This window comes from Synchiropus splendidus, chromosome 4 (assembly GCF_027744825.2).
Source record: "Synchiropus splendidus isolate RoL2022-P1 chromosome 4, RoL_Sspl_1.0, whole genome shotgun sequence".
Classification (NCBI taxonomy): domain Eukaryota; kingdom Metazoa; phylum Chordata; class Actinopteri; order Syngnathiformes; family Callionymidae; genus Synchiropus; species Synchiropus splendidus.
In genome coordinates, this window is record NC_071337.1 from 19,674,692 (window position 1) to 19,785,916 (window position 111,225).

Below are 111,225 nucleotides of genomic sequence, written 5' to 3' on the forward strand. Positions count from 1 at the left end.
ACTTTCTACGTGCATGGTTTTATACCTTATCATGAGTTTGACTTGAAACTGCACGTGACACATGCATACGCATTCTCATGATGTACTTACGATGTATCCCCAAGTCAAGTGACATCTTCTTCTCTTGCGAGTTCAGAGCTTTAAAGCAACGATGCGTAACATTTACACATAAATACATTATTGTCAGATTTCCTGAGATGACAGGTTTCGTTTTGAACAGCCCCAAATCCCGGAGTCAAACTCTCCAGCTCTATGTTTAACGCTCCCTTGGAGTATGTAACTTTCTCTGGGCGAGCCGCCGGAGGCGTGTTCTGTGAGTGGCGTCACTGCCCCAACTCCACCCCCACCGCAACACTTTATGGCAGAAGGGCAGAGCACCAGCGACCTGAATTCCTTTGTTTACATCATGTCAGAAGAATGGAATGAAAGTGTGATAGGAGATGCATTTACAGCCTTGCAATAAATAATAGTTACTGAACGTAACTTCAGTTCTATGAATACGTGCGGAGCCCTCTAACGGGCTTCGCTATTGGTTTAACCACTCCGAGGCTCCGCCTCGCGCCTGAGAACTGATTGGCTTAACTCTCCACCCAGGAAGGCTCCACCTCTCCCCATAAATCCCCCTGTTCATCACCATTCGTCTCCTTTTGGAAACTCAGGGAGAACAGGGCCTGCTGGGCAGACCGTTAGAGGGCTCCGCACGTATTCATAGAACTGAAGTTACGTTCAGTAACTATTATTTCTATGTCATACGTGCGTCGCCCTCTAACGGGCTTCGCTATTGGTTTAACACCTCGGCGAAGCCCGTAGGGATGAGTTCCCTCCCAGCATGGCCCTCAACCGAAGGACCAGCCGAAACAGAAGCCAAGAAGACCAGTGACCCACCTCAAGGTGGCCCTGAAACCGTCTGCAAGACTGAATGGGCCACGGATCCCGAAGCCATATCCCTGAGATATGCTCGGGCGAATGTGGAAGCCGATGACCATGATGCAGCTTCACAGATGTCCAGCATCGAAACACCTCTGAACAAGGCAGCCGACGTGGAGATGGCCCTGGTCGAATGAGCCTTCAACCCAGCTGGAGGCTCCGCTCCTGCGGCCTCATATGCTGCGGAGATGGCTGCACAGAGCCAATGAGCTAAGCGCTGTGTGGTCACCGCTCTCCCGGCCGACTGACCACCAAAACATATGAAAAGTCTCTCCGACTGTCGTATCCCCTTGGTACGGTCCAGGTAAGCCGCCAGGGCCCTCACTGGACAGAGCAGGTGCAAACGCGCTGCCTGCTCATCCTGATGTGGCGGAGGTGAGAAAGCTCTCAAAGAGATGATCCGCGACCGAAAAGTCGATGTGATCACTTTAGGGATATAAGATGGATTCGGGTGGAGGGTGACCGAATCACCATCAGCCCCAAAAGACAAACATGTTGGCATGATTGACAATGCTGCCAAGTCCCCAACTCTTTTGGCAGAAACCAGGGCCAAAAGAAGTGCAGTTTTATATGACACCATTTCAATGTGAGCAGAGGCCAAAGGCTCAAAAGATGAGCCGCACAGTCCCTCCAGGACCACTTGAAGACTCCAGCGCGGGACCACAGTCCTCGCAACTGGTCTGATCCTGCGAGCACCACGTAAGAAGCGTTTCACGACAGGGTGACTCCTGGCTGAAAACCTACCAAAACCTTCATGGCCCGCCGTAATGGCAGCTGCAAACACTCCCAGTGTAGAGACTGCACGGCCCTTGTCCAAAAGTTCCTGCAGGAATCCCAGAACCCCAGACAAGGGACAAGAGACTGCAACCAGATCCTTTCCTCTGCACCAGGCGTCGAACACCCGCCACCTTGAAGCATACGCTCTGGTGGTGGCCGGAGCCCGAGCACTCTGAATCGTGGAAACCACAGAATCAGATAAACCCAGGTTAGCCAGTCTCACCCTCTCAGCAACCAAACCTTGAGTGGACGTCCCAGGACAGGGCGAGACAAGATCGTCCCACCCGCCTGTGTCAGGGCCCAAGGCACGTTGGGGACTGGCCATGGCTCCCCCACCGCTAGCTCCACTAGGTTGGGGAACCACCTGGTGCCCGGACTCTCCGGGGCCACCACCACCACTGTCAGTTTCTGATCTCTTATCCGTTGCAGCAGTGGCATCATGCGACTCAACGGAGGGAAGGCGTACAGGAGCCCCCGTGGCCAGTGATGATGCGCCAGAGCATCTACCCCCAGCGGAGGGCAGTCCGACGGTCTCAAAGAGAACCAGAGGGGGCATTTTGCATTTGCTTTCGTTGCGAACAGATCTGCAACTGGTAATCCGAACCGGTTCCAGACCGACGGCATAAGTCGAGGAGACAGCTCCCACTCCTCCATCAGGGCGCCCCCTCGCGACATCCTGTCTGCTCCCACGTTGAGTGACCCCGGGACGTGGCGTGCTCTCAGTGACAGTAGATGACTGTCCGCCCATACTAAGATGGTTGCGGCCACCTTGTGGAGAGCGGGTGACCTGACACCCCCCTGTCTGTTCAGGTAGGCCACAGCAGTGGAGTTGTCCGACCTGATCATAACATGGTGGCCCTCGATGAAAGGAGCAAAGTGGCGAAGTACTAGTCCCACCGCCATCAACTCCAAAACATTTATGTGACGTGGCGGACCTGACCAGACTCCACCCACGCTGTGTCCGTCCAGCGTCCCGCCCCAGCCCGACATGGACGCGTCCGTGAACACGTGAAGATATCGCGGAACACAACCAACCGGCATGCCCCCCATCAGACGTGCCCGAGAGTCCCAGAACACCAGATCCCGACGCGCCTGGCCGGACAGCACCAGTCGGCAATTCTTGTCCTTCACCGGGTCCAGCTTCAAGCGGCTGAACCATCTCTGCATTCTTCTCATATGTAACAGCCCCAGTTTCACTACTGGGTGCGCTGCTGACATGAGTCCCAGTAGCGACATGACATCGCAGGCTCTCACACGTGGGCTGTCCCTGACTGTTGCTATTTGGTCGAGTAGTCTTACCACACGCTCGTCCGACAGACGTCCCAGCATCCGGTCGGAGTCGAGCCAGATCCCTAGGTACTGGACCTGCATGCAGGGCTTCAAAACACTTTTCTTCTCGTTCACCACAAACCCCAGCTGTTTGATGTGACGTAACACCACATCTGTCTGTATCTCTGCCTCCCTCTTTGATGACGCAAGAAGGAGCCAGTCGTCTAGATACGTCAGCAACCTGAAACCCCGTCGTCGTAGCGGTTCCAGAGCCGCGTCCACAAACTTGGAGAACGTTCGGGGGGCCAGAGAGTACCCGAAAGGCAGGCGATTGTACTGAAACACCTCGCCTCCCACTGCAAACCTCAGGTACATCCGGTGACGCTGTAAAATGGGAACATGGAAATAAGCGTCTGTCAAATCGATAGACGTCATCCAGTCCCCGGGTCTGATGCACTCCAGCACCTGCTTCACCGTCAGCATCCTGAACGGACGCACCGCGATGTGCTGGTTCAACACTCGGAGGTCCAAGATGGGTCTCAGCCCCCCGGACTTCTTCGGCACCAGGAAATACGGGGAGAAAAACCCCCTCTCCCTGTCTTCCTGGTGCACTCTCGACACCGCCCCTTTTTCCAATAACGTCGAGACCTCCTGGTCGAGACACTCTCTCTCCTGCATCGTGCGGGGTGTCGATGACCGGATCCCCTGGAACCGAGGTGGTTGTCGGCAGAACTGGAGAGCATAACCTCTCCTTAACGTCCTGTCGAGCCATGGCGCGAGAGGTCCACACATTCTGACCCACTCCGTGTAAAACTGAGTCAGCGGAGGAACGCCCAGCTGCAGACACGTTGGCCCCCCCACGTCTGACTTCCGTGGTGAGGGAGCTCCCCCGAAAGGGCTGCATGCCAGATAGCAAAGAAAGGCCAGCTTGAGTAGGCGCGGCGCACCTTGGGGTCTGTAGTCTCCAGGCGTCCCCAAAATGGCCACGCGACGTACCACATTCAGCCCCGTGCGTGGACTTGGCTGATGGAGAAACAATAAAGGCGAACCTCCCATGTGAGCCGCCCTCGTCCACTGGAGGGCGCACAAAAAGGCCGACCGTCTTCTCACACACCTCGGACTCAGCGGTTCGTGAAGATGGCGGCGTCGTAACTCCTACTTGGAGAACGCGTCGATAAGGCCTCAGCGAAGCCAGAACCGCGGAACCCCGTGACGCATCACCACACAATGACACAGTACCATCAACAGTACCTGAATCACCAGGCAGAGCATACTTCTTGAATTTTTTAATGAACTTGCCAGATGGGGGTGTGGAGTAGGGACGCTTGAAGGAGCCCAACCTGGCACGAGTCTGGCCTCGCGCCTCCTCCTTCCGTGGCGCACCACTGCTGGAGGGGCCTGACTTCGACTCGCTCGCCTCCGGCTCGCGGGACCGTGACAGCTCCCGCCTCCGGTCCTCCCTGCTGTCCTCCCGGCATGGACCCCTCCGGTCCCCTCTGGAAGTGGACCGGGAACTAGGCCGTTTAAACGGCGGTGGCGTCTGCTTCCTCTCCGAGCCCACGCGCAGCATGCTCGACAGTGAGCCCGCCGTCTTGCGCGAACTCTCCAACTTCTCCACGTGGTCATTAATCCCCTCACCAAACAGCGTGTCCTCAGAAATGGGGACAGCAGCGAGGACGCGTCTCTCTTTGTTCCCCAGTCCCGAAAGGCCAAGCCACATGCTTCGCGCTGTCAATTGCATCAGCGCTTGGGTCCGGCCTCCGGCCTTGATGAAGGCCTGCGCCATCCGTAAGAAGGCCGCCATGGACACTTGGGCCTCATGTAGCTCCTCTGGGGTCAGGTCCTCCTTGCCATAGAGCAACCTGTCCATGGAGCAGGCCAGGAGAGACATATTGTTGGCCAACGCCATGACTTGGGTCGCACAATTGTATGCCCTGTCCACCAGGGCATAAATATAGCGGGAATGCTCATCCGGGAGGACCTGCTTCCCCGTCGCCCACGGCGAAGTGGTTGGCGCCAGGCAAAAGGCCAGCGTGTCGCCCAGCGGTGGGAGGCCTTTCCTCCAGTCGACGCCGTCCACCTTCGCATACGGTTCGTAAGCGTCGGCTGGAGTCTTGATTGTCGCCGGGGCCTCCATGTCCGTCTTTAAGAATCCCCACAATGACGGAATCTTCGGGCACGTTGTTGACGGCCTCCTCCCTGGCTTAGATTTGAGCTCGTGCACCGAACAAGTCAAGTCTTCTTCCGCAGGGGGCTCTGGCTCCTGCGGGGGTTTTAATCCCAACCGCTCCATCGCCGACGCGAAGAGCTCAGGCATATCGTCGAGTGGGAAACGTCGTGGTGGAGGAGCGGCCGCTTCCTCCCCTACATCCTCACTCGGGCCCTGCCGCAGGACCAAGTCCTGAGCTGGCGCGGGGACGTCGTCGACGAACAGAAGCTCCGGGTCCTCCTCCACGAAGACCCGGACCTCGTCGCTCTCATCGTACTCGTCCCAGGGCTTCATCTGCGGCCGCTTGACCTTACCGGTGGTCGGTGGCTGCGGCGCCGCGGGCTCGGGCGGCGTGGCCTTCTCGACCAGGCCGTCGAACCAAGAGCGGAGGGCCTCCCTTCTCCGCCGTTCCCCAGCAGGAAGGTCGGCGCATGCGATACATGTGTCGAACTCCGACACATGATGCGGTCCCAGACAGGTAAAACAACGGTCATGGGAGTCCCCGTCGTCCAGTAAGTACTCACAAGAAGCGCACGTTCTCTCCATAACACCCGATGGCGATAATCCACAACGGAACAGTTCAAAGGCTGAGTGACAAAAGGAGACGAATGGTGATGAACAGGGGGATTTATGGGGAGAGGTGGAGCCTTCCTGGGTGGAGAGTTAAGCCAATCAGTTCTCAGGCGCGAGGCGGAGCCTCGGAGTGGTTAAACCAATAGCGAAGCCCGTTAGAGGGCGACGCACGTATGACATAGAACTGAAAGCTACAAAAGGCTTTTCATCTGATCCTGGTGGCGATGTTTCCACTCGACTTGTAAATTTTGTGTTCACTGCTGTCTCTGTTGTGTTGCCAAATAATTTAACAAATGTCTATATGCTTGTTGTTTGTATATAAGTGTAGTATATACTGTATGTGTGTGCAGCGAAACAGATGAACTGCGGTGCTAAAATAGGATAAATAGTTTTTCAATTAATTGATTGCCAGCGAAAATGACTTGCTCATGTTCTAACACAGGTATGGATGTCTGCTGTTTGTCGTATTGCACTCTCCAAGCGTTCAGTGAACATATAGCTGGCCAAACCGATTAGCCACGATGCTAATAACCATAGTGATGTTAGTCAATATACAGGTATGGCGGTGATAAACAGTGTTTGTACCGGACTTGTACGGCATTCTTTGTGCTTACCGTGGGTCTTGGGTGTGTTATCAAATGTGGGGAAATTATTTGTGAGATGATAACAAACGTATAAGTGTCTGTTACTCATTTTATTGTGTTTATCACAGTATAGTGTAGATATAGCCAGAAAAACTGATTAGCTCCGACATTAGCCACTAGCAGCTAACATCTGTGGCTAACATCCGCTAGCATTTATCAGACAGAAAAATAGTCGATTCACTGTCATTTGCAGTGTTTATGGTCCGTCTGTTTTGGACAAGTGTAACATGTTATATTTCATGTTCTATCTGTAGCTGTTGCCGTTGAGTCCTCTGATCTGAAGACCTGCTCGGAGCTGCTGAGAGGCCCTACCAGCGCCACATTTCATCATCCCTGATGGTTGTTCTGGAACTGATTGAAGAAGAATAGTTTCTAACTCTGACGTCTGTGTCCACAGTCAACTCGGTATAAACGTGTGAATGGACGTTTTGATGCTCGCGCTCTGATCACTGTTTGTGTGCTGCTTATTAAAACACATGACAGTCACAATGTAATAAAGCGAGAGAGGGAAAACACTGCCTGCAATTACACTCATTTACCTGTGGCGCCGCCAAAAGCAAATATTCTCACATAACACACAGCTGCTTTAGGGAGATCTGTGCTGCAATTACCCCGCTCCTGACTTTCTGTTTTATAAAGTTCTCTCCCGATCAGAGAGAGGTTCGGAGACAGAAGCAAAATCTGATGTCGCATTGCATCTGACTATTCCGCCAGCGCAGCTCTAAGATCACTCACCTCCATATTGGACATCTGCACTGGATCAGATCAGCGATCAACACACCACTGAGGTATTTCAGTGGTTCTGCTTTGTTGTGACGATAATTAACATGTGTCGAGTGTGTGCATGTGCCATTTGTTCAATGACACTGAGGTGCAGGTGTTGTTCTAGAACCTACCTAAATTCCTGACCAGTCACTGCAGAGTGGTGGTTGAGGAAAGCAAGGTTTCAGCTTGGATTAACAGGGCTTAAGTGCATTTTCTAATGTAAATGGTTCAAAATGCATAGAGTTTTGTGCAAAATGGAACATAGTTCAAAGTGTTCATAGTCATGAGCCACAACTAACTTAGCAACCATGCTAACAGTAGCATGGTGGTAATGTCGTCTCCTTAGAGCAACAACTTAAGTCTTCTATTCTTCTTTGGAGAATCAATGATTAAAAACAAATTCAGTGAAGGAAGTTGGACACAAATCTGCACATTTCCAGATCAGCATCATCAAATCAGGTGTGTTTTATATTAACCACTGACATTGACAAAGACAGACGAAATTAAACACGCACTTCTCAATGGTTTGTAATATTATATTATGTTATTAGACTGACTAAGAAAAATTTGAATTTGTCTCCCATTGTCGGACTGCGCTGTTTATATGCATTGTACAAGTCCGAACTTAGCCAAATATAACAGTTCTGTTTTCTGTACCATCATGTAACCGCAGCCACAGACCAGTGGCAGGATGTTGTATTGCGCTTTCAAAATAAAAGCATGCGATAAGAAGATCTGGGATAACATTTTTGGGTGGGTGCCTGGCGGTTCCTAAGCCTATGCTGGTGAGGGCCATTAATGGGGCGATAAACCTCCTTGTGGCGCCCTCATGCCTTTGGGGGCTCAAAGGCAAAGCCTTAGTCTGACAATGTAGATTTGAAAACTACCAAGTTATTATACAAAACACAAAACCAGTGGAGTTGGGACGTTGTGTAAATCGTAAATAAAAACAGAACACAATGATTTGCAAATCCCTTTCAACTTATATTCAATTGAATACACTGCAAAGACAGGATATTTAATGTTTGAACTGGTAAACTTTGTTATTTTTTGCAAATATTTGCTCATTTAGAATTTGATGCCTGCGACGTGTTTCAAAAAAGCTGGCACAAGGCAAAAAAAAACGTCCCACAGGTGAACAGGCCAATTGGGAACAGGTGGGTGCCATGATTGGGTATAAAAGCAGCTTCCCTGAAGTGCTCAGTCATTCAGAAACATGGATGGGGCGAGGGTCACCACTTTGTGAACAAATGAGCAAATTGTCGAACAGTTTAAGAACAACATTTCTCAACGAGCTATTGCAAGGAATTTAGGGATTTCATCATCAACAGGCCATAATATCATCAAAAGGTTCAGAGAATCTGGAGAAATTACTGCGCGTAAGCGGCAAGGCCGAAAACCAACATTGAATGTCTGTGACCTTCGATCCCTCAGGCGGTACTGCATCAAAAACCGGCATCACTGTGTAAAGGACGTGACCACATGGGCTCAGGAGCACTTCAGAGAACCACTGTCAGTAACTACAGTCCGTCGCTACAACTGTAAGTGCAACGTAAAACTCTACTATGCAAAGCGAAAGCCATTTATCACCAACACCTAGAAGCGCTGTCGGCTTTGCTGGACCCGAGCTCATCTAAAATGGACTGATGCAAAGTGGGACAAGTGTTCCGTGGTCTCACGAGTCCACATTTCAAATTGTTTTTGGAAAATGTGGTTGACATGTCCTCCTGACCAAAGAGGAAAAGAACCATCCAGACTGTTATAGGCGCAAAGTTCAAAAGCCAGCATCTGTGATGGTATGGGGGTGTATTAGTGCCCAAGGCATGGGTTACTTCTTACATCTGTGAAGGCACCATTAATGCTGAAAGGTACATGCAGGTTTTGGAGCAACATATGTTGTCATCCAAGCAACGTCTTTTTCATGGACGCCCCTGCTTATTTCAGCAAGACAATGCCAAGCCACATTCTGCACGCATTACAACAGCGTGGCTTCGTAGTAAAAGAGTGCGGGTACTAGACTGGCCTGTCTGTAGTGCAGATCTGTCCCCCATTGAAATTGTATGGCACATTATGAAGCGTAAAATACGACAATGGAGACCCGGACTGTTGAGCAACTTAAGGTGTACATCAAGCAAGAATGGGAAAGAAAGAGTGTTGTTAAAAGGAAAGGCGATGTAACACAGTGGTAAAAATGCCCCTGTGCCAACTTTTTTGTAATGTGTTGCTGCCATTAAATTCTAAATTGATGATTATTTGCAAAAGAAAGTAAAGTTTCTCAGTTCAAACATTAAATATCTTGTCTTTTCAGTGTATTTAATTGAATGTAAGTTGAAAGGGATTTGCAAATCATTGTCTTCTGTTTTCATTTACGATTTACACAACGTCCCAACTCCACTGGTTTTGGGTTTTGTAATTGTGTTTCAATTTGGAGTCCTGGTTAAGTTTAACCATTTGTTTTGGATAGTTACGTTCAGCATGAGAGCTTATTGGGAAAGCATTATGTCATTGGGTGGATCCCGCAAAGATGGTGAAAGAAATCCGTATGAGGACCATATGACTTTGTGGGGAGATTTGGTTAGACTCCACATGGCCAAGCCTCAATTTGAGGATGTAGACAAGATAACTGCGTCATTGTCATTAGTTTGGTACAGAGTCCAGGTTAAGGTTAGTCATTTGTTTTGGATGGTTAGGTTCAGGGTGAGAGGCTGGGGAAAGCTTTATGGCAATGAGAAACCTCAAAATGTCCCCACAAGAGATACAAGAGTGTGCGTGTGTGCAAATTTTCAATTACTTAGTTCGAACCTAAATTACATGTTTTCACAAAGGTCTGTGGTCCGCTGACATCAGGCATGCTCTGATATATTCTGCCAGACAGCTTGAGATACTGCATGTTTTGAAACAACAAAAATGTCACCTCCAGTGAACATAGCAAAGCAAGACAATCACTCTTAAGGAAGTTCATTCCCCTGTGTGTCCCAGCAATCATTACCTGTTGCAGGTGACTGCACAGTGCTCCAACATTGTAGTTGTTTGTTCGTTTTTATTATTTGCAACAGATTAAGGAGATGCTTCAGCAGAGTCTGTCAGCAGTGAGTGTGTGGAGGTGCTCTGCTCAACAGTGATCAATAATGAATACAATACATGAAACACAATGACACCAACTTAGTTCATATCAGAATGAGAAAGAACTTTTTGTTCATTTCTGGGTCTGATCCAATTTTGACAATCTGAAAACGCACATCTGGGCAGATATACAGTCCAGTCTAATAAAACTCACTATTTACTGATATTATTCAGAGTTTATTGTATTAACATTTGTCAAAATTAATTTGTTTTTGGTGTTAATGTTGTGTATCATATTTTGTTATTTTGAGACAACCCTGCTCCACAGAAGCTAAAAAGGTTCAAGGAAGAACAGACTTTCGTTCCTAGTCACTACTGTCAGAAGGCGCTCTAAAAACAGTTTTGTTCCTCGAGCTTTCTGTCACAGTGTGAAAGTAGCTTAACCCCGCCTTTGCAGACGCAGTTTTTCCTGAAATCCAAAGGTTATCCAGATGGTCATCGTGTTTCCCAGACTGTAATCTAATCCCTCACTTGTTCATCATCTCTGGCAGAGCAGAGTCCCATCAGCTCCCCTCCTCCCACACACTGCTGCACTGGTGCGCTGCCATGTCAAATAAACTGCTCAGAGACCAGACAACAAGTCGTTCCAAGGACCTCGAGAAAAAAATGTAAATAAAGAAGCGAGTCTAAAGGTCTGGGAAAATACCTCTCAATTGTAGGTTAGATCTGAATTTGGTTGCAATTCAATGTCTTGATGTCATGTTCATATACATATTTAAAATCAACATTTTCTTTCCCAGAACCCCCTTTGGAACCCTCACTGCTCACCTCTAAAATCATGGCGCTGGTTTCAAGGCCTTCACTAGGGGGCAGCGAAGCGTCAGTTAAGCAGCCGGTGGCATTCACAAATATATTGCACAAAATATCAACACCACTTGTTATATATTTTTTCGTCGGTTCTGTGCAATATATAATATTAAAGTAGTACGATTAATGGAACGTAACCACCTGCAAACGAGAGAAAATATTTTGTAGACGAGGAACTTCTAGCAGACAAAAACATAAAATCACTGTGGGACTGATGGATACATGTGAAACCTGGTTTGCACAATACTTTAGTTTGTACGACTGTCAGTCAAAATTATCTATTTTGATTCAACCAGGTGCGATGCATTGAGAAATGCAATACAGACACTTAATTGTATTCAAATAATTTGACATGTAGTTTAATATAATACTGTATCATTGTTTTTTTAAAAATATCATTGTCTTATCTTTTTTATGATTTATGTTACTCTTAAAGGTTTTGTTTTGAATTTTCCTTTGTATTCTATTTTTTTAATCTGTTTTTGCAAATAATTATTTTCATCAGTCCAACCATTCTTGTCTCAAAATCAGGTTTCTGCATTTTACATAATTACAGGGAAATGAATAAACGTCTTTCCAGTAGGGAGAAGTCTGTGAAAACTTGGGGGGAGAAGTACATTGTACATAAGCAATTTTAGCTTCACTAAAAACATCCAGCATCTCTACCCCACTGTTGATATATCACTCTGTCATGGATTAATATGTGCTTACCTTGTGAAAGTGTCAATTTTTTAGTTCATCACTTTTCAACTGAATGCAACCCCCCTGAACAAACCACCTGAAGTAACAATGAACAAGGTCTCATTGAGTCCTTGTTTGGTGTGGACTCACTGACATGATCAAAGGCTCGACACATGGCACAGCGCACAATCGATGATCTGACCTCTCCTATTCAACAAGTCTCCCAAATGATTTTAAGGCCTTTGATGGTAGCGTCTTCAAAACATCGCCTGTGTTGCCCGCCTCCGACAGAACGCGCACTCATCTGCTCTAATTGCTTGCTTGAAACAAAAGTACAACCGGTGCCTGATTGAGAGATCAAACCGACCGACTGGTCTGAGTTCAGCGCCCGCCGGGTCCTGGTTCACATGCCAGGGAACTTATGTAAACGGGTCAGAATCTGGAGAAGTGACCTGGATCCAAATATAAGAGGACAGAAAGTAAAATTGCTTTTAAAATGGGACAGCTACCTCATTTGTGTGTTGGTCCATTGAGATATCTTAGCTGGAAATCCACACGTCATCTGTATGTCTGACCACCAATACCAGCAAAGGATAAATGACAATGGACATTGACCCAAAGAGCTGGTATTTGAGATTTTCTTCCTACCAACCTGGAGCCATTTCAATTCACCGTAACCTTAAGATGCAGCCGGACACTTGGGAAACAGGTTGAGAGGACGCTCACAAGCGGCACTGACTCTAAGTTTATCCGTGCTAAGCTGTGCGCACTACGTGTCTCTGTCAATTTAGCACTTACTAAAAGCATCCCATAATAAGGGGGGAACACAGAAGAATGTTGTGCTATTTCTTAAGTGCTGAAATTGTGTATTTTCAGTGAGCTGAATTGGAACTCAGTATGCATCACGTATCTCCACATAAGGCGTTACTGTCGGTGAACGGCTCATTTTCTCTGGGGATTTACAGTGCAAACTCACCTTGTTACTGATGCTTCAGTGTTGCAACCGTCGTGGGTTCTTGTCAGCATATTCCATCCTAATAGGAAGCAGACGGTGATTTTCTTAGTGCTCGGAATAACCACCATTATGTGTCATGAAAGGCTGTGTCACCAAAGAGAAGATTGCAAAACATTAACAGTCTGAAGAGCAAACAAAATATGAATCAATAACTTTTATTAGAACTGTAGACTACTTAAAATGGATAGGTTTGTAGTTTGGACGTAGTGGATCAACAGGTATACCTTGTTCTCTGCTTTAGTTTGATAGATTTAGATGAGTTACTGTACTGCTCCCAAGTTGGAGAAGTACAGTGTCATCACACGTGAGTGGCATAAGATCTGATACAAAGCTCTTGAGGCTGCATAGATGTGTTGGCAAGCTTGGTTCTGGAGCCTATCGTTCTTGGATCGGATTATGGTGCCATCCTTGGGTCAGTTTGTGAGAGTCATTCCCATGTGAACACACGAGACGATCAAAGAAAGACTTGAGCAGACATGAGTAGTGGAGCCATGATGGCGACCGAGCAGTTTGGCAACCATCTTGGACAAACTGTCTGAGTGAATGTCATTAATTTTTGGATGCTCTGAAGATTTCGCTGAATAAAATCCAAGCTTGAGAATAAGACTGAAACCGAACTGTCGCCCAAAGAATTTTAATGATCACAATATTCTTTTTTTTTTGGTAGTTGACACTCATACCACCTTGTCCTCCTGTTCTAATTCCGACAGCAGGACAGTTGAGCCCAGGCCAGGTTAATGGTGACCTTCATTTTCATTGGAAAACAGCTTTTTAATCTTGGACTACCACACATACGGTAACTGGTGTTTAGGTATGAACCAAATCTATTCTGAAGTAGCCAAACGCCCTGCTCACTTATCACCGCAGCGACACAACTGTTTGAGCTAGATAAGCAAAATGCAAGCATCTTCCCAAGAGTATTGATGACGGCAGTAACAGCCCAACCATGACACATTCATCTGCTTTCTAGAAATTTGCTTCTAAACCTGATTCCTTCCCGTAGTTTCTATTCGAATGCCTGAAGGCAACAGTCGCAAATGAAATGACTGAATAATCCGAAAATCCAATTTCACCTCATTAGCTCAAAATTTTCTGTCAAATTGCTGCCACGTTTGACACGGCTGCACCTGACCCTGCCACAAATGTGCTTACGCAACCCTCAGTTCCCAGTAGGTTCAGCCAACAGTTCAGGCGACGCCTTTCCTGGGACTGGACCGGCATCACTCGTCAGTACGCAACAAAAACAACTGTGTTTGGACAGCAAAGATTTACCCCAAGGAATCTGGGCATGTTTGTTATTTGTCTCGTTGTTGTCTAAACTGTCCCACACTCATGAGCTTTGATAAATAAACATGTCAGAAAAGCTGACCAACTGCTTTGTTCTTATCTCTTCTGGAGTCCCTACAAATCAACCTCATGGTCAAGTTTCAGTAATAACCCTCTTACTACTGCACCATTTGTTGAATCAGTCCAAAGAAGCTGTCGAACGTCATCGGTGTGTGGGCAGCCACACTGCAGGAGTCCTGGGTCCCTCTGTAATCACAGTTCAGTGAGAGGAAAGCTGCTGTTCCCTGCGTTTTGTTGCTTATGTTTTCCAGATATCATAAACAAAGCAGATAGGTAATTTGAACGTGCATGTCAAATCATGTCTGCAGGTTCTATGGGAACAGAAGCTGCTTAATGATGAGAAAATGTCAGCTGTTGCCGCTCTTATGGAAGTGTTGCACCGCCTGTGTGTGTATATATATATATATATATATATATATATATATATATATATATTAGTGCTGTCATTTTAACGCAATTAATTATGAGTATCAACGGTTCATCATTTTGCCTAGAGGCGTGTTCTATTATTCATTTTTTGAATTGCTATATTGAGCTCAAGTGCCCATTTTAGGCAGCCTTATTTTATTTCAGAATTTTATTTATTTAACTGGATCGCTTTATTTGTATTACATTTTTGAAAACTGCCTTATTTTATTTATTTACCTGTATTGCTGTATTTGTTTTACATTTTTGAATAGGTGGTTTGCGGATGTGCTTGACCTTTACTTTTGGAAGCAAAGTTCACCAATAAAAAAATTGGATTTCAAATCTTCTCTTCTTACTGTATTCAGTTGATAAGTCATGCACTACAATTTTTTTATATCCTAGAAGTCAAATTCTTTATCAGGAGACCTTTCGCAGGTATGACATAAAAATATGAGAATGTGTTTTTTTCTCCATATATTAGAATGTTTTAGTAACAAGATATAAGTTCCATTTAAGATCCTCTGTATCTGTGGTCTCGGAACAGTTATGGTGGTTCCCAACACCATCTGTTTCATGTATATTTAATAATTAAATGTGGACTGCAGACAACAAATCCTTAACCATCAACCACATTAGAGGTCCCATAGAGGGGACTTGATAGTCATTCACAAAATCAAATGTGTAAACATTCCTATCATCCTCCGACCAATTCTAATAATGCTTCCTTATTTATCCCTGCACATATTTAGCATTCCTTATGGACTTCCTTATTTCTTTATGGCCGTTTATCATCCCTAAAATAGCCCTCCATTTGCCACTTTCTACTGTTGGCTCGATGGCTGCTTGCCTCGTGACTGCCATCTATGGTTTATGGCGGGTATTTCACTCCAAACCTGACCTCTGGAGGCCGCCAACTCCGCCCACACACTATAAGAGTATTTAAACCCACAATGTCTCAAGGGCTTTCATCTTCATTGAGGAGAACTTGATCTTGTCTGACACCTTAGCAACAAAAGAGCTTCCAGTGGTTGCGGCGAGGTTCACAGCGAAGGTAACTTTGAATCACTTGCTGTTTCATTTTATTGTTTTGAATATTTCGGCGTATCGTTGCAGATGTGATCCTTAATTACGATTATATTTTATGTAGTTTTTGTGCACAGGTTCTTAGTCACTATGAGTGTATTTAATGCTGCTTGTTTTAGAGCTACTTAGAAATAATCATAAGAAAAATAAAATGGCATTTGGATACAATTTTAAAGTTTTGTTCCGTTTGCTTTTGCAGCTGCAGTTTTGGCCCTTGAACGCGTCACAAACTTTTTTTTTTTTTTGGAGACTTGAGCTCTATATTTATTTATTTTTTTTATTGATTTAAAACACCAACCCAAACTTTCTGGATTGGAGCTCCAGTGAGCGGGCGTGGAGTCGGGGTGAGTCCGGAGATGCTGTCCGCTTTCCCGCTGACGCTATGTTGCATCAGCCTGCTGTGCCTCCAGCAGCTGCTCGCGCTGCCAGTTGCCCAACTCGCCAGCGGAAGCAGGTAGGAGCCGCATCGCTCGCACCTTTACAAACAGCGTTACTTTGCGTGATTTACGTGTACGTCCGCCAGATCTGCAGTCAAACCGAAAGTTAGATAGCGCGCCTCGTTTATGGTGTCGCATTATCCAACTCACTTTTTACTATATAGCAATGATCAGGTACATCACCGATGTATTTATTGAGGACATTCGCTCATTCATGTAGCTTGTGTTTTGCAATAATCTAATCTGTGAATGTTGTAGCATAAGTGTTTGAGACATGGAGATTGTGTGCTCTTCAAGGTCAGGGACGCTCACATGATGCCTTATTCTTCAGATAACGTTTTTCTGAGGCGACTTCATTACTTTACCAAACAAGAAAAGCTCTTGAATGTTTCAACTGCTTGACAATTTGTGACTTGTTTCGCATTGTTTGCACATCTTTATACTCTATAAAACATTGCCAGGGTTGTTGAAGTAAACTAACTGGTGACCTGTTCATGGTGAGCCCTGCTGCTCACATCCTATGTAGAGGAGAAAGTAAGGAGTAAAGTGGAAGCTGAATCTCCCACAAACTCTCAAATTACAGCCCAATCTGGCCGTAACAAAGTGAACCGCTGCTATTCCCGCTGATATTACTTCAGATTGTCTATGGTCTGCGGAACATTTTAGAGTTAAGAACCTTGCGATCTTTTGAATGCACATTGAGGGCCCGGCTTACTTGAGAAGCTTGATCACTAATATTTCCAAACATGTTCTTTCCTTTCTGTACATGCTTCAAGGTTCACTCATTTTTGTCATATTAATCCAATATGAATTATGAAGTTTGCTTGGATTCTGTGTGGAATTATTTGTCATTTGAAAACTAGCTCCATTCCAACAGCCTGCGCTGTAAGGAATTCCTTCCAGCTACACTACTACATTAGGCAATACCTGTATTTTTCCACCCCTAGTCGTAGGTAGGAAGCAGCAGAACCATCCGCCCGATTATTAACAATTACACTTCAACATGGAATCCTGCCAACAGCCATTAAATCCCTGAGTAAAGTTCATCCCAGTCGGGAATGAGCAGGATGACTCAAGGTGTCATTGTCCTCTGGTGGAGTTTGGAGCTCTTTCTGAGTGGGAGTCAGCCAGTGACCCATGGCGGTCAAAGCAAACATGTGAGCCTTCTGTGCAAAAGAGGTTGAGAAATAGTAAACATTTCTTTGTCAACTAACACACAAATTAATCTGAATCTGGGGATTTCGTGTGTTTTTTTTAGAAAAGTGAAAATTAGAATGTTGGCAAGGACACGAGAATAGCAGACCACTGTTTAATGCAGGCGTCTATTTTGGTTGTCAGGTAAACAGTCTCCATGGGGCATTGTACTGCCATGTAAAATTGTGTACCAATATACCATGTAATATCGCTTTTTAAATAGGTATGAAGATTTTTAGTATCAGTGAGACGAAGCGCCTCAGGCTGGCTACTCTGTCACTCTGTGTAGTGTACGTTCACAAATGTGTTTCATGAATGGATGTATATGATTGTGAAGCTCACTATACACGAGACTTGGATATACCTGATCATATATCCAAAACACCAATGCGCATATTTTTATTGACAATCAAAAGAAAAAAGCTTCCAAACGCTTGCACAATAATTGCATATGTTGTGGTGCAACACTGACCCCTGTAGGCGCATATACGAATTACAAAGTCGTGTTCTGAAAGGTGGTCATGTGGGAGAACGGTGGAATTATTAAAACTCTCCACGCCACTTGGAAAAAATAGAGCCTGTCATGACTTATTGTTTGAAGTTTTAATTACTGTTGATATACACAAGTTACTACAGAATTTTCTTCTGTTCTCGCTGAGTCAGTGAAGACTCGGGTGTATCCACAGTCTGAACTTGCTGAGGCACAGCAGCTGTTACTGACAGGAGACTGTTGTTCTGTCAATATAGTCACCACTGAGAACTTGTTTCGGACCAAAGATTGTCCCCAACGACAATCGACTCACTGAACTGCATCTCATTGAGTTGGCGTGCAGTGTAATTACTGTCTTAATAACTGTAATGTGCGCATGTATGTTATAAACTCTGTGTATTCATAGTATCAGGGGTGACTGCTTTAGATACTGAGGACAAAAATATATATTTAAATAAGTGACATGCATGAGGTTATGCTACATTAAAATATCTGGTAATAATGAGTTATGAGGCTTTGGTCATTAAATGTAGATGCAGCTTTTTGTCACTCTGATAACGTGTGGCACCATTAATGACCCGAAGTGACACCACTGATTCGACTACCTCATTTGCCCCAATGTCATCTTTGTGGCTTTTTTTGGTCGGAACATTTTTTACTCAAAGCACATTTTGTTCAGTTTCTTTGACATGCTGACTGATAATAACAGTCATGACTGCTGTAAAATATCCTCTTAGTGGAGGCCTCCTTCGACGGTCCATGAAGTCACACCAAATAAGTGTGTAACAAACATAAAAAAGAACAGTGGAACACACACAAAGCTCCTTACAGGCATGTTACATGACGTTTCTTTTTCCGTCTGCTGGTGAACGTAACATGTTTCGGGTTAAATACCGCTTTAACAGTGAGGCTAGTTTATAATTCAAATTCCACAAGGGAAAGGTTGTTTTTATTCCAGAGCATTCTCCTTCCCCTCCCTCTGCGTCGGGTACAATGACATGACAAATCACTGTGTGTGTGGAATCGCAAACACGTTTCACGGCCAAATAAAGTCATGTTTTCCCCCAAATATGCCTTAAATAATCATTAACGCACACAGATGTCTGCATGCATTTACGCAGTCGACTAGGTCTTCTTTGCACAATATTTACTTCATAAATACACAGACAAGAGTTGTTTTCAATGTGGTATATCCATGTGATCAGGTGGTCTTTCTTCAATCTGAACCACCTGCAACCTCTATATACTGAAAGATGATCTTGAACTAAGCTGGCTATAAAATGCTAATAAATAATTTAAATGTAAATTAAAATGTACAAAAAAGTAAGGAAAACATTTTATTTTTACTACATATTCTGTATGCTTGCAAAGTTTGTCACAATGTACACAAATATATGATTTAAAACTAAGAATAAGCAGCCTCTGATCATCATGAATATGATTATAAACATAATATTGAATATGAGGTGATGAGTGGATTGTACTTGTGGAATAATCGTGAACAGCAAATGAAATTTTATCTAAGACATGCTTGCTGCCATTAAACAAAATAGTGATTTGGGATTTCAATTATTATAATTATTATTTTAAATATTTATTAATAATTAATCTGACAAATTTAATATACATGGTTGAAAAATGTGCCTTTAGTTTAATTGTATTTTAGATAATTGTCTCTTTATTATGTAGTGCTATATTAATATATTTTTGTATTATTTAAAATAAAAGAAATTTCAAATAGGTCTATAAAGCTGGAGTATAGATTTCATTCAATATAATACAACCTTGCCTTGAGTGTATGCTTGGAAGGGAGGTTCATAAGGGAAAGAGCAGCCGCTGCATAAGAACATTCCTCTGTGGATTAATGGCTATGACCACAATGGCACCTGCTGTATCCTTGAAGAGCCAGTTTCCGCCTCACGAGGACAGACACAGTGTCGAAAAGGAATTATACCCTACATGAATATGTTATTAATGTCACGGCAGGCCCTCAGGAAAAGCTCAAAGAAACGTCTTAGACGACCTCCCTGCTGTTGTGCCTGCAGGTACTTGGTCTCCAGTCCTATGAACCTCTCACCTCGGGAGGTCCATTCAGTAAATGGGCTGATGAGGTTATGGAAGCCAAAACAAACACATGAGGCCAATGTTCTTTACTATACAAACCACTTCACCTTTACTCCAATACAGCCTTGCTACTGTTTCCTGGGGATTACAAGTTATCATGGCATATTTAGTGATGATTATCGCCTAGCGACAGCAACAACTTCAGATCTGGGTTATAGTTGAGAGGTCAACGGAGGCCTTTGATAAAAGCTGAGTGCACAGCCCTGACAAGGTGACAAAGGAGATTTACTTTGGATTGTCTTGAACTATAAACCAAACCTAAGATCATGCTCACTCAAAAGGAATCAAAGTTTCAGAGTTAAGAACGTAGAGCTTGTTGAAAAAGCTAAGCTCACTGAACAATTCTGAGTTGGGGTCTGGATGACTTTGATTGTTTGCCAGTGCCCTTCTGCCAAACGTGCACAGGAGCGCCTCCAAAGCTGTCCTCAATATGTCCAGCTTGTTGCCAACAGAATTAAGGACATGAATTCCAGTTCTAACGTTGCTCCATAATGAGAGTTTTACTTTCTTCCCTGAAAGGGAAATCATGTTTTTCTTAAGCCTTGGTTATACTTTATACATTGGGAGTTACATTAGTTAAAAGTGACGCACCAAAATAACATCACAAGTAGATCGATGTGTAAGATAACACAACACTTGAGTAAAATATCAAAATCCTCTCTTGAAAAATGCCCAAACATATCTAGTCTTGTCAGCCTTGTGCAACCTCCCTTTGGGTTTGTTGCGATAAAAGAGAACTGAATGCTAAACACACTTTAAAACATACAACAAACGTTCATCTAACCCCGGAGGGATTTTTGAAAGTTAAGCCTTTGACTTTTGATCTGCAAATCATTATTGTACAGTAGCAAAGGCAATATCGGACTACAAAAGTCTTGCCTTTGATATTGTTGACATGAAAGTATTGACCCATAAAACGTGTTTTATACGGCGAGACGACCTCACAGACTTCAGCAATGGAAGCAAAACCTAGTTCTGGGCACCACGTCAGTCTTGAATGATGATGTGGCACCAAGTCCTAAATAGCACTCTGCAACTCGTACGTGATCTGCCTCATGTCCACCAGACAGCTCTGACTCAGCAGCTCAAGACAGAAACCAACTGTGTTATATTTCAGGAGCATAATACCAAAGCCATAAAGTCACAGCCAGCGGAAAAAAGCATGCTGCACTAATCCTCAGATATGTTCTGCAGCGTTACAACATCGCAGCAGCAGGGACAACCTGCTCCTGAAAGCAACTTGTGTGTCCTTTTTGTCACAGTCGAGCGGCAGGGCGCTGCCATTAGTGGAGGATAAATACGCCGAACTCGAGGCGCTGTTCAAACAGAGAAAGGGATGAGCACAAGAGGACAAGATGTGAAAAGCCACTGTCAATGTCAAACAGTGAACAGATGGTTAGTTGGCGTTCTGTTTGCTGAATGGGTTTAACATTAGCAGTCTTGGCACAAAATCACATTCTCCTCTGGCTCAAGTCTGAGACAGTCATGCTCTCATGTGAAGTCTAACAGAGACTTGGGCTCTCCTTCTCGCAATCTTACATAATTGCAGGGACGTGCGTGGCTGTTGTAGATGCCACGAAATCAAGAGACGACCTGGGAAACTGTCCTGGTAGTGAAGTTGAAGTTCCTCTGATCGCAGCCGGTTTATTTATCTAATCAGATTTGGAGCTGTGCAACACCTTCTGTTTTGATTGGAGCAAACTGGACAGCAGCACTTCACATGTATTGTTTGCCTTGATAAGACAATAATAAAGTATGTGAGGTGAAGCTGACCGAGTGACACAGAAGGTTAACTTCAACCTGAGGGCCGTTTCATTGGTATTTGAAGTATATGGTGTAGGGACTCGGGGACAGGAAGTGGAGTAAGAGGTGAAGAGAGACAGTATATCAGAGGGACAGCTCATGTGGAGAGGTTTGGAGACAAAGTGGTCGGGACATGTGGAGAGGAGAGAGAGTGTTGAGATGGGGAGGCCAGGAACAAGCGACTAGCCTGGAACGACTATCATGACAGATGAAGGTGGAGGCTGACTTGTGTGGTGACTGCGTGTTGAAGAAGACCTAACCGCTGCCATCTCTTCTCCACAGGCTGAACATTCTCAACAAGCTCTTTGACCAGGACGATGGCACTGAGACACAATCTGGAAGCCAGACTGACGTCGCTGTTCCCACCTCAGCTGCTGCTCTTGACAGGCCTGGACGTCTCCAGCACGGCTTCTCTCCTCGCCTGTCGTGGGCCCGACCCACGACTGAGGATTCAGCGACGGAGCGCAGAGCACCTCGAGCTCGACGTCATGCCCACTCGGGATCTCGAGGGGGGCACCACCACCCCCATCCCCCCCAGTTAATGAGAGTGGGATGTGTCCTGGGTACCTGTCAAGTCCAGAACCTCAGTCACAGACTGTATCAGTTGATTGGCCAGAGTGGCAGAGAAGAATCGTCCCCCATCAACCCTCGGAGTCCTCATAGTTATGGATGAGTCAGCAGAAGTTTGCCACCACCCCAGCGAGTCTGTGTTTTTTCTCCATCCTCATGTATTTATCTCTTGATGTATTTGTCTTACTATGTAGGGTTTCGCGCCTGTTTTATATGTCCATCTCAATGTGACCGTCAGATTCCAAGAAGAGAACTCTCTGAGAAGCTCGCAGAAAAATGAGAAACGGCGAACGATAGCTGTCTCGTGTGAAGTCGAGCCAAGCCGCGTTAATATGCCTTCATAATCCTGTAAATGTAGGAATGACTGCCTGTCCTGGACACCTCAGACCTGGGCCCGTCTGCCAACTCACCACTTTCAGGGGGGTGATTCCATCGCCCATTGATCAAATCCTTAAGCCCATGATGTAGATTCTCAACTTGCACTCGATGCCCGAGTCCAGTCAAATATTTTTCAAGTCCTGAATCACTTCACATTCCAGTCGAGAACTTGTCTCTAAGCATTATTTACTCATGTTGGTCAGAGAGTGTTACACGTTTCTTGTCTCAGAATGACAGTTTACATTAGAGTTTCTATGAAGAGATTCAGCTACTGCGCGGTAAAAACAGGGTAGCGTCCAAGTGCCTGGAGGATAACTTTCAGTGACGTATCAAAGGCAAAGTAGGTTTACTCAATAGGTGGCAAAGTGAACCCACAGCTACTTGTATTTTCCTTTGACAGAGGGCGAGTATGAATTATTAGCCTTTCCACGTGATTCATAAGTTCTCCTGGCGAGTCAGGACATGGGTGACAGCAGGTTCTATTTATTCCAAGCTAATCACTTCAGTCAAATGTGCCGCCGCAGTCGGGGAGCGGGGGCCCCCGAAGGTCCAGCAGTCGTCAAACTCAACACGGCAACATAAATATTACCAGCACATTTGCACATTAGTCTGCGGCTGTTTTAAAAACAAACCCCAGGACAAACACAAGTGTTACACAACAATCCTTTGTATCCAGATGATTTTGTTTGTTTTCAAAATGAATTATAGAATGTTTCGGAGATTTGTGGACCTATTTTCTGGGCTACGTCCTGCCTGTGTTGAAAGGGTTAAATGCGGCCACGACTGTTACAGACACCACAGACACCAAAATTTTAGCCTGTGTTCCAAAACTGCACACAAAAAAACACCCTGAAATTTGCCTGCCGACGATTCCTTGTCTCGAGAATGGTGGGCGGGATTCTGAACCGAAAATAGCTGTGGGATAAACACGCTAACAAACACGACACCTGTCATTATAATCATATTTTTGCCCTTCACTCTTGAGAACTCACCAAAACAAACCTGGCAATACTTGACTCGTTTGTGATTTCAATTTGTCTTTTCCCTGTTTCAGCTGTGTTCTAACTTAAGTATTTATCTTTGCTCGTAATCCCCTGAGGCCTAGAGGTCTTGCCGTGATATTGGTCATCTTTGGTACGTTAGTCTAATCTGTTCAAAGGCTTGCTGAGGTGAAACATGCCTCTCTCTCTCTGCTGTAACTGAGCTAATCAGCTGTCTCGTGACGGATCATTAAAAAAGCTTTTCAAACGCTAAAAAAAGAAACCTGGTGCATTTCTACTTTTTAAACCATTCCACCAAAACACTGTGACGGTGGTGAAGAAATCCTATCTGGGCTCTTATCAGGTCTATTGTGCTCCCAGGCTTCTGTTGAGGCTGCGTGACGTCGGACGTTTCGTCATGTGAAAGCAAATACTTCAATACTTCCCGTTCTTCTTGAGAAACGAAATGACTGGGATTTGCGAAGACTATTTTAAGATACATCATTCAGGTTTTTGTTATTGTCGCTTTGTAAGGGTCCCACACTTTTGGGGGTCACAGGAAAGCACTTTACTCCCCAAATGTGTGTCTGAACGTCTCTCACGACTTGGTTTTGCCTCCTGCAATGAATCTGGGACCATGTTGTAAATGTTATGGGATTGAATGTATGAGGACGCACTCCATTTGAATCACTGTGAATAGGACGTGCACCTGTGAATACGTTGATTTTTAGAGCAACTATTTAAAATATGTATTTAAGTTATCGTTGTACATTTATGTATGTCATCACCAAAGACTATTTATCTTCTCACAGTGGGTAGAGGAGGCGTCGTGTAGAGTCATGTTACTGTTTAATAATGTTATTGTAAAATAAAGCTCCTACTGTAGTGCGATCCTGCGTGTGTGTGTGTGTGTTACTGAAATAATCTGAAGAGAGCTGAAGCTTAAAAAGGCACCTTCGAAGTAGATGTGGTTGGAAGAGTAGGTGGTATGGAGAAGGTAGTTTTGCTTGTGGATTCAATGACTTGAGCCAACTATGCTGCAAAAAATGCACAGAACCGTGTTTAGTCTCCCTCATCGTGGATGCTTTGGTTATGATGTCACATATTTATTAATGTGGTGGCCCTAGTAACAGTCCCTGAGAAAGACAGTGTTATATACCAGTAATTATGAGCTTGTTTTTGTCCTTAATCTCTGAGAGTCCCAGCCCAGATTACTGCTCAGTGGAATTAGCCCATTTTCTCCTATGAAATACCTCCATAAGATGTAGTGCCTTTTGTCAAATTTAAATCCAGCCTTCAAATATACCAAGCCAAGATGAGTGATTCCCCCACTGAAAGGGTAAATAGCACTAAACATGTGCCATAATAAACATAAAACCAACAACAACAATTTAAAACTCACGAATGATGACATTCTTGTTGCTCCTCGAGTGTCTATCTGAAATAGGTTCCCAACCTTTTTCATGCTCTTGGCACAGTACGATATAGCTGTGTGAAGCTTTGGTTCACTTCCTGTGAGAGGAGGAAGTGCAGCACTCCTCTCTGAAAACCACCAAAGCTCCCTGTGATTCTACATCTAGGTTGCAGATCAAGGAACAAGCTGGAGGGAGGAAAATGGGTTTCACAGTATGAGCTGGAGTGAGAGGAGGCCAGTAGCTGTGGAGATACTTGAGTTAATGAAAGGGCTGAAGAGGTGCACAGAGTGTCAGGATGCGGGAAATAAGGAGTCCAATGGAGAGGCAGCAGCTCCGTAAAACAGCCTACATGGAGCCTACAAGCGCCAGTAAAATGGTAGTGCGAATAAGAAGATGGAGAAAAAGGTTCTTCTTTTTTATTTTTGACAGGATTCAGGTTTGCGAACCTTACTGACTTTTCTGGTTTGCTAAATGTTGGTTTGCTATCAAGAACGACTCACGATTCATGCTAAAGTCATCTAAGGCTAAGCCTTATCTGCTCCCGATGGTATGACGTATGAAAGGTTCTGTTTCAAAGAGGATGAATGGGAACAGCGAACCTGTCCGTCTGTGATGATTCTTGCAGCACGTGAACTCAGAACACATTCAGTCGCAAGTGACACGTGACGTCCTCCAGTGGATGCACCTGAGCCACGGTCCACAATTCCTGCTGCACCCAGAAGAAGTGGGGATCTACTTGACCTCTCTTACCATGAGAGAATCTCAACATACTCATTTGATAAAATATAGGCCACAATGATCAGTAAACTCTTGAAAACATCCAGCAATAAACCACCCCTCTGCCCTAACATGCCCCTTACGTTTCCCTCAAAATCGATGGTAATGCGTCAGCCCCAGTCACTCAGGGGTGAGAGTGTTTTCTGAATGGTGCACATGATCAGAGCGAGACGGCGTAGAAGCTGGAAGGTCACTCCACATAGCGTTAATCAGTGACAAGAGGTTTGGTTGCCTCCAGGTCTCCCATTGGTCCATTCAGGCCTGAAGAAGGAGGGGGGCATTCATGACCAGGATATTCCATTATGACCCAATTTGTACGGAACGTTTCAGTTGGGTAAACCAAACGTAATAAATTAGCCCTCCAGGATGGAGCATACCAGACGTTCCAGCCGCGGCAAGAATCTGAGAGTGATGGTCCGGCTTCATCCGGCCTACACCTGCTCCTTGTCGAAAACACTTCCACATCCACTCGAAATGCATTTTTGTCCACAGAAATATGAGGTGGGGGGAAAAAACCCTACTCAATTGTAACCTGTCAACTGCAGCGAGGCTCAGATATCCCATGATCTGGAGTACACAGAATAAGTGGTTAAATATGAGGGATAATATAAGTGACAGGGTGCTTTGCTGTGGAGCAGTGGCCTGTCCACAGTGTCCTCAGTCTCCTGGTCTGTGTACCTGGGACTCAGGTACTCATCGTGGATCATGGATATGAGAGGAATCATGGATATGAGAGGAAGTGCAACAAGAAAAGATCCTTTTTTCAATTGAGTTTGGTTACCTTTCTAGTAAGGAGATGTCTTGCTCATAGTTTTTTGTTCATTCATAAGGAGAGAAAAATAACAAAGTCGGTTGCTGTGTATGTATCCCTCCCTCTACAAATGACCTTTGCAGTGTCAACCTGGTCACCAAAACAACTGAGTGCACCAGGGAGGTCACACGGCCTTGAATCAACTGAGTCCGTGTCATTACCGAGTCAGCGACCTGCTTTTCCTCATCTCCCAGAAAATAATTCTGAACAGGAGCCAGACTTGAATCAGGTCACGTTCCTTGTGTCGGGCTCTGCGTTGCCACAATGGAAAAAAAAAAACACTTGACAAATTTAACACATCCATGACTGGAATGCTGCCCCGGAACATTCTGACTATAAATGACAGATAAGAAGTATAGCAGGACGAGTGGACTGCAGACACTTGCTTGGACTACTGCTGAGCCTCAGTTATTTAATGGGTTATTAATGAATCACAGTTCTATTTCCAATATTGTGTTTCATTCAAAAGGAAAGATATTTACTTAACAGGTAAAAAATAAATGTGATCGACTCGTATTGTTGGTTGCTGTGAAAGACATTTTGACAAAAAACCCTTAAGAGTCACTGTGACCAGGAGCTATTTTCAAAATGGTGATTCTGTCATCTCCACAAAATAGTCTCTTTTTCCACATTATATAATAGTATATAGACTATTACTTGATATTTCACCATTAATGCATAATTACTGAGCTATTATTATTTATTATAAGTTATTACAACATGAATGCATGGTATTATTGTCTTTTGACCACACACTTGTATTACTTTAAATTCCTCCAATTATATTTACCTCCTTTACATTTAATTAAACATAAATATATATATAAATAAAGTACTTCATCATATGTATAAAATATACATTATATTCAATTTCCTCTATTAGTTGCGTTTTCTGATCTACCAGCCTTTGGATTTTTTGCTTTAGAGTTGGCTACTTTTGAATTCCACGGCCTTACATACATAACAAAAAATCATAAACTACAACGTCAGTAATAATATAATACAATAATAATTACGTTGAAGAAAATGTCCTTAAACTCTGAGCAAGATTTGTTGGACTGTGTTTCAAAGGATTTCTTCGACCGCCTGCAGGCTGAGGAACTCTGTGGTAAACATCATAAATCACTTCCAGTCACTAATTTTACATGTGCGGGAAGTGAAGGAAAACACGGCAGTGCTACCAAATGAAGGCAAAGAATTTCGCATCAGCCTCGTTCCATATGTCTGGGAGAGACAGACAGTAGACAGAAACAGGGTCACCTCCTCACCTGTCCACACTGACCGGCTCCCACGTCATAACATTCACATTCCAGCGCAGGACAGGAGTCAGGGTACACCTTTATGTAACCACAACACTTCCAAGTGCTCTGGATCTCCATTCGGGTCTCCACCTGCGAACATAAACGTGTTTATGGAAGGAGGGCTGCAGTCACGAGAGCTTGTTTGCTTTCAACAGCCCTTCCTCAACGTGTTTATCTGCCGCTCGCCACAGCATCAACCCTGTGAGTGTGTGACTAGGATGAAAAAGTCAATTAACCTTCAATAAAAGAAAATATTCAATATTCCGTGGGGGGAAAAAAGGAGAATTGTTGTGGCAAAAATGTCCACTGGGTCTGCTGGGTGAAAACTCCCAGAGCCACGGTTCTTTTGCTCTCCAACCAAGAGAGAGATCGCATGTTTTGGAGGAAAGTAGAGGCAGCAGACATGTTGGCATTTGGTTGCCAGGATGCTGGAAGAGGAAGACAGGTTCATGGATTACAGGTATGACTAGGGAGAATGGTCTAGACAGGTTAAGCTGGGGGGAGGCCGACTTGCTGCCACAATGCTGCAGGGAAAAGAGTGACTAGATAATGGTTGAAATCTATTGGTCCAAATAATCCTGTCACTTCTATAACTTGACTATAATATGTACAGCACAAATCCGTTGTTACTGAGCTCCTATGAAGGTTACAATGTTCACCTTTACAAAATAAAACAAGTAAAGCACATAGCAGTTGCTTCCACTCTTTTCTGATGTTGGGGCCATCAACCACAATGCACAGTAACCGAAGCTGTGTGAATACAATTATTACATCTAAGCTTGTCCTTTTACTGTTGACATTTTTGCAGCAATGCAACAATATTGACACACAAGAAGAGCGAAACATCACTACAGGAGTGAGACAAGGCTACAGGGTTGAGCTTGACGACCAGTCAGCTGTCTCCATGAATCACCACGGAACAGAGTGAGCGCTGCCTTATCAGTCAGCTGCTAAGAGTTTGGGCTTCAAATCTTGGAAAGCCGCTTCACTGAAATTCTGAACTAAACAGGTGACGGCAATCCTCCCTCTTATCTGTCAACGTAGACATCATACGCGTCCACACAGGGAGAAGGTTCTGCTGGATGTCTACCATCACATCACCGGGTCTCTAGCTCAGGAGCCACCAATGTGATGACAAGTTGCACACTTTGCTTTTGATATTAGTATGAATGATATTCATAGACTATACTGATCAACTTATCATTTCCCATAGAGTTATTTTTAGAGCAATATTTAACAAGATTGAAGCCTAAACATTATGAGAGCTGTCTTCTCACTACTTACTGGAAAATAAGAGCAGGACACAGCCCCAGCTCATGTGTGACTTCTTTCAACAGGAACATTTAAGTTTACATTTCCTTTGAAGAATAGGGGATATAAATGAACCTAACGTACGTTAAGGTAATGTCAGTTAAAATGAATATAATGTTTAAATATGCAAGCAGCTGTGTAGCTTTTAAACCGTTCATTAGCGCTGACGTCGGTATTAATACCAGCAGTATATGATAGTATCTTTAATTCTTTTATATCTTCCATGGACTTGATAATGCCATGTAAAGTAATAAATGACCACCTGACTGGGCTGTAAACCTAGGTGGCTTTGAAAATGCTCGGAAATCACCACGCTTGATGAATATTAGGATTTAGTTTTCCGTTTTGGGCTTGTCCCGGCAGTTTTTTGGTAGCGACATCAGCGCTAAAACAAAATGACTGACACAGTCATTTGGGTTGGAACAGAAAATGCCTGGCTGGTTTCAGAATGACTCCCAGGCTGTGGATCAAGGCGGAAACCTCCCAGAGCTTAGGCCTTAATTCGTCAGATTAGTAATGTCGCAACAGTATAATTTTATTCACGTCGACGCGGAACTTGACGACGTAGTCATTTGGCAGGAGATCAGTCAGGTGACTGAGGACTTCATCTTGCAGATAAACGTGACTGAGAGCACTCACACACACACACACACACACACACACCTCCTGACTGCTGGCTTACGTGCAGCTCCACACACACCACGGCCCAGACTAGACTGTTCCTCTTTCCCATGTTACAGAACTAAATTCATTTAAAGGTGCAGTTGGAGGTTTTCTGCAGATCAAGAGCCATCCTGTCCACCCACCCTGGCCACACCTGTCCTCCTCTTCATGTCTTCCATCAACCACTTGCTCGCCTCCTCTTTCTTTACCTCTTCGGCCTATTTCTGACAGCTGTTGTCCAACACTGGGACTGCCACTCCTCTCCAGCACGTCGGGTCTCTAACCACGTTGAGCTTTGTCAAGTACCTGACTTGACCTTTGACACATTGATGATGTGACGACTATCACACTTGTGCATTAATATTGGGAACAAATGAAAAAAAACATAGCCACCTGATTCAGACAGGACGAAGAGCTTTAGCCAACTTTGCTCAATGGTTGTTGACACCAGATTAATTTATATTCTTGGACCAAATGGCATGAACAGGTGAATCGCTCAAGGTCGTTTCAGCGCCATGCTATTGCTTGTGCACAATGGACAAGTGAAATCAGACATATATTTGGTCCAGAATGTGTCTCCCATCTGGTTTTACTTTCTACTTTTGGTAAGAGAAAAAAACAAGAGCTAGTTCTTGCCAGCTTTATTAGGTGTTCTTGTTTTAGTATTGCAGTATAAGGGATGCTGACTGCAGTCATTTTTATGTGGCAAAAATGAAACTGATTTTCTTGTAAGTAAGTAAGTTTATTACCTTTGAAAGTTCCTTTTTGTGGGGCCAAATAAACGTACACCTTTCGATCAATGTTGTTTATTTGTGTCACAGTCTGTCTAACTTTTCTCACATTTATGAAGGTTAAGTTCACATCTGAACATCCGAACCTCCCGTGATGCATGCGGGTCCCCGCCGCCTCCTTTCAGCGGTCAGACTCAGGTCGATCTAAGAGGAAGCGGCCAGAAGGATCGGGGATGAACCACTTCTCCCAGAGGTCAGAGTGCACAGCTGGGTACTTCCATGGTTTGAACGGGCCGTTCCAGTGGAGCAGCTGCGCCTCCTTCAGGACGCTGTCGGGATAGCGAGCGTCTGGGCTCCAACCTGAGGCAAAAGTTGGCTTTCATTTAAAAAAAAAAGATTCTAAAAAGCTCAGAGGACTCAATCAGCGAACCAAGTAACCGTCTAGACGCTAGATCATTTTGGAGGAGTCTCTTTCTCCCTGTCTCACCGAGGTGCCTGACGTGCCACCGTGGGTCCAGCTTGGTGTATTTGTTGTGGAAAACGATCAGCATGGGTGGAGTGGCCACGCCTCCTGCCATGGCACTGCTGTAGATGTTCAGTCTGGAGAGAAGAAAACAGCCTCTGTGAAAATCACCAAGCAACTAACAATGGAACAAGAAGATGGAGCTTTTTCTTCTATCATAGAATCTGTTCTGAAGAGTCTTTCAAGACAGAGTGAAAATGCAATATCTGCATCTGTCCATCTCTGGCCTGGACGATAACCCTCACCGATCTCTTCAGAAGACGCCTGCCATCGTGCAGTGACTTTGTCAGGTCAGAATGACAACACTACCAAAGGGCCCAGGGGTCTCACGTTGATGACACACTTCGTCATCTTATTCTCCAGTCCTCAGATCATCGCACTGCAAATCTCTCCACCACCTTTGCCATATTGGGCGGAAAGTTCCACCTGAAATTCTCCTCCATGCAGGTCTCCAGCAGCTTGGTGATCTTCTGCTGCTTCCACCTGGTCAAGTCCGCCACAAACACTCCGGGGTTGAAGGAGCAGTCACTGGGGTTGATGCCCAGGTCCTTCACTTCCTGCTTCCTGTAGTCCAGGAAGCCCATGTAGGTGGTCTGCAAAGCAGCGAGAGACTTTAACATTTATCCTCCGAGTCAGCGTTTTGGGAGCTGCAACAAAGCCCCACCTGCATGCCAATGCTGCGCACCATCTCATGAGTGGAGGGCAGGTCGCAGTCGGAGGCAAAGGCTGCGGCGTGTTCAGGGTGGAGCTTGACCTTGAAGAGATTCAAGATGTCGCCTGAGGAGCAGATGAAGAACAGTTGGTGCTGCTGTTGGCTCAGGCCTGCTGCCTAGCTAACTGCTTTCATTGGTAGAAAATGAAGTACATGCCAGTTAAACAAAAGAGTGAGGGTGTGATAATAGGAAATAATTCAGGAATGAGAAGAGCAGAATGACAGGTGCGATTAGAGAACACGTTTTGGTGATGGTGGAGGAGGATGATTTGTCAGGAGGAGGAGCAGGAAAAGGGAGCACCTTGTACGATGATGTCATCATCCAGGTAGATGACCCTGCGGTGTGGGATGGCGAGCAGCGGCAGGTAGAAACGCACAAAGTTGAGCTGAAGCATCAGAGGAGGGAGTTAGTCCAGGAGGAGAGTCCTGTCTGCTGACACCAAGCATCAGACTCACAGGATGCAGCAGGTCCGGTCTGGACGAGTCGGGCTTCACCTTCCCACGCAGCACCATGGGGTTAAACTCCAGGATCTTGTACTGGATGCCCTGCAGGGAGGTGGACTGGATGTAGTGCCTGGCAGGAAGATGAGAAGGACCGTGCAGCTTTTTATCATCCAGAGATGACACATTGTCTTTGTGAATGTTCACAGAAACAAGCGCCTTGTGCTTCTTTAAAGGGAATTGTCATTGTTCTGTTGTGTTTGTGCTCAAGTTTCTCTTCGATTATTCACGTTGTTTAAGGGTAGATAGTGTTGTGCAATTCTTTAACTAAAACTGTATTGAAAAAGACATAACTAATGTTATATTAGAGTATTTTTAGGAACAGAACAAGGCACTGCAGGTGTGTTACCGAGTCAGAGCGACAGCGTCTCTCAGTGTGACGATGTAGAAGAAGACATCAGCGTCCGTGTTGCTGTAGATGCTGTTGATAGTTGCCATGGTGGCACCCAGACGCTCCTCTGAAGCACAGATAACCACAGAGACCACATCCTGGGCCGGCGTCTCGGTCGGAGCTTTTGCTGGGCTGTGGATGTTCTTCCACTTATCTGGACGTCAGACGATTCTCTATTGTCGAGTGAATGGATCCAGTGAATGAGTACTGGCAAGTACCTGAGAGTTTGGGCCGAGCCGAAGCTCCCAGAAACGTGTTGTGCAGCAGAAGGCACACCAGCACCACCAGCAGAACCAGGAGGACCCGCTGTACTGAGACACAGACACTTTTTCTCATGTCATTAGGTCATATTTTTGATTGAAGTTTGTGATCAGAAACAACTGAGGAATCTTCTGGAAACATCTGGTCAGAAACTGTTCTACAGCAAACTCTCTTTTGCTTAGTGCGGCAGTCCCTGGGTTCATGACCCTAGTCTTGACCAGCACGACCATAAAATCCCACTCACCAGCTTTGAGCTGGACCAGAGGGAGAGAGAGAGGGGGAGAGAGAGAGAGAGAGAGAGAGAGAGAGAGAGAGAGAGAGAGAGAGAGAGAAGATCTCATCTGGATCCACTTGAAGGACGCATCTAACTCTCTGGTCTTAAAAACCAAACCCTCCATGCTGGCATTCAAACAACTTGGACTCATTTGAATGCCTGAATCGAACAGTAGGTTTGAGAGCAGCACAGGCTTGTTTAAAGTGAACATGGAGTGTGAGAAGTTTCCTGTAGGCACTCCAGTTTCCTCCCAGTCCACAGCATACAGAGATGAACTGATCTTAAATGTTTAGCAGTGTTTCTCCGACTCATTTCCACGTTGCATTCACACACAACAACTGCAACTGCAAATAAAACTTCTCTCTCTGCCCTCAAGTGTATCCGGGTTGTGTTTGCACCCAACATCTGGAACACATCTGCTGTAAATGTTGCACACAAAACTATCTCCACTCGTACAGGCTGCAGCTTTAAATGGACATATGAGACCGTTCAAGAAGAAGGCAAGACCTCGACTGAAGTGTATTTATCCAAAATAAATCATTAACCCTTGGCCATGTAGATGGCATGCAAGATGATTTCTAGCATGATATTTTTATTTTTATTGGATATGTTACTGTGCAACAAGTATTCTCATGCCAGGAGTTTGAGGACCACAGGTTAGTCCAGGAACTATGAGGAATAGAAATGTAAAGAGGTGTTCTTACCAGACTGGAGGCTGCTGCGTCTCATTACGGCTGTTCCTCGTCCATGTTTGGAATCCTCTGAGGACCTCAGAGCCCTCCCCTGTCCCCTCACCCTCCCCTCTCCTCCCACCTTTCCTCCAGATGTGGCCTCAGCCAAGCCCTGGGTTATCTTGACTCAGCACTTGGAATCACAGCACTGATGGGAGACGGATCTGTGCATCAGTAAGAGACTTGACAATGAAATGAAGTGAATAACAAGGAGGTGAGTATGTTCAAATAAATAGTTTGGAATATGATTTAGAGCCAGAGCAACCTGTGCCAAACTTGGTTCATAGGTGTAAAGGTCTGACAAGGTAGATACACAAAGGGGGTTTGAAGGTCCACTAGTCAAGCAGCGACACACATGATCATTATTTGACTATCAAATCTGCAAGAAACATATGAAAAGCTGTGAAGACAAAAGATAGAAATATATGATGTTGACGCTGGATGGGTCCCAAATCCGTGGCCCGAGAGGGAGTTGAGGCCTTTCATGGCTGCCGACTGGACACTGGAGTTTAGTGACATCCCACCCGTTCAAGCAGCCCATTCCTCTTTTCGAGGTCACATATCTGGAATACTTTTCGGGGGAAGGACAGCCTCAGACTCCACCCCCTGCTGCCTCCAGGTAAATTTAGACTTCTGATGTGTACCATCCGTTTTGAGGGTTCGTTTTGGAAGCAAGATTTCAAGACGCATTTTAAAGAAAGTCAAGAATCCAGTCTTGTGGCACCAAAAATATCAGCTCATTTATTAAAAATATGATACACATATACATTGTTTTTAAAAAAACCCTGAGGAGTCCATGTAAAAAACAGAGCAACTGTTCAACAGTTCAGTGTTTCGCAGGAAAGAGGTAAGCGGATGTCAGGAGGATGGTTGAGCTTTCTTCTGCACCAGAGATCCCAGATGTTCCAGCTGCTGCTCCTGGACGTTCTCCAGCTCCTCCAGAGAGCGTCGTAGCTGAGCCAGTTCCATCAGGTGCTGCTGCTCCTCCTGCATGTTTGAAGTCAGAAGAACACGACTGGACAATCAGATGTGGGGTTTGTTCTCCACAATATTATTTTCAGTCAACAGTTTCATTATTGTAATTTTCCATGGTCTTATTATTGACTGAATAAGACCATGGTTGATAGTGTCCCTCATTAAGAAAGACCACACTTGTATTTACCGTATTTTCCGGACTACAGAGCGCACCGGAATATTAGCCGCACCCACCAAATCTAAGAAGGAAAATGGATTTTGTTCATACATAAGCCGCACCGCTCAATAAGCCGCGGGTGCACCGTTGCTGTCTGCGCCACAGAAAATGCATGAGGATCACTTCTAGCGATCCTCTAGTACTAGTTTTGAAAACGGGGTCCAGTGTCGAGACTGACTCATGAAACAATCTTGCCAATGTTCTGAACTCCAGTCATGAACTCCTCACATCTTATTTACATTTAAAGTGTTCAGAAAGCGCTGTTTTCACCCTCCAGTAGATCGTCTCTGTCAGCAGAGCTGCGGACACGCGGGCGAAAACAGCGCAATTTGAGCGCTTTAAAGGTAAATAAAACGCCCGTGATGTCATCGGTTTGATGTGACGAAGCTCAATATTTTTGCCAGCAAAGAGCATGTTCATTAGACTCTAAAAACTCGGGATGCTCCGAGAGACAGAGAGAGCACTCAGCTGAAGCAGCTGTCTTCAACCTCTTTCATGAAAGTTCTCGCTCTGGACGGTTGCAAACGTTTCAGATTCACCGCGAACGCTGCATCTGACACACACAAGACTGCAGCGGATTCGGTCCCGGTTGATTCCGTCTTAAAACGACACCTGAGAAAGGCTGCTCATCTGGCGCGGTGAAATTAATGATTATTTCTCGGGCAATATGCTTCACGTTCTGAACGTCACGCTCAGACCGGCGAGTGTCGCGAGTGACCGCTGGTTCCTGCAGTTTCACTTTCATGAGCACCAGAAAACTCTCTGTGCTCCGTCAAGTGCTGGTGTTTTAAATATCGTATTGAATTCGTGGCGTTGACGCCCTTTAACGTGCTTGTGCTGCAGGATGCAAACTTGACATGACAGACTGAAAAAAGCTTCCGCATTAGACACGCCGTTGCCAAGCGAGTGGCGAGTCGGGAGGGAGGAGCAGACGCATCACAAACCGCGGGCGGTGCCTCATCAGAACGGCTGCTGTCACATGTGACCGGATTTTGTGACCAGCAATGACAGGCAGTGGTCGGCATTCACAGATCACAACCAGTTCAGCCATTCATAATCGGAGGCCGATTGATTGGAATATCCCTGTAAAAATCAATATATTAGCCGCATCGTTTTATAAGCCGCAGGGTTCAGACCACGAGAAAAAAGTAGCGGCTTATAGTCCGGAAATTACGGTAGTAGTATTTCACAATATAGAGATGGAACAATATCTCACTTGTCTGTTGGTCAACTGTCCCTCGGGGTCAAGGAGCAATGCAGCTGTGGAGGTTTGAAAATTCGGGCCGGACATCAGGAGGCGATAGAACTCATCGTGTCGCCGCTGCAGCTCCTTCAGCTTTCGCCGGAGTTGTGTCTCCTCCTCTGAGTGAAGTGGACGTCTGCCAGAGAGGCGATCATATAGTTAAACGGCTAATGGAGCTCAAGTGGGCGAAATTCTAATTCTGGCTGCTAGGTACAACGTTGGACCATTTGAATAACCCACTGAATGATAATACTTCTAGCTTATGTTGTAGTCAAGACCAAACTGAATACAGAATTAACAACTTGTTCCAATGAAAGGATTTCAGTTAAAGATTTATTTTAGAAAAAAGCGAACCATTTCTCCATTCAAATCATTACTTTTGCAGTAAGAAATAAATGTGTACGTCTATATGGCTAATAGTCTTATGCTTCTGTATCTGTGGCCAGTTTGGTCGCCCCCACATTCATATTAGTCTCTGTTTCCTCAGGTCTCTGAGACTTCAACACTACTTCTAGCACAGTATGTCCCAACCTAGTATCAAGACAGAGTTGAAAGAGTTTCTTCTATTTACTTCTTAGCTACTTCCACTTCCAGCTGCAGCTCCTCACACTTTGCTTGCAGCAGCTCGATTTTGTCCTGCAGTTTCTTTTCGCAGTTCTCAGTATACGTCCTTCTCTAGAACATAAACAAGACACAGAAGTAGGTTACATTTTGGAAAAGGTTCTAGCTTTTCCTAGGGTCCAAACCCCTCTGTAAGCACCAGTGTGTGAGTATATAAGGTTGTAACTGAGGCTGAGACTAAAAATGCTAATTTAACCGGTGAATTAACAACCAAGTGGCTGAAAGAAATGGGTCAAACAAACTTGCTGAATAAACAAGGTACCACAGGGGTCGATACTAGGACCACTGAGCTTTACTTTAAGGCACATTTAAGGTCCTCGGGCATCTAAACCCATTTGAGCTCCACATCTTGTGTCATGTGCATTGCTCTAGATTTATGTGAAGTGAAAACAGCTTTTCCTGTGATCAATTTAGCGGCAGATACATGTAGAGGACTGGGGTGACTGGGGAGTATGGCCAAACTAGGTAAAGGTTGAATAGACTGACTTGCTGTGAGAAAATATGGGGAGAAGGGAAAAGACCAATGATGAAGAGCAACACACGGAGGATGCATCACAACCTTCTTCTGTGCCACTGACGCCCTCTTCATTCTCTCCTTGGCTTCCTCATATTTTTGTAGCAACTTTGCTTCCCTCTCCTTCAGCTTGTGCTTTTCCTCCAGCCACTCAATCTGTCGCTCCTCAACCAGCCTGCAAAGAAAACAAATTTAGGGCTCAAGAAAAGTGTATTCAAACTGCAAAGACAGAATTGTACCTTTCTGCATGGTGTTGGCTCTTTTCAGTCTGAGCTCTGGTGGTCTTGAGCTCCTCCATCACTCTGTTGAGAGATTCCTTCAGCTGCTGGTTTTCCTCTGTCAGCTCTGTTTTCAAGTGTGACAGAGTTGCCAACTGAACATGGAAGTCCTGGTTTTGCTGTTAAATTGGAGAAACGCAGGCCATCAGAATTGCAGCATCATTTGGCGCTGTTTTTACCTTCAATGCTTCAAAATTCAAAACCAAAAAGCTTTAGAAAACTCTTGAGGCGGTGCTTATTATGCTTTATTATTTTTGCGACGACTCAGGTGAGTTCAAGAGTCATATTATGGTACCTGCTGCAGGTCCAAAATATCTGCTTTCAGCTGTTCCGACTCCTGCAGCTGTGCGCTCTGCTGCTGTAGCTTTATCCTGTAAAAAAGCAACACAGCATAGTAGACAATGAATTGAAAAAGCTTCAGTGAGAGATGTGAAAATCCACCAAATAGCTGGCCTTGCCTAACCTGAGGCTTTGCACTTCCCGACGCACCAACTCCTCCCCTTGCTGCGCGTTTTTAAGTCGCTCTTCCCAATCCTCCTTCTGAGAAAGGTCTTCAGCGTCCTGTAGCGCCCTCTGTCGTTCTAGCGCAACAAGACGGCCTTCCAGCTCTATTCTGAGGAGGAAATATCCATTACAATAACCTGAGCACAGGTCTTCCTCAAACATGAAAAAACACAGTGTTTTTTTTTTTTTTTTGCTCACTTCTCCTCATGCAACACTGCGGCCTTTCGGATCTCCTCCTCACGCGCTGCCTGCACTTTCCTCACCGACGTGCGCTCACACTCCTTCAGAATCTCTTTATGACGTTCCGCTGATGATTTCAACAGATGCACATCTGCCTGCAGACCTGAGAGAAATGGTCACATGATCGCAGTCACCGGAGAACAGTCACCTTCTATTAGCTGTAGTGTCTGCACCTTCTATCTGACCCTGCAGCGCATCTCTCTCCCTCTCCATCTCCCCTCGGGAGCGGGCACACTCCAGTTTGACATTGGCCAACTCCAATTTGCTGGAATGCTTCAGGCTGTCAATCTGAGGAACAGAACATAAATACTATTAACTAACTATACAAATTCTGTTTAATGAGATTGTTTTGGTATTTTGCTACCTTGAAAACGGAACTATTTGGTCAGAATTCTTACAAGTAAAAAACAAGTGAAGATACAAGTGAAACAGAGTCCAAGATACAAATGTTAAACATAAAAAAAAAACATACTAAAAAAGTACTAGCTAGTACTTCCACAAATGAATGACAAACAGAAACAACAGAAAAATAAAACAGAGCTAAAGACGTACCTGGCTGGTGAGAGCGTTGACCTCTCGTTCAGCTTTGTGCAACCGTGTGGTCAGTTTGTCGTTCTCCTCACGAGTGGTGTTAAGCTCTCTGTCCATCCTCTCCAGCCGCAGGCGCAACGACTGCCGCTCAGCCTGCAGAAAGAGAGTAAGCCCGGTCACGTCCACTCAGACACGCGCGACTGAAATCTAAATAATCACCTCTAAGGACTTGATCGTGGCTTGAGACTCTGATATCTGTCTGATTTGGATTCTCTGGACATTCTCATTCTGCTGGCCGTAGTTTTCTCTCTGTGCCCTGAGTTCGGCCGTCTCTGCCTCCAGAGCCTTCAGCCTCAGATGCAGCTGAGATTTCTCCCTCAAAAGAGCCTCCACTCTCTTGCCCTCGGTGACTAAATCAGTGCCGTGGTACTGGGCATGCAGATCCTCCAGGTTCTTCTCCAGATGAGAGATCTGTTGACACAAAGAAGCAGGGTTAAAAACACAACATCATGACAGCGAATCAGAGAACAGATCAGCACGACCAACCTCGGCCTCATAGCGAAGTTTTTGCTCTTCCAGCACATGCTCATGTTCGTCCCGCTGATGGTCAAACTCCGTCTTGAGGAAAATCAGCTCGTAGCGGACCTTGTTGTAATTGGTCCTGTACTTCTCGTTCTCCTGGAAAAGAAAAACATAAACATGTAATGACAATAAACAACCTTGGGTGAGGTCCAGTTACGTTTTTTGACCTCTCAAAGTAACATAACAACTAAGACACATTAAGTATAAGTAGAAAACGCTGCAAAGTTACAGAATATTATCGAAAGTGTCACTCCCCAGGACAGCTGTCACAAATTCTTTACTTACTACCGTACACTACGAACACACTGGATGTTGCCCAAAAAGCACTGACCTCCTCCAACTTAGCGAAGCGCTCTCTCACTGGAGCTTCCATGTCAAGCTGCACTTGAGCTCGGAGCATCTCCAGTCGCTGAGGCGTCATCACCTAAACATAAAATCGTGTTACTAAATAAGCACTGCCTTCGACCAACAGGAGTTAAAACATGACCACCTTGAGCAATTCCATTTACCTGTAACCGAAGCTCCGACAGCTCCCTGTTTCTATCCAGCTGCTCAGTTCGCAGCTCAGCTATCAGAAGCTGCATGCTCTCGTGCTGTGCCTGTTTGTCCTTCAGCAGACGCTTCAACTCATTCTGCGCCAGAGTGAACTCATTCTGTAAACTGGAACATGAGATAATGTATAGGTCAAGCAACAATACAGTGTCTGACACTACGTTTGAGTCATAACACAAAAAGGTCAGCTTGATGAACACAATAATAATCTGGCTCCTCTTTCACTGTGACTTCTATCACAATTCAAAGCCTGATATTTCAATATGATTTGCAGTATAACGTCCTTTAAAATACACTGTAATAACCCATCTGCCGAGATTGAGAATGTAACAGATATGGGTGACCTGAGGCCACCCTCATCCACATGTTCTGGACCTGACACCAACTGGACTCATTTTGGAAAAGTGTTTTCCAAACATTATCTGCAATCATCAAGAAGAACGTCATTCCAGACCCGTTGTTGGTTCTTTTTGGTACCACTGGAGAGGATGAGTATTTCTCGGTGTTTAAATGTTTTTGTCGGTCTTGTTGGTATATACAGAGAGTTGGTATATACATATTTATATATATATATATATATATATATATATATATATATATATATATATATATATACAGTGGTACCTCGGTTCTCGACCACAATCCATTCCAGACGGCCGTTCGAGAAGCAATTTGTTTGAAATCTGAATCAACTGTTCCCATTACAATTAATGGAGATAATGCGTTCCAAGCCTTAAAATAGGCTTTTGTGGGAGTGAATGTAGAGTGTCTGCTGCAGGTGCGCTGTTCCTCTATGTGTGTGGCTGCTGCATGTGGGAGGGGTTGCAGAGTGAGTGACGTCTCTCCAGAAGTGAAGAGGTGCACGGTGCGTGTCCAGCTCTGAATGTGCGCTTCTGTGCAGTTTGGCTGTGACAAAGTCATAAACCAAGTAACGCTCTGTCCCAGACTCGCCTCATCCCTGTCCCAGCTCCAGCCCACAACAGGACATCAAACCCTGGAGTGCGCGCTCCAGCCTCGGAGGTGTGGAGAGCGAGCACCTGTGACACTCTACCACGGTCCAGTGCGGAGACAGGAAAGGTTTTACACCTCAATATGGAGAAAAAACAGTCAGTAAATGTAGCTAACGGGACACGTCAGAGGCTGCGTTATACACAATAACAAAGCGCGTCGTGGCTCAGCTGATCGGTCCACACACGTTATGTTTTTTCCTGCTTATTTCGGGGGCATTCGAGTTCTGGATTTTCGTTCGAAATCCGAAGCAAAAAAATCTCATTTTTGTACGAACTCCGATTTGTTCGAATTTTGGGACGTTCGAAAACCGAGGTACCACTGTATATAAATATATTGTAATCAACTCAGCGAGTAAATCCACTCCAATCCTATGCATCAAAAACATTTATACTGAACAGGAGTTACCTGGTATGTTCTGCCTTGAGGGTCTCATAGTTGGTCCGATGAGTTTCGCTCTTCATCCTCTCATCAGTAAGAAGCTTGTGCAGCTCAACGCCAGCATCCCCCAGGCCAGCAGACAGGCCGAGTAAAGGCACAGATGAGTCCATGTCAAGCTCTGGGTTGGAGGCTAAGGGCACCAGCTGTGGCAGCATGCTGGATGTCATCCTGGCATCGCCAGCACAGAAGCTCTGCGGTGAAGACATGAACAGGTGATGGGTCCTAGAATAGCTGACCAGCTCTCAGTCAGAAACAACGTGACTCTTCCTCGCTCCTGTGCAGGTGTGTGCTTTGTTGTGGTTAGTCTCCATGGCGGCTCTGAGAGGAGTCCCAAAGCCACTCGATATAAACCACCAACACTCAGCAGTCAGGATGAAGCAGTGCATCAATCTCGAGTGATGAGTTCACTGCCTTTCCCTGATGACTCGGTCTGTTGTGGTTACACGGGCTAATGCGGTCACAGCAATCACTCAATGTCGAGCACCATGAAGTGCATAATCGCCACATAACGTCTGCTGTTAATGTCTGTAAAGGTCCGCACAGGACAATATAGTGACAGACCCTCGGACACCCTTCAGGAACCTGAAGTGTTAGCGCTGCTTCTGCGGTCCGGACTCTCGTCGGCTATTTTGATTTTCAAATATCCCGCGACGGAACACGTCCTGCTGAAAAAGTCGTCTTGCTTCGATGGCGACATCAATAAGGCAATATAAACATGTAGTTAGACTTATATATTCGCACCTTAACAGCACAGTCGGTCCCTGAAACAAAGATATGCCGGAATGTTTACCGTTGTTTTCCCTTCTTAACGCTAAGCTAATTACGGCTAAGCTAACGATGACCGAACCGAGAATAGCAAGTCAACAACCAACGGTGAGCGAGAGCAACAAAAACAAGCCACGTTCTATTTAAACACCGAGGAATACAACAAAAATGCATGTACCGTGAATTAAATACTTCTCATCTTGAGCCCGCCGGCGAACGTCAGGTCGTCCATAAACTACAAACTGTGGGATCATGGGACTTTTCTCCGGAGGAAGCGAACGCCTCCCGAGATGCGCAGACTACACCAAACTACGGTTAATTCCAACGTTGCATGGATTTACGACTCACTATCACATGCATATCCTTATCAATAAGTTAATAACGCCCCTGTGCCTTGAAATTGAAAGCTTTTACTTCCGTCGTGTCATGAATAAATTACACTCCTGTTACGATAAACCCAAACAAAAATACGGACGCAACCGATTATTGGAGTTTTATGATTTAATGTAACTGTTATTGAAATATATTTAAAAAATGAGTAACCGTTTTGGAAGGATGTGAGAGCATGAATGTTCAATAAAAGTGGATCGCTTTCAGCTGCTTATCAACACAAACATGAAAATACATGTGGAACTGGAACTCTGATATGACAGTGAACTGTGTTGTGAATTCACCAAAGTATTTCAAAGAATACATTTAATACAAACAACTGACAAATACAATATTTTATATGGAGATGAGTATGAACACAGCAAATTAAAAACAAAAGATTACAGCGAACAGAAATTGCTCTCCCTTAATAGCAGGTTTAGAATATCCTTACTATAAAACAGAAAAATAGACATTAAGTGCTGCATAAGAAACACAGTTAAAGGTTTAATAAGGCTCAAGTGCATTACTAGTGGTTTAGATTACATTTGAATGGATAAAGGTGACAAAAAAGTAAGGATACGTTCATCTCTGGGCTCAGACTACGCAACATGACAAAGAAGCAATATTGACTGTGATTAATATGACATTTATAGTGCAAAGCTTTGAGTAGATTCCCATGGCTGTAAATCTGTGCATAGCTCAAATTGTAGAAAATGAAAGACAAGACACAAATATTTCAGTGAAAAGCTTCAGACCATGACTCAGTGTTCGCTGAAAATTTTCAAAAACTGAAGCAATTCTTATGGAGGAATTATAAAGGGGAAAAAAAGAAACATTTGGTTTCATTGATTTATCAGTATGACTAAACTCGCAAGCTAACATCTGCAACTTGAGATAAAAATTATAAAATAAAAAATGAAATACGTGTGTGACGGAGCACCGTAAAGTTTTACATGAAACCACACATTAAATAAAACTCATTGAACTCAAATTCTCTCACAATCAAATAGCTTGAGAAAATATAAATACGCAAAATAATTTAGCTTAAGTAAACAGTAAACAGAATGTGCCGAAAACAGATGCCTCTCAAGCCCAGAGTTTCAGCTGGAGCTGCGTGAAAAAGAAAAGACAATGTTAATGAAAAAAAGTAATTCACAGGAGTTAACAGAATTTATCGCTACAGTACCATGAAAACGTAATGTTCAATCCTCCTCAACACAGAATATATTTAACTTATTTCAGTTTTTATTTCAAATTGCTTTATTTTACCAAAAGATCAGAATAATCAGAATAACAATATGACAAAGGAACATTCGTCCGTACTTGAGTACTCAGCAGAAGACTTCAAACTGCGTACTAAGCATTTACTCCAACTCATTCACTTTATGGTTTGCATTGACTGGACTGGACTACCAGGGGAGGAAGGCAGGAACATTGTGCACACACCAGTGTTCACTATAAATACATCTTCTTAGAAATCATGTCAGGGTCACCATCATCACATGCAGAACATACAGAGATATCAGATCACCTGTCCGCTTCATCCTGGTGAGTGATGGCGCTGTCTGTCTTCGACCCAGATCTCACTTTACTGGGATCTGAACAGACATATAGGAAAAAATAATGTCAGATTAAAAAAAAAAAAAAAAAGATTTCTGTTCACTCCACCTTGGATCCAGCGGATCTGCGTGGCAGGCCCATAGCCCATTTCGTTCTTAGCAGCAATGCGGAAGACGACAGCCGGTCGATTGGAGGCAGAGAAGTCGATGTGCGCATTCTCCAACTGGGTGGAGTTGACGGAGCAAGATGTCTTGGTGCCACGGTAGATGTGGATAAACGCCAGCTCTCCTGGACGGTCGGAGCTGGCGGAGCGGCTCTTCTTCACCGCCATGTACATGGAGTACTCCAGGATGCGCCCTGATGGAGACGGAGGAGCCTCCCATGTGATGTGGACTAGATCGTTCACCTGGGCAGAGGAAGGTGGGCCACGTTGGTAAATGTAAAACATTCCACTTCATTTTCTGGGTCAGTCACCTTGTTAATCTTAACAGCCGATGGCGCTCCAGGGAATCCTGGCAGGCAGGTTTTGAACTCACTGACCGCGCTGAAGTCTCCCTGGCCGAAGCAGTTGATGCCTGCTACTCTGAACCTGTAAGTCTGACCCGGAGTCAGATCCTGCTTGTCCCGGTCTTGATAGTCCAGAGGCCCAGGCCGCTTTTTCCTCTGTGATGACCAATTGGAGGTGGCAGAGGGTTGAGAGTTTAAATGAGAGTGGAGATGACCAGTAAAGGCATATACAGTATTTTGGATTTTTATGTTTTCAGGACATAAAATACCCAAACACATAACCCTCCTCAATGTTAAATATTTGGCTTGATAGCTACTTTCACAATAATACAAACAACTCCCTTCTCACCTCTTTATTGCCAGGAGGGCGGCCGGTTGCAGTCACTTCGTCAGAATCTGCCGGTAGGAAGAAGTGGCTGACTTCACTAAACAGAGTTTTAAACACGCCCACATCGTGCCACACGGCTGGACTTGCGCTTTGTTGGTGATCAAGGTTTTCTGTCAAAGCGATACAGACACCCTTAGATTGGACTTAAGTCAGATTCAACAGTCCACACAGAGAGATCGGTTTACAGGTTTACCACAGTGTTTGGAGTCTGAGCTCTTGTCTGTCTCACTCGCAGCATTCTTTTTGCCATTTATCTGTGCTTCTTTTGAACCATTGGACACTTTGGAGGATTTCTTCTGCTGTGTTGACTCATTCTAAAACCAAAAGAGGAGGAATGAACAACATTTTTATTTATTTTTAGAAAACGCTACTTTATCATCAACCGCCTACCAAGTATGTTGTGTCCTTGTTATGAGCAGCATCACTTTTAGGTTGAGGCACACCTGGAGAGAGACAAATGTTTACTTTCACTGTTCACCAACTTCATTGAAACAAAACAGTGTGAACCTGTGGAATCTTTATCTTTGGCTTCCTGTCCATCTGTTCTGCTCTGATCGCCCTGAGGTGCAGCAACAGACACAGGCTGAATCTGAAGCAGGTAGCAGTCTGCTGCCATCAGGGGGCGCCATGCTACATGGAGCATGCTGACCGTGGATTTGATGAGTTGCACTGCTTCAGGAGTTGTGGGCCGCTCTGAAGAAACACAAAGATAACTATTCGTTCCGATTAGACCTTTCAAAGAGACAGCATCCGCTGCGTCTCACCTGTCTCCAGGTACCAGAGATCCTTGCAGCAGACCTGGTAGTTGCAGTTCTTCCTGTAGCCATCTCGGCCACTCCAAACATACATCCTGGAACCCACACTGGCGGCACAGTGGCCAGCCCTGGCTTTTGGCCAGCTGGCATACAGGTCATCTGTCTGGGCTGCTTGACTCTGTGGCTGGGACACGATGTCATCCAGCTGCTCCGGTCCCTGACTCTGCCAGCTCATGGTGTCTGCGGGAGAAAAACATAATGTTAACAAACAACAACAGTCTACTTCTTCAGATGACAGGAAGTGGCTTTCACCTGTGGACTCGCAAAGCAAGAGAGGAAGCAGGTCATACTGAAAGTGTTTCATAATACTACCGATCTAAAATCCTTCAGCCAGTTCGGTCTATCACAAAATCAGATTTACACGACATGATTACAGTAAACACAAAATATCGCCACAACAATAATATCACAGCAACAAAATAAAAAATAATGTTACAATCATTCAATTCATATTGAATTACACTGAACAAGTTAACGATAACTGGGTGAATTGATGAATGTCTGCTATGACTACAACATTAACTGACATAACTCATCTGTAGATGGCAGGAGTGCAACTTAATCTCGACCCCTTTAGCACCTGATAATGTCAGATATGTACAGTGAGACAGGAGAGAATAATCTCAACCTCTCAATCTCATCACCAGTTACTGAGTATCTGTTAACATTATTGACTACTGTTGACTAAAAAATTTTGACTAAAAGCAACTATTATTTACTTTGGTGACTACTATGTCACAGTGGGTGTTGATTTTGCCTTTTCATTTAAACATATAGGGAACGCACCAAGATCAAGGATGCTTAAGGAGTTTGAGCAGATCCACTCAGGTTGACTTGGACCTGATTGTTCAGATTCTGGAGCGCGAATCCAGCCGCCAAAAATAAACATCCTGCAAGCAGTATGATTCTTCATTGGTCAGGTTGCACAGTAGGGGAACATCAGCATCAATCGTTGGCGTTTCTCTCTGACCTGTTTCCAATGACAGTTGCAGAGTGAAGACTTCTGGCTGTTGGTGTGGAACCCTGTATGTTGGGTAACGACCAAACCATTGTGTCTGGAAAACAGGGTGAATGCTTGAGCTGTTTTTTGCATTTATGTTCTGGACAGCTGTAGAGTAAAGCATACCAAGATCAAGCTGCCACATGTCATTCAGCCTGTGTCCCTGCATCCCTCCAAAGATGTAAAGTTTTGGAGATCCTGCATTGGTGTACGCCACCGCTGTGTGGGACTCTCGTGCTGACGGCCCCCCACCCTTTGTGTCTGGAATGTTCCAAGCTCTGGCACCTGATCCTGACTGCAGCTCCAGCTCAAAGAAGTCCGCCATGTATCTGAGATTATAAGATTTGGACAGGAAAAGACACAATTCAAAGAAATACTTACATTTAAACACGGTTTCACTCAGCTGACAATAGCAGTAATACTAGTGAGAGTAGAGGTTTATAATAGTAAGACATGCTCAAATATAGAGCTGAAAGAGGAATGAATTCAAAAGAAAAAGAATCAAAACTTTTAAAAGAAACTAAATTTGATCAAACCATTGACATATTACACATTCCAGTTAAGTGGAATCTCACCCATTGGGAACCACATTTAGGGAATAACAAAAAGTGCGGAAGAACTGACATTATCTACCACACCTTGGAATATTTCCATTGGGATCATCACTGTCATTGGCCATTCCTCCAAACAAATAACATTTGTTGCCCGCCAGGGTGAAGCTATGCCCAATCCGAGGGCACGGGGGTGAACCATTCCGAGGCACTCGAGGTTTTAACTTCTTCCACAGCCACCTGCTAGCCTGGGGAGGAAATTGTTCTATATTCAATATGAACACATTTGGAAGCGATGAATTCAACAGTTGCAGGGCAGACCTACCTGAAGTTCATAAAGGTTGTTAGTGTATTTGCCAAACTCCACCATGCCACCAAATACAAGTATTCTTGTACCTTCACATACAAAGCCATGGGACGCACAGCCAGGTGGGATATCGCCCCTCACGGCAGGAAGGAACCACTGCTTTGATACTGCAATAAAATAAGGGACTATATGAGGCATACGAGAGTCGATAACACAGACCATTCTCCTGCATCAGCAGTTATACTTTCAGGATAGATTAGTCACTCTCGCTTTACAATATGTGCATCATAACATCATATCCTCATCACATACTCTCTAGCTTACTCTTTAAATTACAGAAACTGAATCATCCGGCAGGTTTAAGTCATTTTTCACCTATGTTTTAATGATAATTAAGAATGAGAGCAAGAATCGCGTCAGCGATTTATCATTGTAGAACAGAAAAATGTAAATTTATAGATGTAAAACTAGATGTAAAGATATATTCATTTTAGGAGAGAGATCCAGGACAACATGGACACGTCAACTGTTCCATCAGACATCACACGTTCTCAACAATTTAGAGTCATCGTTTTATCGACATACAAGCTCCACCCAATGGCAGGTTCAGCCCAACCAAAGCCAGAGTTGTCTCTGACTGCATTCGAATCCGCAACCGTCATACAATCAACACCATCCGAATTCAACAAAAAAATAGAACTGTCCTAAATATATTTATTGAATCGAACAAGAGTAATATGGATAACAGTTTTAATGCCTGAAAGTTGCTTAAATTGCTAAAATGCTTCGATCCCAATGATATATTCTTTTGTTTAATGACCTGAACTTATGTCGATATAATTCGATCTGCAAGAAAACGTACTTCAATCAGATCTTATATTATTTATGGTTTTAAAGGCGAACGCTGACAATAGGTGACCGGAGAACGTCAAGTTGCTTAGTCGAGATGCTAAAAACATTAGCCGCTAGGCTGCTAAGCTACCGTTAGTTAGCTCACCCGTGTTGTAAACATGGAGGTCCTCAGCTATTCCTTCATTCCCACCGCCGAAAACAATTATCAGTTCCCGTATGGCGACCGCCCGGTGCCCGTGCCGCGACCTCGGTATCACTCCCGTCACGGAGTGAACTTTTCGCCATCGCGTCTCCATTGTACAGACACAGCCGCAGGAGAAGACAAAATTTGCCGCTGTTGACGTCCCAAGGAAGGGGCGGGGCTTAAGTCGAGTCAAAGTTGTTTAAGCGCAAGAAGATGTCTCACTCTTGACCGATTTTGAGGAATTATGTTGAAAATTAAGATCCTTCTGTACACAAATTATATCACAGTTTCGTGAGCTATCTCCCACACATCTGTCCTAAAATCTAAAAGCTATAAGTAAACTATAAAAGATCGACGCGACTGAGTGTTCTATTACACATAAATGACTCAATGACGATTAAGAGTGTAACCTCTCTAAAATGTCGTCTCACTGGCAGTTCATTGACCTCGGTGTCACAGCAGTACGTAAAAAGCCTGCTAAATTGATAAATGTCGCCCAAGATATTGCCATTCATTAATGCATAGTCTTTTGTTATTTAAAAAATGATGACAAAGCTCGCTTTTTCTGACTGATTTAACTCAACCCTCACTCAACTCACCACTCGTCTGTGAAGTGTTCACACCAACGTGTATAGGTTTATAAGACTTTCTCAAGGCGTGAGATGTTGAATGAAATCATTATTCAGTCCAATACAGCCAGTTTATTGTATGACACATTTTGCCACCAATAATGGAGCCATTATTTCTACACCTGTCACATGGTCTGTTCCTAACACAGCCATCCCCAGCTGTTATTATTGGGATGTAACAAATCTGTACATCTATTCTAGCAGACATCACCACAAAACTACTTCTAGAATTTAGAAGGTGACATTTATAAATGTGGTCTAAATATCAAAGGTTTATTCTGTATTGTCATCAGCTTGTCACTCCTGACTTCACCCCTAACAGATGTTTCACTCCTACTATCTGGTCACCACACCCACTCCACACCTGTGTCCTGTTGAGTTGTTTCTACTAGTCCATTTTTACTTGACCCTGTGTTGTGTGGCACAAGACCCATGGTCTCGTGTTCACCCCAATCTTGCCTGTGTGGCTATGTCTTCCATATTAGACTGATACTGTATTCTAGTACTGCCGCCCCTCTTGCCTGTCACCCACACACTCAGTCAGAGAAATGTCTAACTTGAACCCAAACCTTCTGATTAGTTCTGACCCTCACGGCCATGCATTCAGGTTTAGCCCATCACTTTCACCGGGCAGCATAACAACTAGGCTGAACAAAATTCATTATCCATAAAACAGTCTGTAAATGGGAGCCTTTTTTCGGACAAACTAGTTTACTCACAATCCACTATCAGTGTCCATTTGATGGATAATTTTAACACCAGGCTTCTCTGTGGTTAACTTCAAAATACACAATTTGTCCACGTCCACCACTGACTCAAGACGCAGAGGACACGTGGTTTCCTTATAGTAGCGCTTCAAATTCCCTTCTACCTGCATCAATATGGAGTAAGTTTACATTTTGATCAGTTACATTTATAACCTTCACTTACTAGCCTGTCTTGAACTATATTTGCAGGTTATGATATCAAGGTAAGGTAAGGTAGCTTTTATTATCAATTCTGCCATATGCATTACATAAAGAGGATTGAAATGCCATTACTCAACGGCCTGTGTGGTGACATATGTGACGTTAAACCATGTATGAAATACAACATAAACAATATATATGACTGTCACTTGCATGATGAGTTGATAAAAAATAGCAGCAGAGTGCAGTGACAAGGCAACTAGTGCACAGTGCAATAGCTTAATGCTAATTGCACTTGATGTAAATAGCTTAATAGTGTAATAGTCGGGAGAGAACCGTAAAAAAAAAAGTGAGTTAACAATGAGAGTGCCAACAATTAAGGTGCCATTGGGAGTGTAAGAGTGACAGCGTAATGTGGGCACTAAAAAGAGCAGAATTGTGCAAAAAAAACCACAAAGAAATTATTGTAATGTAAACAGTGATGTGGACAGAAGACACTCCTGCAACAGGGTAGCATAGCGCATGTAACAAGGCACATAATGGCGTAACAAGGTGTACATAAGTCTGACATTCTAATGTTTCACTGTCAATACTGTGGTGCAGGTTGAGAGGTCAGTGTGGATGGAGAGTTCAGCTTCCTGATGGTCTGGTGGATGAAGTGGATCGACATGCTTTATCTGTGATGTAGCTTTTAATTGCACTTCAACTTTTTAAATGAGATGTTTAGCTCTTGCGGGCGCCACAAAATGACTTGACTGGCCAGATTCGGCCCCTGATCCTGGGTTGGACACGAGTATTACAGTAGCAAATAACATTTTCAGCAGAAGGACACAGTGTGATTAAAAGTCCTTAGTATTTTGCAACAAAGGTAGTGAATTGGTTGACTTTGTAAATAAAGTTATTGAAAAAAAGAAAAAAGCGCCCCGTTTCTCAGACACGCGCACAAGCACAGACGGGAATACTGCGCCAGAGGAAGTGCGCCGGTTGTCCGTCTATGCGTCCTGACTTCCTGTTCTGTGGCAGCAGAGACGGACGAAAAAAAAAAACAAGAAAAAAAAAAAAGCTGCGGATCCGCTTTCAGGCAGCAGCATGGAGCCCAAACACAACACACACAGCCCACACTGACACACACACGCACACACACTCGCTCACTCTCACTCGCACTCAGTCAGTGACGGACTCGGGAGCAGCAGCAGGGTGAGTTTCACTCCAACTTGAGGGAGAAAAACCCTTCATGTCTTTTCTTTTATGTTGTCGTGGAACCTTCAAGTGTGTCTTTGACTTCCTGATGAAACGGCCGCGCGTGAAGTAGCAAACCCGTGTGCGTAAAAGCCGTGCGTAAAAGTGTGTTTTGGGAGTGAAGACGCAGAGTCGCGATGAAAGAAAGCGACGTTGGCGAACATGCTGTCATGTGCCGTGGCTCCTTTAAAAAGTTCGGGAAGACTTTCTGGTCCGTCTAGACCTCAGCAGACTAATTACCTTCCGGATCGGAGCTGGCAGCAGACAACGTCTTGAAAATGACTCACCGACGCAAACAAAGAGCCGTTTCAGATTCTCCATCGCTCCTCACATTTATGCACACTCATACATCAGCACAGATATTACAGTGAAGAAATATTTAGGGCGCATTTATTAGTCTACTGAACCAAGTAGGTGTCAAACCACCAGTTGTTTCCCCTCAAATTTGATTTCCGTTTTACTCTGACTCTGTCGATATCGCTCGACTCATCTTCTCTTTGATCTCCTTGTGTGAGTCTTTCACTGAAATTTTTATTTCACTTGGTCTAATATTCCATCATTTTCCTCTTTCAAGTTCATATAGTACGCTCCTATTTTTTTAATATTAATTTTTATTTTGACATTTTATTATGATTCCCCCTTATCATATAAACTTGTTTAGTTGATTGTTTAATGGTATAGTTTTGACAAAAACTATACAATTATTTGTAATTTTATAATTAATAATAATCCTGATATATTACATTTATTTTTTCTTATGTTGTATTTATCTTCCTTGTGGCATAAACTACCTTGCTTCATGGGTCTTTCTATCACTTTAATTGATGTAGTTATTCACATATTTTCACTTTTTTAAATTTGTCATGAAGACGTCTCTTTTCTCCTTCAAACTATTTGTATTGGATTTCTTACATGGCTAATTTATATTTCAGATATTGAATATAGGAATGCGGAAGTCTGTCGGAGCTAGTCTGCTGTCGATAAACAGGAGTGTGTGTGGTTGTCTCCAGTGACAGGAAGAGGAAGTCCTTTACTTTGCACAGACGGAAGTTCCTCAATCCGGAGAAGACGCCCCTGTGTGGTGAATGACAGGAAGTCCTCATTTAGACTCACTGACAGTGTTCACATCTCAACACACCCACCTGAGCCAAGTGTGTGTGAGACAGAAAGTCAAATCAAAATTGGGAGGAAATAGTGTGGAAAGCAGGAGTGTGAGTAAGTGTGTGTGTGTGTTTTCGGTGAGCGCGTCATTTAAAGTGGTGCTTAACTTGGCGCAAGGTCACTGACCACATCCTGCTTTGTCACCATGGTAACCAACCTCTGCTCAGCCCACTGGCAATGTAAATCACACACACTCCTCAGATTGTGAAATCACACTGTGAGCAGTGACGGAAGTAAAGTAAGGTAATCACTTCTCTCCCTTCAGTGATGAATTTAGGCTTCAGAACCAAAGCAGTAGAAGTTGGTTCGACATATGACTATATGGGAAATGGGCTGGGGCTGAGGGTGGTGATAGGGTCCAAGAGTCAGGTGTGAAAATGAAGCTTGATGCTGTCAGACCCAGTAAAGAGTTAAGAGTGGTGAAAGAACCGTATTAATCTGGGATGTTCTCACAGATCTCCTGTGTCTCTGGCGACATCATGGAGAGCTCCATCACACTCTGGCAGTTCCTGCTGCAGCTGCTGCTCGACCAAAGCCACAAGCACCTCATTTGCTGGACGTCCAACGACGGCGAGTTCAAGCTGATCAAGTCAGAGGAGGTAGCCAAGCTGTGGGGGCTGAGGAAGAACAAGACCAACATGAACTATGACAAGCTGAGCAGAGCGCTTCGCTACTACTACGACAAAGTCAGTGAGCGCAAATCCACACGCACAGACTCAATTGCTTTCAACATAATGATTGTGTTTTAGGAAAAAATAGAGATTTTCAGAAGAATCAAATTTGGCTAGTTGACACCAGCTAAACTTTACAGCTCATTTCTTAATTCAATATCAAGCGCATTTCACAACTTTATATGTTTATTCATTCAGATGAGTATGAGAGCTCAGAAATGTGGGTCAAGGATTTACTTTTGTTTTGTCATTTTGTACCTAAAATTTGTGTGTTGCTTCTTTTTGCTAAAATCAGAATTCAAAACCCACATCCTAAATATGTTAAAATCATATCATAGAATTCACAAATGTGTATTGGACTAAATCTTCAAACATTGTCTCAGGCGTTTTAGCTGTCTGTGCATGTCGTACTTCATATGACCAATAGACTCTAAATTGAGTTACGTTACGGTGGGTGAGTCGAGTTAAGTGCCAGAATGAGGTTTCACTTTGCATCTTCTTCTCTCTTTCAACTGCAGAACATCATTCGAAAAGTGATCGGCCAGAAATTTGTCTACAAGTTTGTATCATTCCCGGACATCCTGAGGATGGACCCTGCGCTGGTGGAAGCCGGGCGGGCCGGTGAGGACAGCCGGGTCACCATGTCAGAGTCGGAGAGTGGAGATGAGGACGGGGGCAGACAAGGTCAGGTCCCTCCACCCCGCCAGCACCAGGTCTTGGATCTCCATCTGTCCCCCAAGGCTGAACCTGGTGTGGACCTCCATGACGACAACTCCACCGTCATCAGATTCAGCCCGGCCACGCCCCTAAAATCTTTAGGGCTGTCGCCCCGTAAAGTGAAATCATCTCCGTCGCCACCCCAGAGTCCGGTTTGCACAACCAAGGGGGACGAGTCGGAGTCCAACGCACAACCTTTAAACCTGTCGTCCGGGCCGAGGGAGCGGTCCAGGAGCGTGGCCACACCAGAGAGGAAGGGTCTCACACACGGCAGGGTCTCTAAAACGCGGAAACCCAAAGGCCTGGAGATCCCCTCTCCTTCCCTCTACCTGACGGTCAATGACCTGGTCTCCCTTGCCCTCAACAGTCCATCCCTGCCGTCTGGATCCCTGACCCCCGCCTTCCTCTCAGCACAGGTAGGCCTGAGTGTGTCTGGATGTCTCGGGCAGTGGGAGAGCCAGGCTCAGGAAATTTCAAATAGCAGACAGGGAGGAGATGGAGAGCGAGGTGAGCGGAAAGAGGGGAGGTGGTTTATAAGTGAAGCCATATGTTCCGGAAGTTCCACAAACAGTCTGAACAGACCTTCCCCTGACGGACTCACAGAAACGAGGACCATCACTCCGCGCTGAGTTTGATCCCAGAGATTATCGGTTTTAGGTTTCAGATCTTGGTCCCGACTCAGCAGCTCTGACAAGAGCGGGGTCTGTGGGGATTCTGAATCTAGTCCAGAAAGCTTGGGCCGTGCTTTAGTCCTGAAATAATATTGCGTCCCACTTTGACCGGGAATTATACCATTTCTGTGTCGACAAATATGCTTCCTCCAAAATCCAATACTTTTAGAGGATCTGATTTGAGCTTGGATTCATTCAAGTGCAAATCTATATTCAAACTATCAACCCTCCAGTTATTTTATGGCTCAAATAAAAGTAAATCAAATTATCATCTTTTGTTCTTACTTTAATAATGTGTATTTCACTGTCACAAAAAATGTTCTTATCTGCTGTGTGGACAGCAGCCAGAGTCAAACGGACTAGGCCCAAACTAGAAAACAGCCGGTAAATGGAGGACATCCTCTCCTCACCTCGACTTACTCCTCATGACTGATGACTGCGCACAGATCCATCAGTTATGTCCTGGTTGGAAATGAGGCTGCCCTGCAGGTGTAGGAGTTTTCATATCTCGGGGGCTTGTGTACGGCTGAGGGCAGGACAGAGCACAAACCAAGCACTTTTTAATTTAATTTTTTTATTTTAATTGTACAAAATTGTATCCAAAAATCCATTTCACCCTGCATAAACTTCAACCGTACACATCAAGACATCTATTTTATGTATTTATTTTTGCATTAGAACTTGTTTTCTAACATGCTTCTCTTGCAGAGACTTGAGTGTGACCCGTCCGGAAAGTAGTGTTGTGACAGGAAGGGACAGGAAGTGAGGGGCAGAGGAACAGGAAGGAGAAGAATGCTCTTGTTGAAGCTGAAAAACATGTCTTCAAGTGTTAATCCTCAAGTACACATTTCACTACTATAGCATTGAAATGAGTAAATCTGGTGATGAAATTATCGATCAATGAAAACATCTGTCTTTTTTTGGATGTGTATATATTAATACTGAAATTTATATCTAGTACTAAAAAGGCAGCCCTCGCTAACTGAACCTGGCTGCAGAAATGTCTTTGGTGTGTACCTGCAGTGGTGCTGTAAAAACATGTTGAATCTATAGCAAAACCCTGAAATGATCATTATTTATTTTCACCTCAAAATAGGTCCATCAAAATAGAGCCTCGGTCTCTCAGTGAATTTCACAGACTTGAAATCAGAGTCTCTCAGATTCATATTTTGTCCACCCAGGAAAAGTGTTTTGCCAGGAAATGACAGGAAGTGAAGCGCAGAGAAACAAGAAGTGATGCGTAAGAAAGCGTTACTGGTTTGACAGGAAGTCGTGTCAGCAGCTTATGACAGTCACTAATACGAACCTCCAACAAAATGGCGCGGTCTGCTACCCTGCTTTCAAGAAAACTCAAGAAAATGTAATTTTCAACAAGATAAGAAACACATAAGACTTGTACGTCAAACATGAATATTATTTGAATGTTTTGTTTTTTCCTCAAAACAAAAGGAATGATCTAATGCGCTTACGGCAGTGAATGTGGGATGCTGTTAAACATAAAAGAACAAAATAAAGAATGTAAGTCTGTCTCAAACGTGGATGAAGTGCTAGTCTAATGTTGATGTTGCTCATATGCTGATGCAGTATAAAGCAGTAGCGAAGACCAGGCATCTGTGCCTGAAGTCAATTCGGCAAAAATGGGTGAAGTAAGTTTTGAAGATGTCATTCTGCTAAACTCCAAGGAAAAGGGTGGTGCTAGCTAGTAGGGAGCTGTAGTGGGGTTGAACTACTGTTAGCAAAATGCTCATACAATGACCAAGAGTGACTCTGGTAAATAATAGTGAGAGGCGCATTGATAAAGCTTTTTTTCAAAAGGTGAACTAGTGTTGCACCTGCAGCATGGTCCACTAGAGGGCGTATTTCCACCTTTTTCATTACATCTAAAAGACGTGATTTAAAAAAAAAAAAATGTTCTTTTTCTCAGACTCCACCTGGACTGCTGTTCACCCCAAATCCTCTGCTGTCGTTCTGGTCCAGTCTGAGTCCAGGTGGTCCTTCAAGTCCGGCCCAGCAGCAGAGCAACAGCCCGCTCTTCCAGGTAACATTTACACCTCTGTAGTTTTCTCATTAAATGCCTCCATTTCAATCTTTTTTTAAATTCATCCTCTTTTGTGCCTTCTTTTTATTTTCATTTGTTCTATGTTGCTTTCATTAGCTTTCTGTCAATATTTCTCTTCTTTCTTTTTTTTGCTGAGGAATTATGTTTTCAACGGCATCGGTTTGTCTCTTTTTTTGTCCATGTTTAAAATGACTTGAAAAGTACAGATTTGGATGAAATCTTCAGGAAATATGTGAAATAGGACGAGGCACAAGTTATTCAATTTTGGATGGTCAATTTTCTGGATGGTCACCATCAAGTCATATTTGATATTTACTTTTCCTCTCAATTTAACATTTGCGGTTAGTGTTATTTAACTTTTTTTTCCTCCAACAAATGTATTTACAATATTGTTGCATAGTTGGACACTCGTTTTAATTTATTTCCTCCAATTTTATGTCAAAATAGCATGTATGTGTTTTCATGAAATTATTAAATAATCATGCACATTTTTAAAACAATTTTTTGTCCGAAGCATATCAATGTCAAGACGGCATTTGCTCGGTCAAGTCAAGTTCCAGTTTGGTTGCGCGTGTGTGATTCACTGTGTCTGCGTCAAAATAAGTTACAGATGTATCCGTTTCCGTTGAAGCAGTGGAGGGGGAGGGTGACTTCCTGTTTGTGAGGGCCGGGTCGGGTGGTTGGTTGTTGAACGTCGCTATCATGGTGTCTAATCTCTCATGCTAAAACGCTGACAAGGTAGTTTAGAAAGCTACATGTCATTTGACTTATCTCTCTGCAGTTCCCCTCTTTGATAAACGGACTGCCAGCGCCTCTGCAGGGCCTGGATGTGACTCCCCCACTGCTGCTTTCATCCAGCTCCAACAAGTCCTGATCAGAGCCTGAGCTCTGTGGATGACACCAGCACCAGACCAGGATTCACCTGGACAAGCCAATCCGTTTTGAGTGGTGCGACGATTAAAATAAATCCTGGTGGGTCCAGATGAAAGTCATGGCCAGTGACGACAAGATAACACAACAGTCACTTGTGACTGTCATGACACTGACACACAAAAGCTGTATGGTCTTGACAAGAAAACAGAATTGTGAGCTTTATCTCTGCTTTGTTGCATGTTAACACCCGCTCTCTGACTGATGAATATGAATATGAGTCGGCCATTTCTTGTACATGTGTAAATAGTTGAAGCAGAAAGCTCTCAGGAAGTGGGCTGTGAATTTTTATTTTGTATAGACTCGTGCTGTTTTTCAACGCACTGCGTAGTCTCTTGCTTCGTAGCAGATACTGTAAATACAGTGAGCTTTAAATAACGTTCCAAGACATGTCCAGGTTGCACAGAAGCTTTTTCTATTTTGGAAAGTGATGATGTTCAAATGACAGTAAATAAATTACAATTTTGATTTGAGTGTCTTTTGTGTGTTTTTCAGTCACAGCTACATGCAGTATCTGTCTGTGAAATATGTTAAGCAAGATTTTTTTTGTGTTTTATTCTAGTAGATGAAATAATGAAAGTTCACTGATACAGCCCTGTTTGTGACTGGAGACTGTGCTCAGCTCAGCTAGTTGATGCCATAACATTCTGTCAATCGAGAAAACCCAATTCTGATGTACGTTGTTTTTAATTTATGGAACAAATAAAATGATCATCATTTATTTAATTTCATCCAATTTGATGAAATCCAAACAAATGTATTTGTATTGCCTAAATGAAGGACACTATTCTAGAATTAAAATTGACAGCTCCACATTAGATAGCAAATATGTAAGTTTGGAGTATTATGCACGTGCACAACACCAGGGAAAACAAACGTTTGTTTTAACGGAGAATAACTACATTTTCTTTTCCTTTTTTAAGTGTAAATTTCAGAAAATAAGTTGTCTTCAACTGACTTTCTCACTTCAGACTTGAGTCCACATCTTCTGCCAATGTTTCCCTATTCACAAAGATGTCACCATATAATAAAACAATATATGACATCATATTCGGTCAGTCAAGACGGCACCAGCCACAGTTAAAGGACTCGACTCACAAACCAGTGCGGCGGTGGTGATGGAGAGGACACACCTCCCAGACACTCTCATTGATGAACCACAGCAGATGAATCTCAGACTCATCCCCAGCCCGGGAAAAGGACTGAGCTAGTGGGCTCCATAACAGAACTAGTTTCTCCTTCATTGAGCAAAACATGAAGCTTGGTCACACAGGAACTTCAGGATCCCAACTTCCGGTGCTTCCATGTCGGTTACATCACAGACACATCAGTATCACATCAGTTATACTTCCCTTCATGACAGAAAGAGACGAGCAAAGCCATCCTTTATGAAACATTAAATTTACTTCCGATGGTTATGAGAAATAAATAATTCCAGTAAAAAGAAGAACACACACTAATTGTTCACGGGCAGATCAGTGTTTCCAAGGTTGTTCACGACACAGCAGGCCTTTCATGCATCAGGCAAACACACACCTCCATACGCACATATTTACACTCTCAGACACATGGGGTCGCTCAGACGTTCCAAACGTGACACTTCTCACAATGATAAATAATAAACAGTTGTAGAAATCTGCGTCCATGCATGTAACGACTGCTGATGTTAATAACATTATTAGCGACACAATGCTGCATCTCCACATGTACTTACAGCTTCAGAAACCATGGAGGTTCCGATATTGACAATTTTTAAGAGCAAAGAAAATATATCCAGAAGTGTGCTGCATCCACTCCAGAAATAAAACCTGAGCCGAAGAGAACTTTCTGCTATTTAATTGTAAACTGGTTAGTGTCAAACACAAAAAAGTAAGAAAAACACAGTTTTTGTATATTATTTTCAGCTATCAGGTTTAATTTACCAATCGAAAATAAATTCATTCGATTTTTTTTTAAGTTTTAAATAAAAAAATAATAATTGGGAGACACAATGTTCTTAAAGAGACCTCATATTTTCCATTATTTCAAGAATCTTCCAAACTCAAGTCGGGAGACGAAGCAGACTTTGTTTCTCGAGTCCATGCGGTACACTTCATGGATGCAACATCTTACAAGTAGGTACATATTTTACTCCATAGACGAGTGCATCACAGGAAATCTACCATTAATATAATGACTTGTCCTGTCAAAACCATCGCGTTTACATTAGCAACAACGTCTCATATTAACAGGTAACATTCAGTCAAAGGCATTTACAAAGTGCAACACAACACTGCCCCTTTTGGAATGCAGCTGTTACTGCACCTTCTCTTTCAGTGAACTGCACGGCTGGACTTGAAAGAAACTGCAGGTGAGCCCAAGCTGCAGCTCAAGTATTTCACTGTTCTGCTACGACGACGGTGCAAATCTGACTCCCTGCCTGAACTGCTGAATGTTGAATATTGGACCAGAAAAACAAAAACCTGACACCGTGTCCATAAATAAAACACTTGATCCCTGCTGCTGGAATATCTGATGTCACAGGAATCATACGTTTTCACATTGCTACTACGAAAAGAACAATAGACATTAAAAAAAAAAACCCTCTTCAAGTGATTGGAGGAGTTTGCTTCAGTAAACATGCGGTAAAATGGTGAGCCGTCTATTTTACTGCCAGAGAGAGGAGCAGTCCCCGGGTTTTAGCTTTTGGAACGTGCTTCTCCTCACTCTCTGAAAACACTAGGACACTGTGGACAGGTCCTGACCTAATACTGTTGAGGGTAAAAACTTGTGAAGCTAAGGTCCCTGCTGCAAAAACGTATTAAAGCGGGCTGTGTGCTTCTTCTCGAGTCGCTTGAGGTGGAACGTGGAAGTCTGTCTGACACAGTTTGGAATGAAACTGCCGGGATTCTCGAAGTCAGTGCTCCTCAACCTGGAAACGTTCAGTCACGGAAGACAAATATTCACATTCATCCACTCATCTTCAACCGCTGGGCTGTTGGTCACTTGTTTCTGCTCGCCCAGTGAGCTTGTAAAATCTCTACAAGGAAGGAGGAAAAGCAGAGGCTCTACTGCAAGCGTCTGTCTGGAGGGTGACACCAAAACCACTGTTAGCTTCTTGTGTCTACGATTGAGTTCTCTCAGAGTGGAATGACCTGTACGAGTTTGCCTTCTGACTCACAACTGCTCCCAAACACATATATATATATATTTTACATCTGAAGAAGCATCTGATCACTAAACAGGACACCAGAACTTGGATCACAGCGTCATCAGAACTTAAATAAAGCCTCAATGAAAGGAGCAAGAGCAACCGTCTGGACATCTACTTGTGCATGGTGCCTTGCATTCACACGTACGCACACACACAGTGTGTTAAATACAGTAGTACTTTAGCAGCAGATCCCTGCTCTCTACCTCCCACCAAAATAAATAAAGACAGTCCCAGGTTCCACCCACAGTCACTGGCTCAGAGCGTGTGTGCATGTTAATGTGTGTGACAGTAAAGTTCGGATGGGTCGCCTCTGGGTTGGGATGGGGGTGTGTTCATGCGAGAGAACTTGGTCCAGGTGGAGTGGAGGGGTTGAAGAAGGAGCACTAGAAGAGCATGCTCTGCCTGCGGTTCATCTTGCCGTTTCCTGGGGGGAATGAATAGGACAAGCGTTGTCAATGTTGTCACTCATAATAATGGCTTTCTTTCACACAATGGCTACCTTCATACTGCGGGCCTTAACGCTCAATTCGGATTCTTTAGAGAAATACAGTTTTTTTGCGAGGGTGTTCTCATCTCTAATGAAACGCAACTTGTACGTTTTTAACTTTTCTGCATCCACAATTGTGGACACAATGACGTCACATCTGAAGATCTCTAAAGATCTGCTGATTTTGGAGTTGCTGTCCACTGGAGCCATCACATGCACTACATATTAGGAACGACATAGGAACAATTTGTGTCACTGCTTCACTGACACAGAGTCCATTCATAACTTCATAGCAAAAAAAAAACTTTTGTGAACGTTTGTGAGAGACTGCCCTTTTATTCCCCCCTTTGCTTGTTGATGACGTGTAGGTCGGATGAACGCGACCTGAAACATATCAGATTTAGATCAACTTACGATCAAGACCGGGTTGGATTTGGAAAAAAAAAAAAGGAATTGCACTGAATTGACCTGCAGTGTGAATATAGCCAAACAGTGTTGTGATTCTGGGCAGCAACACACACAAAACCCAGCACTAGTTGAGGTCTGGATGACCCAGCATTTAAAGGCTTCAGAACGAAAAGGTGCCTGGAAAAGCAGGGGCATCACACAGACGAACAATGATACCAACTTTGGGGTGGAAAAAATAACAAATAAGACAAGGGATGCTTATAAAATACTCTATTTTGGGAAGCTAGCGTACGAGTTTTTTCTGAAAAAGGGACCTGCCACACTTTCATACTCCAATGAATGTCAAGGTCATATCCAGGCTTGCCAATGCTGAAATGCTGAATTTACTCGAATAATGTGAAAATATATAAATAAATAAATACATATATATTTATTTATATACTGTATTTCTTGGATGCGTATGACAACAACAAACCCCAGATGGGGTGACTAGTCTCACCTAAGTCTGGGTAGGTCGAGTTCCTGTAGCCCGGGTCTCTCTGCAGCTGGACCTCCTTCAACGTAAATATTGATGCACCTGAAACACAGATGAGCATCAGTCTCCAGGAGAGGTGACGGACAGGGGCTTTGATCAATTGTGCATGAGCTCACTCTCTGGAAGTGTGTGGACTCTTATGCCAAGCTGCCTGAAGTAGCACTGCTTCATCGCCTCCTCAGCCGAGATCCTCTTCTTCGATTCGTACTGGGGAGATAAAAATAATTTTGTGGTGTATTAATAGATGGATAAAGGAACATGTTTGAGGACAGTGAGACAGCAAGTCATTTGGGAGTGACTAGAAAGGACAAGATCAAAAATAACTGGAACAGCTCATCTGGAGAAGTGAGGAGACAATGTTTTGCAGGTCAGACTGAGTTGGTTCGGACAGGTAGAGACGAGAGACAAGAGGCGTATGTTGGGTGAAGAACGTTGGAGATGGGGACACCAAGAAAAATAACAGGAGTACACTGATGTGGTTGACAGGTGTGACGAGTGAGGATGATCCAAGTGAAGGTGGAGGAGGCAGACATGCTGCGGCGCCTCTTGACTGAATATTAGGAAGACCAGACTTTTTTTTCTCATAAAAAAGAATTATAAATTCAAAGTATGATCAATCTATTGTTCATCTGAACAACATGTCAGTCACAACTGTCATCACTAATGGAAAGAAGACCAAAGAACGCTCACTCTGAGAAACGACAGCAGCAGCTCGATGCCTTCACTGTCCAGCCTGAAGGGACAAAATAAGAGCAGGCAATGAACCCACTGCACCAACTGAAGCAGCTTAGAAGACAGATGGTCTGTTTTCACACAGCTACAGCACCTGGGAGCGTGATTGATGAAGGGCTGGGGCTTGTATTTGGGGAAGTTGTAGGACTTGAACTCATCTATGGAGGAGATCCCAGGCCACTTCTCCTCCGTAGGTGTACCTGCCAGTCACATAGTACAGCGTTAGGCCGCAAACATTCAACATGAAGAGGGGATCCACTTAACCACCACTCACCCAGTAACCTGAAGATGAGGTGGAGCTCATCCTCCACTGTGGACCCAGGGAACAGTGGCCGACCTGCAGCCATCTCATAGAATATACAGCCAACTCCCCTGCAAGGAGATGGACGATATTTATATACTCATACACGTTTATGTCTACCTTCTCAAATGTTTGTTATAACCCTAAAAATAGAGCAAACATTGGTTACTCTTTAGATTGGGTAACACATAATAACCGTAAATAAACCAATAAACTGCTTACTCTGAATAATCATTAATTATGGTGTTGTTTAAAGTGAACTTTTGGTGACCATTCCAGGATAAAATACAGTCAGGCTTAACAAGATGACAGTATTTAATAATGATAAATTACTGGCTAATATAATATATGAATTGCTTCTGTGTAAATATATATTTTGTTCCCAAAACACATCATGTCATTTTTTTCTCAATTTGTTGGAACTACTGCTTTCATGCAAGCCCAGCTGCAAGTATGAAGCCTGATGCAGTTTCCACATTAAACAAGTAGACAGCAGACACCTATAACCTCAATCTGACCCACATTTGTGGACGTGTTTCTAACACAGATTAAAGTATGTACAGTTTGAATACTGCACTGCAAATTCAGTTGTCGTCATGACCGTACCACATGTCGATTTGCGTGGAGTACTCAGAGGACCCCAGCAGAACATCAGGGGGCCGGTACCACAGTGTCACCACCTCGTTGGAGTAGGTCTTGGTGGGGACGGATTTGGCTCGAGCTAAACCTGCACACCACACAAATGGGTTCTTCATGAGACAGGCACAAAGACCAACCTTCTTATTTTAGGTGCTAATGAATTACCAAAATCTGCCAGTTTGAGCTCCCCTCTCTCATTAATAAGCAGGTTCTGGGGCTTCAGGTCTCTGTGGAGGACCTTCCTCTTGTGACAGTAGGCCAGGCCTCGCAGGATCTGAAACAGGAAGATCTGGAGACAAAAATGGTTAAGTTAACATTAGATGAGTCCATTTTACCCAGAAGAGCAGCAAAACAAATCAGTGGAGTTCAGTGGATGTTCTCACCTTCACATTGTGCATACTCATGATGTTCCCACAGTCGTCCATGTACTGTTTCAGATCTTTGTCCTGCAAGAAAATGCAGCAGTTATAGAGCAAAACAATGGATATTGCTCATCACTCAGCATGAAAATAGGATTGTGAAAGATGTGAACAGAGCTTAAGTACTTACCAGATACTCAAAAACGAGTGTGAGGCTCTTGTCTGTGTGGACAATGTCATGTAACGTGACAATGTTTGCATGTTTGAGGTCCTTTAGTAACGACACTGCACAAACACACAGACAGACAGCACATCAGAATCACACGCTCAACAACTCATATTTACATTAATAGACCAACTAACTAATAAACCCGACTGTGGTTTAACCAAGATAAGGGTGTCGATTGGTTTCATGTATCACCTTCTCGAATGGCAGTACACGGGGCTCCCTCTTCATGCTCCAGCCGAATCTCCTTCAACGCCACCAGGTTGTCAGTTAACTTACTGCGTCCTTTAAATACTGTAGCATAGGTTCCCTGCAAGAGTGCCCAGTGTTGAGAAGAAACTTCAACTCAGCTTATTCAACATGACATGAAGTTCATCGTACCTCTCCCAGCTTGTCAAGTTTGATGTATGTCTCCAGCTTCCCAAAACCAATCTCAGACTAAGGCAGAGGAAAACACAGATAAGCATCAGAGGACGTTTAAAGTCTGGAGAAAAAGTGACATTTGGATATTCTACTCAAAAGGAATAAAACAAAAGCCTGCTGGTGAAAGGGAATCCAGAGGGACTCCATCCCAGGTTCACCTCTGAGACCAGTCGCCATGGCAACGGACAGAGAGCCTAGAAGACTGGATCCCTTCACAGCAATAAGAGTAACACGCACAGACACACACATACTGACCAGTGATGCTCGACGGGAGCGGCGACTGAGAGGCTGGTCGAAGGGTGGGCTGGTCAGCTGCAGCTTCTCCAAGTAGCCATCAGGAATTCGTATGTCAGCAGGCAGTGACAAACGCTTGTTGAGGTCCTGAAATGTGCAGTCACAACAGTGAGTTAGTGTTACCACATGTACTGCCAATGTGACAGAAATAGCTTTTGTCTCTTCCCACGCAAGAGGGAAAGAAGCATCGCAGGTGGCTCTACAAGCTTTTGAGCTGCTGATTGGAGCCCAGACGAAAACTGGAAATAACGATAAGAAACATAAGTAATCCGAGACAATTGGTCAATTGCACTTCTATAAAATATATTTGTGGGACTGAATCTGTATCTTATTGTTGTCAATGATTCAGCATTTCTAATTTGGTATCAGAAGGAAGTCAATTGACAGTTGCAATAAAAAAAATAATGTTGCCTGACATGCTTGTAAATTTACTAAAAATACTCTTCACTTGTAGTGACGTTAGAGTTGATCACAGAAGAGCATCTGATGAGTGAGAGCAAGAACATTGCGGAGAACACCATTATTCAATAAAAAAAAAAAAATCAAATCATCATTTCTATTTCATTCTTTTTTTTCTAATTGGCAGCCAACTTTGTCTATCTGAAATTATCAGTATTTACAATTTGCTACTCTTATTTTATGCATTATTTTCATTAAAATGTCAACCATTTTCTTTTAAATAAAAATAACAACATAAACATATAAGAAATACAAACATGTTCGGTACACAATTTTATGGTCATAAGATGATTCTTTGTGCAAAAATGTATATTAGTCCCATGTGAATAATAGTTCATCATGAAGATTTGTATAATAGCTATTTAAGACAAGCAGGTAAATAAATAATGATTTTACTTACTTAAGACAAGTAAGTAAAATTATTTTTAATCTATAATTTCGAAAAACACCCGAATGTATAATTGTTTTGGACACTGAATGGGAAAACGTAATCTCACTTATTAATCAACCATTTATGTGATTAATGGGTTGACCTTAGATTAGAAACATGGAAAAATGTAAAAGATCATGAGGATACAAATAAAACTAAAAATGAAACACAATGTGGCAAACTTAAGACTGCAATGCTCCAAACGTTAGAAATCAATAGATGTGCCATGTATACAGTCTCCCAGCAGGGGGCAGGAGACCTACAGGTCGAGGCCTTCCCTTTGATGTAAACACAAACCCTAAAGGCACAGAAACTATTTTTATTGTTCACAAAGAGGCAAACCTCAGAGGACATCAATAAACACTGAACACAACCTTCGTAGCAACAGCGCTCTTGTTATGCTCTTCTTACTACAAAGAAAGTGTTTGTGCCGCTGCTTCTCTGCATCTTTCCTGGAGCTCACACTGAAATGAGTCCAGTAGTTACGCAACCCTGCTGTGAAATTAACACTCGCTGGGAGCCAAAATTCATACCCAAAGCACGATGTAATCATAACCAAGTAGGCAGAAAAAAAGCCTGAAGATCATGAGGAACCTTTTCTATTTCTGTGTGTCAGGTGAACACCATGGGAAATTGATTTTTGTGTACTTCAGCTTTTCAAAGCTTAATTGATCGGTCAGCTGAGTTGGGAACTTTCGACCATTCACAAAGGCCAGAGCAAATGCAGTGACTAGAAGTGTTTCCCAACACCCAGGGACATATATCTTTTGACGGCGGTGTAGCTTCTAGCTTCAAAAAGCTGTATCAAAAAGCCTTTTCGGTCATTATACCAGCAAAAGCAAAAAGAACCTGGATCACCTAAAAAGAACAAAGCACACAAGTTTGGCAGAGAGTACTATTCTTCCCCTCACGGCAGAATGTCTGAGTGGTTACATCACCGTAGTATCATGACACCCAGACACCGAAAAGCCATTAGCAGGCTAGGGAAGACCCCTACTATCAATCTGCTATCTCTAATCTCCCCTGAGAGTGATGGTGAGACGAGCAGGGGGTGAAGGGCAGAGCAGTCGCAGGGATTTCTTTCTTCCTTAAGTCTTCATTTGTAATCACAGTCCAGCACAGACTTTGCCAGGCTTCTGCTGCAACTCCGCAGCAACTTTAACTTTGAACGTCAGAACAGAACATGGGAAATGCTACTGCAAAGAGGCACACAGTGAGGGTGAATGTGAGCATGAACACAAGCACTCACCTCCATAGAGATGCGCCGGTGGACTCTGTTCCTGAGACAAACGCCGGTTGGAGACTGGACCTCATCTGAGGAGGTTCCCGAAGCCTGGTCGCTCTCCCCGTCTGAACCCATCTTCAGGTTTTCATGCACGATATCTGACGAAGGCATAAAAAACAATAACTTACAAGTAAATTATATTTCTGTAACAACTGAAAGGTCAGTTAGTTGAGCTGTAAGTGTCCAGAATTTCAATAAACTACTGGCTTATTCTGCGGTTTTAAGTGGTGCTAAAACAGATTTGGGTGATTTGGGCATTTTATTTATATTATAGCCCCTCCCCCTTGAACTAGAGTTCTACTGCTCATGAATCAGAGCCTGTGTGGTTCTCAGTGCAGTGCCATTCACCATTTTTGAGGCTCTCATGCTCTGCAGCTTCTGTTTCCAGTTTGGCCAGCAAAATGGGCCACATGGGACAGAACAGGAAGTAGCCAAAATGTTTATATACTGTACATTTATATTTATGTTATATGTTTATATTTAACAGCTTCCTTTCCCTGGCCATTATGATGGATTCAAGAGGGCTTTTTTTCTTTCTCTGGAGAACAGAAAGAGTGTCAAAAACCTCAGTTAGGGCTTCCTCATCAGGTGGAGCTCAAAAACATCACCTCGAGGGTCAGTTTAGGAGACTTTTGGGGGTGATTTTCTCAAAAATCCCCCACAATTCCCTTCTGAGCTAGCGTGTCCAACAAAGTTTAAATTGCCATTTTGCATGGGCTGAAGTTAGCTTTGCCCCAATGGCAGAGAGATGCATTAAAAATACCAAGAAGGCCGCACAAACACAAAACTTTGGCCTCAATTGACCTGTGAGCAAATTAAGGGCTCATAAAGAGAAGAGCAACTAGACTTTTTGTACTAATTCAGCCTTGAATCCTTTTTGGCTGGTAATAGAAGTACACTTTATTGACTTTCTCATACACATGACTACTTATGACTACTTTTTTTTAAATCCTAAGAGTAATTTATTTCTTACAGTTTTTTAAACTGCTTTAAACTGCTTTGCGGTAAATAAAACCCAGTAAGTGTCAGAGCAACATTTGTCTAATTTCCAACTGCATAGTCTGTATGTGAGATATGAGCTGTGAGAACATGCTGGGAAATATTATTGAGCCATCGGACACACATGGGATACATGTGATTTAGAGGAAAATAAAAGTACTATACTGATTGAGGTTTAGGTGCAGAGTGTCCATTGATTGGGGCAAATACCTTTTCACTTGTCAATTATAATTGATTTAATTCGTATTAAAAATAATCAATAATCAATACACAGTCTGTAGCCCCACTTGCTTCCCCACAATATTCCAACAGGTCACACCAAGAAACACTTCACAAACTTCTGCTACCCCGCCCTGACAGCATCCTTCACAAAATAATTAATTCCTGCCCCATTTTACTTCACTACTTTACGTCAAAGTATCGCTGAAGAAGAGCTTCAAAACATTTCTGCTCCTCCCTTTTCTGTCAATTGCTTCTTTCCTTTTAATGTTTCAGCACCACTTCAAACGACATAGTCTCTTTCATTTCCAATCTTGCATTCTCCGCAAGCATTTTATTTTCCCATGCAGTGGGTTTATTCTCTCAGAGCAATACAATTTATCCAACTCCAAAAGCCTTGAAATGAGCCTTTCCACTTTCCCTTTCAGGTGCCTTTCACCTCCATTATCTCCAGCCTCTCAGCCTCAGATCTCTAAAAATACCACAGGTTCACTCCAGAGGCTCTGTGACCTCCTCTGCAGCTGGTTAATAGTTCTCAAGATGATGATTCGCCAACATTTTTGCTGCTTTTTCTACAAGATCTTTAATTTGACCACTATATGAAATTCACATTCAATATTACAAGTTTTAAAGTTGACAGGTTTGGCTAAAACATGGTGTTTCAGCTATTTGTGTACTAAAGTGGATAGCCGCAAAACAAACAGCCAGCCCAATTGCAATAACATCAGCAGCAGACAACAGACCTGTTGACTCGTCTCATTGACTTTCTCACTGAGGTAACCCCTTTGAATGACTCACACAAGCGTCAGCAACTAGATTATTTTAATACACAGTAAAGTAAATTATCTTTCTTTGAATGTCGCCATGAGAACAGAAGACTTAGATGGCACTATATAGCTTATCCCACAGGTCATAGTAAATATCATGCTATATCACCACTATGAGTCCAACCTGAAGTCATTTTATAGGACAGAATCCCTTTCAAGCTATCCATCCCTCTTCTCTCTCACACATCTCCTGCCTGTGGTCATTAACCTATCTAATATATTCACTTTTTAAAGCATCAAATATGGGACATGGGTGTCCCACATAGCTGTCCTGTTTTAGACCTTCATGTAGGCCAGGGTCCAGTGAGAGCTCCAAAGGCCACCAGTGTTCTTAAGAAGCACACAATAAGCAGAGATGCCAGACAAAGTTGATGGTTCTGCATCACAAAAGATTCACAATATTTGCAGTTCAAAACATCACTCTTCCATATTCATACTTCTTTTATCACCAGTGGAATCCATTAATTGATTTTATTTCTTTCTAAAGACTTTCCTCCATCTGTTCACTTTGTGGATATATTTGTTCATCCATTTCTACATTTATAAAGTGAAATAATCCCCTCCCAATTTCATTTTTACGCAATGCACCGCTTCAGGATTGGAGTGGAACACACAGACAGGAAAATTTAACCTGGTGAAAAGCGATGGTGAATCCGAGGAAATTTCATAATAAAACACAATGTTTTGACGTTATTCGCATTTTACAGCGAGAGCAAAACCCATGTGTCTGTCCAGCGAGACTGCAGACGGTCAGATCAGCAGATTTATGACCCACTTGGTCTCTTTTATTTGATGATGTGCAGATCTGAGTTGGATTGCGTGGTGACGCAGTATGGGGCTAGCCCAGGGACAGCTTACTAAATAAAATATTAAAATATTGGCTGAAAAAACGAATACAGGCGTTGGAAAAAAAAAACTGGCTGAAAAAAAACCAATCAAGAAATATATTCTTATTTTTTTATTTTTAAGCCAGTAATTCTTTTAATGTCATTGTAAGCGGTCCCTGGTCTAGCCGCATAACGCCGTGAAGTTCAAATGCCAGGATCAGCTCAGAGATCGGCTTTTTTCACCAATGCCCGATCCCACTTTAAGAGGTTGGATCAGGTCAATACCAGGATTGGGATCAGTGCATCCCTACTAGATGCTTGATATCAATAATTGGTATGGAGACTTAACATGTCATTATTTAATTAACTCTTTTGGTTGCTTTCTCTCAATTTATTTTAGTCAGCCATGATTCGCTCTTAAGTCCAGATATAAATTCACAGACGTCTTTGTTCCTTTTTCATCCATACTGTCCTCATTCCATTTTCGTTTCATTTAATTCTAATGGTTTGATTAACAGAAACGTTTCAGTCCTTACTGTACTCTGATTCATATCTTGGCTGTTTCAGCTCAGACTCTAGTCCCTCCCTCAGTCTCACTCCCATGACTCAGTTGTCAAAGGAAACAGCATCATACGTGACGAGTGAGAACAGTCTTGCTGTGGGCGTAGCAAGACTCCAACTCACGGGAAAAGGACCTGGGTTAGCCTGGGAATCTTTGGGAGTGGGAAAGAGGATATTTCACAGCAACTGTGACACATTTCCTGTTCGTAGCCAGAAGCCATCTGCCTTCTCACTACTCACTACATGTGTGTGTGGGCATCTCACCTAGACGACTGCCATTGCGTGGCATTGACATGAAAGAGCCCAGCGAACCCCCGATGACGCTGTGAGGTCGTCGGAGCGGCGGCTTCTTGAAGGACCCAGTGTACTGGTGAAGGAATGAGTGCATGCTGTGGGAGGTCGGGGGACGGCCATTCCTCATGAAGGGCTCTGAAATACACAATTACAACAATATAATAAGAATAAAAAATATTTCCTTGGCTTGTGAGAACAGCTTGTACTGCATACACATTAATGGCTCAGTCTTCCAGTGGTGCCATAGCTAGTTCAACGGCATGCAATACCAATCCCACAAGTTTTATTAAACTTCAAAGAACTATTGTTATCGTGAGTGAGAGGTCACGGCTAGTTCTACCACCAGTATCACCACTACTTCCACCAAGTGCCAACTCGAGCTTTACCACGGGTGTGTGAAGGTAAATTGGGGGGTGAAATGATTTGAAGTCCCAGATACCCATGAGTAACTAGAAATTTGAACATGTATTTTTGCTTTTACTGGTTTCACCTCTAGCAACTAAACGGTCACCACAAATAAAAAGATTTCCCAGTTGAGGGAAGAAGAAGAAGGGGAATCTAATTCTCATCTAAACATAAAGCTGACAGCTCAATAGCAAAACAATGGTATCCATGAAAACAACCCATGAATTAATGAGCCAACTTCAATCCACTTCTGCGGTCCGACTTCAAGACCAGACTTGATTAATATTATGTTGTGACCGAAGTTCCCTCTTTGGAGAGTGTCTGTGAGGGATTTTCACACTCCTGCGCCTGTTACATAACGCCATGGAGCTTCTCATTTGAGTCGATTACACTTGTTGGTGACATCGCAGCAAGCTTCCACTTTCACATCAACTTCTCTGCTGCATTATTTAGAGACACAGAGGTTATCCAAGCGAGACAAAAACGTTAACATGCTGCAGATGGTGAAATGAAAAGAGCCTTCCTTTTAACCTCAAAGCCCATTAACTTCTGGAAGCCCTCCATTCACCCTCCTTTGACTTCAACACTAATCCACTGGGATTGTAGAGGACTCAGGACAATTTTGTCAGTCCTTTATAGACTTTACTTGTCTCTTTTGGGCTTAAGCTGCCTCAAAAGTACTTCCATGGGTCTTCACATCACTGTAAATCGGACAGTAAGCTCATGTGGAGTACTTCGGAGGCAAAGTCAAGGTTTGCCAATATATACTGTATGTATGTGTGTAATATATATATATATATATATATATATATATATATATATATATATATATATATATATATATATGGAGCAATGGGCTGTCCCTCGTAAACGGTAACTTGATCCCACGATAAAGAAGAGAATCAATGGCATCTCTTCATGTGAGTATCCTGTGGCAAACAATGTCATGAATCCTCAAGTCTATAGCAGGTTCTTTCTAGTCTTTGACCTCCCATATATAGCAAGCACTGACCGTTATCCTTAGCGCCATTGTCGTCCATGGTCATTTGCTCGGCCAGTTCAGACAGAGACTCGTCGATGGTCTGGCTGGGACGAAGCGTTAGCGACAGGCGCTTCTTAATTCTCTTCATCTTCTCCATGTCAGGGCAGAGCACGGCCTGTGAGACACAGAGATGGGTATTAACACATTTCACAGAGTTACTACAAAAGAAAAGGATATGTGTGGGTGAGACCAGTGTTGGGAATTCCAAACCCCCCCGAGCGCCCCAAAAAAATACTGCCTGAGCTCATAAATAAGGCAAAGCTGCTTTTAATCCAAAATTCATTCACTCTGCAAATGCCTCAACAGCACATGAATAACCAATGATGACGGTATGAATTAAAGATGAGTACCACACACTCGTTGTTTTAAACAGAGGCTAATTAAATGAACTAACAGGGGGCGGGGAGCAGATCATCATCCGGCACTCGCTAGCACACCAGTGCGTTTGTGTTGACGCAGCACTCTTTCTCAGGAAACACCTTGCTTATACTCCCTGCTGCTTATTGTGTTGCCACGTTAACACCCAGAGAGTAAACGCTTAACTGTGAACGTAAACAGTGATGTAGCAGGAAGGGAAGGGGGTGTTGACTTACGGACATGTGAGGAAGCAGAAGGAGAAATGACCTTACGGTCTGGCTACACCTCCACTAGAGTGTTGTCAGCCTCCCCTATATACCCCTCCATTTATCTCTCAGACCCAAGGTTGCTAGTTCTCATCTCCCCGCGTGCACACACTGTCTGTGCCGTGGGCACTGGCTGGCACCAATTACTCCATCTATCAGTATCTGTGTGACTGCACACACTACTACTCCATAAACACACAGCGCATTCACACAAAATCAGGTTGAACTGGATCAGAACATTATGTTCACAAAACTCTCACAATGCTGACCAATGAAAATTGAGTAATTATTGAGATGACAAGAGCTGGGCACGATCGTGATGAAAACAGAGAACAGTTCGAATCCAGGGTTTCCTCCAGTTGTGATTTGTGGGTTTCAGCGCCGCAAAAAAAACAACAAAAAAATGACAACAGAAGGAGGTAAAAATAGTCGCACGTTAATCAGTGGCGTGGATCATGTCAACCATTGCTCACAAGCTGCCTCTGCATTGTATCATTTCTGTGGTGGGTAGTCGGGGAAAAATATTTTACTCTGTGTCTCCAAAACATTCATGCAAGTTATGCAACACTTTGACTGGGTTCAATAAAAAAGCCTGTTTGGGCAGTTCTATATTTTGGCATTTTATTTTACCCACAAGCAAAGCCAAATCCTTGCCTCGTCTTGTGAACCCAGTCTCATCCCATAAGATGAGTCACGCCTTTAGTGTCGTCTGAAGTATTGTTTAGCCCACTGCTGGGATTTACTGATTAAATTAAACACGACGTTTCTGCCACCCGGTGTCTGACTAAGCGCATAGCTAATTATCTCAATTTGATAAATGTAAGTGGGAAGGAAACATCTATTTGCACTCTTCTGGTTCAAGTCCTGGTTCAGACTGATTCAAGCTTAAATTAAAAGTTGCGATTTCGGCAGATCAAATTGTGCTTCCATTATTGATCAAAGTTGGGGATGATTTGCGTCAAGTGTGTGAGAAAAGCCTCTTTTCTGAAAAAGGAAGGCTGTTCTGCTGACCTCAATGGTCTTATCGACATACAGATCTGATGACCATCACAAGCGCACACACACAGACACACACACACACACACACACACAAAAGCATGGCCTCACACAGCAGGAAAATAACTCTTTTGTCTTCTTTACAGAGGAGTGAAACAGAGCTGCGTTCAACCTCAGCAGTGAGCCACGACAAAGACTTATGTGGCATATGTGTGTGCCCTCTCTGAATGAGAGTTTGAGGGAATTTAATAAAACATTAGAAAATGACCAGCAGAAGAACTGAAACCCACGCTAGACCACCCACGAACCAACATTTCCTCGCAAACATATTGACCCAGATTCCCCCAAAACCTCATTCCATCACTCCTCTGCTCCATCTCTGGAAGCATCCCAATTGCATCGTGGGTTGTCAAGAGAGAAAGGCTTCAAAGGGCAAGCAACCGCGGCAAGACAACGAGCCATGAGACCTAATTAGGATGAAATAATTTCACACACACACAAACCCTTTCTAAAGCTGCCACTTCCTTTCTGTTTCCATCTGACAGTTTCCGATCCCCAGTACTTATGAGAGCAATGGCTCTGTGGCGTGGGTGAGAGTGTGAATATGAGGAAGTGGAAGGACGGGAGGAAGAAGAGGCCGTGAGGGAAGGAGAGAAAATCTCAGCTTATTTCAGCAAATGATGAAATAATGACCCCTTTGTGTTTGGGTAAGAGGCTTAAATTCAACTAGCAGCTTAGGGAAGACCCCATGTCCCATAGCCTTCCCAGAGGGTGAGAAAAGGGCAGGCTTACCACAAAATACTACAGGATTTGTAGATAATTAAATGGGAGATTACAATAGCGAGGACTTAAAAGGTGACTTCAACAGAAGAAAACAACTTTTTAATTGGACGTGGTGGAAAATAATTATAGTAAATGCAAGTGGGCCAGATGGGACGACATGGTTAGGTTAACAGTACATGACAGGCACTGACAAACAGACAACTGCTTACACACTTACAACTGCAAACAATGGAGTCATCAACTGATCTCACATTTTGAGTGAGGTAGGAAACCAGAGGGTAAAGAGGAAATCCACACAAGCATGTGGAGAATATACAAATTGCACAAAGAACGGACGCAAGAGCTCCTTATGGTGTGCTGAGTTCCTTACATCCAATCTACTACAGCAATACAGGGAATCGACAAATCTAGAAAACACAAAAGATAAAAAAAAAAGCTGGTTTTAGTTTCAATCCCAACATCAGTGGCGTTTCCCAAAAAAAGAGATTGGAAATCCAGTGGCTGAAATCCAAAGTGAGCCCCTTCAACTGACCCAAACGATACTGCCGCTTAGATTGCATTACTGTGAAGCTGCCCAGATGGAAATAACTGCATTTGCGCAATTTGTTTTTTTTAATATATTAATTTATTATATTAATCACATAACCTGAATAAAGCGCTCGAATCTGGATGCGAGTTGTTTGACAAGTTTCATAAAGGCCTTCTGGATGACATTCTAGCACCTATTTGCATGCTTGCTTGCACTAAAAGCAACGGCCATAAAAATAAACACTATGATGTTCACAAACAACAGCATGACTTCAGGCTAATGTTCTTGTAATCATGCAAGGATTAAAACTGAAGCCCTAAGCAAGTCATACAGTATATATTCTAATACTCATGCTCAAACCTCTTGTCAGGAACAGCTATCATTTGTGACTACTAACTGATTTCAAGACAAACCGGCCAATGAAACCTTGGCAGTATTATTCTGCAACACCTCAGACCATATTGACTCATCAGCTCCATGTATGCAGCCACACTGTGATGTAATGGCTTCTGTCTCCCAGCACTTGCTATATTCATTTTGTCAAGTTTTCTATTAAATGATTCCACATTCCATCCTGCCCACACGCCCCCACACCAGTGACTGAATGGAAAAAAAAAACATTAGGGCTTCTACAAACCGCTTGCAGGTGTAATTTGAGCCTGTACAGGTGTTTTCTCTTGTAATGTCTTTCTAACTATGGTGTGTGTGTGTGTGTGTGTGTGTGTGAAGGCTGCCTTTGATCAGTGTTATCAAATGATATCCCAAAACACATGCACACACACACCCACACACGTGGGATTCCCCCCTCTTCATCAGTATACGTTACAATAGCAGTAGCTGATGTCACAGGACTTTTATCCCGAGTCACGACTTTAAAGAGAAGGAGGGTTAAATGTCGTCTCCTATTCTGCTCATCCTCTGTATGATTCTGGAATTACCATATTTGACCACTTAGCTGTTGCCAAAGAAACTGGCCATTAGGGAATTTGATTGTGTCACATAGTTAGGAATTCAGTGTTGTGATTTGACTTGAATTTGGGCTCATAGTGACATCTGTTCGTTCTCAATTTTACTGAAGGACAGACATGCTTGTATGAACCAATATTTTCAAGGCACAATGCGCGTGAAAATAATGCATGTGCAACACAACAACACAAACCAACAAGTCTGTAAGAGTTAGTCTCATTATAAACAAACACATGATCACATGTGGTGTGTCTATTTACAGTATGTTGCTATATCACGTCTCAGGTTTGGGCTTCAAAAGGACTTCAAAATTTGGAAAAAGCAGCACGAAAAACGACGTGGGCTCCAGTGAGCACGCTCACAAGCATGTGTTTGTGAACACACACATCGGACTACTGCCCGGTACAGTGGGCGCTCTCCTCTCAAAGGCTCTTTTGTTTGTGGAGGAGAAAGTGAAAAGGAACTTCAGCATAACTGAGCCGGAGGGGAGAGCTGAAGTAACACTGATTGCACGCGGCACAAAAGGCTGCAGTGTTAATATTAATAGAGAATTACCAAACAAGGAGAAGATTCTCAGAGCGATAAGATTTTACATTGTGCAGGGAAGGAGAGAGCCGGGACATTGGTGGGGAAGTAGGTGGGTGTTGATGTGGGGTACTTTGATGACATCAGCATTCAAAGAACACAAAAGCAATAAGCAAATAGTTGTTTAACAGATGATGCAATAGCTGCTCTCAGTTTTTTGTAAACAATCTAAAATCCTATGTTCAACCAGTCAGTGTGAACTCACATTAAATATGATATTTTAGATGTTAACTTTAGATTTAGATCTGATTTGCTCATCTAAAAATGTGATCTTACCTTTGGCACTTTAATAAGGCAACACCTTAAACAGACATTTGAATAATATAAACATTCCAGCAAGTAATTCTGCTACATTTAGCTCTACTATATGCCATTATTCATTCATTCATCTGCTTTTGCTTGTTTCCTTAAATGAGGCAGGGAGGATTCCCTGGGCATGTCACCACTCATATACAGAAAGGCATATACGGAAACATAATTGGAACGTAAGCGCACCTGACTGGTGGCCAACAGCAAATTTTGAAATAGTAATTGGTCAACTGGCTTCTTCATCTGGCACCAAATATTCATTATCAATGTCTGACCTGGGTGATAACTAGTATAGCTCGTCGAGGAAATATAAATAAACAATTACAAAGCATAGACTAGGTCGGCAGAATAATGGGAAAAAAATGACATTGAGATTTCTCTTTCTTTGCGATACATATTGCGATATTGCAAGCACAATTGATCAGAGTTCACAACAAACTTGAACTTAAGACAATGCAGTCTATAACAGCCTGGTAGCATCTTTTTCAAGTTGAGAGTTTACCGCATCTGTAAAATCTCTGAACCATTTGGACTTTTTGACACTGCTGCATCGGCATCTTGAATCATCAATTATAGGGCTTAACAAAACAGCCAAAATTTCACATCTCAATATTTGCTGTGTCATATTGTGCCTTGGGAACGGTGACTCGGGTGACCAAAAACATTAGTCATGTTGCCTCAGCAGCGAGGCACAGTCCGTTCTTTTGATTGAAAGTATGTTTTTGAAATGCTAAATATTTCCTTTTTTTTTCTTTAGGGGACTTTTAATTTATCCTTCGCAGATTCTTTCTCCTGTTCTTCCCTCATCTGCATGAGCAGAGGGAGGAGGGCTGACTGTAAGTAGACAGCTAAACGAGGACAGAACTCTGCGGAGACAAGAGATTTCTCAGTAATACTTAAATGTAGCAAAAGAGAAGTTGAAAAGTCTGAAAAAATATACATATATTTCCCTTCTTTTCAGTGATCAAGTGTATCGCAATGACAATGTTCAAACAATTATTGTGCAGCCTTAGCAAAGACCCACTCAGCATGCACCTAAAGCCCAGTTTAAACAATTACTGTAAATGTTACCAATAATGGACAATAAGCACCTAAAACCTGGAGAGTACAGGTGACAAAACAGGTCCCTGTTGTGTGTATCACATATACACATTGTTGAATCAACATCCTTTCATCAAAATAATTCAAGTTCCTTAAAGCTTTCCTGCCACTGCTCATTGCTGGTTCGCTCCAGCAACACTGTACTTGTGCCTTTCTCTGCACAGCAACAGCAATTCCAAAAAGGTCACAAGCAGCAGCAGTGGTGTCGTCCCATCTTACTGTCACATTCACATCACATCACATGTGGACCACACTGGTTTAACAAGGGGGTTTCGTCTATGTGGGGCAAAAAGAGACACACTGACACACGAGTTAACACAATGTACACAGGAATGTGAGTTTTCCTGTCGAGATGTTTGGCTGGTGAATCCAAACACACAGACTGAGATGGCACATTCCAGCAGAGAGGGCTCATAGCACCACAGTGGTGAGAAGTTAGACGATGGCTCTGAGAGACAAGAGGAGTGTAGGTGTAGTAAAATTGTCATGTAAATTCTACCCTGAAAGGTCCAGAGCTGGATCCGAATGTGGAACCTTCTTGCTGAGAGGAATTGCACCAGTGTGTGCCCAGGTACAACAATCATCATTCACATATAAAACAAAATGCACATCCAACAATGGCCCACGACAGTAGAGACAGACCTTGGTCAAAGAAAATGAGAGTACAATTATCATCTCTCTCCGTCTATTACTATACTGTGAGTTAAGAACTAGCTCGCACAACACAGTGGAAACTGAAGAAAGTCAGTTGAGCTCACACCACATCCAAGACAGTAGTGGCCATTCAAAGTCAACAAGATCCCAACGGTGGTCCAGAATTCCACCAAAATCGTCTGTTCCTCATCCCAATTACTCAAGATTGTATTGACCTCCATTCATAACTTGTTTTACAAACAGATAGACATAGGCAAAAGCACTAAGTCCATTAAAAAGATAACATTTTAGTCAAATAATTATCTGCCTTTCCAATAAAAGCAAAGATAAAGCTAATAAATGTCAAAACCACATCAAACCACAGGTAAAATGTGACATTTATACCTTAATTATGTAAGGGATGAGCTATGCGTTTATTCTTGTTGTCTGTCCATAATTTCCATTGAAGTATGACAGAAATTTCCTCTCATTTGTGCTCATCATTCCCCACAGACTAGAGCATTTATGTCGACTTCCTTCCGTTGATGCATTTGTTCCTTCACCGGCCGTCACATGTAACTGACAAGATCTTATGTTATGCAATGTACAGCGTTCAAAGATTTTTAAGAAGTCAGATATTCTTGGTAAAACAGTTCTGTGGCTGTAGTTGTTCTGCAGTGTTGTTCAATACAACAATGCATATCACATTTCAGTTTAGCATGTTAGGGGGGAAACATTGATTTAGTGGGCAATAGAAGCAGCTGACAGAGCACATGCTTTGTTTGTTCCCTTAGCTGGTTAAAAAAAATCATTAAATTAAGACAAAAAACAAGTCAGTAGCAGTAATTCACCACCTAATTGAGTCAGTGTGTTTCACAGAGTGGTCTAGCTAACTATCAATATTTTCAATATCACTATTACATCAACAACATCATAGACGTGCTCTCAAATGGATTTCAGTCTGGTTTTAAGAGTGGAATAACAATTTAAAATTGACCTTTAAAAACAACTGAAGCCTGCTGAAAACAGAACATCCTACAACTGTTGAGCTTGAGCCACTAGAAAAGGTTACCTGGGTTTACAGTTTATCTGTGCTTTAAGCTTGTGTGTTACCATAAGGTGAAAAGGATGAGGAAGGGAAGCATAACTTTTAGAACAAATCTGATACACGTTTGCATATACAACTGCGCTTCTCAAAATAAGAAGATAACCTGAAGAATCAGCGTGATTTAGCAACCAGCATAGTTTTAAGCCAGGTTTTTCTTCCAGACTGCCTCTGATCAACCTGCTGGCCTTTTGGAAGTATGTGGCCTTCACATGAGGGCTTTAGACAGGCTGCAACTAAACCTCATGAAACAAGATGTAGCTTTAATAAAAATTAAACATTTCACTCCACATCACTGGCACAATGAATTTCAAAGTCACCTACTTTGATGTACTTTGGTTGAAAGCCAAAAACCAGGTCGCATCACAACTTCCCCTATATTCTTACAAGTCAATGGCATCTGATTAATATATGTAGCAATATTCTTCATTTACAGATTAGGCTTCACCAAGGGAGCCTGAAAGCTGTATTTTGAATTTGGAAGCGCTGAGCACTGGCACCATCATGGAACATTATGACCAGTGTTGTACAAGGAAAATAACTTCTCTGAGCAACATGTCATTTGACAACAAAGGTCCTCCGCTCAATTACGACAGCCAGTCCGTCTCCTTTCTTGTTTTATGAGCTGACATTGTAGATACTTGTGTGCTCAGGTTAGATCACGCCCCATAACAGTTCCCGGATCTATACCCTTTCGGCCCTAGGCTTAAGGAACAGGTGTTCATTCACTGAGGTGGAACATTGACTTTAGTTATTTACAGGCCAATCCCTTCGTTGCTCAGACTCAGTTTTCTAACTTCCCCATCAGCTTTAATGTTTTAAGAGAATCCATCAATTTGTGTTTGTTATAATGTCCACTTTGATAAAATTTCACACGACAACTATGGTTTTCCGCTCTATAGGGCAGCCACACTTATTTCCGTTTATCCTCAGGGTAAAAAGAACAAGGCAATAGTTCATTTGACAGATGTTCCACAAGTGTCCAACGGTAATTAGTGGATGCTACTTCTTTTGATCCATTGATAAAATGATATGTGATGAGGTACATGATGCATTAATTACCAGCCAGTTTCGACTCCTTATGTTGTGCATTAAAAATCTCCAGCGAACAAAAGCCATGGAAAAAGTCAACAAACAAATCAACAATGCGAGTATGACATTTTTGGGGCGCTCCTAGCATTTGGAATAGCTTCTTCTTAGCCCCAAATTTACATCGAAAGCATTATGCTGCCGGAAATAGAAAATCTAAATATATTAAGCTCTTTCGGTGAAGACATTCTTGTAGCAGCATCACTACAGCTTTCCACAGACCTGACTACTTTACGGACTGTAGAAATCACATCATTCTCGGATAATATACTGGTGAGCCAGAATGAAGCATCTGCCATGGACGATTAATATTTGATTTAATACCATAGAATGGACACAGTAAAAAAGTCTGATGGCATTTGATACTTACCATATCCGATTTCACAGTTGAACAAAGAATACAGAAGGTTGATGCGATGAATATTTCATCCTCATTGACAGCCCCCGCCACGTGAGTGAAAGAGTGATTCATGAATGCCCAGAGAATCCGTTTGGTCCAATGTGACCGATGAGTGTCTGTGTGCGTGTAATCCCTGTCTACTGTTGCCCAAATACAGCAACTGCTTAATCAGATTATGAGCCACAATAAACCACAGAGAATCTGAGCTCCACCAAAGGCACATGTGTGAGTTGTGACACCAGCACGCGCAGGAATGGGATCAGTGTCGTGCCCAGCCTGGATCAAAGAAATTTAAATCACAAGATGCTTGATTTGTGTATTGTGCAAATATTTCCCCTTCACATGCACATACGATTCCACAATTTTGCCAGTGGTTTGATTTAAAATGTTATATACTCTGGCTGCAAGTCATGACTAATTCTCCCTGCTTTCTGATAGTACAGTTCTCAGTTACAGTACAAACACAAGTACAAATGTACACCGACTAAACTGAAAGCTAGTTCGCAGGTACTACCTTCAATATATACTCAACATTGTCGTTCATCATTCCCCACATTGTATCTCTATTCACTCCTACTATTCCAACAACTCTGTTGCTAAAAGAGACTAACAGATTCAAACATTAGGCTCCAAAAAGTTTCAACTCCTCATTCTGGGACTTGTGTGAGTTGAGTATGAGTGCAAGTGCTTTTTTTATATGTTGAACTTATGGTCTGACATGTCTGCAAACAGCCTTGTGGTAATCTGTGGTATTGTAACGAGTATGCCTATTCAATATCCCATAATTGGGAAAAACCCAATCTTTGTCAATGTTGGCAAAAAGGTTGATTTGCAACCAGAATGAAGGTCAAAATCAAAAATCGTGAGGGCAAACCAACCCTTCCATAGGCTGTTGCAGACTGTACGGCATGTTTGCCAGCTGTCTATATTTGTGTGTCTGTATGAGGTGCAAATGACTCCTCCTTTCTATAATATTAGCAGAATACACCTTCTCAAACAATGACGCAACAAAAAAGTGTGAAATCAGAACACTACACATTCCTCACATGGTTGACTTCTGGGGCATTCCATACCCATCTCTGAACCCTAGAATTAACACCCCAAAATAGCCAAGTAATTGCTGTGCTACCCATTCATTCACAGCCCAAATATTCCCAATGGTGAAAAAGGGCCAGGCAGTGAGTGGTGCGCTCTGGAAGCGTTTGGTTCTATGTAATTTATGTGCTGTTGACCTAACGCTCTAAAAAGCAAATACGTGCCCTCAAAAAAGACTAAATTTAAGAAAACATGAAACATTTAGCACAATCTTTCTACAGCCATCGCCGAACACACGAACAACACAAACACCAGCAGAAAGTGAGTGTACTATATATAAGTATAAATGGGACACTGAAAAATATATGACCAGAGTACAGATGCGCACACGGGTCCAGATGCACACTTAGCTGATCAATAAATAAGCGCTCTATAAATGCAAGACAGAGGTTGTTAAAAAAAAAAAACAAAACACCCGACCAGTCGTCAATAGCAACCACATTTGAGAGGCTCACCAGTAAGTGCAGTTTGCTCTACTGCAAAGGATTGTGGGGTTTGTCAATGCTGCCACTCGCAGGATATTGACGTCGGTAATGGGATGGGGGCAGTTTTAAACGTATAGATCCAATGACATAAGGACGTAAGAACCAATGTTCGCGTTGCCTAGCAACCATATACTGTGGATCATGTGCAAATCAAAAAGTAACTTCACGGTGTTGTGAAGTTACTTTTGACTTCACAACAAGTGAAAAGTAACTTGTGCTTTTTAGCATAATACCAGCTCTCTTATGCTGGTATTATGCTAATACCAGCATAAGAGAGCTGGTATTAACAAAAAACTGAAAAGTTTAAACTGAGACATTCATCTCATTGACAAGGTAATTGGCCTGGCTTTTCAACATTTTCTAGAGCTATAGAGAGATACATTAAACCTACATGGTATAAGCACACCGAACTGACACTTTCAAAAATAAAGGATCACACGCCATCGGTGCCAAGGTTCATAATCATGGGTGGAACATGAGAAAAAAAGATCAGATTGTTGAAACAATATGTTTGTTCGATGAAGGGTTAAGCGACAAACAGTTTTCGAGTCAGTTAGTACTGGCATGGTGCATATACCTGAGGCACACAGAAGTGTAAATAATACCTCAAAACATCACCTATTGTTTTCTGACACACACACAATCTAGCCATAATATCTGCTTAATATATATCCTAAAATATTGGCCAATCAAATCATATATTGCTGAAACTAATTCAACGTTCCATGTCCACTGAGATCTTCAGCCCTAAACAATCATAGAAATGATATAATAAATGCTTTGGTACTATTATGACAGTAATTTCAATGCTGATTCTGAAAAAACCTTTCTTACCTTGAGTGCTAAATAAAAGACTTCAAATTGAGTATGAATCTGTAACCCTTTGACTTTCAAGAGTGACTATGACATCATCCCGAATCGGAAACTCTTAATGAGCTAAAGGAGGATCTGTGTGCTTGCAGGCTTTTAATGTCACTGCTTTAACGCGTCAAACAGTATCAAAGGATCAATAGCAGTGCTGCTACTGTATACGGCTGACCGATATGTGAAAGGGGATGGAATGGTAATTAACTTTTCCTCTGAGGGTGTAGGACTCTTGTTGCCATCATTCCACATGTGAATGTGGGTCACACACACATGCACACGTCCACCAAAATGATCGGCCAGTTGTCCCGGCTGAAAGGCAGTGGAAGTGAATCCAGGTCAAACAGGAAGTGGAAACAACAGCAACATAAGTGAGGGTACCTAAGTTTCAATGAACTGGCAGAAGGGATATGGTTGCATTGTCATTCTACACAAGATAATTTATGTTTATCCAAGACGAAATCAGTATCTAGGGATCTTGTTCACAAGTTACTGTTGAAAAAAAAAAGGAAAGAATTGGGGCAACAAAGTGGATGAGAAAGGCCCAGAGAAGGAGGATAATATGACAAGCAGATGAGCGGATAACAGGAGAGACCTTTGCTTGGCAACTCTTTGGACTCCTTCATTTACAGCTTACAGCAAAAGGGAAGTGCTTAATAAAATCCAGACCCGCTTGAAGGCATATAAACATTTTTTTAAATTCTTGTTAAAAAAAGGAAGGAAGTGACACAGTTTGGATAGTCCAAGTCTCTGATGCCTTGCGTTGCAATAAGGTAACACACAGGGATATATGCAAGGCTGTGTTTTTTTACTGTCACATTCAAATGTACCCACAGACACTGGAACCTCTTACTAGAAGCCCTTGCCTATACATGGGCTGATGACTCACACAGAACGCTCAATCTGAGTCTCGGAAAAGCATTGCTCTTGCACTGCAAGACTTCACCTCTGCAAAAGTCACTTCTTCTTGAGTTGCATAGCTTGACCAAGGGAACATTCAGGTTGCAGGTAAAGGATTGCGATTCCTTGAAAAAGACTTTTTCACACCTCCCTTTTATGATTTTCCATGGCTTAAGAGTTATCTGCAGCACTAACCAGATCAAATCTTGGTGTTCATTTATTTCCAAAATATCTAGTACTAAAATAAGGCTACACAATCCGTAGCATTTTACCCAATTTGTTTGGGTCACTAGGACTAGGGGCATTCTAGGAACCCACTCTAAAGATCATGGGACAGATGACACGCCACACTGTATAAATACCTCCACCGTCCGGTACGTGAACAGACTTCATGGAGGAATCTCTTCACTGTGGCTATATATTTTCAGAAGAGACAAGTAGAAGTATTAGAAGTATGTTTTTGACATGAGATGATGATGATGAGCAGGACTACATATCAATGCAGGGAGACCCTAAGATGACATGCGAGTCACCCATCTCCTAATTAATAAACAGGGTCGTTTAAGCTGCATAAAATAATTCAGTGAATGAGACTTTTTGATCATTTGAAATCGCACTCACAGGCACAGGGCATCAACCATCTTTGTTACACAAAAGGTTTTGATTGAGGCAGACATTTTGTAAACATATTCTGAAGGAAATACAAAAACTCACTCAGTATGAGACATGTGAAAACTGAAAGAAAAAACAAATAAATAAAAAAATTAACATTCGAGCCCCATTGGCAAAACATCTTGCAGGCTGGACACAGGAATGCCTTAGTTGTCATGGCACATTTTGATTAACAAAAACCCACAAACAAAACAATAGTGCAGGTTTATATTACTGCTATAAATACAGTATTTTGTTAAAGAGCACCAATTGTGTCATGTTTTAGCAAAATGAGCCCTGCCCACCAGTCTCGGTTTCAACTGATCAAAAAGATCACATCACAACCATTTATACTTTATAAAAGCAACTGCAATTGTAATCACCACTGTAATTCAATTTATTGGCATTTAAGGCAAACATTATACACTAAAGAAATACATAAAGCAGCCACATATGGCACAATTAAACGTTAGATTAATTCACCCCCTAAAATAAAGCCATCAGACAATAATAAAATAATAAATAAGATATACAAATATTACAATGAATATTAAATACTGTATAAAGGTACAATGAACAGTGAGTCGAGTCAATAATTCACTATTCTTCAGTATTTAATGCAATTGTGTAATAAATATTATACAATTTTTTGTGTTGTCATGAATTAAAATCCGAAATCACTATTGTGCACATTTGGTGTTCAATAGCAGATAATGGGCTCATTCAGTGGGAGATAGTGAGGAGTGCCAATACATGGCATACGTTATGTAAACAAACCAAAACCCTACGAAGCAGAAGCAATATTTTAGATTGTTCAGTTTCTGTACGGTCAAAACCCACAGTGTGATGGATTTATGGTAGTAGGCTACGAATGAAAGTGATAATGTCGTTAAACTTAAGCATCTAATGCATTTGCTTCTGTTACCGACGTTGTTAACCCCGTTAACTTAACCGCCGAATGAAACACGTCCGTTTCTAGTATGAGGCAACACCGAGAATGTTCATCTAAAAGAGGAGGGGCGAGCATTTTTACCTGAAAACGTTGAATTCCGTCGTTTCAAGGCGACTTTCCGGAGCAGTCAGGCCCGGATGTGCCCTCCTGCGTATTATCCGCCCACCGAAGTCGCCTGAAAACACACCAATGTGTTGGGTCACTTCTGGCTGCAAACGCTCCGACAGAGAACGGTAAATCCACATAAAGCCGAGGAGAGGTGTGGTGAAGCAGGCGCGGTAGAGCTGCGCTCCAAAATGTCGATGTTGTGGCTGTAGAGCAGTTTAAACCCACTGGAGGAGGACCCGCTGTCTCCCGAGCAGACGGGGGGGAGCGCGCACGTCTCCATCAAGCTAACACCACGTGAGACGACGACGGACTTCCGGTTAGATCGCAACATAAAAGCGCTAGAACGGACGCACTTGTCGAGCTTTATAACGTCCCAATTAAATATACTGTATATGACAAACGTCATCAACTATCAATTGACAACGATCATAACTAATATTGATTTTGTTCATAATAATAAGTTATTATATGCAACATGTAACTATAGCACTAAAATGCAGCGATAAAATGTAAATAAAATAGATGAGAATTCAATAAAGAAATGTATCCTCCGTGCGTCTATATTTAAAATCAAGTATGTCCCCTGATGGGGGCTTTGGCATCCTAGGTATAATCAGATAATAAACATCCAGCTTGCCATACTTGACACACTAATAACACTAGAGATCTGTGAATTAAAAACATGATGTGATGACAAGTCTACCGTGTCTACTTTTTTTGGCTTGAACAATGTTGTTCTGCTGAAATTTTTATATTTAAATTTCAATGGATGCTTTGTTGTATTTTTATTGAAAATAAATGGTTCAGGAAAGTAAAACATGAAACATCATTGATTTGTTGTCACATAAGAGATAAGTGATCAAAAGATATTATAGTAACTGTAAGTGCTACGCCGTGTATTTTAGGTATTTCTCATAACATATACACGGAAACTAACACTAGTATAAATGTCAGTTGCGAGTGGTAATTGATCATTAATGTATGAATGAGTGAATGCTTAAATCTGCGGAAAACATTTATAGATAATGGCCACTGAATCACTTGCAATGCTGTTGTCGCCATCTACTGGCTTAAAAAGTAAATGAAAAAAGTCAAACGTTTGCAGAACGTCACCTTGGTTAAATAATTGTTTTTAAAAGACCAATCGAAAAAGTAGTTCAAACAGAACAGGAAAACATTTGGTAACATTGGTTATTCATGAAGCAGTAATGTGAGTGACTATCGTGTGTGCTCCCAGTAGTCAATGACTATTGGTGTACGGAGCTGTGTGTGTCGTGTATGTCATTGATCTGTTTCAACAAAACTTTTGGGTGAGGTGGAAGGTCAGTTGTGTTTAGCAAACAGTATGGATTTGTTTTGCAATCTGAACATTAATAAATCAGTCGAGCATTTTTAAGGACTTTGTTTAAATATATACAGTATATCATCATGGTTAGGTATTTCATTTACAATCATTAGTTCGTAACTATAATCATTACATAAATGAGATACGACTACTAACTACAACATGTGGTAGAAAGAAAAAGAAAATAAATGATGTATCAACTGGATAATGTGCATGATTTTAACATACAAAGTTCGACAGCAAAACAAGTGGAAATGTCGATATTCAAATGTTGTTGTTTAACTACAGCTGTGAACTTTGCTCCACTCCGTCTACGTACGTCCACGGACCTCTGCAGAAGCGTCGCTGCGTAGGTACGGAATAATGTCTCGGGCTTCGGAAAGACTGAGAGTAATCACGGGTCATCTCAAGCGACCACCGGCTGTCATCGTATCTTTTTTTATTGTGATGTGCACCGGCTTTGTTTTGTTATTAGCGTGGCAGGAATGTAGCGGAAGTAGCTGCGCCATTAGCCTGTGTGGGCGGACTGAGTGGGGGGCAGCAGCGTTACTGTAGGCCGGGGTCTGGGTGACTAGAGCAGGCCTGCAGTCCGACAGTAAAACTTCATGTTTACGTATCATGTTCCACATTACACATGTGCCAGCGCGTAGCGATCCGTCTGCAGTTTAGCTATGTCTGAGGCGTTCTGGTTGTATCTCCCCTCCCCCCCAGGATCAACAAACAATGAGAAACTTAGCATCGATGTTTTGATGCCAAATGGCAACGATACACATTGTGCGATGAAAGATATACAGCTTCTATTTGTCTATCTCTGTAATCCAGTTATTGGATTTAAGTAAGAAGTGCCATAAATCATAAGTAAACAAACATGTAAACAAGAGGAAAGTGGAAATAAATGCTTAAATATCAATGGAATACGTTAAAATGTAAATGCATGTTTTCACTTTTATTACGTTTGTTCGCTTGTTTTTCTTTGCTTTCCCTCCATATTTTTCTATCATACATCTATGAACATATTTTTAGTGCCTGGGAAAAACAATAGAAAATGCTGTTCATTTAGGATAGCCGTCACTTACCTTTATTGTTTTCTTTATACGGGGTACACTGTTGGCTGAGTGAACTCAGTGACAGTATTTAAGTGTAAGCTACTACCTGTTTACAGTAAATGTTAAACAGTGAATTTAGCCATTGTGTTTATATCCCGGATTATATATAATTTCTGATTTTTTTTTTGCCTCAATAAATGGGCAGAAAGTGAGTATGTATCACACTGTTTTATTGAGATGTTTTTGTAGTTGTAGTGTAGATATTAGAGGCATTCAGTCGCACATCCTCTGTATTTAAGTATCTACTTGTGCTGAAAAATTGTATACCACCTCTTGATTGTTTTAATATTCATGTATGCTGTGAATTTCCTTCATCAATGGCTCTCAGGCTGCTCTGGGAACATCAGCTCCCAGTGCTGTTCACCCGTCTCATCTACCTCCGAGGTTCAGGTAACCACACATTGTTGAACCAATGGAAGCTCTCCATGTGACACTCTGTTTCATAAAATGTTATAGGTAGTGATTGTGCTCAGCGTCCTTTGTGTAATGGTCAACCTGAGTTTTTGTATGTCTCGTATTTAGGGTGACAACTCTAGTTTTAAATAAGTTCTGAATGTGTATTGATCCGTGTAAATTTAGCTAATTTTGGTCAATGAAATCTCCAGAAAAGTGAGCATCTACTTTTTACATACATTAATTGTTTTCCGTTTTCTCGCAGATACACTTTTAATAGTGACCTGCTGACGGCAGACCAGCGGCTCTTCTATGAAGAAAATGGGTTCATTCTCATCAAGAATCTGGTTTCTCATGATGATATCGATAAGTTCAGGTAACCATGGCAACTTCTTCACCGAGCTGCTGCCTAAGAGAGGGGCACGACAAAGTCCCTGATTTTGTTTTTTCATCTGTGAATGAGTTTTGATGATTGTATTCTCATTTGTCAAAATATGGGACGTCAACCGTGACCTATATCACAGGACGCACACTGCTGCTGGGCCCATTAAGGTCTGCAGGACAATACTTTGCTGTCGTGCCCAAGACTTGAATTGCACCTTTCTTTTTATTACACGGGCTGATACAGATGTTGGAGGCCAAAAGGAACCGAAAAGTTCAGATAGATAAGACATCAAGGAAATGCAAGTAAATTTAGAATCAAACTGTTGAACTCAAACTGTTGGACTGCATGTGCCAATACCCTCATGTGTCTGCCAGCGCTGATGTTGAATTTTATTTTTGTTTTGTCTTCAGGGACGAGTTTGAGCGCATCTGTCGACAGGAAGTGGAGGTTCCAGGTCTTATGGTAATGAGGGACGTTGCGATTGCCAAGTCCGAGTTTGTTGCAGATCAGAAGGCTGTTTCCAAGATTCAAGACTTCCAACAGGATGAGGAGCTTTTCCGCTACTGCTGCCTGCCCGAGGTAGCTGGTTGTAATTGTGTTTTTCTTGTTTTATTACTTATGTCGTTTCAGCATTGAGAAACTACTCTTTCAGATCCTCAAGTATGTGGAGTGTTTCACTGGCCCTAACATCATGGCCATGCACACCATGCTCATCAACAAACCTCCTGATGCAGGTACATTCGTCCTCAAGTCCAGATTTTCAAGTTCCTTGCTTTCCGACTGCCCGTCATCCCATGCACATGACTAATGGTTCCCACATGATGGTTGGCATAAAACTTACTGTAAGATTTGTTTTTCTTTTTCTTATTATACTTGCAAATTAACTTGTTTTTTTCCACTTTAAATCCATCTCAAAACATTTTATTCACGAGGAGAAGCTCAACATAATAAAATGGACACCAGGCTGGTAGTTGAAGTTGATTTTGGCTATTTTACACTAGAAAAGTCGTATTTTGTTGCTGTAGGAAAGAAGACTTCCCGTCATCCCATGCACCAGGACCTCCATTATTTCCCCTTCAGACCAGCTGATCATATCGTCTGTGCTTGGACTGCGATGGAGAAAGTGGACCGACAGAACGGCTGCCTGGTGGTCCTGCCTGGCACTCACAAGGACACGCTGAAGGAGCATGACTACCCAGAGTGGGAGGTATGGAATAGATAAACACAGGTTTCTGTGGAGGAATCACACACACACACCTCTGCTTTTGTCTCGCAGAACGGAGTGAACACGATGTACCATGGTGTGCGTGATTACGACCCAGAGCTGCCAAGGGTTCACCTGGAGATGGAGAAGGGCGACACTGTCTTCTTCCACCCGTTGCTGATTCACGGATCGGGCGTGAACAGGACTCAGGGATTCCGGAAGGTACTGCCTGAATTTGAGAGAAATTCACCATGATGACTTGTTAATTCACTGGCTATTATACTGAGCACAGCAAGATTACTTGTTAAATATCAGTTTTCAGTCATGAACTCGCCACATAGAAAGGCAGGACATGAGAATTGCACACGTGTATACCAACATGCAGACAAGTCCAACTATGAAAAATGAAAATGTAACTCATGTGTTGAAAGCTTAGCTGATAAACCAAGAAGAACTGTTGCACAGTTTTAGTCTTGTGGGTGAGTTTTCTTATGATGATTATGTGTGTGTTCAGGCCATCTCATGCCACTATGCCAGCGCTGACTGCTACTACATCGATGTCATGGGAACCACGCAGGAGAACATAAAGAACGAAGTGATTCAGTTGATTCAGAAGAGATATTCTTCATCCGAAGGGATCACCTTCCAGGTGGGACGAGTCATTGTTTCTACATGACTGAAATTGTGTGTTGTTTATTTATATTTTTCAAATGCCATATTTTCATATGCTTACTTTGTTTATAAAATGTACATCTTGCGACATCCTTCAAGTATTCAGCAAAGCTGTGATCCTTTGAAGAGCTCAACGGAACTTAATAAATTGTCACTGAAAATATATCATTTTCAGGACTCTTGGGCCTTCAGGGGCCGCCTGGTGCAGGGAGAGAGGACTTCACTGTGATGGAATCTTCTGAGAGGAGATGACCGCTGAGCACATTTCACCTTCTAACTTTTACTCAGAGTACCTCTAATGGTTCATGTTGTACATGATTGCTGACATATTTTTAACCTGATTATCATATTTTAGATCAGAGAGGAATTGTAAGGGATGTTTAATGAATGTAAAATCAATCAATAAATATCAGCATTGACTTTGGGGTTTTATTGGTTTGCGATGAAGATGTAGGTGGGAGTCAATTGATTTATTTATAAATAGATTTTTGATGAGAAAACCTTAATTCGTCTCCTGCCATGGCGAAGTTCAACTTGTCAAAGCAGCAAACATTGAAGCATAAATGCCAGCCACGAACATAAAGTATAAGTATACATAAAACAGCCATCCATATCAAACAACAATGAATGCTGTAAAAATAAGAACATTGCACAATTAATATACTGTAAATGAAAAAATATTAAGACAAAATAAAGTAATAACGTAAAAGAGTATTCGAATAAGATGCTCAAGAAAAGACATCAATGGAAAACAAAAGTGCTCGCTCTTATACATCTCATACATCAAGGAATACCATTTGCTTGGGATAAAAAATAATGTAAAAAGGGACTAATAAAGGCTATTTATCTATCTAAAATGCCTTATGTGTACAGACGGAACAATATTATGTTCTAACCAGAACATGACTGTTACACCTTGACTACTGTTCCTTAGTTGTAGTTCTACTAAGTAGAACCTCAACAGAGCAGAGTGTCATTGTTCAATACACTGAGGTTTTCATTGGGAGAGTCTAGAACGGACAAGATCAGAGGCACAGCTCATAAGGCTGGATGACTACATTGGGAGGCCCAGACTGTTTGGACACAAGAGGCGGAGATGGCGATATTAAAAAAAAGTATGGCGAAGGAGGACACATAAAGATCGATGCTAATCTAGCAAGATCTAATATCAAGTTAAGATGGAGGAGACTGGATTGCTGTGGCAGCCCCTGAAAACAGTCCAGACATATTTTCATCGCGCCATAATAGCCAAAATGTGTTTTTGTCTTATACATACAGTCCAAAACACTAAAACAATTCGAAACATCATGTTTGACAAAAAGTGGACATTTGTGCATAGAAATATTCATATAAGCTTTTTTATTGAGGTTTGCAAGTAATGAAGCTATGATTGTCCTTATAGTCAGATGGCACATGTAAAAAGTGAATTGAGAGTTAAAAGACGACTGATGCTGTATCGAGAAGTGTTGTCAAGGCACTGAGAGTGTGACATCCTCATCTTTATTCCAGTAGTCTTTCAATGGCAGCAGCCCAGACATCAGCGCAGATTCACGACCACGCTCGGCTTTTGACTCCTCCGAAGGTGTTCTTGATGTCAGCAAGGTGCTCCTTCATCTCTGCCGGAGCTCCATTCTGGTCAAGCTTCTCTTTGATCTGCGGATTAAAATTCACGCTAACAACACTTTTTTTTCATAACTGGCGATGCCAAAGGCCATCAAGAGCACGTGGTTTGTATAAATGCCATTTAATGTTTACCAGTAAACCAAGTTTTGGTTGCAGAGATGAATTCGATTGTAGATTTTAATTAGATTTCGAGATTAAATTCAGTTCTCCATATGCACGCAACTGTGAAACTATGATTGTAAACTGTGTACAGTCATTTCTTGATAATTGCAGAGGTAGCGCCTCACTGTAAACTGTGTACAGTAATTTCTTGATAATTGCAGAGGTAGCGCCTCACTGTAAACTGTGTACAGTCATTTCTTGATAATTGCAGAGGTAGCGCCTCACTCCGTCCTTTAAAGCGCCCCTTTCTGGGGAGGGTAAAAATAGCATAGCATTGTACCTTCCCCAAGTCAGTACTGATTCAGCAAATCCTCTGAATCAATTCACCACCTGGCCATTATGGACACTGTGCATGTGATTTGGGTTTAATGGAGGGAAGTCACACACAACCAAACAAACACCAAAACAAAGGGAATACACTCCCCTGGGGATCTGGAGGGGTTTCATTCATTGTTGTATTTAAAATGTATTTTTAATACACAAAACTCTCAATATTGCATTAGCGAGTACTGAGACTCTGAGTACTCTGACTCTGAGTTAGATCAAGCCGTGTAGATGATATAATTGTCCGACTTGAAGCAGATCAGCGATCACATGATTGAAAGTTGGTTCAGCATTTCTCGATGTTATGATTGAAACTAAAATGGTGTTGTGTAGTTCGTGCATTATTTATCATTGACCGCCGTGAAGTTATTTTTATTCAGCTGGGCTGAGACTCCAGCTGCTGGGCGCTCTCAATTGTAGCGTGGAGTGTGGGCCTGGGAACAACTACATGGTGGACCTGAGCAGGAACTGAGAACGCCAACATGGATTTTTTTCTGACATAACGTACAGTAGAATACAGTAGAGACTATAGGTTCTGGTACAAATGTTCAGTGGATTATGTTATTTTTCAGGATGGCCGCTGCAGCCAAGGACCAGACTGTGCAAACCAAAACCACTTATTCACACTCAAGAAGCTTTTTTTCCCAAAGAGTCATCACTTGTTTGAACTTTATTGTCCATCAGAATCTGTGAATCCTACATCTAGGGATGCACTGAATTGAAAATTTGAGGCTGATGGGAAAGTCAAAATTATTCCCACTTGTGTTGAACCGCACCTCGGTTAGGTCAAACCTTTGGTTGGGCTTCTACTGTCAAAACCGACACAACCTATGCGTGTCAGACAGGCTTGTGTGTGTTGAGGTATGAGTGTTTCCTGTGTGTTGTGCAGGTCTGCTGAGCGCACAAACTTGCAGCGCATGCACATCGGGTTTGCTGCTGCTGCTGCCATATTTGTCATGTTGGATCCATTTATTTATATGTTGTACATATGTTCATTTATTTTTTATTTTGTAAGTATGTCACAGTGTTTTGTATTTCATTTTTTAAATAAGTAAACTCTAAACCTGCTGAGAGCTGAGAGAGTTGAGAGAAAAAACAAAAAGAAAACAAAAGAACTAGATGACAAATTGACTGATTATAGCAGAGAACCAGTCAGACAGAGGGGAGCGGTTACACATGACATTGTGGTCGTGTGATTTCTTGAAGTTCTAGGCTGTCATGTTGGCTGCATGTTACACAGACTGACCTCAGAGAAGTATCGCATGATGAACTTGAGGAGCTCTGTGAGGACAGCTGCTTTGTTAAACTCTTCCTCGTGCTTCTGCAAGCAAAGACTTGGTTTTGATCGTCTTCATGTTCCGTGATCCATGATAGTCAGCACCCGTACCTCAGACTCTTCTCTCAGGAAGTTGTTAAATTCTGCATCCGCCATTGGAGGAAGGTCTCGAATCTGCTTGTAGAACGTCTTCACTTCCTGCTTAAACACGGGGATATCTCTGGCGTACAGGAGCTTGTTGGTTGGTGCATGCTGCAACAGGCAATGATAGAATTCAACGTAGATTGACTCTTCTCAAACGTGGATGCCCCGTACTTCTGAAAACATCATTTATTGTTGGCACAGAAAAAATGCTGTGTACTTCACCTTCCCCAGCTGCATCTCACTGAGCGAGAAGGAGTCCATGAAGGCCTGAGCGATGACAGACAAGCAGCCATCTAGATGTGATGTTTTCTCCATGTCAAAGACAAACTGGGGATTTTTCATGATGTTGATCCAGAAGCGCAGTGGCAGACTGCGACACAAAGGACGATGAACAAACACTTTTGAGGCTTTCATTCGCGCTACTGGCTCTTCACCTGTTGGTCTTCCAGATGTGAAGCACGTCTGGATCTGTGATCTTCATGTTGTCCGCCTGAGTGTCCAGGAAGTCAAAGAAGTATTTGACAGCCTGATGGGCTCGCCCGTGAGTATGACCCCAAATGGACCTAAATAGGTTCTCCACAAATGAATGCACGGCCACCTGAGGGAGACACTAGGTTGGATTTAGCTCGCAGTTGTTCACAGTGACACTAGGAAGCACTCTGCTACCACTATCTCATCACTCCATATTCACACCTCTGACACATGTCCTCATTTACCATATCTGTCAACCGCATTTGTCGCCTTTCACTTCTCCTGTTTTCAGGTATTGTCATCATTCTCTGTGTAACATGTTCCATCTGCGTTTGGACTCTCTCGCTGTTACTCCCATTGTGAAACAACTGATTTTAATGGATTGTGTTTTTATTTTGTCTGAATGTAATTAAAGAATCCACCCTTCTTCGGAGAATATAATAGTTTCATCTTGCCTTTGTGGAGAGCAGCTTGGTGAGGTGAACTTCTTTGACTTTTAACTTCTTTCTCTCTGGATTGTTGGTCTGGCTCTCGTCCACATCGGGATCAATCTGGGTAGAACACAAATTTCATTTTCCTGCATGTCCCCAATAATCTTCAAAAAAAGGATTTAAAGAAACATTTAAACTATTAGATGTCAGACTCTTACCAAGTGGAAGTATTTTCCAGAGAAGTTTTGATCATCTTGAGGTGAAAGAGAGAAGCATTTGAGTTGTGCAATCGAATTTGGAGTGACTTTGATGCGACGGCGTATTACGCGGCGATGGAGAAAAAAAAAGGTGGCGATGGGAGCCATGATGACAAACTTCTAAGTTTGAAACTCAGTTACAGTGTTCTTAGGCTAGTTTAATGGGAATTGCTTTTTTCTCCTCTTTTAAACCTAAGAACATGATGTTCAATATTCTCATTAATAGATGCACTCATGCACATATTAGAAATGCATATACGGCCTCAACAGTGTGTTCAATACGTGTTTATTGAATTAAACTATGTTCCAAGACTATTTTTGTTAGACTCAATTTTAAATAGACTCAAAGAAACAATAATGAACATGTACAGTCCAATGAAAGCCTAAACAATGTGGCTAATGTGAGCTAAAGCATTTCATTGTGACTCAAACCAACTGAAAAGTAACCTTTAATGGACTGCTATTGTACTCCCACACAGCACACAACAGTTTCCCGTGACAACAGGAAGAACTTGTACATTTCAACTCACAAATTTTGACTTTAAAATCTCAGAAACATATTTTTTTGAAACTCAGAAATTCTCACTTTAAACTCTCAGAAATACTGACTTTAAAACTGTTGCATTTCTAATATGTGCATGAAAACCTGTGCATTAATGGGAATATTGAACATCATGCTCATAGGTTTAGGAGAGTAGAACAAAGCAGCACACAGCCTTTTCCCACCAAACTAGCCTAATTGAAAGCTCTAGTGTACGGGAAGACTAACAGTTGCGATTAAATTGAAGTTGCAATATATCTTTACACCATTTGGGAGAGCTGTTGAATTGCTGCTGTGGGGCGCTACATTCTGATAATTAGAGGAACACACTAACTTATGAGTTTCAAACGCAACAGAATTTCTGAGTTTAAAACGGAGAAGACCAATACGCCGCTGTAAAATTTTCAGAGAATAGTGAAAAGTAAAATACTTAAAACAGGATCTCGATCCTGTAAATACTAAACTCATCTGCTTTGTACCTTTGACACTGCCCTGGGGGCGGAGAGTGGATTTACTTCTTGGGAGCACCTTGATAGTTGCTCCATCAGGCACCTGAAGAAGCACAACACACTGAATTTGTTGCAGCACACAATTTAACATTTATCTTTAAATTGTATATGGTTGAACTGTTTTGTCAACCATTTAATTTTTTTGCTGTCCTTTATGAACATATTTGAATTTCAATGGTGTCAGAAGACAAAATTATAGTCTCTATATATACAGTCATGTTAACGTCACACAATTATACTTTTACTACAGCTGAGACAAAACAGTAGAAAAGAGGTTCAACATTTCAACATTTGTAATAATATTGCAATAATAATAAGGGGTAAATAAAAAAAACAAGTTTCTCAAATATAATTTGATAACAAAGCAAACAGCATCTTTAACCGTGAATAAACATTTGTGGATATTTTATATTTTTTGTAATGACTTCATCAAAACCTTACTCTTTTGATTTATTATTATTATTTTTTTACTTTATTTATTTTATCACCTTGTAGTGCCTGAGTGTGTTGAGCATGGTCACTTCTCCAATGACCTCTGAACTTGCGTCAACCTCTTCTAGAGCCACGAATGAACCATCTCGGTCAAACTCTGCAACACAAGACAAAGGTACTGTGGATGACGGTCCACATAGAGGAACAAATTACTTCAAGAGTGTCATGGACAACAAAATCATACCAATGGAGAGGTCCCTGAGCAGGGTGCTGTAGGAGAAACCAAACTTTGTCTTGAAGGAGGACAGTATTTTCTCTTTCACCTGATCCACTGCGTCACAGTCCAGAGCGTTGACCTCCAGGGGCTCGCTGACCTCGCCATCACTGCCCACCGGAAACAGAACCTTCAGTTTCTGCAGAGAACAGGAGAAGGACTGGCAACTATTTCTCATCATACGTCAATAGTATTAAAATTAAACATAACCACATTTCTGAACAAGACATCAACAACAGCAATTTAATAGTATCCACGGCACTTCAATCTCCTTTCTGTGGGACTCAAACACTTCATCTAAACACTTGTGCCTTTTTAAAAAAACACATCACAAAATTTAGCAGAATGAAGTCATTGCACAAAAAAACAAACATAACAAACAAACTGAAACATATGCTAAATATGACATTAACACAGCAACATAAAGGCAGAAGAAAAAATCCATGAACACAAAAAATGACTAAAACCTGTTAACCCCATGTCCCAGCAACAGATCGGTGGTGTACTGAATACAGATGAATAGTCATGCGGCTCATTCTAATCGAGTGCACAAACATCATCAGTCTTCATTCTGCAGGTTTGTGGCACACACATGGTTTGTCCTAATGGATGGAAATTAGCCTGAGTTGAGGTGGTGGTTCATAATACTTGTGAAAATGGACGCTGTGGGCCATTCGACAGCAAAATATTGAAGAGCAATTATTCAGTCAATAGACAACAGTGGAATTCTGACTCACTGGCTAACGTGTTAAAACAAAGGACAATAGCTATCTTTTGTCTGAGACAGTTTACGTGGCAGTTCCTTAATGTTGCAGGTCCTAGTAATGGCACCAAAGTACACTTCTTGCACAACTTCCTCCTGTGTGGCTAGGTGGCCAACCACACTGTTTCATTACGTATGGGTTTTTTTTCCAACAAGACAAGGCAACGTGCTTGGTGACATTGGTGACTAAAGTGCCCGGGGACCTTGTTCCACTCCATTTGAATCATGTTCACAATGGGAATGTTAAAAACATTTCAGGGACAAACACTAAAAGCAAATAAGTATGACATTTGTGTGTGTACCAGAGCGCTGAAGTCCTGAGCCTGCCACAGCAGCCAGTCCTCACTGAGTGTGTAAAGAGCTTTCTCAGTCACACAGTCCACCGGGCCTTTACTGATCTGCTGTGTCAGAGCACTGACCATCAGGAACAAATGCTGACCCACATTCTCCTGGAAAGAAGAGGAAGCTCACTGTCACCCAAAATGGGCTAAAAACTGCACTTCCACTTTCATCACAGCAGACTTTTGTTAGAAAAATAACAGAAAAATAGAACAGATGTCACTGACCCGCAGAAAGCCATACAGGCAGATGGACATCCAGTTGGACAGCAGCTTCTCCACAATGGACTCTGTGCGTCGTAGCAGCAGTTTGGGCTGAGTGTTGCTGTTCTGCTGCATCAGGTCCTTCAACAGAACCTCCATCACCTTTGTCAGGTAGGTCAGCTTGCTGTGGAGTGCGACGGTCAGAAGCGATGCCACAGTGCACCTGGATGGGAGTCACAGTACATTGAAATGAAATGAAGGATTGAAATTTGTGCATTCGAAGCTGCAAAGTGAGACGAGAAGGAACATGTCTGAACCCCCAGAAAGGAGAATGATAGCGTATAATAATTGGCGCAGAGGAAGTAGAATCCACAAAGCAGAACCAAGGTTCAAAGGCAAATCAGTAGTTCACTCTGAAATGTCATGTGTCCATGCGTCAGCAACAGGTCTAAAATTAAAAGTACCTCTAGTTACATCATTTACTTCATATGGTATTGTTTTTTTTAATACAATAGAATAGTTTAGAGTAATTTTACACACCAATCCAAATATGCAGACAACACACATAATATTATAAATATTAGCTGCTGGAGTATTAGCTGCACCCACTAAATTTACAAAGAAAAAGAGATCTTGGTCATACAAGCCGCACTGGTCTATAAGCCGCAGGTGCAGTGCATGAAAAGTCAGTAGTGCACCCGGCTTGCATGAGGATCACTATGCATAAGGATCACTGAAATCGTTGAAATAATTGAAAATGGAGTCCAGCGAAAACATTTTGAGCACATTAACATGGTAAATAGAATGACTCAAGGTTCAATGCTTTGGCAGCATGACCCTCTAAGCCTGTAATAATCCATATATTAGCTGCGTTGTTGTATAAGCCACAAGAAAAAAGTAGTGGCTTATAGTCCAAAAATTACGGTAACTGTGTGAGCTCCATCCAATGAAAAACACACACTGACTTATCTCTAATGGTGAAACTTTTCTGCTCCTCCAGAGCGTGAACCATGGATGTCAGGAAGAGCGGGTCCTGAATCAGCTGCAACAGGCCTTGGCAGCTCTCGTCCAAGTTTTGACTGCTGCCGTTCTGCTCCAAGAGCAGATACAAGTAAGACACTTGAGAGTCGGCGTCAGATTCGTCAGGAGCTCCAACCTTACCTGACCGATATCTGCGATACAGGATGCCATCAAAGCTTCGTTCTGAGAAGAAGAGGAAACCATTGTTTCGGGTGGTCAAACTAAACAGTTATCTCCTCAAGGGGTCTTGTTTGCATGGAAAGGGGCATGAGATTAATGATGATATCAACGTGGAATTTAGTCTATGAATTTGAATTTAGTATTTTCGCTATTCAAAACTGACACTAATAAATACAGTCAACAAAACTTTCTGCGAACATGATTCAGGGGAACAGATTTTTAGTTATTCATCTATTGTGGTTTGTTGTTGAATGCTTGTTCATATATCACTCTGTAAATATTGTTGTTGAGTGTCCTCACTCCCTTTTCGGTAAAATTTGTTCATTTGTAGTCTTCAGTCTGGAGACAAAATAACACGGCTTGCGACTTCCCTTCAGCCCACTTATTTTTCCTGGTCCGAAATTTCTGTCTTACACTTCCTCTACACACCTTTTAATGAATAGTTGTCAGATAACCATCTAGGGAACTTGTTGGGAACTGTTTTCATTTACCTCAGGGAAAAAGATTCTTGAGGCAAAATGCTTGTAGTCAAAGAAGGGAATTGCTCCCACGTTTTGAATCAGGTCTGCTCTCTCCGTTTGCAAGTCCACAAAACCTGTGTCAGGAAAAGTAGGCAGTTATTGTGGGTCCACACCATGAACATTTCAATAACTGGACACTCTCAAGACACCAAAAAAAAACATTCTTGTGCGTTAAGTAACATTTTTGTGGGACCACAAAAAAACAATGAGTAAAAAGGAAACAGGTGTTTTGTGGTCAACGTCACTTAGAAGTAGAAAAGTAGATAAAGACACCATTTCATCATGCTGTGTATTTGGGCTGGGACTTTCTGCAAGGTAAACGCAACATGAAATGACATAAAATCTTCAAAAACCATTCCTGTATTTCGGTGATGTCACTAGCATGCACTTCACCTTCTACTTTTTTCTAACAATAAAGTTAAAAAAAAGTATAATTTTTTTAAGTGACAAAAACAAACATTTTTCAGAGCGTTTGTTTAATACTCTGTACATACATCTTCAGTTCAGGGTTGGGGCGAGTCCATCACCAGTCCATCCCAGGATACACACACCATTATACACACATATACTGTATATAACACACACATACACACCTAGGGGCAGTGTCCAAGACTGTCCAATTCACTTAGAGAGGATCTCTTTGTGACATGGGAGGAGACTGGAGAACCCGGAAAAAACTCCATGCAGAAATGGCACCTGTACAACCCCGGAATCGAACCCTCAACCTTCTTGCTACACGGCGAGAGTGCTTAGCACTAGGCCACTGTGTGGTCTTTAATTGCACTGCATTGTTGTTATTATTATTACTCAGATTGAAACTGATCTGCACTGTGACAATCTCCCGACGAAGGCTTTCGGCAAGCCGTCACAGATCCAGATGGCTACACTGACAGATAAAGCTACTCCATAATTCATGCTTCCTGCCCTCTCTAAAAACCTTTGCAGGGGTCATTTTCCAGGGAGATCTACTGTGGTCACCTGACACAGTGCTTTCCAGCTGCTCTGGTCAACCTAGATTTTTCTCTTCTCTTAGCTCTCCAACAATATCTTCAGATAGATCCACAGTAAATATCAGGTACAGACGATAAGCTTGGTTGCCAGGGTCGAGCACAGAACAAGGTGGGTAGGAGCGGAGTGAAATGAGTAGGCTTGATTCAAAACCCTGCAACCATCTTGCTGTGGACAGCACTTCAAACGTCTATACCCCCAATGCAAAACTGAAAACTTATGTTAGGTTAATCTGTAATCGCTAGGGCTGTAAGAGTAGGATGAAACCTTTAAAAGACAGAACCTACCTTGTCTGATATCATTCCTGATGTCCATTTCCAGAACTTCCATCCGCTGGTTCATCTGGACTGTCAGCTTCTTTTGCTGCCTCTTGTAAACTATCACCACCACTGAATGGCACAACCAGAAAAGCGATAAAAGTACCAGACTGTAAATGCTGAATTGAAAAAGGTAGTGTTTATGTTACCAATGAAAATGATGACAATCGGCAGCAGCAGAACCAGCAGAATCACGAGAAACATGGAGGATGGTGACTCCAGTGTGACTGTTGTCTCCCCGTACATAATCTGGCAGACCACAGCAAACAACCAGGAATGGTCATGTTTTCATTGTACACAACGTGGCTGATATACTAGTAACATTTGCACATCCAAAATAGTTTAAATAGTTTTTAGAAATTTCTCCTGAGGCTGGAGTCGTGACTGATGTACTAAGATGAACAAGAGCATTGGTGACTCGCCTATTTAAATCACATTCTGTGTTTCCTAGTTTGCACCATGCCATGTTTGAATAGACACGTGAAGTCGCCTGGCACAACACAAGACTGTCTTATTTAAATGTGCTTGAATCATGAAAAGCGTCAGAACTCAATTTTTGAGTTCTGCCGACTGTGAAACTGCAGTTGGTGGAACCTGCTCACTGTCTTCAAACTCTCCTTTGCTTCTATAACGTGCCCAGAACAGTTGAGTCCTTGTATCTGCCAGCAGCAGTTTTATTCATCTTAGTATAGTCTGCATGTTTTTTTTATAACCTTGCCACTTACCTACGTCGACAGGGCCAACACAGGAAACAGCGACAAACCACAAATTCAAATCTGAAGACTGTGAAACTGCAGTTGGTGGAACCTGCTCACTGTCTTCAAACTCTCCTTTGCTTCTATAAATCATGTGACTCTTGCAACACTTGCTTCAGATGTAACATTCAGAAGAAACAAACATACGCATACATCGTCAGTTAACCAAATAACCTAGCATGTCTTTGGAGTGTGGGAGGAAACCGGAGTACCCAGAGAAAACCCACGTGCACACAGGAAGAGCATGCAAACTCCATGCAGAAAGGCCACCAAACCTTCTTGCTGCAAGAAGGATGCCATGTGGCCACAACAGAGAAGCAACCATACCTTTATCTCCTTAAACACTTTCACTGTGTTTCTGATTTCACAGGTAAAAAAGTCTGTGTTATCACTTGTTCCTCCAGAGATCATAACACAGGGATACTCTTCACCATTCAGCACCCCCCAAACTGACAGCTCTGCTGTCGTCATTTCCAGATGGTCTGCTTTTTTCTGCAATAAGAGCACAAAACAGCCCTTTGATATACACCAGTCCCTTCATATCAGAAACCTGCACCGACCTGTATGGTGATGCTGAGGTCGTCACCCTTTTCAGTGGAGGTGAAGCTCGTGAACACCGGGTCGGGGTAGTAGATGATGTTTCGAGGGCAAGCTAATGTTTGGTTAGCAACTCTGAGTGACACACTGACTGTTGCTGCTTCTTTAACTGCTGGCGTCTCATAAGACAGATTCTGTGCAGGGAGAGAGGAGAAGATTAAATGAACCGGATTCAGTGAACAAAGTTCCAAGCAGTCACAGAGTTGTATATAATTGTGTGGAAAAGGATCGAAGGAAGGAAAAATATAACAAAAATGACCCCAGATGGGACACTGCAACAATGTCATTCAGTGTGATTTCTATGAATGTATACTTTTAATATATATAATTTAAGTTTGTGCACAGTGTCATCTTCTAGAAATTATAAACAACATAAAATACACTATAACACTGAATAGAAGAAGGAGCATGTGCGTGTGCGTGGACTCACTTGATGCGTACTCGCCAAAGGAAATTTGATTTCCTGTGGTGTTACACTGTGAACGATCCCATCCACCATGTCTAAATAAGACCCTGAGAGCGTGATGTTCCTCTTTCCACTGAAACAAAGGTTGAGAATGGAAGGATGAGATGATTGCCATGAACTTGTTTTACACAGTTTTGGATGGAAACAGGAAGGAAACAAGAATATTGCGCAATTCCTCTTTGGGCCACCAAGATAAGAGACTCAACTTCACACTCCGTTTTGTAAAATACGATAATAATTTTGGCGGTAGAGCGAAGATTATGTGTTTACACAGGAGTGTTTCAGGGTAAATTTATTAACCCGAGCAGAGGAGAGACGCTACCTGATCCAGGAGCTGTTTGGCATGACGCTGCTGCAGGTCGGTGCAGACACGTAAGTGACTTCTGCACTGCCATGGCAACTGTCGTCTGGTAGCACGACACATATGTTGACCACTCCTTTTTGGTCAGCAGGGGGGATGTGAAACACCAGATTTGTCTCAGTTCTGTTCAACACAGCGAACCTAAGCAAAGCACATGGTAGACAGTTTAGATGAAAAAAAAGTATTTCATACGATAATTCAACCAGAAATGACTCACTCTCGAGGGGTGCAGTCCAGCTCAAACTGAATCCTCCCTTTAGTGACTTGACTGAGGTTTTGTCCTGACAGGAGTGCATGGTTTTTGCCGTAGAAGGACACAGTCTTTGGGGTGACTGATGTGATGTTCGGCATCTGGTATGAAAATACAGAATCAATACATATTTTGTTTTTGTGTTTTCATCTCTGATTATAGTGCTTCTTCCCCTCAGTCATCAGACTGTTAAATTTGTGATCAGCCTTTGCTATTTTATTTTATTTTATTTGATTAACAGCGCTTTATTTCGAAGCACTTTCCTAGTTGGTGGAACCCCCCACTGACCATGGCAATAAATTCTATTCTGATTATGTTTCTCAATATTCACACACTCACAGAACTGCTGGTCCCCGACTCCACAGACAGACAATCGCTGACCTGCACCTGGGAGGTTTGAATAAATTTAATGTTTTTTTAAATAAATAGAATATAATATAGGTAATTGCCATCACGATGACATTACATTTCCAATATCACTGTGCCAGGAACACCCGTTACCGGTCCAGCTGCATCCAACCGAAACGCACTGTAAACATCTGAGACAGAAAACAAGGATTGAATGTAAATATCACATGAGCTGTATCAAAAAATAAACAAGCAGAGTTACAGAGCAGAGGTGCGTGGTCCTTTGATTTCAGTGCAGTTTTGGAGGGTCACCCTTTCCTGATGTGTTGACCGCCCAAGTTTCATCTTAAGAAGGACGTCCGTACCTGTCGATGCAGAGTGACACATCTATTGATCAGCTGTTTCCAATATGACTGATGTTGAGGAGAAACTCAATTGACTGACTTTTGATGGGAAGCTTGCTGCTTGATAAGACGCAGGTGCATCCTGGGAAACTCTGAGGAAGACCATCCCTACACAATACGCCAGACCTCCCAGAAAACTGACAAGCAAATCCACCGCGAACCTCTCGACCTGCAGTGATGTGAGCCTGGACCTTCAGTGCGATCTGAGAAAGGTTCTAGAATTAGGTAACAGAGAGTCTTGACAACTCAGCAGCTGGTTTACCTGGCCCATGCTTTGCTCAACAAGCCTGTAGGAGACCACCTTCTTTTGGTAGCTTTCAGCATAAGAGATCCAGTCTTCACTCTGGCATTCACCCTCAAACATGCACCTGCAGTTTTTTAAGTGATTGGATAGAGAGGTTATTTGTTCAAATGTACCTTCAAATTCATGCTCTTCCTGTACATCCCATAACCTGGTTCAAATAGCATACCTCAGCGTATCAGAGCTAAACCACTGCCACCTTATCCCCACTCTAATACATCAGTGAAGTCATACAGAATTATCTTTAGGCCTGGACCGTCACACATCCTGATGAAAATGTAATGTGAGTAGCTGGTGACACGAGCATGTGATGTGAGGGTGATGTTTTTATTACGCATTAATACATTGTTACACCTCAACAGGTGGCTTCACCAGACCTTTGTTCAGGACCACACCAGACACATGTCGGGTCCTGTGCAGACCAGCAGTCCTCCAGACGTGTCATTGCACTGCACTTTGACATTAGAACACGCTTGACCTGCAACAAGCCACAGTGGTTTTGACTTCAGCCCACCACACACACACACACACACACACACTCACACACACACAGCAAACGCCTGGATACACACCTGGTTTTTGAAGGCTGCGTACAAGTGCTTGCCGTCCGTGTCATCAATGTGCATTTTGGGAAATACTTTGCGATCATTGCTGGTGTGGTAGAGAACTGTGGGACATGTTGTTTGAAAGTTGCTGTCCACAGAGAGCTGCCGAAAATAAGAGGAGGAATCATGTTGAATGGCCTTATTTATCAATGAGTGAATGAGGACAGCTAACTGCAGTATGTTGTTCCATGGGGTACTATCAGGGTTATGCTACAATTTCTTTGCTTGATATAAAGAGACTCGATTAAAATACTTCAAAATGGCAATTTTATTTTAAGAACATAAAGCTAGCACCACGTCTACAAACTGTATCAACACTAAACCACAATATCCCCCTCAAGATGGCCAGGAAGGAAATGAACTAACAGTTCAGTGATGCTATCAGTGAAAAAAAGCTGTGAAAAGTTTACTTGTATATCATTTTAGCTCCATCTAACATTTACATCTTTGGATATTGGATATGGGCTATGATTATTGGTTGTGAGAGAAGATACAGGCAGGACTGCAGGGTCTTGCTGATGATTGCTTGATTTCAAAGGCTCTCCAGACTGTCCAAAATCTGGTGCATAACTTACTAGATGCAAGTCGAACCACAAACGTGACGTACAATTTATTTTTGGAAATAAATCATGTTTCAACTTAGTTGGACAGCACTGCTGAACAACTGAGATGTTCTGGACATGCCTCAGCCTAAAGCTCGCAACAACTGGATGATATGACAGGACAATTTTGCAACGTCATGTCAAGTCACAGGCTCTGAAACAGAGCACATGTATGCACATGTCAATGGAAAACCAGTTCCTAAAATCTAGATTTCACAGGTTGTGTGTGACCTTAACTTAGAATATTTAACTGTATTCAACTCAGTATTTATCCTCTGCTATGTTCACATAGAAAACCTGGTGAAACCATTGTTAAGGACCAAACAAATGTATTTCTCTGTAAATCATTGCAATCAAAATTATCTTTACATTTTTAAAATATATAAAGCATCTCCTAAATGACATCAGGCTGAAGTTATCCGAACACTCACATAAAAGATCTACACCTGAGGCCTGAAAAGACATCTGAAATTAGACCCATCGTGAAAGAGGTTATTGTTGGGTGGCAGCTTTCACTACAATCCTTAAATCATATGAGGAAGCGCGCATGTTGTACCGTCTTATGTGCATTCTTGTCAAAGTCCAAAGGAAATACTATAGAGTTCATCTGAGCTCAGTCAAAACTATTGACAAAATGAAACTGAAAATTTAGCAACTCACCAGTAAATTTGACTCTTTTATTTTCAGACGACACACTGCAGAGTATTTGTAAAGCTTACTTTAGTCAGCTGACCATCTCCTGTCCCGATGAAGAAAACCATCCACGTCCTGACTCTCGTAGCCAACACGGCAGTCATGTGATTCTTTCGGTAGAGAACTTTCTTTGCACTTAGCGGATCCTTTGGCTGAAAACAGAAACATTGACATCATTCTTGATATGAACAATGGCATGTACAATGTACAATTTATCGACATTCAACTATGGTTTTCAACTTTGAGAAGCTGCTCACACACCACTGTTTAAGTTCCAAGGTCGATGGAGCCGAAAAATGTGAATGACTTAGCTATGAGACTATAGACTATTCACAGTTCCATGTCATACGCGCTCTTCCCACTAACGGGCTTCACTATTGGTTGGGACTGGTAGGGATCTACATCGAAAACTTACGGGTCCTTAGGACTGAATCCGACCCACGTAATTTTTGGTGGTCTTGAAATATCTATAACTGGCACTACACACTCAAATTAAGTACAGCATGAGGTCATGAATGTCAAAAATGAATGTAGACAGAGGGGATTCGATAAAGATAGAAAGTCTTGTTTGTGTTTGAATGAATGTGTTTCGTGTTATGTGTTATGATTATGAGTACGAGTTTCACAACGACCACAGATATGTCTCATGGGACAACAGTCCATTGAGGATTTAAACTGGGTTTGATATTGCATTCTATTTCAACTCATTTTCCTGTTACTGAATGCCAGGACAGGCTGTCTAGCACATTGAAATTTTGGGTGCCTTGCGTGACTGAATTTGGCCCCATGGTCAAAAGGTTCTGTTCTGAACAGGTGAAATGGGTCAGATGGTAGATGAGGGCCTGACTGGACCATGAGGGGAGTGAAGAGTTCTCAGTGACCTGTTGAATAACCCTGTGGAACAGGGGAAATGGCCACCTTCAAATCCGTTCAGCCCAGATATATTTGAAGAGATTTTCACCTGGTTGTTCTTTATACTTTTCTGTGACGCTGACCTTTGCGGTCATACTTTTCTGGCATTCTCAAGACATTATTTAAGTATTGCTCTTTCATGTAAATATGTAAATAATGTTCATTTGGGAACTCCTGCTCCAGTTGTTCAGTTACTTCCCTCACAGGTGTCCAGGTACATCAGTGAGTGGCCTGGGCCAAAACTGAACTCCTGGTAGTTCATTACATTTAGTTAATAGACTGAATAGTGTTTTCCAAAGTTTAGTTCTAGGTTTAGTTCGACATAATTACGTAACAGCAGGGTGTTGACAAACGCCACAGACACTCAGCATTGGTGGTACTAAATAACGTCACATTAAATCTACATTAAATATGCGATTATAAGAAGCATCCTACCAGTTCGCTGTTGCAAGAGCCAGTCGTCTTGAAGTCTGGGTCACAATTATCATCCCCACTGAAATCGGGAGTGATGTCGAATAAGACCAACTCGGTGCTGGTGGGGCCTCCATCCCGACTGAACACACCGGCCCAGAGCACCGGATCAGAGCTCGGTACCACCGATGACGCTATGAGTCGGGTTTCATTCCACGGATACTCAAAAGTCGCTCCCCGCGCTGACCTCATCGTGTCCCTCTTGTGTTCTTGTGCCTGCATCCAGACCAGTCGAACCTTGACCCCCCTCTCTTCTTCCTTCCCACCCCTTTTACCCTTCATTTTAGGAAACACGTTCGACAACAGATAAACGGTGGAGTTCATCTGGAATCCGTCCACAAACTCGACATCGTGTTTGCTACTGAAAACCGTGTTGGTTCCGAAATCTGCCTTTGAGAATATCTCCCTGCGTCTCTCCTGGATCGTGTCGTAGAGAAACACCACATTGGCGTCAGGTAGGCAGCCGCGGACCTCTGGCTGGTCTTTGACATGCTTCAAGGCCGTTAGAATATAAGTCACACGTGCGCTGGAAGGCGCCTTCACGTCCACCAACAAGTTCACAGACGAACCGCCGCGCATCGGACCCACCAACACATTCTCCTTGTGGATGAGAGAGTTGATGTTGTTCAGGTCCAGCACCTCGCAGTAGCCGCACACGCGCTCCGTCACCCCGCAGCTGACCAGAGTTCGATTCCTGACAAACGGCAGCAACACTTGAACTGTCAACGTCCCATTGACTCCCGTCAGAGTTCGCCTCTGTGCTAAAGCCAGGTCGTGGTTGAGCTGGTAAAGACTCTCATCCGTTGCGATGTACAGGGAGCTGTTGCCTACAACCAGGTGACGCACGTCTCCATCAAGAGTGAAAGTTTCATCCACCATCGAGCTTCCCCCTCCGGTCACCAGGAGGACGAAACTCAAAGCCAGCAGCTTCGACATCTTGTTTTAAATCATCCTGTTCGATGTGGTTCTGCTCTCATCTGCGTCGATAGAAAGGAGAAGTGCACGTGTTGTAAGTGGGATGGTGCAACTGTGCGGTTTTCTGTAGCGCTACTCCCCCACCGTTACTTGTGTCTGACAGCTAAAATATAAGTCAGGTTTGTGTGTTCATTGCGATTTTTTTCATGAATGTAATATCAAAGTAACTGTTGTTGCAAAGTAACTGCTGTTTTTAAAACAGAAACAATAGTAAAACTACTCTTGACTCCAATTGCAAAGAATTCCTTTTTAATGATAATATGTGGTCACTTGTCACAATGTCAACTCCGGTCTATTATCACCGTAATGTTCCGCCAGGACGCGCACTTCCTGCGGATGGCTTGACTTAAATCACGGAAGCGTCAACAGGTTGACCCGAGTTTTGAACCATCTCATTTGAAATTGAGCATTCAATACTTTAATGCTTTGCAGGTAATATTACCTAGTGATTCAATGTCACCGTTTGTT

At 42.8% G+C, this 111,225-nt stretch overlaps 8 protein-coding genes across 19 annotated transcripts; 3 read left to right on the forward strand and 5 right to left on the reverse strand.

Moving 5' to 3' along the window:
• The first annotated feature begins 15,513 nt into the window (after nucleotides 1-15,513).
• On the forward strand, nucleotides 15,514-24,488 carry adm2a (adrenomedullin 2a). The gene is made up of 3 exons (XM_053863956.1): nucleotides 15,514-15,596; nucleotides 15,828-16,082; nucleotides 21,959-24,488. The coding sequence occupies exons 2-3, from the start codon at nucleotides 15,985-15,987 to the stop codon at nucleotides 22,347-22,349; spliced, it is 489 nt and encodes a 162-aa protein (XP_053719931.1). The 5' UTR covers nucleotides 15,514-15,596; nucleotides 15,828-15,984; the 3' UTR covers nucleotides 22,350-24,488.
• A 6,306-nt stretch (nucleotides 24,489-30,794) lies between these two features.
• glt8d2 (glycosyltransferase 8 domain containing 2) lies at nucleotides 30,795-34,004 on the reverse strand. Its single transcript, XM_053862298.1, has 9 exons — nucleotides 33,980-34,004; nucleotides 32,959-33,051; nucleotides 32,699-32,894; nucleotides 32,305-32,422; nucleotides 32,150-32,234; nucleotides 31,801-31,913; nucleotides 31,563-31,729; nucleotides 31,101-31,213; nucleotides 30,795-30,973 (listed from the first exon to the last, which is right to left on the reverse strand). Exons 1-9 carry the CDS (start codon nucleotides 34,002-34,004, stop codon nucleotides 30,795-30,797), a joined length of 1,089 nt encoding a protein of 362 aa, XP_053718273.1.
• Nucleotides 34,005-34,736: 732 nt separating this feature from the next.
• cep83 (centrosomal protein 83) lies at nucleotides 34,737-42,813 on the reverse strand. Its single transcript, XM_053862978.1, has 16 exons — nucleotides 42,656-42,813; nucleotides 41,680-41,903; nucleotides 40,221-40,371; nucleotides 40,043-40,135; nucleotides 39,676-39,807; nucleotides 39,349-39,600; nucleotides 39,151-39,282; nucleotides 38,772-38,886; nucleotides 38,557-38,701; nucleotides 38,318-38,467; nucleotides 38,150-38,225; nucleotides 37,816-37,973; nucleotides 37,622-37,751; nucleotides 37,013-37,116; nucleotides 36,415-36,577; nucleotides 34,737-34,993 (listed from the first exon to the last, which is right to left on the reverse strand). Exons 2-16 carry the CDS (start codon nucleotides 41,877-41,879, stop codon nucleotides 34,865-34,867), a joined length of 2,130 nt encoding a protein of 709 aa, XP_053718953.1. The 5' UTR covers nucleotides 41,880-41,903; nucleotides 42,656-42,813; the 3' UTR covers nucleotides 34,737-34,864.
• A 174-nt stretch (nucleotides 42,814-42,987) lies between these two features.
• Nucleotides 42,988-49,171, reverse strand: hcfc2 (host cell factor C2). Of its 2 annotated transcripts, none has more exons than XM_053862702.1 (15): nucleotides 48,975-49,171; nucleotides 47,996-48,144; nucleotides 47,758-47,918; nucleotides 47,246-47,448; nucleotides 47,090-47,174; nucleotides 46,906-47,009; nucleotides 46,069-46,299; nucleotides 45,812-45,997; nucleotides 45,695-45,747; nucleotides 45,498-45,618; nucleotides 45,266-45,414; nucleotides 44,884-45,072; nucleotides 44,518-44,815; nucleotides 44,381-44,447; nucleotides 42,988-43,959 (listed from the first exon to the last, which is right to left on the reverse strand). In XM_053862702.1, the coding sequence occupies exons 1-15, from the start codon at nucleotides 49,123-49,125 to the stop codon at nucleotides 43,950-43,952; spliced, it is 2,157 nt and encodes a 718-aa protein (XP_053718677.1). In that variant the 5' UTR covers nucleotides 49,126-49,171; the 3' UTR covers nucleotides 42,988-43,949. The 2 variants fall into 2 exon arrangements, with proteins under 2 accessions (XP_053718677.1, XP_053718679.1); XM_053862704.1 differs by having other exon boundaries at nucleotides 44,365-44,447.
• Nucleotides 49,172-51,503: 2,332 nt separating this feature from the next.
• On the forward strand, nucleotides 51,504-58,471 carry LOC128758123 (ETS domain-containing protein Elk-3-like). 5 transcript variants are annotated; one of them, XR_008414442.1, is made up of 5 exons: nucleotides 51,504-51,747; nucleotides 53,406-53,636; nucleotides 54,140-54,754; nucleotides 55,718-57,047; nucleotides 57,850-57,893. XR_008414442.1 is itself a non-coding variant. In XM_053863962.1 (5 exons), exons 2-5 carry the CDS (start codon nucleotides 53,430-53,432, stop codon nucleotides 57,940-57,942), a joined length of 1,029 nt encoding a protein of 342 aa, XP_053719937.1. In that variant the 5' UTR covers nucleotides 51,504-51,747; nucleotides 53,406-53,429; the 3' UTR covers nucleotides 57,943-58,471. The 5 variants fall into 5 exon arrangements, 1 of the variants encoding a protein (XP_053719937.1); XM_053863962.1 differs by having other exon boundaries at nucleotides 56,934-57,047; nucleotides 57,850-58,471; XR_008414439.1 differs by having other exon boundaries at nucleotides 54,140-57,047.
• Nucleotides 58,472-59,380: 909 nt separating this feature from the next.
• On the reverse strand, nucleotides 59,381-87,387 carry LOC128757045 (cyclin-dependent kinase 17). Of its 6 annotated transcripts, XM_053862050.1 has the most exons (18): nucleotides 87,091-87,387; nucleotides 85,769-85,820; nucleotides 72,914-73,058; nucleotides 71,467-71,631; nucleotides 67,734-67,867; nucleotides 65,557-65,682; nucleotides 65,260-65,316; nucleotides 65,074-65,188; nucleotides 64,843-64,937; nucleotides 64,677-64,739; nucleotides 64,459-64,582; nucleotides 64,261-64,381; nucleotides 63,628-63,725; nucleotides 63,448-63,553; nucleotides 63,312-63,354; nucleotides 62,738-62,828; nucleotides 62,586-62,663; nucleotides 59,381-61,615 (listed from the first exon to the last, which is right to left on the reverse strand). In XM_053862050.1, exons 3-18 carry the CDS (start codon nucleotides 73,038-73,040, stop codon nucleotides 61,575-61,577), a joined length of 1,584 nt encoding a protein of 527 aa, XP_053718025.1. In that variant the 5' UTR covers nucleotides 73,041-73,058; nucleotides 85,769-85,820; nucleotides 87,091-87,387; the 3' UTR covers nucleotides 59,381-61,574. The 6 variants fall into 6 exon arrangements, with proteins under 6 accessions (XP_053718025.1, XP_053718027.1, XP_053718022.1 ...); XM_053862052.1 differs by lacking the exons at nucleotides 85,769-85,820; nucleotides 87,091-87,387 and adding an exon at nucleotides 86,121-86,147; XM_053862047.1 differs by lacking the exons at nucleotides 85,769-85,820; nucleotides 87,091-87,387 and adding an exon at nucleotides 82,033-82,200.
• A 1,363-nt stretch (nucleotides 87,388-88,750) lies between these two features.
• On the forward strand, nucleotides 88,751-92,633 carry phyh (phytanoyl-CoA 2-hydroxylase). The gene is made up of 9 exons (XM_053862977.1): nucleotides 88,751-88,891; nucleotides 89,897-89,958; nucleotides 90,227-90,337; nucleotides 90,757-90,925; nucleotides 90,999-91,080; nucleotides 91,372-91,553; nucleotides 91,623-91,772; nucleotides 92,065-92,199; nucleotides 92,398-92,633. The coding sequence occupies exons 1-9, from the start codon at nucleotides 88,826-88,828 to the stop codon at nucleotides 92,449-92,451; spliced, it is 1,011 nt and encodes a 336-aa protein (XP_053718952.1). The 5' UTR covers nucleotides 88,751-88,825; the 3' UTR covers nucleotides 92,452-92,633.
• On the reverse strand, nucleotides 91,545-110,759 carry plxnc1 (plexin C1). Of its 2 annotated transcripts, XM_053862976.1 has the most exons (31): nucleotides 109,747-110,759; nucleotides 108,426-108,551; nucleotides 107,072-107,206; nucleotides 106,877-106,977; nucleotides 106,461-106,566; nucleotides 106,239-106,401; nucleotides 106,057-106,159; nucleotides 105,913-105,985; nucleotides 105,786-105,833; nucleotides 105,414-105,547; nucleotides 105,158-105,337; nucleotides 104,800-104,908; nucleotides 104,333-104,503; nucleotides 104,100-104,264; nucleotides 103,167-103,266; nucleotides 102,988-103,089; nucleotides 101,663-101,766; nucleotides 101,133-101,174; nucleotides 100,937-101,061; nucleotides 99,996-100,194; nucleotides 99,732-99,878; nucleotides 98,637-98,805; nucleotides 98,449-98,549; nucleotides 97,931-98,003; nucleotides 96,872-96,906; nucleotides 96,678-96,773; nucleotides 96,186-96,349; nucleotides 95,974-96,121; nucleotides 95,719-95,859; nucleotides 95,578-95,652; nucleotides 91,545-93,875 (listed from the first exon to the last, which is right to left on the reverse strand). In XM_053862976.1, the coding sequence occupies exons 1-31, from the start codon at nucleotides 110,716-110,718 to the stop codon at nucleotides 93,771-93,773; spliced, it is 4,512 nt and encodes a 1,503-aa protein (XP_053718951.1). In that variant the 5' UTR covers nucleotides 110,719-110,759; the 3' UTR covers nucleotides 91,545-93,770. The 2 variants fall into 2 exon arrangements, 1 of the variants encoding a protein (XP_053718951.1); XR_008414386.1 differs by lacking the exons at nucleotides 91,545-93,875; nucleotides 95,578-95,652 and having other exon boundaries at nucleotides 95,974-96,078.
• Between the last annotated feature and the right edge of the window lie 466 nt (nucleotides 110,760-111,225).

What these genes read in the sequence shown, in the direction of transcription:
- LOC128757045 (XM_053862047.1), bottom strand. Translation starts at nt 82,134, where the DNA reads ATGAATCACTCTTTCACTCACGTGGCGGGGGCTGTCAATGAGGATGAA. An exon ending in TGAGTATGCACAATGTGAAG is followed by an intron (nt 64,583 to 64,676) that starts GTGAGAACATCC and finishes TTTTGTCTCCAG; the next exon opens with ATCTTCCTGTTTCAGATCCT. An exon ending in TCCACGCAAATCGACATGTG is followed by an intron (nt 63,726 to 64,260) that starts GTACGGTCATGA and finishes ATCTCCTTGCAG; the next exon opens with GGGAGTTGGCTGTATATTCT.
- adm2a (XM_053863956.1), top strand. Translation starts at nt 15,985, where the DNA reads ATGCTGTCCGCTTTCCCGCTGACGCTATGTTGCATCAGCCTGCTGTGC. An exon ending in CAACTCGCCAGCGGAAGCAG is followed by an intron (nt 16,083 to 21,958) that starts GTAGGAGCCGCA and finishes TCTTCTCCACAG; the next exon opens with GCTGAACATTCTCAACAAGC.
- hcfc2 (XM_053862702.1), bottom strand. Translation starts at nt 49,125, where the DNA reads ATGGAGACGCGATGGCGAAAAGTTCACTCCGTGACGGGAGTGATACCG. An exon ending in CTTAAGCATCCTTGATCTTG is followed by an intron (nt 46,300 to 46,905) that starts GTGCGTTCCCTA and finishes TTTCTCCCGCAG; the next exon opens with ACACCATGAGCTGGCAGAGT. An exon ending in ACAAGGACACAACATACTTG is followed by an intron (nt 45,619 to 45,694) that starts GTAGGCGGTTGA and finishes TTTTGGTTTTAG; the next exon opens with AATGAGTCAACACAGCAGAA.
- cep83 (XM_053862978.1), bottom strand. Translation starts at nt 41,879, where the DNA reads ATGACATCCAGCATGCTGCCACAGCTGGTGCCCTTAGCCTCCAACCCA. An exon ending in TGTCGGAGCTTCGGTTACAG is followed by an intron (nt 40,136 to 40,220) that starts GTAAATGGAATT and finishes TTTTATGTTTAG; the next exon opens with GTGATGACGCCTCAGCGACT. An exon ending in GACAGTTGACCAACAGACAA is followed by an intron (nt 34,994 to 36,414) that starts GTGAGATATTGT and finishes TCAAACATGCAG; the next exon opens with GAGGAGCAGCAGCACCTGAT.
- phyh (XM_053862977.1), top strand. Translation starts at nt 88,826, where the DNA reads ATGTCTCGGGCTTCGGAAAGACTGAGAGTAATCACGGGTCATCTCAAG. An exon ending in GCTACTGCTGCCTGCCCGAG is followed by an intron (nt 90,926 to 90,998) that starts GTAGCTGGTTGT and finishes CTACTCTTTCAG; the next exon opens with ATCCTCAAGTATGTGGAGTG. An exon ending in CAACAAACCTCCTGATGCAG is followed by an intron (nt 91,081 to 91,371) that starts GTACATTCGTCC and finishes TTGTTGCTGTAG; the next exon opens with GAAAGAAGACTTCCCGTCAT.
- LOC128758123 (XM_053863962.1), top strand. Translation starts at nt 53,430, where the DNA reads ATGGAGAGCTCCATCACACTCTGGCAGTTCCTGCTGCAGCTGCTGCTC. An exon ending in TTCGCTACTACTACGACAAA is followed by an intron (nt 53,637 to 54,139) that starts GTCAGTGAGCGC and finishes TTTCAACTGCAG; the next exon opens with AACATCATTCGAAAAGTGAT. An exon ending in CCGCCTTCCTCTCAGCACAG is followed by an intron (nt 54,755 to 56,933) that starts GTAGGCCTGAGT and finishes TCTTTTTCTCAG; the next exon opens with ACTCCACCTGGACTGCTGTT.
- plxnc1 (XM_053862976.1), bottom strand. Translation starts at nt 110,718, where the DNA reads ATGTCGAAGCTGCTGGCTTTGAGTTTCGTCCTCCTGGTGACCGGAGGG. An exon ending in CAAGAATCTTTTTCCCTGAG is followed by an intron (nt 101,175 to 101,662) that starts GTAAATGAAAAC and finishes TCTTCTTCTCAG; the next exon opens with AACGAAGCTTTGATGGCATC. An exon ending in GCTCAGGGACCTCTCCATTG is followed by an intron (nt 98,550 to 98,636) that starts GTATGATTTTGT and finishes CTTGTGTTGCAG; the next exon opens with AGTTTGACCGAGATGGTTCA.
- glt8d2 (XM_053862298.1), bottom strand. Translation starts at nt 34,004, where the DNA reads ATGAGACGCAGCAGCCTCCAGTCTG. An exon ending in GACGCTGTCGCTCTGACTCG is followed by an intron (nt 32,423 to 32,698) that starts GTAACACACCTG and finishes TCTTCCTGCCAG; the next exon opens with GCACTACATCCAGTCCACCT. An exon ending in GTGGCACGTCAGGCACCTCG is followed by an intron (nt 30,974 to 31,100) that starts GTGAGACAGGGA and finishes CTTTTGCCTCAG; the next exon opens with GTTGGAGCCCAGACGCTCGC.